General features: G+C 44.7%; 7 protein-coding genes and 2 long non-coding RNA genes across 12 annotated transcripts in view; 4 read left to right on the top strand and 5 right to left on the bottom strand.

Moving 5' to 3' along the window:
• DNAAF2 (dynein axonemal assembly factor 2) overlaps positions 1-2,575 on the bottom strand; it is a 15,577-nt gene extending 13,002 nt beyond the window's left edge. Inside the window, exon 1 of the mRNA XM_061462461.1 lies at positions 877-2,575. Within this exon, the coding sequence (XP_061318445.1) occupies positions 877-2,562 (1,686 nt within the window). The 5' untranslated portion in view covers positions 2,563-2,575. The remainder of the gene's footprint in view (positions 1-876) is intronic.
• Positions 2,576-3,794: 1,219 nt separating this feature from the next.
• POLE2 (DNA polymerase epsilon 2, accessory subunit) lies at positions 3,795-23,908 on the bottom strand. Its single transcript, XM_061462463.1, has 19 exons — positions 23,790-23,908; positions 22,724-22,824; positions 20,327-20,402; positions 18,855-18,932; positions 17,569-17,662; positions 15,638-15,712; positions 14,345-14,428; positions 13,719-13,775; positions 13,269-13,317; positions 12,204-12,276; positions 11,339-11,511; positions 9,183-9,272; positions 8,919-8,973; positions 7,655-7,714; positions 7,492-7,569; positions 6,983-7,091; positions 4,964-5,140; positions 4,776-4,843; positions 3,795-3,933 (listed from the first exon to the last, which is right to left on the bottom strand). Exons 1-19 carry the CDS (start codon positions 23,855-23,857, stop codon positions 3,915-3,917), a joined length of 1,584 nt encoding a protein of 527 aa, XP_061318447.1. The 5' UTR covers positions 23,858-23,908; the 3' UTR covers positions 3,795-3,914.
• Positions 23,909-26,885: 2,977 nt separating this feature from the next.
• KLHDC1 (kelch domain containing 1) lies at positions 26,886-58,101 on the top strand. 3 transcript variants are annotated; one of them, XR_009744950.1, is made up of 14 exons: positions 26,886-27,280; positions 31,180-31,250; positions 33,774-33,891; positions 34,832-34,950; positions 36,726-36,804; positions 37,675-37,758; positions 40,327-40,410; positions 43,889-44,113; positions 46,598-46,656; positions 51,215-51,327; positions 52,046-52,118; positions 54,609-54,793; positions 56,324-56,408; positions 56,741-56,763. XR_009744950.1 is itself a non-coding variant. In XM_061462519.1 (14 exons), exons 1-14 carry the CDS (start codon positions 27,179-27,181, stop codon positions 57,285-57,287), a joined length of 1,440 nt encoding a protein of 479 aa, XP_061318503.1. In that variant the 5' UTR covers positions 26,886-27,178; the 3' UTR covers positions 57,288-58,101. The 3 variants fall into 3 exon arrangements, 2 of the variants coding, with proteins under 2 accessions (XP_061318503.1, XP_061318504.1); XM_061462519.1 differs by lacking the exon at positions 54,609-54,793 and adding an exon at positions 57,113-58,101 and having other exon boundaries at positions 56,741-56,793; XM_061462520.1 differs by lacking the exons at positions 43,889-44,113; positions 54,609-54,793 and adding an exon at positions 57,113-58,101 and having other exon boundaries at positions 56,741-56,793.
• Positions 58,102-58,518: 417 nt separating this feature from the next.
• KLHDC2 (kelch domain containing 2) lies at positions 58,519-75,911 on the top strand. Of its 2 annotated transcripts, none has more exons than XM_061462522.1 (14): positions 58,519-58,650; positions 60,225-60,392; positions 62,007-62,086; positions 63,075-63,192; positions 64,547-64,662; positions 65,760-65,841; positions 65,930-66,013; positions 71,307-71,387; positions 71,462-71,520; positions 71,833-71,942; positions 72,413-72,485; positions 73,636-73,723; positions 74,732-74,784; positions 75,564-75,911. In XM_061462522.1, the coding sequence occupies exons 2-14, from the start codon at positions 60,237-60,239 to the stop codon at positions 75,685-75,687; spliced, it is 1,224 nt and encodes a 407-aa protein (XP_061318506.1). In that variant the 5' UTR covers positions 58,519-58,650; positions 60,225-60,236; the 3' UTR covers positions 75,688-75,911. The 2 variants fall into 2 exon arrangements, with proteins under 2 accessions (XP_061318506.1, XP_061318505.1); XM_061462521.1 differs by having other exon boundaries at positions 58,560-58,583.
• Positions 74,794-75,367, top strand: LOC133273879 (uncharacterized). Its single transcript, XR_009744951.1, has 2 exons — positions 74,794-75,031; positions 75,177-75,367. It is a non-coding gene; the product is annotated as an uncharacterized LOC133273879 (long non-coding RNA).
• A 1,325-nt stretch (positions 75,912-77,236) lies between the features above and the next one.
• NEMF (nuclear export mediator factor) lies at positions 77,237-101,219 on the bottom strand. The gene is made up of 33 exons (XM_061462536.1): positions 101,067-101,219; positions 99,904-99,972; positions 99,129-99,231; positions 98,061-98,186; positions 97,827-97,975; positions 97,560-97,627; positions 94,844-94,930; positions 93,789-93,865; positions 93,210-93,280; positions 93,044-93,119; positions 91,922-91,984; positions 91,522-91,599; positions 90,946-91,154; positions 89,325-89,504; positions 88,593-88,656; positions 87,792-87,880; positions 86,993-87,096; positions 86,527-86,589; positions 85,640-85,752; positions 84,267-84,324; positions 83,825-83,883; positions 83,220-83,340; positions 82,808-83,081; positions 81,915-81,957; positions 81,787-81,836; positions 81,278-81,425; positions 80,889-80,966; positions 80,622-80,816; positions 80,009-80,041; positions 78,947-79,053; positions 78,822-78,865; positions 78,646-78,725; positions 77,237-77,544 (listed from the first exon to the last, which is right to left on the bottom strand). The coding sequence occupies exons 1-33, from the start codon at positions 101,123-101,125 to the stop codon at positions 77,467-77,469; spliced, it is 3,216 nt and encodes a 1,071-aa protein (XP_061318520.1). The 5' UTR covers positions 101,126-101,219; the 3' UTR covers positions 77,237-77,466.
• An 11,001-nt stretch (positions 101,220-112,220) lies between these two features.
• On the top strand, positions 112,221-113,407 carry ARF6 (ADP ribosylation factor 6). The gene is made up of 2 exons (XM_061462465.1): positions 112,221-112,373; positions 112,449-113,407. The coding sequence occupies exon 2, from the start codon at positions 112,831-112,833 to the stop codon at positions 113,356-113,358; it is 528 nt and encodes a 175-aa protein (XP_061318449.1). The 5' UTR covers positions 112,221-112,373; positions 112,449-112,830; the 3' UTR covers positions 113,359-113,407.
• On the bottom strand, positions 113,368-113,676 carry LOC133273852 (uncharacterized). Its single transcript, XR_009744949.1, has 2 exons — positions 113,541-113,676; positions 113,368-113,497 (listed from the first exon to the last, which is right to left on the bottom strand). It is a non-coding gene; the product is annotated as an uncharacterized LOC133273852 (long non-coding RNA).
• Positions 113,677-138,165: 24,489 nt separating this feature from the next.
• VCPKMT (valosin containing protein lysine methyltransferase) overlaps positions 138,166-140,665 on the bottom strand; it is a 4,487-nt gene continuing 1,987 nt past the window's right edge. Inside the window, exons 5-6 of the mRNA XM_061462466.1 lie at positions 139,169-139,273; positions 138,166-138,597 (exon numbers count right to left, since the gene is read on the bottom strand). Of these exons, the coding sequence (XP_061318450.1) occupies positions 138,583-138,597; positions 139,169-139,273 (120 nt within the window). The 3' untranslated portion in view covers positions 138,166-138,582. The remainder of the gene's footprint in view (positions 138,598-139,168; positions 139,274-140,665) is intronic.

Below are 140,665 nucleotides of genomic sequence, written 5' to 3' on the forward strand. Positions count from 1 at the left end.
AAACTTGTGTGAGCACTTCTTGACAGTGAGAGTACCACAAGTTGAGCACCCCTTTACTGGGACACTGCCAGTTTTCAGCAGGCAGTTGGCCACATGCAGCAGATGAATTGACCTCCTCCCACTACAGGCAGCATCACTGCCCAACAACAACGCATAAAATCATAAAACATCTAAATTAGAATCATATTCAGGCTGATAAGAAGAAGGTGAAGAACTAGACCAGCAAATGGCAATCAACAGCAACTGTTGCTGTTTGCTGTACTACTCTGGTTGAATTGAACGGAGTTCTGTCCCGCGCAGAGTGTACAGCCACAGGTACACTCCACTCTCACACATCTGCATTTCATGACACTGTATGCATGTGTGTGTACATCTGGTGTATTACAAACATCTCCTTGCTTCATGTGAATAAGCTGCATAAGCAATTTATATGGCTGTAAAAGCTAACACTAAGGACATAGGGCAGGCTCCATTTTCACTCATCATCAGAAGTTACAGTGTAACAGTATGCTAGATATTGGAAGGGACCTCAAAAGATCATCTAGTCCAATCTCCCTGAGTCCAATTCCTAAGTTCCCTTAGGAAAAAAGAAAAAAAAGCACGGGAGGTTGAAATCAGTGCTGTCAGCTCTGTGATGTGACCTTTGTACTGTTCATACAAGACTAGCATTAATTAGGTCATTCCACTTACATCCGGTAGCAGCTCTCTGAGGGAAGCAGTTTCCGCCACTACCAACTTCTGAACTCAGACCAATAACCTAATGCCTTCCTAAGACATCATTCACAAACAAATCCAAACAACAAGTCACATGCCGCAGTAAAGTGGTGGAACTCAGGGGAATGTGACACGCCAACCCTGCCATTTTGAAGCCATTACCTGCAGAGTGGAGGCTTCAAGGCCGAAGCTGAACTTCTCCCAGAGCCCAGTGCTGTCAGGGGCCTTGGTGAGCACAAAGGCAGCGTTGTGGGCAGACACGTTAACGCTGGTCTCAGTGGACGCCAGCTTGTTTTCTGGTGGAAACTGTAAGAAGAGGGCATAGGAACCAGTCTCACTGGAGAAGTGGAGGCTGTAGTGGTTCGTGCCCACGTCCTCGCTGAGGCTCTGGGGCTTGATGTAGGGCACATGCACGAGCAGGGTAAGGGAGGTCTCATCCTGCCGGCACTGGAAGGGAGGGCACAGGGCAGCCTCAGGGCTGCCGGAGTCCCGGGGAAGAGCCATCTCGCTAGGGATGCCCTTCACGGTCAGCAGGGCCGGGTTCCCGGGAAGGCACAGAGAGGCGTCCTCATCAAGGCCGCAGGTCACAGCCTGCTCGGGGCTGGAGCACAGAGCAGGAGAAGCGGCGCCGGAGCGGGGTGGTGACAGGTCGCCACCGGCGGGTGGATCGGCGGCCTCCCCGCCGTCGCACATGCTCTGGACCGTGCCGCCGGTGCCGCCGGTGCCGCCGCTGCCGCCTGGGGTAGAAGCCGCCCCCCCGCCCGCCTCGGCACTCGGTTCGGCCTTCTCCACCCGCTCCCCGCCCAGCCCTAGCGGCTCCCGTGGGCCGGGCTGCGGTACCACGGGCAACGTGACCACGAGCTGCCGCTGGGCCTTGTTAAAGGCGGCGCTCCCGCGGCTCTCGTCTACGTCGTAAGGGAGGCGGAGGCGAAGGCGGTAGGCGGGACGCTGCGAGTCGAGGCGCAGCTCCCGGCCGCAGATGTTCAGGTCTGCCTGGGCGGCGGACCGCAGCAGCGGAAGCTCCACCGTCACTACCAGCTCCCGTGGCACCGGGCTGGGTGCCGAGTCGCGGCTATACCGATAGTTTTGCAGGTCCACGTAGGAGCGGTGGCGGATGCTCCAGCGCGGCGTGGTGGGGCCAGGAGGCCGTGCCGGCGGCGGGGGGGCGGCTGGCGGCGGGGCGGCGGCTGCAGCGGGCGGGAAAGGGAAGTGCGGCAGTGGAGAGTCGCCGTCGTCAGGCTGTGGCGGGGCGCCTCCGGGCAGTGGGGTGCGAATGACGGGCGCCTGCGGGACGCCCTTGTACTTGGTGCCGCGGAGGACGACGGCGTTGGCGCGGTCGAGCTCCACGGAGCAGTGGCGCTCCACAGCATCCAGCGCCGTGTCGCTGAGCAGGCGGCGGAAGCGGGCTTTGCGGGCGGCCAGGCGGAGCGCCGCCGGGTGGAAAACCACGTCGTAGACCAGGCGGCGCTGGCCCCCGCGGCTCAGCTCCTCGCGACCCGGAGCCAGGCTGTAGGGAAGGGCCCAGCGGTGGCCGCCGTCCTCGGCTCGGGCCTGCGGCGCCCCGACGTGCGGGTTGCTGCAGACGTTGAGGTAGCAGCGGCGGGAGCCGGCCTGGCTGGTGCGCAGCACGTAGCCCGCCTCAGGGTGGATGAAGCGCACCTCCATGCCGCGCTCCCGCTCCAGGGCCGTCACCTCCTCCTCGTACAGCCGACGCTGCTCTGGGTCGGCCAGCTCCGCCGTGTACTCGGCGAACAGCGCCCGGAACTTCTCGTCGCGGAAGGCCCGCTGGAGCCGCTCCACCTCCTCGGCACTGAGCTCCAGTTCCTCCAGCAGCCCTGCGCCTGCCATGGCTCCGGCCCGGTCCGGCCCAGCAGCTCTCGTTAATGCGGAGACACTAAACAAGATGGCGTCTCCGGCCTGGACAGGCTCGTTGCTATGGTGATAGTAAACAAGATGGCACCTCCGGACCCTGCCGGCCAGTTGCTATAGAGACGCCAAGCAACATGGCGCGCTCTCCCCTAGTGGTCTTCCTCTATAGAGTTGATTCCCCTCCACCCCAGCCTCGCTGAGCCTTTCCTGTCAGTGACTTCGTGTCGGTTCTCAGCCCTCACCCCTGTCTTCCACAAGGATGGCTCTCTCCCATTGCCTCCTCATCCCTCTGCAAGACTCTTGCTCTCCTCATCTCTGAGCTGGCACTGTTTTCCCCTCCTGGCAAATGGTCAGCACATATGCATCAGAAATGCCAGTGCAACTGCTCCTGTGGTTTAGATCTGTAGCCGTTCAGCTCCCACTTCTTGTACCTGGCTTCCATCTACACCCTGATGGACCACTCCAAAGCACGTCCCCACTGTCTTGTTTCCTGCCCCCAGAGCCACACTCACGTCAATGCCAGCCCAAAGGGAAACAAAACAGCTGGCACTAAGGGTCCCCCATGTCTGTTCCACACCTGGTCTGGGCACTTTGGGATAGCACCAGTCTGCTCTCCTGGTCTCAATGCCCAAGAGCTGCTGGAGCAGGTTTTTTCTTAGTTTTTCAAAAAAAGGTCCAGCTTTACATGCCAGCAGACTGCTCTCTGTCGTAAGCCAGATCAACTGCTGATGCAGACATTTGTGCTGACAGGCCCTGACCCTTTCCCACCTTCCTGATTGCTCCTTCAGCAAGGTTTCCCCCTCCTGACCTTCTGCAGAAGTTTCAAAGGGCCATGTCCTTGGTCCCCTTACGTCTCGCCCTGTCTGCATAACACTGTCTGAAAACAGATTATATACTGCCATCAGTAAATAATACCTCACAAATCTTCTCTAGACTTTTCCTGTCCAAAGAAAAATCCTAGTCCACACTTCAGTGTCTCCTGTAGGTAACTAGCTCTCAGTTCAACTCAGCACGGTGGAAGACAAAAGTTCTCCCTGTCTTTAACTCCTTTTTTGATATATCCTGTTTGTACATCTTGTTTGATATACATGCATCTGGTTCCTCCAGTTGCCGCCTTCTATTGTGCTTTGCTAATTGATCTTCACTGTGGGTCTACACTTCATCTAAACCAGCATACGTATCTTTTCTTTAAAAGTCTGTGTACAAAATACACCATTTTTGACCTTGACATTTATTAAGAACAGTCTGTAATACATCGTAAAATCAGTCCACCTGAAATGAGTGATACAGTTGGCTTTACAAATGCTCCCTTTTTGCAGTCTTGCAGAAATTCAGAGACCATGAAGCTTGCTGAAAATACAAAACAAAAAAACAGAATTTAGTGGGGTTTTTTGAAAGATAATTCACAATACTATCCTATTTTTCTGATGTATGAAAGACTTGATAATGTTTTCATTTATTTAAAGACCAAAAGCATTTGATAGCATGATATCTTCTGTATTTTCTATATTCAGGTAAAGGTTCCATGACGTCCCTTGGGAGGGCTGGGGTTGTTACACACTCCCATTTGACAAAAACACAGTTTCTGCAGCAAGGCAAGAAATAATCAGACAAGGTAAGTCTGAATTTTTCCCACTGGGTTATACCATCATTATTGCACACAGGCAAATTTTCATCACAGTTTTAAGCCCTCTAATACTTTTTAGTAATTTCTGGCGTTGCAGCTGGCCTTTTTTTCCAGTCATTGGAAAACCACAGTTGAAATGAATAAGTACAGGTTTAAAATATATGAAAGCAAAGCATGAAAGTGGCTTCTGGGCTTGATGATGGTCACAAAATGAACCAAGTATTGTTCCTAAGTATAATTAACTTATGTAACAAGCATCATCTCCAGAAATGTCTGTGTTTCCCAATGGGGACTCAATTACTGAAAGTCATATAGTACAGTATATCTTTCCCTTTACTTTTGGATCATGCTTTTCATCACTGTTATTTGACTGCATTTCCTAAATGTATTATTTTAGGTCTAGGCATTTGGATTTCTTACACTAAGTATGAAGCAGAAGTCTACATTAAACTGCTAGAACATTCACTCTCTTTATACAGTTGATGTTCAGTGTTCCTCCTGATAACTAAAAAGTCAGCAAATAAGAAGATACTTCCTTTTAAATGAGAAAGTGAACATTATTTACCTGTCTTCAACTGTCTTGTTGGAGGGGTAGAATACCTTGAATGAAAATCCACTTCTTGGAAATGAACCCTGAAAGAAAAATGTATATACAAAACTTGCATTAAGTAATGTACTGTACAAAGAGTAAGAGACACACTTGAATATGACTGCACCCCTTTCTTATTTTGGTAAAGCATAAGGAAATCTTACAGGATTTATGCAAACACAGTCAGTGTTGGTGACAGTGAAGGGGTCGTATTTATCTGCAATCACGAGCACATCTGGTACAGGGTATACCCTCAGGCAGTAGTCATAGGCCCAATACACTGGGCTAACATACAGTGGAAGTGGCGTCAGATGTCCCTGTGATAATATGGTCTTTACAAACTGTAAGATAAACATAAATAGTTAGTTTGAACCATTTTTACAAGTCTAATTAATTCCTGCACATGCTGATATGCAGGAATATAGTAGGGATATATATATGCAGGGGTATTCTTAATAAAGAAACTTTGAACTTGGAAACGGGTTCTTTTGTGTGTCTCTCACTCCCTCTGATTATTAATGATTTCTGTCGTAAAGCAGCAGCTGTTTTGTTTGTTGTGTTATGTTTTGGGTTTCTTTTAACACACAAAGTCCTTCCTTAATATTGGTATAGCATCCAATATTCGAAGACGTCAAAGTTATGTCATTGATCAGACTCTCCAACAGAGAATCTGCTGACCTGTTCCTCCAAACCAGGTATACCAACATTGCCATAACTTTCATGTCACGTTTTTTTTGGAGAGGAGGAGGGTTGGTTGGTTTCTCATGGCTTTCCTTACAGTACTAGTTAACCATAAGACCCACACTTAGAGCACATTTCTTTTTCTTGAACTGTGGAAAAAATTTGATTCCCAAATGATTTTTATTCTTTTGTCTATTCTGGGAGTTGCCCAGCTCCAGACACTATCTGCCCCATGAAACTCTCTTTTTCATCTGCCAAATTCTAGCCACGGTATTTTGGTTCCCGAAACTCTCCTCAAGCCCCTTGAAAGTTTTTATTATTATCTCTAACTAATCATGTAGCTACTCTTAAGCTCCATTTTCCTCAAAGGGCCAAAATTACTACAACAACTTGGTGGAATGGTCTACTGCTGAAAGAAAATGATGTACCAAGCACAGGCCAGATTATTCCGCTTAATACTGTACAAGGCCTAAAGACACTAATAACTCAATGTAAAGGCAGTAACGAAATTTCCTTATTCTATTCATCTTTTTACACTGATGGCTGAACTAAAGAAACAAGTGTCAGGCAGAAAAACGCAGAGAAAAACTGAAGCATGCTAAAGCCACCCATTCTCTTATCTGCAGAAAGTGTTGCAATACACAATTCTACATTTCTTTCATGATCCTTCCTTTCCAAGCATGGGAAAGCCACGTGTGGGTACAGGAAGTGACAGCTTGCAGCATACACATACATGGATGCAAACGTACACACCAAAACCAAGGTATTTCGTTGTCCATAGTGGATTCTCTGTGTTCACAAAGGAACTGAGCATTGTCATGATGGAGTGAAGGAAGAAAGGGCTAAATGAAGTTTCTGAGTCGAACAAACAGAAGGATCCCTATAAAATAAATAGAAATAGACTCCACCCATCACTGCAATGAGCCAGTATTGCCTGGATCTCTCTCATTCAGTTATATCAGGCAGTCCCATCAACTCCTGCTGGGCATTCATTAACTAGAATTTAGCTCAGCGTGCTGTGGTGATGTATCAAAAGCAGGATTAAGACTTCAAGTGAGACAGCAAAGGAAGCAGATGACCTTTTGGAAAAGTGACATGCTGCTCTACTGCAAATGTCACTGGATAATACATAAAATCTTTTTCTTTTTTTTCTTTTTTTTTAAAGTGCTAAACCTTGCCTTTAAGAATCAAATATCTTGGTATGACATTCCTTGCTGGTGCACATACACCAGCTGTCAGCTGATATGACATTCTGCATTCAAGAGCACTTGCAGAGGGACAGTCAGAATGACTCAATGCATCATTGGTATCATGGTTCCAGTTATTTTATTGTCAAGATGGAAAGGAAGGTAATAGTATTAAATGCACAGATCCTTTTTACAATCCCTCTTGGCTACTCCAGCAATGTGTGGTAAGTGCAGATCAGAGCACCCCAAATGCTGACCTGCTGATCAAAAAGTCAAGAAGTTCTTAGCAAGAAGGGCTGAACACAACTAACTCACATGGTTGGGAATGTCCATGTTGCTGCTGGGGAAGCGGACACAGTTTCTGCACATTTTGTTTACCAGATCTTCACGGAAGATAATTATTTCCTGGGTGCAATACTGAATCCTATGTGGAAAACATCAATGAAATTAAATAAATTAAGATGAAACTAAAAGATAGGGACCTGCATTATGAATTTGACAGCCCTCTATTAGAGCAAAATAAAAAAGCACATTTGAATTAAAATACCACTTTTCTTCCCTTCAATAGACACAATATTTTTAGCAGGATTTTCATACTTGCTATCAAACTTTTAGCACCACTTCCTTTTATCAATAATTGATTTATATATTAATATATTTAAAACTAGTTACAATTAATGCAACCAAAGAATTCTATTCATTTGAAAATATTCAAGACCAATGTTTCCAAAATTTGGTATTTTAAAAAAGTACATATGCACGCATGTTAGTCATTCAGTTAAAAATTAACCAACATGAAAAACAGCAGTAAGTTGCACTATTACCTGCAAGGATTTGTGGTGAAAACTGAAAATGGCACCAGCTGTCTGAATTCCTGAGTAATATTTTCAGCCAGGGGAGGTCTAAAATAAATAGAAACAGATCTATTAACAAAGACACTTTCTTTAACTCAAAATTTCAAAATATGAGAAAGTGAAGCAAACTGACCTTGGTAAAACAGAACCAGGACCAGGGTCTTCAGGGCCAGGAACAAACACAAATCGACTACTGTAAAAAGTTCAATAAATCACTTCCAATAAATCACATACAAAATGATCCTAAAAGTATCTAAACATTGGTTACATGCTGCCATTTCTCCACAGATGCATGCAAATAACTTATTCTGGGGCAGAGGTAACAGCTCTTCCTGGCCTTAAGAATCACATAAATCACAGCTAAGGCATAAGATACATATCCATTTGTCACTAAAGTGGAAGAAACCTTAAAAATTTCACTGAGCAAGGGGGACTGACTGTGGGAAGGGAGACAGACCAGGTTCTAGCAGCCTGGCTCTGAACTTCCTGGTAATGGGCTCCACTATCCCATACAAGAACCCCAGATAATCCAGCAGTGGCACACCACAAGAGCCCCACCAGGACACAGGACAGAGGATCAGCACAGGAGATACGCTTCCTTACACCTCACATGAGCTCACGGGCTGTGGGCTGTGGCCATTTCTGGTTTTGGGTCTCATTCTAGAAAGTAGATCTGCTTAAGGGCTATTGTTACGAATTCAAAGATGAGAAGCCAGAAAGGATAAGCCTGGCTTCCATCTTATTTTACTTTCCTTTGTATATTCAAATCTCTGTAGAAGGGATTTTGTTCTTCAGGCCTGAAATGGGGTTCCCATAGAGCAGGGACACAAGAAGGAATAAACAGATTCCTTTGCAAGATTGTGTTACTTTGACTAGTTCTTAAACTAGCAGCCATGGAGAACCATGTATGCAAGAATGGAAAAGATAGAAATGTCTCTGTATAGACAGCAGTCAAGTGTTTCAGATGACATTTTCTGTGGCTGGTACAGAAAGCCTTTAGGTGCTCATAGCAGCATCAAGACTTCAACATCAGTTTATAAAGCAACGCTGTTCAGACAGAACCCTGTTGATTACAAGAGAATTCCAGGGAAAAGGCATCACACAAATAGCACTTTTGGGGAATCATGGGCCATGCTTAATCCATGAGGAACATGTTTCAGGAAAAGGCAGTTTACCTTTGCTCACTCAATAGCAGCTTCCATGACCAAGCTATTTTAGATAAAATAAAAGCTTACACAGCTCCCAAAACAAAATTAGAGTCCTGTTACAAAACCACCCTGCTATCTGATCATAGCTGGTTCACAATAATGAGAAAATATAGTATCTGTTAGTCTCAAAGTAATTAAAGCAAAGGCTCACAAAATAAATTTCCTTCTTCATTGCACTTTGCTATGTACCTTTTATGAATGCTGGGATATTCACATATAATATCTGCAAGAGCCTTCAAAGAACCTAGAGTCAGGAAAAAAAGCCATCTGATTAGACAATAAAACACCTAGTTAGACAATGAAAACACATTATCTGAATCACCCCTAAACTTCAGTACATTAAAATATGTGTCACTTAGAAAATAAGCATTTCCTCTCTCCTCCCTTCATTTGTTTTGTCATCATTATTTTAATTTAATACACTCGTCTGACTGTTCACAAAGACTTCCCTACCTTTCAGTGACCGAATTTGATTTTTTCCATACGGTGCAGATGAAAAATTCCCACAAAAGAAAAAGCAGGTTGGAGGTGCAGCCGAATAACCTGGTGAAAGAGAGTATCTGTGAGTACATCCATTCCCTTCATCATCTTTCAGCATTCAGCCTCCAGACCATTCCACGAAAGGCAGAAACTGAAAGAGCACTTCAAGCTCTGCTGCTATTAATACACCTGAACTATTTTCTTGATACCAGCTTTTGTTAGCTTAAAAAGGGCGACAGCAACATACAAATGTCACTAAAAAGAGCCCTCTGTTAAAGACTCAGTTTCAACAATATTCATTGTGTGTATCCAACTAACTACTGACCCAGTCATTATAATTGTACTTTGTGTCACTATATAAATAATACACTTTAAAAACGAGCTATTTCCTTTAAGAGAAAAATAGCAAGTAGTAGCAATGGGTTACTATTAACCTCCATGCATCATTTTAGTTGAAGGGCTATGCCAACATTAAATTCACTCTTTGCATTATAAAGCAACAGGAACTGGAACTGCTTTAGCATTTTAAGAATCTGAGGAATCTTCACAATACCACTAATCACCCAGAAACACACATTTTTTAGCAAAAAAGAGAAAAAAGAAATCTGATTCCCATCCCTAAAATAAAAATATCTACTCATTCATCCATCTCACATTCCAGGTTACTCTCCATTTTCCTAACATGCAGTACCAGACCTGGATTTACTTCACTATTCTTCAATCTATTTGGTAAACAGGACAGAACTGTTTATGCCAGAGAAATGGCTCATCAATGTTTTTGCCTTGCTATTCCACTCCGTTATTATTTTCTAGTTTATAATTATGAAGTTTATTGCTTGCCTCTTTAAAAAAGTCTCAAAACAGTAAATGCAATGTATGCATCTTTGCCAATAGTGTTCAGCGTATTAACCTCAGTCACTGAAGTCCCTGTATTACTTCAGCACACAAAAAGTGAGGCCAAGTTCCGTTTGCTTCAAGAATCTTGACAACTTTGATCGAGACAGTGAACTGGTTTTGTAACTTTTGGGTGAGTGTGGTAATTTGTATCCTATTTTCTTCATGTGAGTAGCCATTTCCCACCCTTAATTTTTTGGTTTTTATTTTTAAAGCAGCCACCCTCTACCACTTCCAATCTACCTAGAATTGAAAGGACAGCCTGTTCCAAAACTGCCCTGGAGTAACAAAGAAGCAATTCACAGGCCTTCCAGATGCTCGCTATCCAAACGTTGTCAACATTACCAATGTAATGATACATGGAAGAAACAGTTCATATTCTAAAAGTAACTGACATTTTTTCTCTGGTAGAGAAAAGCAAGCATTTGAGAGACTACTGGGCTCCAATGAAGTAAGAAGTTTTTAAACTAAGCATCCAGTCTTATTTTAAACTAAGCCTAAGCAGAACTTTCACAAGCAAGAGAAACATTCTTGTCAGAGTACATAAAATGGCTACTGTCCAAAACAATATTAGTATTAAGTGATTTATGAAAAGGAAGCGTCACCTTGCAAAAATAGGATACAATCCAGTTTTTAAAAACTATTAGAGAAAGATCCAAAAGAAATAAAATAGCAATCATGAAATGCAAATAGCTTCCACTAAGAGTGAGACTTCACTGGCTTTGGGCTGGGGTTCAGTGGGATCCTACAAAAATATGCAACAGCTGGGCTTATTCTAGCTTTCTCAAAATGGAAGTTTATAAAAAATGCACAATACAGCAAAAACAGAACTCTTGAAAATTGTTGCCTGACTTTATAAGTATACTTTTGAGAAAAGGCACATAACCCACTGTCTTGCCGTACACTGTCCAGCCTGCCCTGCCTGACAGGGATGCTCATGTGAGTGACCACAAGACAAAGAGTTCACAAAGCTAAACCAGCATAAAACTAATTCTCCAACAAAGGCAATTAGCTTTCTGCTCAGGTATTCCCTGAATTAATTCACCATGGGGTCACAGACTTCCCAGCCCACACCAAAGAGGGGACATAGGACACAGCCACAGCTGGGGATCAAGGACCAGCCAGACATCAGACTGCCTTGCTGCATTCATCCACCCACCAAGGCTGCCAAGGGCTAAGGAAAATGATAAAAATTCACTTAAATAAGGCTCAAAGTCAAAGCAGTTCTCACCTACCTGAAAACATTGTGTGAAGCTTTTCCAGTACTTCTGCTTGGTCCAGCCATACATCAGAAAGAAATACAAACATGGCATTTTCATTTTCCTCCTCCAGCTGCTTTAGTTTTGCAGAAGCTTTTACTGAAGTTGATGAAGGTCCTCCGAAAAAGTTTATATTCCCATAAAAGGCTCTACATCATTAAAATATTCGAGTTAGTTCTTTTTTTTTCTTTCCCAAATCATGAGCAGTTTTGATTATGATTCTCTTAAACAATTTTAATAGGTAGCTCAGATGGTATCAATAATAATTTAGTACCTCATGGAGAAACCAAGGAAGAGAAATGGCAGTCACCTAGACATAAAGCAAGGGTGCTGCCCTGCCATAAATTAAAAGATCACAGAATCATAGAATGGTTTGGGTTGAAAGGACTTTAAAGCTCATCCAGTTCCATCCCCCCTGCCACAGGCAGGGACACTTTCCACTAGACCAAGTTGCTCAAAGCCCCATCCAACCTGGCTCATATTAGGGTAATGTTTATCCTGGGTTCTTTCCCACATTCATTCTTTGAGCTACAAGGAATTTCTTATTCCCTCGTAGCAATTATCTGATTTTACATCTGAGAAGGGCTTAGATCCCGACTGCTGTTAATATGCAGAACCCAAGGGTTCTTGAGAGGGTTTTCTGCCAACACCGCAAGCTTTAGTGCTGGTCCAAGTAGACTAACAAGTCCCAGAACCGCTTCCTTAAAACTGTATTTATTTTAAAGCATTTGGGAAGGGAGAAGAGTAGCACACTTTAATGTCACAGAAATTATAAAATAATGTGCTTATTAGAAACTGAAAACAAAATATGGAGTGAATCTGACAAAAGCCACTTTTATACCTAGTGTTTGCAGAAGGCTCAGTAGGCGGAAATCCAAAAGCATTCACATGAAAAACTTCATCTTCATACCAACCTATGAGGTTTTTGAACAACAAAATAACACTTAGTTTTTCTAACAACGTCATTTCCTAGACATTACTCAGACAACTGGCAGCTGTGCTGCATAGCTAGTCCCAGCCTCCATCAATCCCCTTCTTGTGATTGCACCAGTCCCAGGGCTGTTTAGTGGTGAACCAGACCAGAGAACTACCCGGCTGAAAAACAGGCTGAGCAAGAAACCAACTATTTTTATTTACCCCAGACATTTCTTTGAATGGATTTGTTGCAAAGCCACATAAACAACCTTCTCAACCCAGCTAAGTAAGAATGTAGGTGAACAGAAATAATTTTTGCTGGCCTTGCCCCAGAAGAGTCTCCATCAAACTGCACCCTTTCTCAAGAACTGTCTCACCTGTTAGAGGAGCAGAAGCAATAGGGTGATACTTATCCCTGCTAGCAATTGTGCTCCTAAATTCTACTTACTTTACAAATTCCAAACATAAAACATATTATTTGAAAACAGATTGGGATTATGTACACTACACAGAGCAATACTGTACAAACATAAATGTCCACTATTTTGTTAAAACAAGGCTCCAAACCTGCAAGCCCTTACATAATTTTAATGAAGACTCATTAAAGCCTCTGAAGGACCAAAGCTTTGCCAACAGAAAGCAGCATTTTCAGATTGTTAAATCACACTGATTATTCTAGTCTGTCTTCCTAATCTATTCATATCTCCTCCAAATATGTTGGAGCTAGGCTAACTAAGGCCAATCCACAAAGCTACTACAGATGCTCACATCCACCGAAAATCACAATTTTCAGAGTTCTGTTCTGTGCCTTCAGAGCCCACATGGCTCTGGCAAGGCTTCTGGCCAAAAATCTCAGGCATAAACTCAGCTTCTGGTCAAGCCTCATCAACATGAGACTTGTCTGTTCAGCCACATCTGGCAGACATGTAACTGCAGCAATAGCCATTAACAGAATAAATTACTACAAGCTAAGAAAAATAGTCTGCTTTACCTTCTGCCAAAACAAAGCATGATTCAGTATATAAGCCACTGTGGAACTGGTGCAGAAATGTTAAGAAATATATTTTTCTTAGATCACGTCTCTTAAACTAGTTCTTCAGCCAAAGTTTGCTTCTAGCTGGTGTAATGCATTTGGACACTACTGAAAGTTCATAGGCTGCCTTTAAGAGCCAGGCAATTACCTGGTAACTGAGCAGGTAAGTTCATAAACAGCCCACAAACAGGAACACGCTCTACTGCCACTAGGAGGAATACTAACCTTGTCCTAACACTCTGTGAAAGGGCACTGAGCTGTAGCAATCAAGTGATTTGAAAAGAAGGAAAAAGAGCTGCAGTTCTCAATACATAATTTTTATGGTCAGTATTGATTTACTATTAAATTTCAAATTCTTCAGACCTATAAGAAATTTTTTTCAACTCTTACATCACAAAAAAAGGATATTGCTTTACTAAGGTCTAGTTGGATGACTCCTGTAGGGTCTTCTAAGAAAAATTTCCCCTAAAAAACAATATTCATTAAAAAAGAAAAGTACACCCAAAGACATAAATGATTTAATCAGAAGCACCTATCAGTCAGCATTTAGAAATAATTTAGCCATTTTTAATATTGCAAGCTTAGCACATACTAGCAGAACTGAAAACAACGTAGTTTATAGTAAGTGTATCTTAGCACCTTCCCTCTGAGCTGCTGCAGTCTGGATTGCTGGTCCACCCCTCTCCTACTAACAGAGTCCTATGCAGTGCAAAGTCCAAACACAGTCATTGGAAGCTCCAGCATTTCAAGAAGGGGCATGCCTTAAAAGTGTATCTGGTTCTGGTTGCTGACACAAAGTACTACAAAATTCTGCAGTGAGAAGACAAAGACATTTTCCCCTCACACACTAGCATCGACTGCTTGTGGAAGTCTCTGCTTAGGGAACGGCTCTTGCACTGCTGACGTTGATGGAAGTTCGGCAACTAACATATGACAGGATAAAGTAGCGAGAAACAGAAGTCTTATAATTTTCTAATATACTGTAACACTGAATGAACGGTGACCTGGACACTCCACAATAAAAAGCAACCTACCTCCTTAAGCTGAGTTATCATCCCAAGCACAATCAGTTCTCCCACTTTGGTTGTATTGCCCAATAGAGCTTCTATTGTTTTAAGCTGGAACCAAAGACAAAGAATCAAATAAGAATTAAATCAAACTCTCCACCTACCTATTCACAAGCAGGCAAGATGAAGCACCTTACAGCATATGTTTTTACATAATACACAAATGAGCTACAAGAGAATATAGACTCATTAGAAAATTCTATGATTCTATGATTAAAAATCAGGAGCAAATTTCTGAATGTCAAATGTAGCAAAGTTTGGGAAAAGATTTCTTTTTGCTGCTAGCACAAAGAACTGCTTAGCGAGTAAATATTTATTGTGATTATTTTGCTTACAACTGGATTAAAACTGAAAAGAATAAATGGCAATTTCTGCTGTTGCTTATGAATGTCAGTCATAGGAATTGGATCCCCAGCAGGGTCACAGGGCCAGTCTACACCCACAGAGTAACACTAATTACTTTTATCAAGGAACCTTTAATGGATGAGAGAACACTCCAGAGTAAGACAGGTAACTTCACACAACATGCTGTCTGAGGTTTCTAGACAAACATATTTTGATCTGGTCAAACTGCAGTTAAGAGTGACAATCCTACAACACCAGCAGAAGCAATGCATTTGCCACTCCTGACAGAGAAGACAGAAAGCAGTCAAGGGAGAAAGATGCCTACAAAGCCTGGATGGAGACAAAGACTCAACTCATCTAAGGTCAGTTGCTTTTTTTGTGTGTGATGGCATGCTCTGAACAGGGAGAAGTAGGGAAGTTGAGCAAAGTTGTTATTTGGGACCCAGTGACACACATACTCATCTCTTTTTAAAAATATGTAATAAGTAGATGAGCGAGAGCATTTAATGAGAGAGCTGAGATGGTAACAGAACAGACTGAAGTTATTACCTTATTCAATTGTAAGTTTGTGAATATAGTGCTTATGAAAGTAAAAAAGCAGGGAAGATGCTCCCAAGCAGAGGGAAGCAAAGTGTAATAAGCTGAACAGCTAATGTTCTTCCACGTCAGGAAGCCACATTTCTCTTGCACTTCACAGCTGATTTTCAGTGCTTTGGTCATGCTGATCTGAGGCAAATAACTGCATTTTTGACACACAGGCTAAAAATGATCAAAATTAACCCATTTGCACTGATTGCTCATATTGGATGCAAAACTAAGACATCAATAGAGAACTATTACTGCAGTAAAGTATAACACAAGTACAGCTCCTTTGTGAGGGAAAAAGAAAAAAAAAAAGAAAAAGAGATATTTTACCTGGAATTTGCTCCTACTCTCATCAGGATGAGAAACGACTGCTGGAGGAGTAAACAACTCATGTCTGTGAGTCCTCTGCAGAAACCAAAATTGAAGTAATCCAGTTTAATGAGCACTGTCAAAAGGCCAGTTCATTCCAACCACTATAAAAAATACTTTTAAAAGTTCTCTTACTCCATTTTGTTCAGCAATGTTTGTTTCTTACTCTGTTTTATCCAGCAACACTTGATTTGTTGAGCACAATCAGTTCTTTTGACAAAAATTTTCTTCTAGGAAATTGATGATACTGGACAATAAAACTAAGCCCAAAAATGTAACATCAAAGCAACTGTAATGCTTCTAAAAAGTCATTCCTGCTACCTAGAAGGAAGGGGTGAGAGAGCAATGGAACATAAAGTGTATTAAATGCTAACTGTGGAAATGAGCAGGTTTCTCTTCAGGGTGGGGCCTTATTAAAACTAACCAATTTTTATTTGTTAGTAATAGCAGCAAGTTAAACTAAGAGATAAACTGCATAGAGCATAAAGAAAATGCATTGTAGGAATTTTCACTTCTTTCATTGTTTTTCATGCAGTCTAACACCCTCCCCTTAGAACAAACCTATTGCTACCAGCCCATGTAACACACACAGTAATTCCTACCAGCCACCCTCATCCACACAGTGACCTGAACTTTCACTTTCCCAGAGGTTGGAAAGGAGTACCTATGACAACCAAACACAAAACCTGTACAACAGAGAGTCTGTGTGAAACTGTTAAGGTGCTATAGCACAATGCAGTCTAGGAAAAGGTTTCAGGATATGTACACACTATGGACACTTCCAGCTGTTGTTCACAGAAGCCATGTTTTGTGTGAGTGTGCCCACTGCAGCAGGTTTCACTAATCCTAATCACTGTCTGTATGAACTAAAACTTCTTCAGCTAATTGTTAACTGATGTTCTAGGGGAGAGGCTCCCAAACTGCAGCATACATACTCCTAGTGGCAGCATATTCCCTGGCAGACAAAGAGTTGTTACTGCTCTGAGGTATCTGATCCTGTGCATGCAACTACCATGTGGTCCAAAGGATGAGCAGTTCACACAGGCAGCCAGGTGCCTCCCTGCTGCCTACAGGGTGGTACAGACAGAAACTTGTGCTCACTCTCTGTGTGATCAGCAGCTTGCTCCCCATCCCGTCACTGCTCCCACTGGGCAGCATGACAAGAGAGAAGCAGAATGAGCAAGCAGGTGACAGGGGGTTAAATCCCAGCCTGTGGGGTGAGTGGAAAATAGGAAAGCACAGGTTTGTGACCCTCTTATGAGGGATAATCATACAGTGAGTGTTGAGGGACTGACTCCTTCTGTCTGTGTGCACTGGTCCAGAGCCACTACCTACAGCTGCTCTCAAACCTGCAGCTATGGTCACAGTGGTGCAGAGCAGGCCACGTTGGGGAATCCTGTTCTGAAGCTGCTCAAAAGACAAGATGCATACTCCATCAGGAGATGACATGGGGTGGCTGGCTCTCACTGAGCGTTTTGGAAATTGGAAAATGAAAAACTTAACTAAACCAGAAGTGAATTTCAATGCTCCAGTGCTCCTCTGAATAAGAACTTCAGGTTTGCAGTATCTCAACAACCACTACATACAATGACATGCTAATCAAACGTAGTGCAGAGTCAGACTACAGAAGGAAAAAGAGCAAGACACATAAAATACAAAATTCTCTCTTATGACATGATGCTAACATGTAGAAACACATGAATCCATCATGCTGTATTGTGACAGTTGAGACTGATAAACCTTAGTAGAGATCCTGTTCCTACTTAGATTTTATTTAAACTGTAGCTCACAAAAGCACCTCAACACAAACCACTGCTGTACATCTAAGAATAAAAAAAATCCCAGCATTTTGTTTATGTATTTTGTTAAATAAAGCAAAGCTTCTTTCTGACCTGTTGTAAGATGGAGTAGCGCTCACGAAACAACTCCGCTTTATCTCTGGCAGTTCCAAATAAATTTGGTACAGGAAAGTCGGTCATTGACAGACTGCAAGAAGTTTAACACAAGATTAAAAAAGGTACATTCCATACACAGAAATGACTTATTGATCTGAAAGTTGTAGGAGGATGCAAAAGCTGTAACACTACTGCATAATTTATTTACTCAATGAGGAAGATTCAGACTAGGAATCCTGTGTTTCTGCACCTTGAAGGCTACATCCATTTAATTTCCCTTTAACTCACAGGCCTTGAGATTTATTTTTCCTGAATGGGACTCTGCAGAGATCAGTTTTTAAAAAGGGAGGTACACCTTTTAAGTGGCATGAAGAGTATTTTCTTCCTCTTGGTTAGCTGACTCCCTTCATGAAGCTCTCTGTTCCAATAGCCTGGAAAGCTAGAAGGTGGCACTGGAATAAAACTCCTACTGCAAACACAGATTGCTTTTGCTGGACTGTCAGAACCAGGGGCCAAGGCTGGAATATGAAGTGCACATTACATGAAGGTTGCTGCAAGCCCTTGCAATGAACACCACTATCCATCCCTCAGCTAACACCACTCAAGCTTTTTAAAACCACAGCTTCTTTTTGGCTCAGCAGTCTGGACTGCTTGCTGTTAAAGGTAAATTCTTTAGTTAGCAAACTATTTACAACCAATTCCTCCAATTACTTCTTTCTTTCTCCAACCTCCTGAGATACCAGTTGCTCCTAATTTTTTTTTTTTTTTTAGCTTTTGTAGCTCTCCTTAGAAATGCCCCAGGGCTTCAGGGAGCTGCAAGCTACAGCCTAAGAAATAAATACATGCAACAGACAAAAGAAAAATTAAGCAGCCAAACTGGGGACGGGACCCACCAAAAATAATCCAATCCTTAGTCTTACTGTCTCTTTTATTAATCAGGTAGTATAAAGATGGTTGCACTTTCTACTACCTGATAAACACTGAAGTTTCAGAGCCAGTAACATCACAGCAGCACAAAATACCCTGCTATGAGAGATATACGTCCCCATTTCAGTTTCACGCTACTGGACTAGGAAAACCCAATGGCACATTTATTTATGAGCCAGCATTCATCATGGACTAGCTCTTCAGAGAGTAAGAAACCAAATTGTCTCACTTTCTCATTCAGGTTTGAGATGAGTAGACCCAAGAGAAAAAGACTATAAACCAGAACTTTTAACCATATAGAAAAAGAGGCTTTTTTCTTAAAACAAGAAATGGTTGTTAAAATATGCTAGACTTACGGCAGAAACTTCTTTCTTTCTGAATTATAAATATAATGTGGAATATCAAAGGCTCCAATAATGTTGAAAACATTTTCTCTGAAACAAGAATACATTTACAACATTAACTAAAGTTGATGAAAGGGTAACAAAACATGTTGAATAAAATTATATTCGTTTTGCTCACTATCACTCTGAGTTATCACCATTTCTCCCACATCACTCTACTTACTGGATACTACTGCATTTTCTAATTCAAAACAGGAAACTCTTCAGTAGTTTATTTAGACATGAGAGTAGGATACATCTCTCTTTACCATCCTCTGCTATCTTTTTTGACAACAGAGCAGCCTTGGCGTGGTTTATGTGAATAGGTTTAAACAATGGATATGCACAACTCTTCAGATGATTAAAAGTTGATACATCCCATTATATTTACTGGTTCAGCTCTCTCCTCTGATGCCTCTCATTTCCCTCTTACTGTGAGTGGATTAAATTCATCAGAGTAGATAATATTATCCCATGAACCTTCACTAAGGTTCATGGAAAACCATCACTGCCCATCAAACACTGATGTCTTAGGCTTCAGAGTGCATTTCTTATAAAACTTTGCCTTCAAGCTTTCTGCATCATAATTCCAAAGAATTGTACAGGCTGGCCCTGTGATCATAGAGCTTCTCCCTTCAGATCTTTGTATTAAGAATCTATGCATACAGAGCTCTCTTCAATTCTGAAGTGAAAAATACATTAAGTATACAAAATGATACAAAGAAAAGTCACTCTCAAACTGTCTGCATCATAAAGGTTCCAACAACAAAGAGAAACGTAGAAACCAAATTTGCTTCATATTGAGAAACTGCGGGTATCTAATTGACATGCCTACCAAGCCATTTATTCTCATGCTTTGCATTATGATGCCAATATACAGCATAAACACTAAAGGAAACACATTCATCACAATCACAAATTAAGTTCTCAGAAACTCAAGTAATTGCTCTCTGCTTTGTTATCGGAAAGTGGAAATCAATCAGCCCTGCCATACAAAAAAAGCAGAAACAAGCACCATGGAGGAAAATTTCCAAGTGCTTTCAGAAAATAAGTATATTATGAAACACACAAAAAAAAAAAACTTAGAGAATTTTTATCTAGAGAAAAGCAAATAAAAACATGAAAAGAAATAACAAGTTCTCTCTACATTGGTTTATTTTATTGGTTAATATTCAACCTGTGTCACACGTAACACATAACCACAGCATCTTAATTCCAGAATGCCAGCATTATATTTAGAATTCCCTGAAGGCCTATCCATGAGAACAAATTGTCTAAGAAGGAACATTACTAACCTTCAAAGACAGTATCAGGAAGACAAAAGCACAAAGCAATTACTGCATGTGTAGCACCGCAGAAAACACCTGACATTTATTTCCTGAGACGAACTAAGAGAATGCATACCAACTCCCATAAACCTCAAATGAAAAAGAATTTTACTGTACGTAGTTTCATCTGATGCCTGGCTACATTCTTGGACAGCTGCTTCCACTGTGGATTGTTCAACCATATTAGATGACACTGAAAAGAAAATTTCAAAGGATTAAAACTGCAGCCTGTGGAAAGCACTGAGTAAGAAAGTAAACAGGTCTCAAATATATTGCAAAAAATGGTTCAATCTTCTCAGAGGAATTTATTACACAAACAAGCGCATTTTCAGTAAGCTAATGAAGCACACTGTTTTCTCTTTAGAAAATGATCACTTAATATTCTTACCAGGATACATCTCTAGTGAAAAAATAACCACCACACATACTGCGCCCACCATTAATTCACTAAACATGGGGAACAAGACAATTATAGTTCATGCAAAGCTCCCAAATATACTACAAATGTGTCAGAACTGAGCTTTCACATTCTAGAGGTTAATTTTATTCCAGAACATTATTACACAGATTGCTGTCATAAATTTTAATTATTCAAACAGTTTAACACAATTTTGGAGATAGGCACATTGTTGTCTTCATGGATTTATATTGATAAATGAAATTAAAAATATTTCTAAATACCAGTGTTTTGCTGAACTTGAAGGAAAGACCAATCAATGCAGATTGACAAAAGGACTTGGTCTACATTACCAAGGCTAACTGCTGGGCTCCCAGAATAGAAATCAGTACGTGAAAACTTGCCCTTGAGCTCCCTATTCAGGGCATGGGACTTAAAATCACAATTCCTGTAAGATGGGGATGAATAGCAGAGCAAAAGGGGCACTAAGGGAGCTTAGCAGGACTCACAGGAGAGACCAGCATTCTGGTCTACAAACCTCTACCCCTAACCTCCAACGACTCACACACATGAGCTGGACAACATGGGAATTTATAGCACAAAATTATGCCCTAGACAAAAACACGTTGAGAATGCACCGACTGCATGTTCTACATTGGCCCTACAGCTTCTTGTACTGATAAAAATTTGTTCAAAAATGTGGACGCATTAATTTGTACCAGCAGGCTTTATGCTGGTACATAACCAGGTACATAACCATGATCAGGACCAGTTCTTCAAACTACTTTTACTCCCTGTTTGATCAGTTATGATCTGTTATTCCATGAATAGTGGAAGAACATAAAGTCATAACTTCTGTAGTCTGTTCTCTAGTAAAACTCTGGAACAAGCATGTGACCACTCTTGATTTAATTAGGTTTGAATAGACTACACTGGGAGTTTCCTTAACTCACCTAAGGCCTAGTATTTATTTGAGATCACATTAATCTGGATTTCAATCTTCTTGGCCAAAACCCAGAAGTGAGCCCAAGTTTCCTAGTTCTCATGAGCTCTGATCAATAAACACATATATGTCAGGCATCAAACCTCTGTCAGTCATATTCTTTAACTGAAGGTGCTACAACTCCTGTTTTGTGCTGTCAGACTGTGTCAAGTGTATTTTGACCTACTATGCCATGCCTTTCATGGTGCACAGGAGCACTGGATCTGTGTACCTCAGGACATACTGTCCCAGTTAAGGAGGTAGTCTCTGGAGAAAATTCCTGCCAAGACGTGGAGTTTTGGGCATGCTCAGAACCAAATGCATCATGAGAACTTTACCAGAAAAAGCTTAACTCTCCAAGCTTCATGTTTTTATGGGATTTTCCAGGAGTTTTCTGGATTGCAATTTTGGACTTAGTAATTTATAGAATTTAATGTACTTTCACATGCCACGCTGCTATAGCTGCTACAGTGCCCCAGCTGTTATCAAAACCTTCTGCCCAATGTTACTATCCTGAGATTAGGTTCACATAACGTCAGCATCTGCCTTGCTGCTTTGGAGAACAGCCAGGTGATGGTAAAACTCCAGCCACAGTAGGTATAAGTTAGCATGCTGGACCATTACACTGGGGCACTTGTATCTCCTACTCCACTTGGATGTGAGGGCAGTCATCTCATGAAGGAATGCAACCGTTTTCTTCTTGCAGTCACAGCTAGGCTCTTCAGATTAGAGCTGCCAACAACACTTTTCTGTACCTGGACTACTGAATAACAAATTAATTAAATTTTTCCTTATTTCTTTGGTTTATTTTAATAATTATCACAGTTTTAGATGCAAAGATGTCCACACAAACTCAGCTAAGTGCTTTTAGCAACTGGCGTTAAAAAATTTCACCACTATTGGAAAAGTCAGGAGGTACCAGGCTGCCAACTTTTTTAATGTGATCAATATCTCTTGCTGCCATTACAAACTTCAGTATTTAACAAAACAAAATGCCAACAATACATTTATCTTGATCAACCCAGAGACTAGAATGATACCTCAGTGCATATGCTGCCAGTATCTCTTTGCCTCAATAACATTCGAAGCGCAAGACAAACTTTGCAAGCTTAAGAAAAATAAATTGTTTACTTACAAGGCTGTTTTTCGACGGCATCAATGACATTTTCAATTACGTCATCAAGTTCTACTTCACTGATGGACTGAAGAGCTTCAGTAAGGTACTTTAGAGCATCCCTAATTCCAGTGAAGGAAGTCAGCTCAAAACGCAATTAATATTCAACACCGTTTATATAAACTATGCCAATTTTGGCAGATGTGCACATAATCACTAAACAGCTTATGACAAAAAAAGTAGAAATAATCAGTACTGTGAAACACTGCACTAGTTAACAAAGACAAAACTCACCAGGATTGAAAACGCTGAGGATAAGCAGATACAGAGAACCTCATTTTCATAGATTCATAGAAAGATTCATGGCAGAAGGGACTGCTAAGGTCCAGCTTTCTGGTCTAACAGCACAGGCTGGTCATGTTGCTCACAGCACTGTCCAGTCAAACTCTGACCATCTCCAAGAATGGAGCTTTCACCCCTCTCTTGGCCCTGCCCTGGGCTTCACGACTCTCTTTGTGAATTATTTAGTCGTAGGACTGTAGAAGAGCCCACACTGGAAAGGACCTCTGGACCATCTGATCCAACTTTCTACTGCAATCCAGGACCCCCACTGAGCCAAGTCTTGAGTATTTCCAGTGAGGGAGATTCCACTTCTCTAGTCTACATACGCCAAAGTTTATTTGTTCTTACAGTGAATATTTTATTTTAACATTGTGCCCATCGCCTCTTGCCCTGCCACTGTGTATCCTTGAGAAGAAAGTACCTGCGTATTCTCTATAGCCACCTTTTAGGAAGACTAGGATTAACCAGATCATAGACAAAATCATAGAACAGGCTGGGTTAGAAAGGACCTTAAAGATCATATAGTTTCACCCCCCTGCCACGGGAAGGGACCCACTCACACTAGACCGAATTGCTCAAAGCCCCGTCCAACCTGGCCCACATCACAACGCGAGACGCCGGGGCGCGCCCCGAAAGCAGGCGCTGGGCTTGAGGAAGCCGTGAAAAGACCCTGCCCGAGCAGAGCAGGTCCCGGCGAGACGCTGGGTCGCGCCGCGCCCCCCGCCCCAATCCCGGCGCTACTCACGCTCGCAGAAGGAGCCCGCGCAGCCGAAACGCGGAGCTCAGACGGCGCCGCAGCCGCTCCGGCTCCATGGCGAACGGTTGGCGCCAAAAGGCGGCTCCGCCCCCACCACCCTGGGCCTGGGCCTGCCCCGCGGCGGGTGGGGGCTCCAGGGCCGCCCCGCGAGGACAGCTTCCAGCTCTGGGCCTTCAGCGTAAGGACCCGGACTTGTAGAAGCAAGTCCAGAGGAGGCCACGTAGATGCTCAGAGGGCTAGAGCACCTCTGCTATGGAGGCAGGCTGAGTGAGCTGGGCTTATTCAGCCTGGAGAAGGTTTGATTTCAGGTATTTGTTACAAGTTCTTCCCTGTGAGGGTGATGAGGCACTGGCACAGGTTGGCCAGAGAAGCTCTGGCTGCCCCATCCCTGGCAGTGTTCAAGGCCAGGTTGGACAGGGCTTGGAACAACCTGGTCTAGTCGAAGGTGTCCCTGCCTGTGGCAAGGGGTTGGAACTAAAAGGTTTTTAAGGCTCCTTCCAACCCAAAACACTCTATGATACTTACAACTCCTTTCCCTGTAGGCTCTGGTGTAGGTTGCATTGTATCTCCAGTAGCCCAGTCTCTCTCCAGCTTCGGTTTTACCTGCCATAAAACATCCATTATATTACAACTGGCTGTGAATAGGTCTTGCTTGTACCCCTCCGCCTAAGCCTTGTTTTCACCTGTCGATGCCTTCATTGTTAGATGGCATGGGATATTTCTCCCCCATTCTTCCTTTCTTCTCATGAGGTTCACAAGCCCTGGATGGGGGCTGTTACAACCTGCTGTTGGTTGATTGCTTGCTTGTACAATTCCATTTGTAATTCTGCCTTGCCTTTGACTACTGCTCTGTAGGGCTCTTTCTGAGTGAGAAGGGTGAGCTCTTAGGCTCTTAACACACCAACAGTAATTGTCCCACCTGGGTGCTAAGCTTCCTAGGATGTTTTTCAGTTGATCAAGAATTAAGTTTAAGGTGAACTTTCAGTTCTTCAGTTTATCACTACTCATTGTGTCAGCACTGTCCAATGGAGACCCCTTCCAGTAGGTATAGAGCACAATAAATAACCCTGTGACCCACACAGTTCCTCTCTTGTGGAGCAGCTGCTTTCTCTCCAGACAAAAAATTCAAGGTATTTAATTCAAACACTCTAAGCCTTGTCTCTCAAAATACAGCTTCATTCCACAGAAGGCCCGCACAACAACTCTGAAACTTCCTCAATCAAAAGACTGCATGGATATAAAGATGGATAAAAAAATGTCAGACTATTTTCTATAGTCCATTTGTGACTACATAATTTATAATCACTCCTCATCTGGGAGCAAACTCATGGGTGAAGCTGTATCTACTCTCTTTAGACAAAAAGCTACCATCTGACAAGTCTCAGCAATTTTGGCAAGGAAATATGATCCATTTTTCTTCTCAGGCATGCAGCTAGGTGCAAATTAGGAACCCCCACCTTACGTAAGTTCTTATATTTGCTAAGATTACCACTTTTTTCTTTCAAGAAAATCTGATTTTGACATTTAACTCATGTCTCACCTGGAGAAGGAATGCACCTCATCTAAAAAGCAACCAGGAACATAAAGCATACTCCTACCGCATCCTGCTGTATTTGGGGTTCTGCTAGGTTGCCTGGAGCCTCCCACCAGAGATATAAAAGCATTCCTGCATGAGCTGTAGACTTCTGTTCCACTGGGCCATCTGTCTGGAGCTCTGGAAGCTGTGCCCAGCTCTTCATCTCTGACGCTGGACATCACAGCACTACAGTCATAGCACATGTGGCTTGAGAGCAGAAAGCCAGCCCGGACAGCCTCATGGTTTACAATCAGACAGCATATCTTCCTCATGCCAAAGGTGTATCAATAAAATTGTTTTGTTACATGAAGCACAAAAAATATCTTTTTCATGGCCAACACTGCTTTACTGGCAAAAACATGGGCTGCTGACTTTGCACATCTAAGCTGCTTTCCAAGACATCACATTGTAGTTCTACCTGACCTGTAGATTTACAGATTGACTGTTAGCCACATTTTTCTTAACTATTCCATATGCTTATTCTGGTGTTTTAACCATCATCCCAATGCATCATCATTACATTTCTTCATTCAAATATGACAGGAATAATCAATGTCTTCCCTCCTAGATCCAACAGAGGAAGTGTTATGTCCCACTTTCACAAGAAAATCTTTACAGTTACTTTTCAGTGTCCTTTTACAAGATGCTAAAGTGCTCATTTCTCACATGCTCTACTGCTCTGAAGAGCAGTACCTGATTTTATTTTCATTCATTCCAGCTAGTTCCAGTTCAGCTGGAACTCACTGGGTTGTTGATCTAACAACATAAGAGCTGGAATGGCAGTGTAAGCGGCTTTTGCTTTTCCCAGCCTGCTGTTTAAGAGCAGGCTAATCTATAGGGAAGACTATATAGTTGTGGGAATAACAGGGAGCAGAGATCCCTCAAATAATGGAAAACGCGTGTCTTGTGACATGATGGGAAATGACTCATGGAGATCCCAACATCAGCTTTATCCTGTCAGTTACCTCTACCTCAGCACTGGCCCCAGTACATAGGTACTGCACAGCACCTTTGGTATGCTCAAGTATTCCACCATGCCACAGTATGTAGCTTCTTGCTTAGTCTGCTTCCAGGCTGCAGGTTAGAGGACAGCCCTCACAGCATCAACTCTCTAGGGTGAACAGTTTGAACTCCTATACAGCTGTAATTAACAACAGCTGCTATTTTATTGTTGCTGTTTCTGGCAGGAGCATAACTTGCCTCACCTTTGGTGTTTTGCTGTGGCCGTCTTGAACTACCGCCCATGATGAGATCCAACACTTCTTTCCATTCTTGCATTGGATTTGTGTTTAGGGATTGTATTATTGGTGCTCATTCCCTCCTCTCATAATTTGTTCACAGGCTTCTGCATGGTTTATTAAGCCTTCACGCAGTCTTCCTGCACGCCTCACTGGGCAGATGGCGGCAGCCTGTACCCACACTGCCAGGGCCTCTTCCAGGAGCTGTGCAAGGGCAAACCTAGTGAAGTACATCCACACATCTGCGTTTGCAGCCTGCCCCGGCTGCAGCGCCAAGGGAGCAGGGGGCAGAGGGAAGGCCACGGCCCGCGCGCACAGCTGGGAGGCACGGCGCGCGCCTCCAGCCCCCGCCTGGCAGCTCCGCAGGCGGCGGCGGTGGGACTGAGGGGAAGCCGCCATAACCCCTGCGCCGAGGGGAGGGTGACGCCCCACACTTTGAACCCTCCTAGCTTCCCGTCCGCCTGAGGGAAGCAACCGGCGGAGAAACGCAGCCTCTCCCCGAGGAGGCGGTGGTGGGACGCGAACGCGAGCTGCTGCTGCTTCTTCTTCCTCCTTCTCCTAAGATGGCGGCGGACTCCGCGGAACTGTTCCGCGTGGCCGAGGAGCGGAGCGGCCACTGCGCCGTGGTGGACGGGAACTTTCTCTATGTGTGGGGGGGATACGTGGTAAGGCGGAAGGCGGCGGTCGGAGGGCGCTGAGGGCGAGGACGAGTGGCGGAGGGAAGTTGAGAGGGGCGAAGCGAGAAGCCGCACGGGGGGAGCTGGCCGGAGGAGACCGGGTAGGGAAGCGGAACGGAGAGAGCACCTCAGCACCACGCTGCCTTGCCCCAAGTCGCCCCTTTAGCCGCTGTAACCCCTCGGCGAGCTAGGAGCGGAGCACTGTTTACCTCAGCGCGGGCGCTGATTAGTTGTAGGGGCAGCGCGCCCCGCAGGGGCGGGCGTTTTAAATGGTGGCTGGGGGGCTTGAGGCGCCAGTGGTTGCTCTGAGGAGAGGGGTGCGAGGGAAGGGGGGGTTCCTCTGTGTGCTCCACCCCACCATTTTCTTGTTCCCTTTTTTTAAGTCCTCATAGCTGTCTCCTCCGTTTTCAACTGCCTCCGTCATGGAGCATGTGTTGGGGAATGGCTGGCGGAGCCGGTTTGTTTTCGCATTTCTCACAAACGTGCGGTTCCTTTGTACTCTGGGAACGCTTCTCTCATCTTCCTTCCTCTTTGGGGTGACGGTTATAATTTGCGGCTTTTTTCCCAATGTGTAATTCCTGTTCTTGTTCCGGAACCCCTGCATTTTTTACTTATTAGTAGTTGTATGTTACGTACAGTGTGCTTTCCTCCTTCGGAAAGCAGTTCTGTCACTTCAAAAATAAGCCTGTGGCAGACTAAGAATACGTTGGGTTTTGTTTTTTTTTCCATTGAAAGATCAGTTCTAGTTTTGGCATGAGTAAATCCTTGTAAATCTTACCTCTGGATGAATTCAGACCAAAAGAGAGCTGTGAGTGATACTACATTAACCACAGGCAGTTCGTTTTACCCAGTGTCTGTGCACATTGGCGCTAAAATGTGAAAGTACTTTGCTTAGTACTACTTGTTTTGGTCAGCATAATGTGTTTCTATTAACATGTTCTGTATTCTTCTATCTGTATTTTTCATGGGTTAAGGTAAACTTTCCTATGCAAAGTTTGTCCTTTCGTACTCAAGCAAATAATTCTGTTTGGGGACTCCTGGATTTAGATTTGAAAATACATTATGTGTTATGAGTGTGTGTCGTAACAAAGGGAAGGTTGTTTCTAGGGCTTTCAGGTATTAGTTGTCATTTCCTGAAGCACGTTATAATTTGCTTCCTGGAAGCTGGAATTTTGTTGTTGGTTTGGTTTTGTTTTGTGGGTTGTTTTTTATTTGGTTTTGGTTTGTTGTGTTGGTTTTTGTTTTGTTTGGGGGGTGGTGGTTTGTTTATTTTGTTTGGTTTTTGTGAATTTATATCCATTTATATATATAACTAAAAAAGTTAGACTTCAAAGGTGGGGGAGAGGTGGGCTGCTCATGGAATTTGAGTTGCTCTGGTCCTAAGTTCTATGCATTTGACCTTTAAAGGGTTGTGCTGACAGTGACTACTGAAATACTGAAAATACAAGCAGACACTGAATATGGAAATATAAGCCCTCAGCGGTGGGAGGAAGCAGGACAGTAGGGGTTTGCAGGCTGGGTTACCCTGGCATGCTTTCTTCTGCCTACTGGATGGCCAGGCTTGCCCAATACCAAACTAATAAAATTAAGGAACCTTCAGGAGCCTGTAAACTGTTCTCACAGCTTTTCTTCGTTTGGGGGTCTTTGGTAGGTAGTGTTTCTTGTGACTGCTAGTCATGTAAGAATTTGAATACATGTTTTGTAGGGTCAATAAGTTACCCACCTTTAGAGTAAGAATATATTTAAATAATGTGTGTCATTGTGATGTACAGGAAGATTCAGTGTCCTTTTCTGGCCTTAAACTCCATGCAGCCTAAATCACTGGTAATGCTATTTGCCTGTGCTTTGGTCTTTAGAAACTGCGGTTGGACTAGCTAGCATAGTGTTTTCAGTAGTTTCCTAATAAAGGATCCTGGACTCATGGCACAGTCAATGTGTGTTAAGTTTAGCAGATAAACTTTGCAAACGTTTTTAGTAGCTTCATGTATTATTTGTGGAGAGTATTACGAAAATCATGGTTACTCTTTAAGCTGCACTTTACACAAGTAAATGATTTTACATTTTACATGTTGATGGCGGCCTGCTGCCCAGCTAACTTATTTTTGGCATCAGTGTATTTGCTCAGGGCTGGTTCTGTAGCAAATGCTTGACCTCAGACCACTCATGTATCTAAAATTGCGTAAGCCTCTGCACTTTGTAAAAGCTGCAGGCTGCTTGCGACAGCAGAGCCTACCTTATGAAAGGTACCAAGCAGGATGGACTGTATTGAGCATAGTGTGTATGTACCTAGTTGGCACCTTTCAAATTGAGATGTTAATAATAAAAAATCATTTAAAGGCAAGTAATCAATATCGGTAACAAAACTGTTAATGATTAAATTTCATTTTTGTATTTAACTTACTTTCCTCAGTCATTTAATTTTGCTGTGAGCTTTTTTGGTTTGTTGTTGTTTTTTTTTTAATTTTTTTTATTTACTGACTCTGGCTTCTTATTGCCTCCCAGTCTTCCATTTCTTTCTAATGCTAAGACAATAATTAATGGTGTCATTGTTACTCAGCCTGAGTTCTGCTACTGCATTCTTCTGGGCTTCATTCTCCTGTTTATTATTCTTCCTCATCATTACTTTCCAAATTATTTTTCTTTCTTACATGACTTCTGCCTGGGAATCTTCATATATCTTTTTTCCACAGAGGAATTAATTTGCTCTTTAGTGTTATGACATAGGTTAAACTCTTTTGTATTTGTCATTTTGTTCTTTCAAGTTCCTTCCTTCAGTCTCTGCAAGTAACTGAAGGACGTGCCTTTCAGTTACACTTTCACTTTTCTCTATATATTTCCATTATGCCAAGAATTGCCTCCTAATTAAAAGTGTCTTGCTAAACAAAAAATAATGTGTTTTAATTTCAGAAGCTTTACATTTGGTCTGATTTATGTTGTTGCACATCTTTCTTGGCAAAACCTTAAGTTTGTAAATCTGTGTCTTTAATGAGTAGGCCTGAGGAATTCAGTTCCTTATTTCTAAAATGCATACTTTTTTTCTAACATTCTATTTAGTTGTTGGGTTCTTTACCCATTTGCAAACCAGAGCAAAGTCTTAGTTTCTGTAGAAGATAGAGGGGTTGTGGAATAACGAAAAAAAATCCATCATGTGAAGAACAGCATTAATACTTTGATGCTTGGCTTTGATGTTCTTGCATTTTGAGGTGTGAAGGCTAAGAGTACAGAAAAATTTGCTCAGAATGATCACATCAGTGACTGAAAAAATGCTTCATTTAGAAAACCAGCTTTTTAATAGAGTAGGGAAGTATCTTGGAAACTCTCAAGGTTTGGGGGGTTTGTTTTGTTTGGTTTTTTGTTTTTTGTTTTAAAATTTATAGTCATGTTATAATACTGTTGTGCTACTTTTTAGTAGCACTTGTATGCTTTATAATGACTTAATTGTTCACCTGTGCTTGTTTCTTATTTATACAAATTGGTTACTTGATTCCTATTGCTTTTTGAAATGCTTCTCTCACTGCCTCTGAAACACGAAATTTATATTTTTTATAATCTTTACACCATAAACTGAGTGAATAAAGATAGTATTAACAATCAGCAAAGCTCAGTGACACCAGGAAATGTCTAATAGAGTATTTTTATTAGCTTCAAAAGTGAAAAGCAACTTTTTTGAACTTCTAGCATGAAATTAAAGTATTAGCATTATTGAGCTGCCTGTTTAAAATTGTAATGATCTGAGCAATAATGCTGGGGTATGACTTATGCTCTGGTAGATTTTCTCCTTAAGATTATTCTGTGTCGCTAAGTAGCGTGATTTGGTATTTAATTTTAAAATGTATGGTGTATAATGTATAATATATTTAACATTTGCAATTTTTTTTCTGTTTTAGTCAATTGAAGAAAATGAAGTTTATTTGCCTAATGATGAGCTCTGGATCTATGAAATAGATAGTGGGTTATGGTGAGTTGAATCCTGTGTGTTTAAATAAAATACAAGGTTAATCTTTGCATAGATTACAATTAGCTGCAGTGAAGAGACCTCAGGTACGTGAGTTATTTTTCCTGTTCCCTGAATCTTAAACAGAAGATCTTTAATGTAAAGACTGAAGAACAGACATATGTACTTGTAAATGAACTCTAGGAAACACATTAATTTATTAAGTATAATTGTTTGGAGTTGTTTTTTCTTTTTTTTTTCAACAGAACATTTGAAATTGTGGGCTTAAGGCTCTGATGTTAAAACAGATACATTTTATTCAGGCATTTATTTTGGCTTAGTTCTCCATGCGTTAACCTTTATGGTAAAAGGAATATTTAAACACTGGCTATTTGGGTTCTCAATCTATTTGCAATTACATATTTTTTATTTCTTGTGTTCTGAGTGTATTTGCGTAAATAACTTACAACCTTGCACATCATGAGCCATTTATCCTCACATTTCATTTTATGTTTACTTTTTATTTATTTTATGTTTACATATCATATGTGGGGAGAGAGAACAATACCTCTTTTTAAAGTTTTCCAGTGTTTTCTGTTACAATAATTGCATTCAGTCTGGCAAAGTAGTATCCATCTGGGCTTAAACATGTTTTCTGCCAGCTGTATTTCTGGTCTCCCACTGTTTATGTATTTCTTGCATACCCATATTCAAAGCAACAATTTGGAGGAAAGCAGGGAGGACAGCTAGATCAGGAGGGTGTCTCACAGTATGTAGGAAGTTCCACATCTGTGTGGTGAAGTCACTGATTTCAAAAACAACCATTTGCACATGGTTAGCTGTGAAGTTCTAGCAAGTCTTTTTTAAGATTGTACCCTCACTGAGACTGCAGCTTGCTGCCTGTTTCTCTTGGTGAAAGGTTTGGCAAAAGCAACCTCATACTCTCTTGGTTTTCACCCATGGTGTGCTTGGACCCGTGGTACTGGTACACTTCTTTATGTGGTCACACAGGAAAAGTGATCTGAGTTAAATTTAACTTTTGTTATTCCAGGGTTATTTTTAACCGGGATCTGTTCTTGATCTTGTTCTGTTTGCAGCACAAACAGTTGTACACATACAGTTGAGTGCACAGTATGACATGGAAAGAAGCAGGAATGAGAGAGAGAGCGAGAGAGAGCAGAGAAGGGCAAGGACGGCCAGCCTGTGGCAGTGCTGGTGCCATAACAAAGGTGTTGGGAGCAGTGCCCTGAGCAGCTAGTGATCACTGTTTTCCGTAGGGACAGGTTATATGTGCATTGTTCACAGCTGGTGATTTAGTGCATAAGAAGCTTTTCCTTTTGATAGTTGCCTCCAGTTCTTTTAGGTTGGGGTGAGGTCAAGCATCAGAACTCAAAGTTGTAGGAATCCTTTTCTTCTGTTTAGGTACCAGTAATAGATAATGGAGGCATCTGATCTAGGCACAGATGTACTGGAAGGAGGGAGTGAATGGATTTGACTGAGTCAACAGATGTGGTGATAACAGAGCTGGCAGAGAGAAGGAGAAGTGGAATCAGGCTTTGAAGATGGGAGACAGTGACTGAAGAGGGAGACTGAGTCAAGGACCTGGGTGGAGGACACAAGAGTCATATCAGGTGGAGAGTTGAGAAAAATGTATAGGAATGGCAGGGAAAGGAAGCTTCAACCAAAACCCATGGCGCATAAGCTGGGGCAAGGAATTGGAGTGTCAGCACAGAGACTGGGATTTGGCTGCTGAATCTACAGAGTCGGAAGGTGTGGCGACAAAGTGGAAATCCGAAATAAATCACGTCTTCTGTGCATGTAGGTGTGAGATGGCAGCGCAGGTCCCTATCTTCTGTAGAAATTTGAGATCCTGGGAAAACTGTTTTCAGTGTGGAGTGATGTTTCTAAGCACAGTCTTGGCCTGATGCTCAGCCTCGTGAGTCCAGGAGAAATCGAGTTTAATCTGATAGTTGCGTAGTGCTTGAGATGTGTGATGTTACAATTTACATCATAGGAAGTTGCTGGTTTGTAACTTGAAACTAGCTAGGAAAAGGTTAGGAACTGCTGTTGCTACTGCAGAACAGAGAACTTACTACTAAAACTGGCATTATTGAAGATTTCACAGTGCAGTGGAAAATGCAGGTTTACGAGCAGGGCATGTAAATTATTGAGTATTTCTGACCTTTATTTCTACTTCCGCCTCAGTTTTCCACTTGTAAAATAACAGCAATACCATGTTATCATTTCAGGAATTTTTGGAGTTAATAGTAATTCCAGGTTTTGAATAATTTTTGTTTCAGCTCTTTTTAAGATGGGCTTCAGCTTCAGAAAAATTGAGATGCTTCATAAATGTATGCACAGTATTCACATGGAAGTCTTCCTAAACCACAGGAGGCTGACTTTATGTATTTGCTGTTGTTTCTAGTGCTAGTTATGCCCAAAACTTTTAGCTTTAAGTCTAAAAATCATTAATACACCTGGTTTAGGTTTAACTGTAACAGATGTGAAAGCAGCACTGTAAGGCTTAATGTATGTGCTAAATTGCAGGACAATGCACCTAATGGAAGGAGAGTTACCCACTTCCATGTCAGGAAGCTGTGGGGCAAGCATTAATGGGAAGCTGTACATATTTGGTGGATTTGATGATAAAGGATACAGTAATCGGGTATTGTATTATTTTCTTTCCATTTCATACTGTATTTGAATGAATAATGATGCTGACTTCACTGGTGTTTTGTCTGGTGTACTTTACATTTGAATTAAGGAGAAATTTAAGGAAAAAGCTTTATTTTTGTAGAAAAAGGATACTTTTAAACTGACAAAAATCCTTTAGTTTTTGTATTAAGTTTCAACTCCTTATATTTTTCACTGAATCATAGCTTCAGAGTAAGACCCATTATGTGAAACTTTATATAAAACTGCCAGTGCTTTCCCAATTTAATTTTTTTTTTTTTTAATATGTTGGCAGTCAAAATTGATCTCAGAATATCACTTTTCTTTTTGCTGTTTGATAGTGATTATCTTTCTTATCTATTCAGGTAATAAAGTTAAAATAGAGCTACCAGTTTTCCTTGTAACTGAAGACCGGTGTAAAAAAGTGGATGAAATGAGCCGTTTTGTCATTTAGTGTAAATGAAGTCAGAGTTCAGTCATGACTAGAAAATAACTAAAATGGAGCCTGTAACCAGATCTCAGTTCAGTACCTGGTTCACAGGCCTTGTTGTTTTTTGCACAGTTACCTGGTTAGGTTAGGTGGAACTACTAACAGTTCTGCCAGTAGAACTGAACTGGGAGCTGTTTGTCTTGCAGAAGTATTTTGCAAAGCTTCAGCTGACTCTGGAAGGAGCAGGATATTACTGGCTGAGTGAAGGCAAGGAAACTTGCTGCTGATTTTGACACTTTAAATGTATTCTTGTGATGTATTGGACTCTTCCTGTATGTTGCTACATACTGTAAATTTCACTGTCAGTTTCTTTTGTTTTGGTTTTTGTTTTCAAAGGAATGAGTGTATTCTGGGGGTATTGGGTTGTTCTTTTTGTTGGTGATTTGTGCTGGATTCTTCAACACCATTTATACTGAAAATATTGTAATTTTTTTCTTTTAAGCTTTATTATGTTAATTTGCGAACAAAAAATGGAACCTATAGGTGGAAAAAAATTACAAATTTTAAAGGTCAACCTCCTACACCACGTGACAAGCTTTCCTGCTGGGTGTATAAGGACAGGTAACACATTAAGAATATTTAATATGTGCTAATTGCAGAGACGAAGTACTATAAAGTGAAGAGCACGCAGGTTTGGGATTCATGAAACTTAATTCTTAGCTTGACTTGTTATGGGATTTTATGTAACTCTCCTAACAACTTTCTACCAGAGTTTTCTCATGTGTGAGCTGAATTAATGGTAAGTATAAACCCACTTTAGGGAGAGGGTTAGGAAATTTAGTAAAAGTTTGTGTGATGCTGTGAGACTTCCAATAAAAACCAGTATGCATCTGTTACTCCCGGGTTTAATTTCAACATGTTAAAAAGTCATTATAAAAAGGATGTTGTTTTTTGTTCCATTATATAAGCATTATATTATTACCTGCAATAATATATTTAGTACATTTTCAAAGGTTTTAATAGCCTACAGATGCTGACAGCTGCAAAGCCATTTCAGTGATTATTTTATAAGAACCAAGTCAGCTTAGGTATTTGTGTTGTAAAAGCTATGGAGTGTACTGAGGAAAAATACTTAGCTGAAAATAAATATTCAGATTGTGTTTATTAAATGTCTGGATATGTGGCGTATGTGGTTACAAGTGGCATGTCAGTGATTTACTATAAAAGCTATTGTAAACAAGAATATGATATACAGTGAACACTATAAAATGTAAATTATTTATCTGTTTCTGGAATCCACATCTAAAGAGGTTTTGCATAAATGTATAATGCCTCTCAGTATTCTGTCTTGGGTTTGTAATTCAAATTTAACTGCAAGATGTATGAAATTATATATGTTTGAACAACTTCTTAGCTGTTAATATGAGATTATTCAAAATGTAATTAATCTATTCAGAGTATCATGTAATCTGCATACTGAGAAAATCTCCCGTTTTAGGTGGCAGAGTGTAACCTTTTCATTTAACAACAGTATTTGGGGACAAGCTATGCACCTTTGCAGAAGTATACATTAAAATTTCACAAGATGTGAGTTTGCAGATCAGGATGTCTTGGTGTATTGCACAATGCTTTCAGTAACTCTGTTTCCCCAGGAATGTCAGTCTGGAATGATCTTCACCACCCCAGCATTTCCTTAATTGCCTTCTCCCAAGATCACTAGCAACTATACCAAATATCCTCAAATGTTGAAGTTAAAACTTTAGGAACCATTACTTATGGATGGCCATTTCATGGGTGGAATATTAGGCTGGGAGGTGTGTAACAGTACTTGCAATACATTCAGTAGCACTTAGTTGAAAGAATCTCTTTATAAGTTACAGAAAGACTTCGTGGGTCATAGGCAGTCTGTGGGCAGAACCTTGGGAACATTTGTTGTGAAAAGATGTATACGGAAGGCTAACAAAGGCAGGAGGAGCACAGGAATTTCAACAGAAAAGGGCAGGAATTCTAGCAAAAGCTTAGGCATGTCACAGTCTTGTGTGTTGTGTGTCAGTTGGAGACTTGTGACTGAAAATGTGACTGTAATAAGTTTGTCAATGAAGGAATAGAGAATAGGGACTCTTGAGTAGGATAGAGAATAGGTACTCTTCTTAAGTAGTCTCCTTCGTAGTTTATGTGGATTTCTGTCAGGCTTGTTGAGGAGCGTAGCTGTTAATCTTCATCTCAGTAAGGACTGCTAGGTAATTAGGTGCAATATGAGATATTTTAAGTTGTTTATATTATTAATATACAGTATAGTAGGTAATAAAAATTTGAAATAAATTATTACAGTTTATTAATTTGAATGTTATTTACAAAGCAGCCAACTGAACATATTTTTATTGTTGTTCTTTCAGGCTAATATATTTTGGTGGTTATGGCTGTAGGAAGCATAATGAACTGAGTGATTGTTTTGATGTCCATGATGCTTTTTGGGTAAGAGAGTTGTCACAATTCAGAGTGCTTTGTGCTTTCTGATTGTAAGTATGAAAATCTGACTGATTTTTTTTTTTTATTTGTAGCAGAAATGCAAATTAAGAAGCTTCTACTTCAGATTTGAAATTTCAGCTATGCCATGGTGGGAGCCGTTGGCTATTCAGTGTATTCCAAGTAGCCAGTGCTAAGCTTTGAGTTCAGTGAAACAAAATGCTCTTAAAGCAGAATCAAAGGCAGTATTTTAATTCTGAAGATATATTTTAAATACAGAACTTCCAGAAAATGTTAGAATTAATTTCCTTGAAGTAACAGTAGGGAATGTACAGGTTCACAAGTCTTAACTGACAAATACTTTCAGTTAAGTTCTTTTAATTTGTTATCCAGAGTAAATGCCAATACTTTGAGATGTCTGAATTAGCTGGTTTCCTAAAAAGATTTCTTACAGTTAATAGAAAGAAGACTGAATACAATATTTAGTGACAGGAATTAATAAGAAAAACATATGCATTCAGGGGAGTATAGATCCTTACATCAAATGTTAAATACTGACTTAAAGAAATGTATTACTTTGTACAATTATTTATTTCTTAGTATGCTACACACAAAATTAGAAGGTAGAATTTGTCTCCTGCAGTTCATTATGTTGGTGCCAAAAGCCCATTTGTCATCAGCCCTAAAATTCCTGAATACTGTTGTCCTCTAACTAGACTTGAGCTGCTGCATCATTATGAAAAATACTAACATGTTTCTTTTAATAAAATTGTGCATTTTCTGTTTGATGGATCACTACTGGGTCTGTATCCAATAAGCACAAAGATTTTAAAATAAAATACACTTATTTTTAATTTTTAAACTTTTTTTTTTTTTTAGGAAGGACAGATATTCTGGGGATGGCACAACGATGTTCATGTTTTTGATACAACCACACAAACTTGGTCTCAACCAGCAATTAGAGTGAGTGTGTTTGTCTGGTCTTTTGACACAGTTGTGATTTTACTGCATTTTCAGTAGTTACTGTGCTCTAGAGGTTGATGTTGGGGAAAAGCAGCCCAGAAAGCCAACGGTATCCTGGGCTGTATCAAAAGGAGCATGACTAGCAGGTCGAAGGAGGTGATCCTGCCCCTCTACTCTGCTCTTGTGAGACCTCACTTGGAGTATTGTGTACAGTTCTGATATCCTCAACATAAAAAGGACATGGAACTGTTGGAACAAGTGCAGAGGAGGGCCACAAGGATGATCAGGGGACTGGAGCGCCTCCTATATGGAGATAGGCTGAGAAAGTTGGGGCTATTCAGCCTGGAGAAGAGAAGGCTGCGTGGAGACCTCATAGCAGCCTTCCAGTATCTGAAGGGGGCTTATAAGGATGCTGGGGAGGGACTATTCGTTAGGGACTGTAGTGATAGGACAAGGGATAATGGGTTAAAACTTAAACGGGGGAAGCTTAGATTGGATATAAGGAAGAAGTTCTTTCCTGTTAGGGTGGTGAGGCACTGGAATGAGCTGCCCAGGGAAGCTGTGAATGCTCCATCCCTGGCAGTGTTCAGAGCCAGGTTGCATAGAGCCTTGGGTGGCATGGTTTAGTGTGAGGTGTCCCTGCCCATGGCAGGGGGAATTGGAACGAGATGGTCTTAAGGTCCTTGCTAACGCTAACTATTCTATGATTCTATGAAAAGTAATTTGAATATGCTTAGTGTTGTTCATGCTTATAACATGAAACAGGGGGACACTCAATGCCTCTGCAAGGTGAAAAATTCAGAACTAGTATGAATTTCTCTTTTCCCCACAGAATGTTATCAGATATGTTTTTTTTCTATAAAGTGGTTCTAATGCAAAAAAACCCAGTTGTAACCTTCAGAAAAGTTATTAGAAATCTGGACACATTAGAGGATGATACAGTATTCTGTATCTAGGGGATAATTTTGAGATAAAGCTTTGTATTTAAGCTTTAAGACTACTGTTGGGAATATAAAATTACTGTCAGCAGTCCATTATTGGAAAGACAAGGAACTGGAATACTCCAGGAAAACATTTAGTAGGAATACTGGAGTGGGGCTGAGGAACAGGGTGTGGAGGTGGTGTAGCTCCTCACAAAGCAAGCTCAGGTCCTGCAGAAATGAATTATGATTATACCAACTTTGGGTATCTTTATAGGCTCTATATTCATCCTGCCTCACATCTACCCAAGGGTTCTGGAATGAAGCAAAGGTCTACGGGGAGCTTGTGGTAGAAATGAATGAATGGTTTTAAGAGTGCCAAACTGAGGTTAACAAACCCCATCTCTCTGAACTGTTTTTATATAAAGCCATTTGGATGCCTGTATCTCTGTATAATTAATCTGCAACATGGATAAGCTATCATAGATAACAGACAGTTGACCACATGAGAGATTAAAGTCTGTCAGGGGATTTCTTCCGTTCTGGTGCTTCCCCCTTTTCATAAAGCTGCAAGGTCAGTGTGGAGGATAGTATTTTGGGCTGAAAGAACAATAGTGGTCTTGAAATCTAGTTTCCCTTGGCTCACTATTCGATTTTCACAGGCTTACAGAAGGCATGGGGTGAGAGAGAGTAAACTTGCTGTATTGCTAGTTAGACCTTCAGTTTTTTTCCTTTTGGCATAAAGATACGTGTTTAGTATGCTTGTTATTTTGAGCATTGTATATAAGGAGTTGTTGTATTTCCTTCAGGAGTTAATGTTGAAAAGTCTTTTGAACAAATTTTTCTTTGTCATGCTGCACTGTTAGAAGAAACAGATCAGATATTATCCAGCAAATACATTATTTTTAACAATCTTCCAAAAGACCATGGAGACTCACTTTCCCAGTAAAATAGTAATGCACACGTTTCTATTTATTGGTATTAATATGATAGTATACAGTAAGGGTTCATAAAATTCTGGTCAATTTACGTAAGAACTCAGTAGAGGTATATTGAGCGTCTGACACTATTTTATGAACTTTATAGGATGTTCTAAAATTCCTATAAAACTAAGTGTAAAAAAAGAAATAAATTACCATTGAAAAGTAAAAGCCAGTTTTGCTGTCTTTATTTCTGATTTACACAGGGAAGGCTTTTTGGTATGTGAATACTGGATGTAGCATCAAATTTTAAGCTCTGATTTCTGAAGATTTTAGTACCAGTTCCTGATGAGTTGCACTTTGGAAAAATAAAACTGCACGGGATATATCAACAGTAACTGATGTGTTAACTGTAATTTTATGCTTAGGAATTAAAGATAAATTAACTGAATTTCACTTAAGCAATGATAAATCAGACCGAGAGGCAACATATTAAACATCAGCAACTGAGGGAACTCAGTAAAAGCTGTCCTTGGCAATTATGCATATCTTCTAGTGCCTGTGGGGTCTTGGACATGACTACAAATGATTTAATGTTAAACCTGCAGTTCTGTCAGTGTGTTGATGCATGTTGGCCTTACATTTGCAGTCTCTATGTTATTGAATTGCCACTATCCTTGGCTGTCACTTTGATGATGTTCTAAAGGATCTTATTTTGGTTCTTTCAGGGTGGAGATCCACCTCAGCCTCGAGCAGCTCATACATGTGCTGTGCTGGGAAATAAAGGTTACATCTTCGGAGGACGAGTGCTGGTTAGTGTTTAATTAAAACATTACATTAGCAGTAATACTGTTTTCTTGGCAGGCTGGTTTTTGTTGGTTTTGTTCGTTTGTTTTTTTCAATGGCAAATTTCTTTGTAGTAGAAAAAAAAATCCAAAATGTCTTTGGTCTAACCCGTATGTTAGGGATGTTGAATCCAGGATGCTTCTTTTCATCCCCCTCTAGCTTACAAAAAGAAGAGTCTGTCTTTCTGTCTGTAGTGTTAACGTTGAACTATACATTGTCCCCAGAAAGTAAAAAAAAACATGACTCTGTGGTAAATGCCAGTGTTTATAAAACAACAAAAGGGGTTGACATGTGTCACCTCTGTAAGAGTCAGTTCTTTGAGAGTGGAGCAAAGCAAGCCTGCTGAGAGAGCAGGTTTAAATAAATGATGAGACACTGGCATTCTGGGCTTGTTACAGTGTAGCAGATTTATACATCAAACCTTCTGTCTTTTTTTTTTTCCCATTTCACATAATGAAGTGCTAGCAAGCAGTAAATACAACTGGGATTTTTAGCTTGTATTCCTCTTTCCCCCCACACCCAGCTAAAGAAAGGAAATGTGTAAGAACAGTCAGTTATGTATACATCTCTCATACTTTGATGCTTTTACCTTCTGGGAAAGCAAAGTCCAGAATAGCTGTTGGGATACAGTATTTTATCTTTACACTTGCAAGGTGTTGTGTTGAAAGGTAGGATTTGAAAAATAACAGATTTCAGTTGGCTTTATAATTTTAACTTTTGCCATTTTTTGCACATAAGCAACTGAAATACAGATGTTTGGAAGAGCAGCATGTGATTATGATGTCTGGATACAGAGCTATTAGTCTCTGCATATTCAAGCTGGTACAGGATGCTGCAGCATGTTACCTGATAGCACAGGCTACTGCAAGCATAGGTCTTTCCAATCCTTTTAAGCTTCTTCTCTGTTCTCTGAATGTCAATTTTTCAGTCGCAGTCTCTAGCATGCTCTGTGCCTTTGATACAGAATGTGTGCAGCGTACCATAGAGATTGCTGTTAACAGCTTTATTCTGTGGATCCAATATAAGCTCTTTACAGCAAGAGTAAGGCTTGTATTTGCTTTCTTGATAGTTAATCCAAGACTGTACCATTTAATATGCTATGGGAGTACCTTCAGTCTGTTATCCCTTAAAGCAGTGCAAGAGCTGTCTGTATAGGATGCAATCAATGCATATTTAAATAGAAGCTAGATTCTTCATCTATAATAATAACTTTTCCCAGCTGTTTATAGTATAAAAAAAAAAGGTCTGTACCAAACAAACCTGAACCACCACTGGTAAGCAATGAAACTAAAAGCTCTCAGCAACATACTTAATTTTTCTAGTACTTTTCTAATAGACTTTTCTCTTGAGTTCTTCTTTGCTGAAGCATTAGTATAAGAATTTAAGCCCAAGACAACAATCCATTACAAAAAAATTTATTCCTGTCTTACGTCTGAAAATAGGGATGGTGGTAGGTAGTCTGAACTAATGCAGGCTCCCCTATCATTTGTACATTTTTTTTTGCAAGGATAGTTTCTTTGTGGGCTGGAAAAAGTGCCAGCTCTATGCAAAAGCACAGAGAAAACTATTTTTAAAGGATTCTGTATGAGCTGGAGTTTAATTGGAAATGTGAGAAACAAATTATGTAAGGCAAGTAAAAAAAACTAAGGTAATGTGTACTCTTCTGTATCCTTTTTTTGTAAGTTTTTAGCTCTTTTTACCTACAGCTAATTTAGAGCCTTTAATCATATTCAGCTTGAGGATGAGACTTCATGCTTTTTATCTCTACTGTTATGAAAAGTAACAGTGAAGAAGCTTTTAAAAGCCCTCAGTGCTGTGTTTCTACAATTTTATTACCTGAAGGAGAAGGAATTAACTGTTGGTTGAAAATGCCCTACAATAAACGTATGCCAACTTCATCTTGGAAAGCTGCCATAACCTAAACCCTGCATTTAAGTACTTGCAAATAAAACAGTGTAAAATTGCACTTTGTTCCCTATCCCCTGTTCTTTATGCTATAAAAGCTGTACTTGAATGCAGTGTTCTTCTTAGGGAAAGACTATGATTGTATTACAAAAAGGCTTACTCCTGCTTGCTCAGACAGAAACCAGACATACAGGTTGAGGCATATTCAGAATGGCTATGCAACATCCAGCCAGTTTTTCAGTCTCAATTTCTTCCCACAGCTGCAGGAAAATTTTTAGCTAACTACCTTTTCAGAGCAATCAGCAAAGAAAGTAACCAAAATTGATTCTGTTTATTCTTATCATTATTCATTATGTGTTATGTGGCCTTTCATACAGGCTAACAACATCTAGAATTGTTAAAATCCCACCTCTGACTGCAAGAGAACTGCACACAGTAGATTCCAGAACTGTAGATTTGGACAAACTTGGTTTGCAAATAACTAAGGAAATAATGGGATATTAGGAGAGATTGAGAAAGTATCTAGACTTACTTGAATCTTTATGTGTGGAGGTTAGCCAGACTAAATGAGCCCTGTGCCTCTGCTATGGACTTGCTCTTTGCTGTATAAATGAACTCTTGCTAAGCACAGTTAAACCAAAACCTGCTCCTCATTTAGCAAGCCTGCAGTTGTGAGAGAGAAGGAACCCTAGATGTGAAGAAGTACACATGCAGCTCAGGACCTTCTTGCCTACCATTTATTTCTGAATGCTTCCTCAGCCTTCAAAGCCTTGCTCCCTTTGGCTTTTTGTTAGCAAGGGCTATTTCTGTGAGGCGCAGAGGTCTTCACCCCAGAAACATGATAGCATTGATTGTTGTGTACAAACTAGTTAGGGTTGCTGCACTGTGCCTGCTGCAACTGAATGGCTTTGTAACTCAAGCTAGGGTTCTCATACAGCCTCTGCAAGTGAAATTATTAGTAAACTGGAGCTTGCCTGTCATTTCTCCACTGTGCTGTTGCATGATTAGAATATGCCCTAGGAGGACATGCCCTCTGGCTTCTGTTTAACTCTGACTATTAACTATAGGATTCAGAAATGCAAGAAGGCTTTGATCTTTGATCTTTTTAGATCCCTCTGATCTTTGATCTTTTAGATCCCTTTGATCTAAAGGTTTTTATTTTCCTCAGGTAGCATCAGCTCCTTAATAACCATTTGCTAAATTTCAGTGAAACCACTTGGGAACAATGTCAGAAAAGAGTGAAATTTTGGAAAGCTATATTAATTTTATAGGGGAGCAGCAAATGTAATTTTCATCTTAGTATTATTGATTTACTTTCTATTCTAGAAATAAATGGAAGAAAACTTACAAAGGGTAGGGAACATTCAGTAGGGCTTGAGGAATTAATGTTAAATCATGAAACAGGAAAGCTAAATACATCAGAAAAACACTACACTTCCTGACAGCAGGAGTAACTCCTCCCCAAAGGATGAAGTCTTGCTTTTCTCCATACAGTAAGGAGCAAATACAGGGTTGCTCTGCTCCTCCTTCTCCTTCTAGTTCACCATAATACAAATCTTCCCAGGGAAAAGGCTCTACAAGGAACCAGAAAGGGCCAGGAAGTGTCATGAGGCTTCTCCTATTCATCTTTCTGGGAGGAAAGGGCACCTTTTTCCAGACTTGGAGCTAGAACTGGTTAAAGAAGATGATGATGATCAAAATCAATTGTACCAGGAATCATTTGAAAACAGGCTCAGAAGTATTATGTGGACTCTGTTCCTCCAGGTAAGCCCCTGAAAAAGCAGAAATGGGAGAAAGTGGGAAGGAAGGAGAGTTAGTCCAAAAGTTGATGCGAGTCTCATGTTTGATTTAAGTGGAAAGTTTTCATGTAAAAAATGATGAAGTAATAAGTCTTTCCAGCAGCTCTTCACGTATGTGAAGCCTTAATGTATGCATGTTTATATTTCCTGTTATCCCTTCTGCCACTGAAGATCAGAAGATATGTTGAACTGCAGTCCTTCTCTTACAAAGATTTTGAGCTGTAATAGCTGCTTGATTGTGAATCTCAGAATGGAGAGCTGCACAGTTTACTGTACCAGCAGTGAGCATCACTGTGAACATCACCCTTAATGGCTTTCATGCTAGAAAGCTAATCCTGAGACAAAGCAGATCCTGGTTAATGTTTACTGGGATGCAAATAAATGAACATGCCATAGATAAGTAGGATGTCTAAGGAGTCCTTGTAGCTCAAAGGGAAAGGCAAACCCTCTTACGAGGCTTGATGCTGTTAAGACAGTTAAGACTCATTTTAGGATTGTCACATAAATGATTAAATATAGTAGGTAGCATTTAGAAATACATGAGGAACTACAAGAAAACTTTGCATGTGGCAAGTAACTACACTATAATGTAACTGTGTGCTTTATAATAGTTTCCAAATTAAGGGTTGGGTAGAAAGGCATTTTCATTTGTTAAAGCTATGTTAAAGGACTGAATCTTAAGACATAAATGTCCAACTGATGCTGTGTGTTGAATTCAAAATGAGATTGATGTAATTATGCATCTGTCAGTCTGTTGAATCATGAGAATGTAAAGATTGTAATACATTGATTTCCCAAGGGCCAAGAAACTGAAAGCTACTCTGTCTTCTGCCTAATGCCTAGGAAAGGAAAGTCAGCGAGGAGGTCTTGAACAGGATCTTCCTGAAAACATAATTTCCAGCATAACAGCAATTTTCTTTCTTCCTTCTCTTTTAATAGATGTCCTCCATATTGAACTGTGTTATTCTGAAATGATTAAATGTTTTTTTTAGTTCTAGAGGCTAGGATGTTGCTTTTTACCACCCTACCCCCAAGTGTCTAGCTGTGTACAGGTACAGTAGAAGATACTCAATAACTGCATTTTGCTTTCCGCTTTTATAATTTGTTCCACATCTCTTTCAAAGCCACCTGAGGGAGCAGGAAACTGAATAGACTTGTCATGGAAGACAGATCTGTTCCACTAGCTGTCAGCTGGACTGTGTTTTACTGTTACATTCACCCTCTTATGTGGGTAAAGTCTCTCAAGCACTGCATAAAGGCCCTCACATTCTGCTTTTCTTCAGGCTACTGGCCTGTCTGAAGGCATTCCGAAATGCTAGTTAACATTCTCTTCCCTAGCACAGAAAAGGGCTAGAAGGTACTTGATCAGAGGAGGCCATAGCTATCCCGAAAATGTTGCTGTTTCCTGAAATACCCTGAGAGACTTTCTATAGCTCTGATGGACAGCTTTGGAAGTCTCTCAAGCTCAATAACTGGCTGAGTCCTCATGAGTAAAACTACTTCTATTCTGACTTAAATGACAAGTCTAGTTTCTGCCTCAAAGGATCTGCAAGCTGGAGAAAGACTTATTCTAATAGATCTATATACTACCCTAGGAGAAAAGGAATTGTAAGGTAAGGCAAAATATATTTCCCTACTTCTCAGATACTGTTTTGTAGTACCTAAGGGAATCACAAATACCCGTCAAGGGTATTGAAAGCCATTGAAGATATTGTCACAACCTAAAGCAAAGAAATTCTTATATTCCCCCCCCCCTCGTTTTATGTTTCTAAGGCACTTCCTTCCTTCATCCTAAAACACAGGCAGATATGTAAGTGTATTGACCTCCCATTGTTGTTATCGATACATTTTATTGTGAAAAATGCTAAAGGGTCATAGAACCTTGTCGTTGATAGTAGTAACTCTGAGAAAAGGCTTGCCTTCTGGAAAAGAGAAAAAACACAGATGTGACAAACTTTTTGTGGGATGTCATGTACACAGTACAGTACCTATTAGAATATTTCAAGGAATAAGTGACCAAGCAGGAGGATGCATAGTTCTGGTCAGAATGCAAAGAAAAATAATGAGAGGAAACTACCTGAGTGTTTATACCCTCTGCAATTACCTACTGTGAAGTCTATGGATGAAAATTGGAATATGTTTGCAGGACCTGAATATCACATAGTTCTTCACTATTAAACTACTATTAAAGCTAAAATTGAGCCCATTGTGCCATTGCATGGCTGTAAATATTCCTGTCGGGTACATTTTTGAGAGTTGCATGGGTTTTTTGAGGAGAAACGCTTTTCATCTGCCACAAAATAGTGTTGTTTAAGGCACATGGGTACAGTTTTCTTCAAAATACTATTACTTTTCTGTAATATTCTGTCCTGGGAAGGCCTTGCTGAAATACTTTGCTCATTGTTTGCTTAATGTAACAGAACTGGGATTTTATTTATTTTTTTTTTAGCAAACTAGGATGAATGATTTGCACTGCCTGAATTTAGACACTTGGACTTGGTCTGGAAGGTAGGTTTCTCTCTATAGCATTTAAAGTTGAGTGTAACAGATTGAAACATATTGTTAAATAGTTCCACTGCTAATTTTGGAGCTTTTCCAAGAAGAGAATGGGAGTTTGGGGACTATTTTAACAGCTGTTATATTGTGATTTCAATTTAATTTAATTTTATAGTGGTTACTAAGCTTTTTCTGTTCCACACCAAAGCGTTGATGATACTGTTTTAAGCAGAGCATGTAGTGATGTAACATCCTAATTTTCAAGTCCGGTACATTTATCCATATGGAATTTTGATGTCTTTTTGAATACTGTTTTTAGTGCATATATTTGGCTGGTTATGGTACAGACTGGGGAAAGATCTCACCCCATCTAAGATAAGCATCTTAACCATTTCTTAAAAAATCAAGAAAAAGCATGACCATACTTCAATTTTAAACTAAATTAGGTATTAGGATACTTCCTAAGATTTGTTTGTTTGCATATAGCATATATGATGGCACCTACGCCGTGTGTAGAATCAGTGCATATATTGCTAGGTGATAAACCAGGAGATAAATGGATGGATGACAATCACTGTTCTGTTCCTATTCTCAAGGTAACCTAACAGTAATTTCATAAAAGACCATGAAATACACCTTTCCTGGGTACTGGTCCTGCTCCAGGGCTTTATGTACTTCATATACCTGTGATGGCCAACAGTAATCACCTGTGGCTGCTGATCTGATCCCACACCAAGTGGGTTCTCTGACCTGAGAGCAAAGCAAAGGAGTAGACATAATCACAGAATGGTTTGGGTTGGAAGGGACCTTAAAGATCATCTAGTTCCAACCCCCTTGCCATGGGCAGGGACACCTTCCACTAGACCAGGTTGTTCAAAGCCCTGCCCAGCCTAGCTTTGAACACTGCCAAGACTGGGGCAGCCACAACGTCTCTGGGCAACCTCTTCCAGTGCCTTACCACCCTCACAGGGGAGAACTTCTTCCTGATATCTAATGTAAGTCTCCCCTCTGCCACGTAAAGCCATTCCCCCTTGTCCTGTTCCTAGAGGCCCTTGAAGAAAGCCCCTCTCCAGCCTCTTTAGGTACTGAAAGGCTTATCTAAGGTCTCCCAGAGCCTTCTCCAGGCTCAACAAGCCCAGCTCTCTCAGCCTGTCTCCAGATGAGAGGTGCTGCAGCCCTCTGAGCATCTTTGTGGCCTTCTCTGGACTTGCTCCCACAGGTGCACATCCTTCCCATGTTGGGGGCTGAGAGCTGGATGCAGTACTCTAGGTAGGGTCTCACAAAAGTGGAGTAGAGGGGGAGAATCCTCTTCCTTGACCTGCTCTTCACACTTTTGGTGCAGCCCAGGATATAGCTGGCTTTCTGGGCTGCAAGTGCACAGTTCTTCATCTGTTCTTTTGTGCTGCTGATGGGAGCACCAGAAAGAAGTCCTGCAGTGTCCTATCAAAGATCTCTTCAGTTAATATTTATGGGTAACTAATCAGTTTAATTCCTCCTTTTCATTGCTGGTTGTTTTAAAAATAACAGTGCTCACTGTAAATGATAGCACTGTCTCTCTGAGACTGTGAACTATACCTCCGAGTGGATTGATTATTCAGATAATTGCTTTAGTTGCTTACTTTTTGTTGTCCCATGAGCAGCTGCTGTTTGCTTGCTTTTTATTGCTTTTCAAAAGGAAACCTGGGACAGTTGAGTGAGAAGTCAGTGAGAGGAATTTCAAGCCCTGAAGGAGGGATGTCCAATCTCTAAGTCTTCAGCCAGTGTTCCCTTTTGTTTGGCATTTGAAAATCAATATTGAAATTTTTTAAAAGTGTTTTCTGGTCTTGACCTGAACACCAGGCCAATTTTTCATATGTATACAACACACATCCTTAGACTAAAGACGGTAACACTAAATGCAGCCTAAACTCCTAAAACCTAAGATTGTTCCAGTATCTATGTTGTGATCCAAGAATAGCTCACAAGATTTATCCATGATTCAGTATAGACTTTGATCAGTATAAATTTAGGAGCCTACTATCCAGCCATTCTGTAGCACCTCTGCAAAGAGTCCTTGAGATACTGAAAAAATATAGCAAAGAAGTGCTTGCTGAGACCAGTATAGTTACGTATTGGGAGTGTAAAATAAAGGAAAATCACTCTATGTCATTTGAGTACCAGCAATAGTTTTGAATAGTTCTACTCAGACAATCCATTTGCAGCTGAAAACTGCCTCTAAAAAGCCATAGTGTCATTCCAGTATTTTGCAGATGGGGAAATTCCTTCAGACTTGTTTGCTGTTAGGGTAAGCATTTTCTCCTTCAGGTGTTTCATGCGAGGAAGCTTTCCTTTCTTATGCTATGGCTTTAGACTCCTTTCTACTGAAAATTCTGATCCAATAATGAATTAAAAATTGGGCAAGATGCAGCCTTTCTTATCTTGATATCATAATTATCTCAGCCATTCTGCATCTGCAGAGAGATTGCCTTTGACTGCCCACATTGAATTATCACTAAACAAGACCCAAGGATTTAATGCAGATTAAAAACTTTGCCTTCTGAATGCTGCTGACCATGGCAAACTAACTGCAATTGTTTGAAGTTCTTCTGTAAAATACAGATAGTCCAGCAAGGAGGACTTGGTCTGTACAGTCCTACATTCAAATTAATTCACCGGACATCTGAGAGAAAAATTCCAACTACAGTAATGATTTTATTTAAAGCCCCATGGCTTCTCATTAACCAGTTATGTCAAGGTTTTGTTTTGTTTCTTTTTTTTTTTCCTTACTCTATGGAGGTTTCTTGAGAAATTGCATAATATTAACCTACTAATCCAGGAATATCTTCGAGCATGACACGGCAATATTTATTTGCCACTGCCCAGAAGTTACATTGCCTTCCCTGAGCTCTACTGATTTGTTATTCAAAACATTCAATATCATATTTGTTACCATGATAATTTTTTGTATCAGTAGTGTGAAAGACTGAAATGTTATCACCCATCCATGTCTGGTATATATTTTTCTAAATATCAAAGCTGGTTGTATCTCAGCACAGTCTGCCTCTTTACCAATTTTAGAAGCATCTTATACAAGACTTATGCAAAGCAGGCACTCAAACACTGTGGCTTGGCTTCAACTTCAGAGCCAAATTTAGGACCGTATTGCCATCACAGTTTAATTAGCTATGACTTTTCAGTCTTTGCTTCCAGATGGAGAAGTGCTTAGCAGTCACCAACAGTGAAATTCCTCTAACTGAACTGCGGATGCCTGTATTACTCACTCTAGGCTTCCTCTGCACTCAGTTAAGAGAAACAGGTACTTCTTGAGCACAAAGACAACTACTGCTAAGTCAGAGATCTAAAATAAATCAAGAGTTGTGCTTTTGAAGAGCCTGTTTCTCTTCACTGATTATAAGGAAATACAGATGACTGTCTGCACTGTCCATATTGTAGATTGAGTACACATCTGTGTGTATTACACTGACCTCACTTCAGCAAAGAGGAGGTATAAAAAAAAAGTAACTGGTTCTTTGAGCTACAGTCCACCTGGTTTGAACATTCCCTTCTTACCTGCTCTGGACAGTCTCCCACTAAAATTCTGACACTGCAAGACAGCTTACAGGTGTTTGTACCTGTTTTTTCCACCAGCTTTCCAAAATGAGGACATACTGGGTACACAGTGGCCTAGATTCTTTGTGTGTAACTTTAGATACTTACAATAGGAGTTGCCTCTTTGCACAGTATTGAGATACTATGTGAGCTGATGCCCTCTGGAGGTCCTTCTTACATGCTGGCTCTGTTTGGATCTTCCTGAGACAGATGTTAAACTTAGGTGTACAGCTGAATGCTGTGAATTCAGGCCACCCATTATAGGTAATCCATTATGTTCAGGTTCTTTTCTGCTCAGATTCTCATCTTGACCATACTTAATTGTGTAGCTAAAATGAAACAAAAATCAAATCTATGTTTTTGTAAGATGAGCACATTTCTTGAACAATAAACCTACATCTGTTTTGTACTTATGAATTCCACTTTTTACTAAAATTTATCTCAAAGTTTGGGTGACTCTCTGTTGTGTTAAAAGGCACAATGTTTGAAGAGGTAGTAGCTTTTGGTTAGAAGGTAAAGACACAGTCCTTATATCATTTAAGATAATTTTCCTCAGAGAAGAGAGACTGTAGCCCTCAGGATTCATTAAATTTTATCTCAAATAACTGAGTCTGTTTTCCTTCAATACTGTGCAGTTTATTTGAATATGTAGTTCATCCTTTGCTGTCCTAAGTGGTTTTTAGTTATACATTAAGTAGTGGCTTTAGTAATCTTAAGAAAATAAGCAAAATAACAATGCTTTTGTCCTTGCATTGGTATGTACATAACTGATGGTTCAGAGAACAGTTACTACAGAAAATTGCGGTGTTTAGATTTGAACATCACTCTTCTCAAGAGTAAATTCGCATTGCTTAGGTGCAGTTTTTTTTTCACCAGGAAAATATCCAGGCTTGTTCTGTGACAAACTAAATTAACTGTTAAATTTTCTGGCAGGTTAATTTTCAGCATTCTTTGAACATTTGTTTTTGTTTGTTTCACCAAGAATTAGTATCAGCGGAGAGAAACCAAAGGATCGGTCCTGGCACACGCTGACTGCTATAGGAGATGACAGACTTTTTCTTTTTGGGGGACTAAGTTCTGATGATGTTCCTTTAAGTAAGTAATTTAGAGATTACGATTCTATGGTACACTTAAGTACTAACCTCATGTAGTGTGCGCATTGTCTTTCTCAAACTACTTCAACCTAAATCTTGTTACAGGATTTTCATGGCGCTGAGTATTTCTCTAGCTGTTTTATTATTTTTATAGACATACGTTGTGTAGTACAATGAGAACATAAGATAATAAATCCTCAAACTGTCTTGTCATCTAAAAGAATAAAGGCAAGAGTCTCACATATTTTGAGATGGACAAGGGGTAACTTGATATCAATAGCAGTTACAGGGAGAAGACACAATAATGTCAACATAATGTAGATTTTTGGATGAGTAACAAATCACAGGTACAAAATGTTAAATAGGAAGTAGAACAGTCTTATACTGAATTGCTTTTCTAGAAAAGGCTTCTTTTTATGAAAAAATGTGAAATTGGTGAAAATAGTTTTGAGTCAAAGACATATTCCACTGAGGGGGGGTGATTTTCTCAATATATCAAGAAAAAAGAAAAGTTAAGTGTATTTTAATTCCAGATTTCCATGCTTTCTGTGGTTGAGTGGTTAAGTTAAATTACACCCTGAAAAGATGCTAGTTAATGTAGTGATGATGTTAGTTTTCTTAATATATTGTGCTCTTAGAACACAAAGCTTTTTGTATAAATACAAAAGGTAATACTTTGTCCCAGGAAAAGAATGCTAATGTATGTTTTTACGTTGTAGGTGATGGCTGGATTCACAGCATTACAACAAATGGATGGAAACAACTTACCCATTTGCCTAAGAGTAGGCCTAGGTATACAAAAATAGATGTTTGCTGAAATATAAGCATTTTTAAAAATGAAGTAATTTTAAATTATCAGTCTTTTTAAGCTATATTATAAAAATATTCTAGAAAATTAGTGCAGTTTCCTTTACTAACTTATGTTCCTTCCTACCTGATACAATGTTATTACTTTCTGTATTTGTTATAGTCTGTGTTTACTTGAACTAAAAGATATTTTTATTTTTTTTATGATGAGGGATCTGGGTGTCCAACTAACCTGATGTTCTATAGCCAAATTCTTTTTATACAAGAATATGTAATCACGTAACTTTGAGGAATTAATAACTTATGTGAATAATAGAGGCTGATTAATGTTGATACATTATTAGAAACATGGGGGAGAAAACCATGAAAGTGTTGATACACCTTTCAGGGTTCAAAAGTATTATAAAATAACTAGTTTGTTTGTGGTTGGTTGGTTGGTTTTTTGCCCTGAGCAGGAGCACCTAATTATGATTACAGCTTTGCAAAACTGAATTTAGTACTAAACAGCACATTAAGTGACTGTGGACTTTTATAATTTTTCAAGGTCTTAACTGCCAACCAGAATGACCAAGTCCTAGAATGTGTGTTGCCAGTATGAACCATAATACTGTCTCTTCCAGGCTCTGTGCCTCTTCCCTCTCTAGTTTAAGACTGCTATTAATTCTTTTTGACTAAAGAAAGCAAATTTCATGTTGAAGCTGCCACTGAAAATAGATGCTTGCTCTGTCAGAACACAGACTATTTTGTAACACAGTGTTTAAAACCTTCTCTGTATTTATAACATAAATACTATTGAATTGATTTGCTGTAGATAGTAAATACTCAGTTTTTCATGGAGTTCATTCTACACATTCGTTCACCAGGTACTCAGCACAATTTTATAAAAACTTTTTTTAGCATAGTGTACAGTTGTGGTTTGGCATTTGCATGCTGCCTGCCTTACATTCTGCTTTTATATTACTGAAATACCTTTACCTCAATTCATTTTTTCCCTGTTTTATCTTATTCTAGGCTGTCTTTTAAATATAACAGCACTGTTAAACCAAGTTTTCTGCTTTCTTATATTTCAGACTCTTTCAAGCCCAAATAAACGTATATCTTAGCTTCACTGAATATTTTCTGTCTTTTTACAATTACGAAAGTGATAGATGGACTAATGACTGCCTTAAATAAGAAAGTGCATCATTAGCACTCAAGGATCATACCTTTCCTTATGTTCAGTTTTTTGTATGGATGGTCTTGTAAAAGTTAACTGCTGAAGTGGATTTGTGTGATTTTTTTTTTTTTTTTTTTTTTTTTTTTTTACTAGTGCATCATGAAAAGGATCAGGAAGGGCTTGAATGTGCTTTTTCTGCAGGCAGTAGCTCAGAGAGCTCCAGCTCAGCTTTTGCTCTGCAATTAAGCTGGAATAACCTCTGGCAGTAGGGCTGGATGTTGGGAACCTGTGACTCTTGAACCCCAGGTGGTTTTCAGGCAATTCAAGGGCAGATCCCATGCTAGGCTGCAAAGTGGAACTGTCACTTGGCTGTGCTGGCAGAGAGGCTATTGAACAAGCCACCTTCCTTGCTGCAGCAGAAGCACCAAAGAGGGTTCCTGAGGTTGACACCACTAAATTTGCTGGAGACTGTACTACACATGCAGCCTAGACTCTCCAAAGGGAAGAGAACTTTTGGATGACATGCTGACAAGAGTCTCAGAACTCCCTCAAGTCCAAACGTGTTCTGTGATTCTCCACCACCTCAGGGTATTGGTATGCACTTTGTTGTAGGCTAAGGAGAGTTCTCTTTCATTGACCTAATTGTTTATTGAAGTAAATAACCTCCCTCTCCTTTTTGAAAAAATAAATATTTAAAAAGTACTTAAAACATTTCTCAGGAAGTCCTAGAAACATGGATAAAAGAGGCCATACCAAAAGCCTCTTTCTCTGTTGAACTAGTTTGAGTGTGAAGTACGTACTTGTACCATAATGGTAGCCCTATACTTACATGGGATTTCTGCAGCTGAAAAAGGTTTAGGTCAGTTCTATCACTCGTATGACTTTACAACAGGATGTAAAATGCACTGGCAATAATACATATATATGTACTTCTTTTGTATATTTCTGTTGTTTTATAGCAATGCACAGTATGTCATATATGCATTAGTGTATTTTCCTGATGCTTATTCAGAATTGAGTCCCTCCTTCTGTAAAGGTTAATTTCCTTCAACTTTCATTTTTAGTAACTTTTAAAAAATTGTCTTCCAGGTTATAGATATGTGATTCTGTATTGGTAGAAAATATTTTCTTTTCCTTTCTGTCCATTAATTGTACTTCAGCTAACATTTTGCATGCCAGGTTAAAATACAGAGCAAATTGTATGTTTAACTTGGATTCCCAGTGATTTCATTACAATGTAATTCTGCTATTATAGTTAGAAGAGCTGTGTAAAAAGGTTACATCAGTTCAGCATCTGTATAATTAACATGTTTTGTTAGAATGTTTAGGTGCTAAGTTAGAGTAGCTGTGAGAGGAGAGATGTCAGTCTGTAGAAAAAGCCCCAGGTTGCAAGCTAGGATGTCAACAGAGTCAAGGCGGGAAAAGCTTCCCAGTGTTCTTCGGTGACGAAATCCAGGCGAGAGATTTTGTAATGCAGATAAGGCAGAGACAGACCTATCTACAGGTATGAGGAAGAGAAAAGGTGGGATACAGTTTAGCCTAAGGAAGATGGTGAATAATTACTGATATGAATGGAGTAAGAAAATGAGAATGTTTACTTTTGTGTGAAAGTTCTGGTGCATATTATTGTGGTTAAGTAGGTTTAAAGGGCCAGAGCTCTGTGGTGATAATCATCTGGCGATACTTACTTCAGTAGTGATATGCTAGTAGAAAAATTATAGATTTTGATTTGCTAATAATAAAAAGTAAATCTAGTAAGGTGTAGCTGCTGAAGTAGCAGAATCTTTGTTAAAGCAAAATTATTCAAGTCAGGTGTGGGCTTGGTTTTGTTTGGGTTTTTTTTTTATACCATGTGCTTTTATATTCACAACACAATTTTCATGTGGGCATGATGAAAGTAATTGACACAGTAATGATCCCCAGGAAACTTTGGGGGAATCTTAAAACCTGGAACAGGATAACCCATGTTCTGAAGTTCTCATCTTAATGTTTGGGTTAAGAGTCAGTACTGAACCCCCCCCAGTCTTATAGCCATTAACAACTGTAGTTATGAAATAAAGAAATAGAAATAATCTTACAAGAAAAAGGACAACAAAAGCTGTTCTTGGCAAAAGCTTCTTTTGTATAGTTTTGTTTTCTAAAATTTTTCCACTGTAACATTTTCTTGAAGTAGTGATAAATAACACACAGTATATATAACTATACGTATCAGAAGAGTCAAAGACAAAAATATATTGGTCTGTAAGAAATGTAATAAAATTCCTCAGAAATATCATGAGATGGATAGCCATATTGCTCTCTCCTTTTATATTCCTAAAAAAATTAGTAATATTATGCTATATGGTATTATTTTTTACCTCTGAAGAGGTAAATACTATGCAATACAGGCTTTGTCTTGGTTCCCTAAGAAGTTAGAATTCCATTATTGTGCTTAGCACATGCATGACTGCCTCTTCTGCCCATGTAAGTTTTGAATCAATTTACCCTTTCAGTGCTATTTGACAAAGGAGTGGGAACCTCAGAGATACTGAATCCCACCACACTCAGTGAAAATAAATGGCCAAACAGAAGAGAGCAACGCTCATAATCGCTTACTCTACTTAGCACTCAGCACTTACTCTCCATTCTTCCATAAGAAAAATGAAGGCCAATAAAGAACAGGTATTGTTTCTGCAGGCTCACAGAGCAGGTTGTAAAATCCATTACTTAAGCACTCAGACAGAAGAATCTTAAAATTTTAAGTAATGGAATCATAGGATTTAAAAAAAAGTGGCCTTTCCATTTTAGTTAAAAGGAACCTTCATCCTTATTGCAAAAAAGGAACCGATATCATTATAGCAAAAGTCTTTTCAAAAGCAACTTAAATGTGAAGAATGGAGGACAGTCTATGTGAGGTGAAGAGGTTAATATACAAGTAAACTTAATGCTTTTCCAAAACCCTTAAAAGAATTTAGTTTTAACATTTGTTTTGCTGACAACATACAACTGCTTGTTGTCACTTGGTCACTAATTCTATTTCTAATTTTATTTCTAGATTGTGGCATACAGCCTGCCTTGGAAAAGAAGGAGAAGTGATGGTGTTTGGTGGAAGCAAGGATGACTTGCATTTCATGGACACAGTCAGTAAAACAAATAATGAAATCCTATCATTATGATTATAAAAATGTATATAAAACAATACTGGTGATGATATGGGGTTCATTGATATGTGATGGTGAGAGATATGATCTCAGGTGTTCTTGGAAAGTAATTTAGGAGGGTTGTTTTTTTTTTCTTGCTCTTGTTAGGCTCATAAAAAGGAATTTATTATTCAGATTATTTATAAATAATTATATATATATTAACCATTTTAAATTATGCATGTGGTCATAAATGTTACATTAATGTAGAAAACAGCAATGTTTGAGATAAGCCATTCCTCATTTTAATGGTTCTTTTTTCCCTTGCTCAGGGTCACTGCAGTGACTTGTTGATATTTCAGACTCAACCTTACTCACTTCTCAGGTGAGTTGAGGCCATTGGCACATGGAATTGTGTAAATCGTTATGGCACGGTGCTTCTACATGTGGGTTTTAACTGTGTAATCCTACATCGACAGGTAAAATACGAAATTATCCTAGTAATATTTGAAACATGCCACATAAAGTGATCCATAGCAGGTTAAATACTGGTGCATTATACTCGCCTGCACATGCAGGCACAACATGTGCAGCAAACATGATAAGCTTTTATTATATGTTACTTTTTTGCCTTTAGGCTATAGACAATTTACTTAAATCTATTTTTTTCCTCCTTTTTTTTTTCTTTTGTTTTCCTTCTTCAGGTTGTGTCTTGACTGCATTGGTAAAAACACAACTCTCCTAAAGAACCAAATACCATACTTGCCATCCAAACTTCTGCAGCAAGTGCTGAAAAAAATAACCTTCTGGGCTGCAGTTAACCACCGGCAAGAGAAAAAAGCTGAGACTGAGAGACAGAGTCAACTCAGCACCACATGAACACTGGCAATAAAACTGTTGAACACTTGGGTTTATTCATGGCATACAGCAAGGTCTTTTGTTGGTGAACTTTACTAAAGCTACAGAACAACTGTATGTTAAGCTGAGTTTCTAAGTGAAGTTTGAGAACAAAGCAATCCTTTTTATGGAAATCTCGTTCATTTTCTGCATTATAGGAACTTGATAAAACTTTGTTTGTATATATTGTTAACTTCTGCTGTCATGGTCTTAATGAGACAGTCCATACAACTTGTTCTTTTTGAAGGAGACATGACACAAAATGTTTTCAGTTGGATAAAATAAAGCTTAAGACTAAAACTTTATGACAGCCTTATCGCATCAGCCTTTCTGAAGAGAGAAAGTTCGTTGAACATAGTACCTTTGGAAGACTCGTTGTCAGGCTTGAAAAAGGTAACTCATTTCCTAACACAACCAAATTGTATTGTTCGATTCCACCCAACTCTGTTACATGACCATCCAGTCAAATGGTGGAGCCAGATGTCTTGCTCCAAGTAGAAAAATCAGTAAGTTTAACTGTGGAACTTGAAGGAAAAGTTGCAACGTGCAGCATTGTCTGTCACATAGGAAAGCTTACATGCAGTTTGTAACATGGTTTTACTCTTTCTGTAATTGAGTCATTTTTAAAATAGGTTGTATATTGTATTTTGGATGTGTAAAGTTTCTATTTCATTCTTGTTTAAAAAATGCTTATTTATTGTTTAAAAAGAGCATATGTATTACTTGCTATTTTTGTTTCAACTATTTAGTTAACAGGAGCACAATCATTAAAATTTTATAGAGAGTTGAACCAGGACCAGTTTTGGTTAGTGTCTGAAGTTTTTACAGCCTGCACTGAGGAGAGGGGGTTTTTGAAACAAATTTGTAAAGGGGACTGTTGTGACTGGGTACTGTAGCACAGCTGTAATTTTATATGTGCTGAACTTTGGTATTCCTTCTGTGACTTATTTTAACAGAGGATTTATCGCTCGGTTAATTTCTCTTGACAAAGCACTACGCCACTCGCTGTTGCTCCCGGGGGGTAGGCGCGGCGGACGGGCCCCACCCCTGCCATCTTCCGCCGCAGGCTGGGGGTTACCGTCCCGCTGACGAGCCGCGCAGCACCGCGGTGCCTCGAGTCCCGGCTGCAGACGTGCTCGAGCTCCTCCTGTGAGCGAGCGGAGCTGGCGGCCGCGCTACACAAGCCCCGCGACAGGGCCCCGGCCGCGTCGACGCCTGCGTGGCGTTGCCGGAAGCGGCCGGCAGCGGCGGATGTTGACGCTGCGCGGCCCCGCTGAGGTGAAGTGGGAGGGAAGGAGCGGGTGGCGGCGTCGTCCTGCCTGCAAGCAGCCCGTGTCCCGCCGCGGTAGGGCCCGGGATCGGGATGGGGATGGGGATGGGGATGAGAGGGGAGGCGGCTCGGCAAGGCGGCAGCGGGCTGTGGGGCGGGGGGGGCTCAAACCTCGGCAGTAAGCGACAAGGGCTGGAAGGCTGTTAACGGGTCTGCTAAGTGCGGTGGTGGCGCATTGCTGGGCGCGGCGGGGCTGCTGATCGGGTCGGGTCCTGTGTTACGGCTATGTCCCGACATGTAACGTGTATCCGGACTGCCGCAGGAGACCGCGGAGATCTGGCCTGCCGGGCTGTCGTGGGTAGCCGGGGGGAGCTGCAGTGGCTTGTGAGAAGCGTTTCAAGTACGGGACAAAAAAATGGTTAGAAGCGGGCAGTTGTCCCGTGTGTCTTAGGTTGTTAAAAGATAAAAAGTGAAAAATAGGCAATGCTGATCGCTGGGGAGGATGCAGTAAAAATCCGGCTAACTTGAAGCAGACGGATTTCATTGAGGTGTGGCTAAGGCTTTCTAATTTAAACCGTAATTAAAGCTCAAAAATAAACTACCGAGGGTGGTGCAGTGTCTCCATCATCAGAGCGGTTCAAATTAAATGAAAATCGGTCGGGAGCAGTGTAGGTGTCGAGGATTTTGTGCGAGTGCGGGGCTTGATAGTCTCATTAAAGGCCTTTCCACTTCTCTTGCTTTGCCTGGTTGAACAAAACCATTCCTTTGGGCTGTCCAGCTTCCCCGGCCTTTTGATTTCTGCCTGAAAATCTTTGTGTGATGATGGTTTGAGCTCACAGCTGCAGGAAAGCTAAAACAGGCACTTGAGAGTGGCTCATAAGTGGAAGATGACTGGCTTTTCAGGGATCCCCCTGCTCCATTGCAGGTTGAGCATGCAGGCAGCTCCCAGGATGACCTGGCAGGGATGACCAGCATCTCCTGGCTTGATTCCTCCCACAGCTGGGGCTCTGAATTACCGGCAACCTGATGACAGTGTGGCCCTGGGGCTCCTCACGTGCCAGAGCCCTGGCGTGGCGGCTGCTTTTGCCCCTAAGCTGCACAGTGCTCAGCAGCCACAGGCTGAGTGCACATAGCTTATTGTCTTTCCAGGACGCTCTGTGTTTGGTCTTCTGCATGCTGGCATGATTTCGACCACGGGCCTTTGTTTTGTGTTGGGTTTTTTTTCAGCGTAGGTAATATGACCTGCGTTCAACAGCTATGGGAAGACGTGGGTGTGGGACACTTGGCTGAAGCAGCCCTAAAGGACTTTGTCTGAAATGCTGCAGGAGTTTTCACTTTTGTGAAAACCATATTTCAAGTTTATTCGAGTGTGGGTTGGTTGAGTTTTTTTGTTATTGACTAATGAATTTATAGATAAGTGTGTTTTTAAAAACAGATAGAGACCTTGGCTCAAATTGGCAACTGAAACTATTATAAATTACACACAGCTGAGGAATCCCCATCTGAAACTTTCTTGACCTGTAGGATAACTTCTTCCACCAAAACATCACTGTGAAAGAAACAGCAGTGTGTAGTTTACCTTTTTTCCTCTAGTGGTTTCCCCTGATGACTTTTAGAGCCCCATATTATGCGTTATTCTGTGCCCATAGCACTGCATCGAGATGGCTGATGATAACGAAGACCTGCAGGCAGATGAAGAGCTTCCAGCTCCAGCTGAGGACAGCTTTGAGCAGCTGGAGAACGACAGCCCCGCTGAGCGCAGTGGGCACGTGGCAGTCACTGATGGGCGCTGCATGTATGTCTGGGGAGGCTATAAGGTATGCTGTAAGCCGCCTACCACCCACAGTGCTGGTCATTATCTCCCATTAGTTTGGGAGTGACTGTAAAATTATCTCTCCCCTGGAGAAGAAAAGCTCCAGTTAACAAATTAGAATATGACATTTAAGAGTTTGAAATACTGAAATAAATCATGTTAAATGTAGATCTTGGCAAATGGTTAACTTAGGTGGAATGAAGGGTGTTGTTTGCCTTTGTCAACTCACATGTCTGTTGGAAGAATCATGGAATCAACTTGGTTGGAAAAGACCTTTAAGATCATCAAGTCCAACCGTTGCCCCAGGACTGCCAAGACTACCACTAAATCGTATCACTGAGTACCTCATCTACACAGTTTTTGAACTCTTCTAGGGATGGTGATGGCACCACTGCCCTGAGCAGCCTGTTCCAATGCCTGGTTACGCACTCTGTGAAGAAATGTTTCCTATTATCCAATTTAAACCTCCCCTGGCACAGATTGAGGCTGTTACTTCTTGTCTTATTGCTTGTTACTTGGGAGAATAAACCAACCCCCACCTCACTACAACCTCCTTTCAGGTAGTTCTAGAGAGCAGTAAGGTCCCCCCTGAGCCTTCTCTTCTCCCTAAGGCTAAACAACCCTACTTCCCTCAACCATTCTTCATCAGACTTGTGCTCTGGAGCCTTCACCAGCTTTGTTACCCTTTTCTGGACATGCTCCAGCACCTCAATGTCTGTCTTGTAGTGAGGGGCCAAGAGCTGAACACAGTGCTTGAAATGCAGCCTCACCAGTGCCAAGTACAGGGAGACAATCACTTCCCTGGCCCTGCTGGCCACACTATTTGATACAGGCCAGAATGCTGCTGGGGCCTTCTTGGCCACCTGGGCAGAAGCTGGATCATTTTCAGTGGCCATCAGTGAGGACCCTTAGGTCCTTTTCCACCAAGCAGCTTTCCAGCCACTCTTCCCCCTGCCCGTAGTGTGGCATGGGGTTGTTGTGGCCCAGATGCAGGACCCAGCACTTTGCCTTGCTGAACCTCAAGAAGGGAATGAAAAGAAGGGAATGCTGTCTGATTTGAAATGCACACCATGCAAAGTGGTGCTTTTATTTACAGCATTATCTGCACAACTGTATATTGCATGTTAGTGCTCACAGGTCGGTTGTTTATCATGATGGGTGTGCATGTACTGCAAGCAGAATTAAGTCATTTTATGATTTTGACACAAATGAAGATGAATTATCAATTAATTTGGCAAATAAATTGGTAGCTCAAGACCAAGCTTTGGTGTATTCTGGTGGTGTCATACAGGGGGTGGGAGAATTAAAAAGGGAATTGTAGCTCATTTATACACCTTAGTTATCCTGTTTGGGCTATGAAAAGGAGATTTAACTTCCATTTACCTTAGTCTCTGGCTCTGGTGGGAGCTTATCTGTTCCACAGCAGAAGCTAAAACATACTAATACCTGCTCTCCAAGGGCTGCTGTTCAGGTGAGAGGTACAGAAATGCGGCAGGCACTGCTCCTGTTGCTTTCTGTTCTGTGATTAGATCTCTGAGAGGGTGTAAACATTCACAGGGATCTGTAATTCAGTATGTCAGGCATTCCTCTGATGTTGCTTTTCTGGTGTGTTCTGCAGAATGCCCAAGTTAGGGGATTTTATGACTTCTATCTGCCTAGAGATGAAATATGGATCTACAACATGGAAACTGGAAGATGGTACAGTAAATAATTCATTTAATTGTTGATTATATGGGGGGAAAAAAAAAAAGGATAAATTCTTAAATCAGTATAGAAAGCATGCTGAGGGCCTGAACAGAGAGAATTCCCTGATCAGTTTGTTCCCACCTGTAAAATAGTTGTATAAATGTGTAAAGCAACACGTTTTTCATGGGGTGAAGTAGGAGAGGCAGCTTGGACAGGGTGTTCAACAGTGTGAAGTGTTTCGGGGTGCCTGGGATAGTACCTGAAAGTGGCATTTGTACCACTTTTGATTACAGTGGTATATTGGTGAGGGAATCCATATTGAGTTATTTATTTTTTTGTCCTTTTAAGGAGGAAAAAAAAAAACACCTTAGATTTTAATACATGTTTTCAAATGTTGATGCAGCAAAAAAAACTACTGTGTCAGCTTAGATCATTGGGAGCCTGAAAGTTGTGTGAAACTTGCATGCCTGATAGAGTGAGAAAAGGGAATCCAGTGCCCCAGTTCCATAGCTAACCAGGGCCTTGATCTGTAAAGCCAAGTCCCCTCTGTGCTTTGCAGCACATGGTTTCAGCAGTGCTTCCAGTTCTCGTTGTGGTTAGGAAGAGCCTGGGATAGGGGCTGGAAGTTTATCTTTGTGGTTACCATGTTTACAAACATTAAAAATCCAGTAGCAAAATGGAAACTTTCAGTTTGAACAGGGGCATCCTCTTTGCCTGAGAATCTTTTGGGGGATTTTGAATGTGCAAGGCATACCAAAGCCCTGAACGGGGCAGTTGGAGCTCCTCCCCCACAAAACATGCAGTAATTACATTGCCTTTTCCCACCTCCTTCATCATACTAGGTCAGTGTTGGGAATTGTCTGCGAAGAACTCAGAACTAAGTGGTCTGCAGTGTCCTACTGTAACTAAAAACATACTGGTAGTGTTATAAAAGTTCCCCCCAGATAAAATGATTGCTGTTTGTTTTTATCAGGTAAAATATTTTAAACTGTTCTTCTAGGAAGAAGAGTAAAACAGAGGGAGATGTTCCTCCTTCCATGTCTGGAAGTTGTGCCGTGTGTGTAGACAGAGTGGTGTACCTCTTTGGAGGACATCACGCACGTGGCAATACAAACAAGGTGAGTTATTTAAAGATAAACCCCTCCTCACAAGTAAGCTCCTCCTCATTAGCTTTTGTTCCCATTTTTTTTCCAAACAGAGGTGGCCTTTTCAGTTAGTTAAAATCCATCCAAAGCAAGAAATTTATAATCTTAACAACGGAAACATTTTTTACCAAATGACTGGACAGTTGGGTCTTGTTGTAGAGCTTAAATGTTAATAGCAGGGGATGCTGAGCATATATCCAGTCACTGTCCTCCCTGGCTTCTGCAGCATGATAGTTTCATCTACTGGCGGTATCTCTAGTTCTTGGAGGCAGATAACGAGCCTTCTCATCCTGTCAGCAGCTTCCCCAGATGTAAACTAATAGAAGCTGTATTCTTTTTGTGGTTGCCTAAGAGGTTTTGATTTAAAAAAACAGTACTAACTGCTTGGATTTATTTTATTTTCCATGCAGGTGATTAACTGGCTGACTTTTATCATTTCAGTGTATTAACTTCTCTGGTCAGATAATATGACGTTTGTATAACAGGTCAGCCTTCAGCTGTGCATCATTTCATGAGGATTGTACTCTGGTAGCTTTACACTGCTGAAGAAGTACCATGACCTACTAGTTATTTTGATTGCAGTTGTTCTTGTGCAATTCACACTATAAACTGTATTGCATTGGCACTTTTGAGTTTACTTCTTTTGAAAGATGGGAATTTCCAAAGTTCAACAAAATAGTATCAGGCAGTGATCTGTAACTGGTCTGTAGTTTGAAATGTTATTCTCTGGAGTCTCTGATAATATTTTCTGATGTTCTAGAAGTGTGGTTTAAATTAAATAGTTCTGGCCTTGCTCTTAAATATAAACTGAAAGTAGCTTGATGCAGTGCCTGCAAACAGTCTGAAACAAGCTACATTTAGAAAGTGTGACTTGCTTTCTTCCTGCTGTCATATTTTTACATTTCAGTTATTTTATATATGTATTTTATATCAGCTATTTTGCTCCACGTAAAATGATGTAACACGCAGAGATGATACAATTAAAACCATATTTTTTTTAACCAGATTTTGTAATTGTAAGACAAGTGCTACTTTGTACACATGTTCATTGTATCCCATGTCCGGTTTTGGATGGTAAAACCCGATGTCCATAGCCCTGTTACTTCTATGAAGTGTTGGGGGCTTGAGTCTGCGAAAAGATAAGGGGTTTTGGATCCATATTTTGTTCCAAATGTTATCAGTGCTCTGTGCAGCTAGGAAAAGAACTTTTAATTTATATAATTATGTACCAGTACATGCTAATTAAAAGTTAGTATTTTAACATCAATCAGATTAAAGCTTTAAGCTAACTGTGTGTGTAAAAAAAAATTCTTTCTGTTTTCCACAGTTCTACATGTTAAATTCCAGATCCACGGACAAAGTGCTGCAGTGGGTCAGAGTAGAGTGTCAGGGGGTACCCCCTTCTTCAAAGGACAAACTTGGCGTTTGGGTTTACAAAAACAAGTAAGGCTCCACTAGCAAAGTCATCACAGCTGTACTTGCATGCGTGGTTGCTTTTAATTGCTCTCAGTTTTGTCACTGTCATGTCTTTGTGTGAGCAAGAGCTGCAGAAGCACTTGTCTGCAGCACATGCTCCAGGAAGATGCTGGATTTCTTCCCCGACCAGCCTCTTTAAACTGTTGCATCCTTTAATGGTTAATACGCAAAAAACCTCACTCCCAGTTTGGGTACGTGTAAGCTGCAGAGTCTCTGTGTGAGTCACAGTCCAAACTGTAGGCTTTTCCCAGCAAATCTTCCACAGCACATTCTCAGTACATTGCTTTAAAGTCACTGCCTTGTATCAGCATCATTCCTCTTGGCAATTGCATCTGGAATAATTACTCTTCACAGAATCCTGTTCTAGGATTTCCCATGTCACACAGGGTGCAGTCTTTTGGTTGCGTCTTACAGGACAGCTTGCATTTCTCTGATGATTGAAGAGCAGGAAGCCATCTTTATCTCAAAATTGCATGTGGCTCTTTCAGCAATGCACATGCTTAATTCAGTGCGTTTTGTGCTGGTTGCACAAAACAAGAAATGTGTTAGATGAGTTGCTGTGGATGTTACCTACTCCAGCCCTGCCCTGCCAAGCACACATCTCCACAGTGACCATGCCTAAGTGTAATGCTTTCCCTTTGCTTCTTATGAGGGGTGTCTGTGAACACTGTGGGTTTAGGGAATATGGGCAGAGAGCTTGGAAAGGGTGCAGTTGGGAAGCAACAGTAATAAACCCCTGTAGTTGCTGTGTGGGAGCCCTGGCTGAAGATCAGAAACCAGCCAGCAGGCCTGGTAGCTTCACATGTTTGGAACCAGAGCAAAGCTTGGAAGCCTGAGGCCGGGGAAACAGCTGTAAAGGGATTTATTGTGGGTGGTAGGGTCGATTAGGCAAGAAACAGGGCCCCACACCTGGAAAACCTACGTGGCAGACATACTGGAAGTAATGAAGCTAAAGGAGCTTCCCTGGTTTTCCTGTCTTCTCTTAGAGCACAACCTTTACAGAACTTTTAACTTGTAGCAACAGATGTAGTAGCATTTCTAATTGGATTCATGTTTTGTTGCAGGCTAATATTTTTTGGAGGCTATGGTTACTTTCCTGAAGGGAAACAACGGGGAACTTTTGAATTCGATGAAACCTCTTTTTGGGTAGGTAAACCTGGAAATAATTTCTATTTAAACTTTAATATTTAATTAGTGCTTATTAAAACTTGTTGCTTATTTAATATTTTTAAAGAATTCAGGTCTTCCTAGAGGGTGGAACGACCACGTGCATGTTTTGGACACTGAAACTTTTACTTGGAGCCAGCCTATAACTACGGTAATCATTAATCTTGTATTAGTTAAGTCTTACAACTCGTCAGAGCATTCTGCGCCTTATCTCTTGCAGTATCCTGTGAAAATAAGCACAGCTCTGCTAGGCCTAGGTTCACTGCTTTAATTTGTGTCAAGTGAGAGCAGCATGCTGATAAAATGGTCTCTTCATGTAGCTGTGCAGGGTTTGTAGTGGCCTGTCCCAGCCACAACGACTTTGGGCTACAAATGCAGTGTGAAGCTGTCTTAACCTGTTGTATCTCATTGTGGGGGTACTGTCTCTAGTCTATATCTCCCTGGCATTATTTGGAAGATGTGATTACCTGTTCATCTCAAAATATATTTCTCCTGCTTTCCTCTTCCACCCTGCAGCTGTGTTGACAGGTTGCCCGTGTGTTAACTGCCGAATATTTACTTGTCAGGTGCTCTGCGATCCTGCCTTCTTTGGAATATAAACTAGTCCCTGAATGCCAGAAGCTGGTGAGGCACTGGAACAGGTTGCCCAAAAAAGTGGTGACTGCCCCATCCCTGGCAGTGTTGAAGGCCAGGTTGGACAGAGCCTTGGGTGACATGGTCTAGTGTGAAGCATCCCTGCCGATGGCAGGGGGTTTGGAACTATATGGTCCTTTCCAACCCTAACCATTCTGTGATTCTATGGAAGAACTCTCTGAAATACATAGTGCTAGCTAGCAGGAGAATGTGAGAAATGCCTTGCAGGTCATCAAATCCTAGAATCAACTAGGTTGGAAAAGACCTTTAAGATCATCAAGTCCAACCTTTACACTAGGACTGCCAAGTCCACCTTATTGTGTCATGAGATGTCTGACAACTCCACAAGCAGGCCATGTGGAGCTGATCTTGTCTCAGTGATGCTTGCTCAGTGTGTTTTTTCCATGGGATGAATCACAGGCCACTTGCCATGGCTGGTGGGAAGCAGCACTGCTGGCTCATGCTGCACTGGTTTGCCTCCTGAGACCTGCAGTCTGTCTGATCCAAACAGGAGATGAAGCTTAGGACTCTGTGACTAGGGCTCTCTTTCCTTCTTGTGCTTCCTGAGCAAGTTATCTTAATTCTGTAATTAAGGGAATTATTTTTTTTACATATGTAAGTATATATATAATATATATATATATATATATATACCTTGATATCTTGTCAGCGCTGTGGGACTGTTCATTTCTTTCCTGAGTATGGACTGGGTGAGGTGCCATCAGCCAGTGTTTGCAGTGTTACATGTAACGTGCTTGTAGGGGAAGGGATGTTAAGAAAGTGTTTGAAACACTGTTGGTAGAACTAGCATTGGAAACATCCTCTCAAAATAAAAATCACGTGCTGCCTATTCAGTATTCCTGAACATGCTCAGAGGGCTGGAGCATCTCTCCTGTAGAGACGAGCTGAGAGAGCTGGGGTTGTTCACCTTGGAGAAGAGAAGCAGCCTTCCGTTACCTAAAAGGGCCAACTCGAAGTCTGGAGAGGGACTTCTGATGTTTAGGGATACGACAGGGGTGAATGGCTTTAAATTGACAGAGGGGAGATTTAGGTTACATATTAGGCAGAAGTTCTTCCCTGTGAGGGTGGTGAAGTGCTGGCACAGGTTGCCCAGGGAAGCTGTGGCTGCTGCATCCCTGGCAGTGTTCAGGGCCAGGTTGGACAGGGCTTGGAGCAACCTGGTCTAGTGGCAGGTGTCCCTGCCTGTGGCAGGGGTTGGAACTGGATGAGCTTTAAGGTCCTTTCCAACCCAAACCATTCTGTGAGTCTATGATTCTTGAGGCCATTTAGACTTAATTTAAACCATTTTTTTTTACCTAGATCTTCTCTCCAAACTTGCCTTTTATTTTTATATGTCTCTCTTCATCTTTTTTCCTGTTGACTTGCTTGCTTTCATGCTTCAGTGGTATTGTGCTTGCAGGGAGCTCAAGAAAATGAAGTGTGTTGTTTCCTGACGTCCTCATTGTAATGTGATGGTTTGGTACATTTCACAGAATCATAGAATCATAGAATAGTTAGGGTTGGAAAGGACCTTAAGATCATCTAGTTCCAACCCCCTGCCATGGGCAGGGACACCTCCCGCTAAACCATGTCACCCAAGGCTTTGTCCAACCTCGTCTTGAGCACTGCCAGGGATGGAGCATTCGCAGTCTCCCTGGGCAACCCATTCCAGTGCCTCACCACCCTAACAGTAAAGAACTTCTTCCTTATATCCAATTTAAACTTCCCCTGTTTCAGTTTTAAGCCATTACCCCCTGTCCTATCACTACAGTCCCTAATGAAGAGTCCCTCCCCAGCATCCCTATAGGCCCCCTTCAGATACTGGAAGGCTACTAAAAGGTCTCCATACAGCCTTCTCTTCTCCAGGCTGAGAACTTTCCAGCCTGTGTTCAGACAGGAGGTGCTGAGAACAGCCCCAACTTCCTCAGCCTGTCTTCATATGGGAGGTGCTCCAGTCCCCTGATCATCCTCATGGCCCTTCTCTGGACTTGTTCCAGCAGTTCCATATCCTTTTTACGTTGAGGACACCAGAACTGCACACAGTACTCCAGGTGAGGTCTCACGAGAGCAGAGTAGAGGGGCAGAATCACCTCCTTCAACCTGCTGGTCACGCTCCTTTTGATGCAGCCCAGGATACCATTGGCTTTCTGGGCTGCAAGCGCACACTGAAGCCTGCTCATGTTCAGTTTCTCATTGACCAACACCCCCAAGTCCTTCTCTGCAGGGCTGCTCTGAATCTCTTCTCTGCCCAACCTGTAGCTGTGCCTGGGATTGCTCCCACCCAGGTGCAGGACCTTGCACTTGGCATGGTTAAACTTCATGAGGTTGGCATCAGCCCACCTCACAAACATGTCAGGGTCCCTCTGGATGGCATTCCTTCCCTCCAGGGTATCAACCGAACCACACAGCTTGGTGTCATCGGCAAACTTGCTGAGGGCGCACTCAATCCCACTGTCCATGCCACCAACAAAGATGTTGAACAGAACTGGTCCCAACGCCGATCCCTGAGGGACACCACTCGTTACTGGTCTCCAGCCGGACATTGAGCCATTGACCACAACTGTTTGTGTGCAGCCATCCAGCCAGTTCTTTATCCACCGAGTGGTTCATCCATCAAATTGATGTCTCTCCGATTTAGAGACAAGGATGTCGTGTGGGAGAGTGTCGAACGCTTTACACAAGTCCAGGTAGATGACATCAACTGCTCTACCCCTGTCCATCAGTTCTGTGCCCCATCATAGAAGGCCACCACATTGGTCAGGCAGGATTTCCCCTTAGTGAAGCCATGCTGGCTGTCACCAAGCACTTTGTTGATTTTCATGTGCCTCAGCATGCCTTCCAGGAGAATCTGCTCCAAGATTTTGCCAGGCACAGAGGTGAGACTGACTGGTCTGTAATTCCCCAGGTCATCCATTTTCCCCTTCTTGAAAATGGGGGTTATATTTCCCTTTTTCCAGTCATCAGGAACTTCACCTGACTGCCAGGATTTTTCAAATATGATGGCCAGCGGCTTCACAACTTCATTTGCCAGCTCCTTCAGGACCCGCGGATGGATTTCATCAGGTCCCATGGACTTGTGTATGTTCAGGTTTTTATGTTGGTCTCGAACCAGATCCTCTCCTACAGTGGGCCCAAGGTCTTCATTCTCACAGTCCCTGCGTCTGCCTTCCAAGACTTGGGTGGTTTGGTCAGAGCCTTTGCCAGTGAAGACCGAGGCAAAGAAGTCATTCAGAACCTCAGCCTTCTCCAAATACAGGGTAGCCAGTTCTCCTGAGAGCTTCCTGAGGGGCCTGCGTTGTCCCTAGTCTGTTTTTTATTCGCTGCGTACGTACAGAATCCCTTCCCGTTATCCTTAACATCCCTAGCCAAGCTTAATTCTAACTGGGCTTCAGCTTTCCTAACCTGGCCCCTAGCTTCCTGGACATCCTTGTATTCTTCCCAGGCCACCTGTCCTTGCTTCCACCTTTTATAAGCCTATTTTTTCCTTCAAATTTTTCTCAGCAGCTCCTTATCCATCCAAGGAGGTCTCCTGGCCCTCCTGCTGCACTTCCTTCTGGTTGGGATGCAGCACTCCTGAGCTTGTAGCAGGTGATCCTTGAGTCTTGGGCCCCCCTGCCCTCTAGGGCTGTATCCCATGGAACCTTCCTAAGCAGGTTCCTGAAGAGGCCAAAGTCTGCTCTTTTGAAGTCCAGGGCAGTGAGCTTGCTGCACACTCTTCTCACTGTCCTGAGGATCTCAAATTCAACCATCTCATGATCGCTGCATCCAAGGCTGCCCTGGAGCATCACATTTCCAACCAGCCCTTCCCTGTTGGTGAGCATGAGGTCAAGCATGGCACCTCTCCTTCTCGGCTCCTCTGTTACTTGCAGAAGGAAGTTGTCTTCCACACAATCGAGGAACCTCCTGGATTGCTTGTGCCGGGCAGTACCGTCCTTCCAACAGATGTCAGGGTGGTTGAAGTCTCCCATGAGAACAAGGGCCTGTGAGCATGAGGCTTTTCCTGTCTGTCTGTAGAGTGCTTCATCTGCAGGTTCCTCTTGATCCAGGCGGTCTGCAACAGATGGGAGCTGAATTGTGGTTGAAACAAAACACCCTGTAATTGCAAATATACACCATTTGAAGTGTCCCAGAAGTGTTCAGGAACAGGCAAATGGAGTGACATTGCCATAGAATTGGAGGAAGTTAAATTTGAGATAAGTTACTCCTCATTCAGATTACCAAAGAATTCTTTTGTCTTGCTATCTACAGATCTCAAATATTTTAGAAGTAACTCAAGAAAAATACTGTGTAGCGATTTATTGTGTCATTTTCTCACAGTCTGTTACTGTGACTGACTGAACCCTGTTCCAAAAGCAAAATTAATACCTCGACACTTAAAGAGGAAAAATAAAATCCCATTTCTCATGAGTTTTCTGATCTTCCATCCATCAAAAAAAAAGCAAGTTTCTGCACACAGAATGACTTATTAGATGGTTTTTTACTCTCTTCTTGGCCTTATGTCTGACTTTAGTTCAGCCTTTCATCCCTCGGGTGGCTGGTTGTGGAGCTCTGAGACCTTCCTTTGCCTTGCTCGCCATGGCCAGGTGATCTCTCCAGGGAGCCTGAGAGGAGCCTGAGCCCTCCGTGTCTGCTGCTGTCTGCTGCTGTCTGCTGCTGTCCGCTGTCTCCCAGGGTGCCTGGCATGGCATGTGATGGGTTTCTTCAGCCCAGCTCCTCTTGATTCCATCTACTGCAGGTTTCTGATGAAATGGCATTTTCTTTCTTATGTATCAAATAAATTTACCTTCTTATTTCATGTTTTGTTTTCCCAGGGTAAAACTCCATCACCACGAGCAGCTCACGCCTGTGCTACAGTTGGGAACAGAGGCTATGTGTTTGGTGGCAGATACAGGGTAAGCCCTAACCCAGTTACTGATGTGTTACTGAAACGTAAGCAGTGTTTCAGCTGTGGTCTGCTTTATTGTAGGAATCCAGAATGAACGATCTTTACTATCTGAATTTGGATACATGGGAGTGGAATGAAATGTAGGTACTAAAACTTGAGTTAATTTGTTTGTAAAGCAACATGAAGGTGCCATTTTTACTCACTTCTAATCAATCTAGTTAAATGTGATAAACTCAGGTAGAACTGATCCTGCTGATGAGGCTGTCAGGCTTTTTTAAGTATTAATGGGGGTAAAATTCTTTTACTGTATCTAAAGACATTAAACTCATAAAACATGAGCATGGTGTGAAGCTGCATCCTTGAAATATCTGAAACATAATCAGAGCAGAAAGGAGCAGCAGTATTTTATTGTAGCACATATATGTAATTTATGGTGCTTTTATTAAATGCAGAATCACACAAGGCATTTGCCCAGTTGGCCGATCATGGCATTCTTTAACACCAATTTCCTCGGATCACCTCTTTCTCTTTGGAGGATTCACCACTGACAAGCAGCCGTTAAGTAAGTTGTTCCAAAAGGATTTTGTGTTGTCTTTGTGTATGTGAGCAGTTGTGCACAGTAGCTGAATTACTGCCTTGTCACCTTGAATTCTTGCTGAATTCCTCACATCCACTTGTGATCCAGCTCCTTGCTGTCAACAGTTCATTTCACAGAGCAGAAGTCACTGAGTGTGCTGAAACATTATTATATATAGGAATTCATCTGCTCTAAAATTGTATCTAATGCAAATTACTGTTAGTAAGAGCTTTACAGTTCTCTGTTTTCCCTTCTGACTTCTCTCCCATAAACCACTATTAAGCGCCTGTTTTCAAACAGGTAGCCCACTATTTTGTATGTTTTTTCCTAAAATACTGTCTTTTGTTCTTTAAGAACAAAAATGGACTGTGTTGCACCAGAGTACATGTTACTTGCCGCAAACATGAAAGAACTAACAGAATGCTGTTTGTGTTTGGGGTTTTGCTTGTTTTCAGGTGATGCTTGGATATACTGCATCAGCAAGAATGAGTGGGTACAGTTTGAGCATAACTACTCTGAAAAACCAAGGTACAGTAGACAATCCCCTGGAAACTTACTGAAAGAGAGTGAGGAAGCATGTAATGTTGGCTGTCAAAGAGAGGACACATGTTCCTTTTCACAGCACTCATTGTTCTTAACAACACAATACTAATGCTCGTATCTGCCCCAGAAGTGCAGGTATGTTGGTTGTATGCAGGTTGTATTTTGTGCACATAAAATACAAGATGAATACTGCTATAGGGCTGGTGCTGGCAGTAGTGTGTAGCTCAGTGTTTGTGCAGTAGCAAGAAACAAAGGGATTTAGGGGCTAATCTCTGCTGCCAAGGCCTCTGAGTTGTTCCATCTAACTGGAACCCGTGTGTTCTTGCTCTGCCTGCAAACTGGACATGGGCAGGTGTCATTATTTTTAGCATCCTTGTTAGAGACTAATCCTGTGCATGCCCAGGATGTTTTTGTCTTCCTGCTGAGTAAATGAGAGATGATGACCTGCAGTTTAAAACCATCAAACTTACTGTGATGCACATATGTGGCATGGAAAACACTCACGTCATGTGAGTTACTGTGAAGGTTTGAGGAAGTGTTCTGATCAAGGTTAACTGGGTTAAAGCACTGACACTTCCTGGTCTGCCTGCTTTGGCCTTGCTCTGGCTGCTGGCAGGGATGAGGAGGGTCTGTTTTCCTGGACAGTAACAAGGTTGAGCTGCTGCCCCCACACCTGCCCTTCCCCTCTTTGGAACAGTGGGATGGTGCCGTGTTGTTACTGAGCATATGTACAAAATTAGCTCTTTCCCCAAGTCTTAGGAGAGCATTACAAAATCTGACTGATCCTGCTCGCTCTGTCTTCTGGCTCAAGTGGGACATGAAAATGAAGTTTGCACCAGCAGCTCATCGCAGCCATCCTGTAGAAGCCACAGGACCATTGCTGTCATGCATGCCTGCACTGGCAGGCACATGCTGCTGAGCGTCACAGCCCAGCTCAAACCAGAACACGTTATATAACCCGTGTTTTGCTGACCACTGTTCCTTCTCCAAACATAAACTCCTGTTGAATTAGTCACGTCTCCGGTGCACTGGTGGAGGGGCAACCTCACGTGATAACTTTAACTACAAATCCTACGCAGGCATTGTTGGGTGGGGTTGATTTTTGCCTTAATGCAGTCCTGACCTCTGTTTCTAGGTTGTGGCATACTGCTTGTGCAAGCGAAGAGGGAGAGGTGATCATCTTTGGGGGCTGTGCGAACAACTTACTTGCCCATTCAAAAGCTGTAAGTTTATTTTGAGCTTTTCCTTCCTGTGCAGCCTGGTCCTGCCCGCAGGAGCTGCAGTCTTACCACAGCACCAAGTGTAAAAGGCTTGCAGTCAGCCGCATGATCTTGTGAGGACTGACAAAAGTGCATAAACGGAGCTTGAAAGGAAAATGTTTTTCTGCTTTTCTAGCAACCACATCATTATTTAAACAAACCATGACTTACTTTCCCTCCTACCTCCCAACTACATCTTCAGCTTTGCCCTGTGCTTCTCATGTGAGTGTTTTCAGGGACCCCCTCCCAAGGTAATTTCTTCAGTGCGCTGCATGCAGAGAGGCCTGGTGGGGGAGAAACAGCCTGAAGAGAAGGGGACTCTTAAGCCAGGCTGGGACTGTCCTGAGATTGTGGAAACACCAGCTGGCTAGAGAGGGAGGCTGGGAATGAGTGTGCCAGCACCTTGCAGTGTATGTACCAGTGTGCATCAGCTGGAGTAGGCAGGTGGCAAACAGCAGTGGTGCAACACCTCCTCCTGTGCTGGCAGCACTGCTGTGGCACGCGATAGGTTTATGTGCATTCAGGGAGCAGGCACAGCCATTTAAAAATGCCAAAACCATTGACTTCTGAGCCCAGTACAGTCCCCGTCTCTAAAGTCCCTCTGTGCAATTCCATGAGGACTTGGAAACTGCCCACAGTGTTCCATTCTCTCCCAGCACAAGTTGAAGCTGCACAGGGAGAGTGTCTGACTCTGGCCCCTTTGTGCATCCACTCTCCTCCAGCTGTCTGTATGAGGCAGCCTAGATATGTTTTTTTATTCGCCTGTAGTTCCCCTAGTGCCTTTATCTTCCCATATAGCAGTGAGCAGTTCTGCACTCAGCTTGTCTGCTGCCTTTGTGATCTGTGTAAAGCCCACTGCATGCCCCATTGCCTCCCTTTCCAGGGTCTGTTTGTGTGAGCCTCATCTGTTGGCTCCTGCTGTAGTGATGTGAATCCACATAACCAAACTGTTTCTCTCCCTCCCACCCCCAGGCTCACAGTAATGAAATACTTGTGTTTTCCCTACAACCAAGATCTCTTGTAAGGTAAGTGTCACGGTTTAAACCGAGCCAGCAGCTCAGTACCATGCAGCTGTTTGCTCACACCCTCCCCTTTACCCCCGTCCTGGGTGGGATGGGAGAATTGGAAGAATGTAAAACCCACAGGTTGTGTCAGGTGTGCTGTCTCTGCTCCCTCCCAGCTTCTCATGTTCCCCCCTCACTGGCAGAACATGAGAAACTGAAAAGTCCATGATCAGGGTAAGCATTATTTATCAACAACTAAAACCTTGGTGTGTTATCACAGAATAGTTAGAGCTGGAAAGGACCTTAAGATCATCTAGTTCCAAGCCCCCCTGCCATGGGCAGGGACACCTCCCACTAAACCATGTCACCCAAGGCTTCATCCAACCTGGCCATGAACACCGCCAGGGATGGAGCATTATCCAGCATTATTCTCAAACTAAAGCCAAAACACAGCACTGCACCAGCTACTAGGAAGAAAATTAACTCTATCCCAGCTGAAACCGGGAGAGTAAGAAAGCAAGACTTCAACATTAAACTGTCCTGTCTCCATCCAAGCCAGGTAGCGCAGGATTACTGCCTGTTTCTTGCATTCCTACAATACTTACTTAAAAAAGATTTCTTCCTCTAAAGCATGCTGAAAGGACAGCAGCCAGTTAGGAGCAGGCAGAGCAGGATGTCTTTCAGCAGCACACATGTGGCACTAATGATAAGAACAAGCCCTCATTAAACAGCTGTAAAGAATGAGCTTACCTTGCAGCCCTTGGTCACACTAACTGTGGCTGTGTCTTCCCTCTCCCAAGGCTGTGCCTCGAAGCAGTCATTTGTTTTAAGGAGATGCTGGCCAGTTCCTGGAATTGCCTCCCCAAGCACTTACTGCACAGCGTCAACCAGCGGTTTGGCAGCAACAACACCTCGGGCTCCTGAGCCCTCTGCAGACGTTGCTGACCAAGCTGTGTGTGGATGAGCAGCTCGAAGATGTAATAATTCTACCAAGTGTGGCAAACATTAAACCTGTATAGATTAAGTATCTTGAAGTGTGTTGTGTATTGTCATAGATAGTTGCTTCTTACCTTTTAAGTTGCATGTGAATGGCCTAGAGAGAACCTATTTTTGTGTAAAGATGTTTGCAATAAATGTATTTAATGCAAGTGGAGGTGTACCCTGTGCTTAAGCTACAACTAGTTCTGGGTTGGTCCACTTGAAGTATGTTTGAGGGCCAGGCCCAAGTGAGAAGATGGGGTGTGCACATGTGGAAACTTGTTACAGGGTCCCTAGTTAGGGACCCAAGGACACCACTGGTTGTGCAGGAAGTTCTGAAGCACACCATGACTGGTGGAGTTTTGCTTTAGTCTAGGCTGAAGATTGCAGTCCTGGCTTAGTCTTCAGTGTTAGGAAACTGCTTAATATTTTTGCCACAAATGCTTAAAGTCAGAGAAACAGAATTTGGAAATTGTATGTTGTCAGAGTTGATAGAACTGTCATAAACCTTGAGATGTTGGAACTAGATGATCTTAAGGTCCTTTCCAACCCTAACTATTCTATGATTCTATGTTGAAGCACCACTACTATGCTTGGTTGTAGTTTGGTATTTTTGGAACTCTTTGTTGTGGAACTTCAGTTGTGAACCTTAGGTAGCAGATATTCTGCCCTGAGAAGTGTAAGGCTTGAAGTGAAAGCGCCTGAGTCTGTTACTGGCTGCAGCCATGACCTGTGGAGCTCACCTGCAACTGGGACAGCCCAACAGACTTCAGTTGTGTAGAGGGACACTGAAAGTGGCTGTGGAGTGGGGTCAGCGCCTGCATTTGCCAGTGCGGTTCTGTCTGTCAGGAGCTCCAGGAGGTGACAGGGGAACAAGGAACAGGCTGTGCGCTGCTGTGGGGAAGGAGAACGATTGCAATCAATCATGTTTAAGCTGTCCTCAAAAAGAAATAATTAATTAAAACCTTTGACTTGTAGAAGAAAGTAATTCCTGTCCTGTAATTCCTGCGCTCGGTTCTTGTGTAGGCTTGAGCTGTTTTAAGTGTTCAGGGTGTTGCAGACTGTCAGACAAGCTGCAGCACCCTGCACAAGTCTGTTTCGCACCTTACGGGGGGGTGCTGATACAGCACACAGGCTTTATGCTGACCTTCCAGCTCTAGTTCTTCTTCCCCACCTCTTCCCTACTTCCCCAGGGGTGGTAATGGCACAGCACAGTCGGGCTGTGCCAGTGGGAGCAGGGGCTCTGGGACTGCTCCCAGCACCCACCACGTGTCGGCAGCCAGTGGCACGTTTTGGGTAAAATAAAAAGCATATTACACTGAAACTGTCCTACTCGCACTTAGAACCTCCAGTCACCCGTAGAGGAAAGTAGTGGATATGAGGAAGAAACTGAACAGCACCAAGCTTTGCTGCAGCAAACTGGGGGACTCCTTGAGATGGAGTGCTCAGCTCCAGCACTCGATGCGTCAAAGAACCAAGAGTGTGAGATCACATCACTGACCAAATGACAGCAATTTATTTGCATGTTTTTATGCTATTTGTATCGAGAGTCCATCCACTGCAACACAGGAACTGGTCCTCATCTGCCCGCTACCCCACAGGAGCTAAACTCAGTCCAGTCAATGGCAGTTGGGGTAGGTCTGTGTCCGTCTGTCCCACCTGCAGGTGCTGAGATTCTGACTGCACAACAGTGGCAGTTTAGTAGTGAGAAACCCAAGTAAGGAATCACTTCTTCTTCTTGTTCAGGAGATGCGGTGCAGACACTTTCACTTTGCCAGGAATATTCCTTGACAAATCGGTATCCTACAAAACATTAAACATGAGGAATTGCACACAGCAGCAAACCATTTATGGACATCTCCCTCAGCCCCAGTGCACTTCTAAGCTGGCTTGTGGGAGCTGATGGGCCTGTTCCTGTCAGCCTTCCCCCAATGAAAATACAGCTAATGTCAGGCTGCTGCTTTCTCATCACATTTTAGTGATGAAAGACTTTAAGAGTTTTATGTGCAGCTTCCATCCATCAGCTCCACTGGCAGAGGCTGGCTGGGTTGGCAGTTCCCTGGGCAGGACCTGGTCACGTCAAGGTCATTAAACATTAATTGTGGGTTTCTAGCAAAGCACCATGAAATACGGACATGAAGTCTTGCTGCTGTTCAAGGTTTCCAATCAGTGAACGGTTACAGGGCAGCAAGCAGCTGTAAAGAGTGCTCTAGGCTGCCTGATCCACAGGGATCGCTGATGTGAAAAACACCCGAGGATCGTGGTGCAAGCAACCAGCCAAACCCTAGGAGGAGAGCATGGCCAGGAGCCAGCCCTCTCTCCAGTGGCAGGCGTGGAAGCACTGCACACAGATGGCGCAAGTTTGAGAAGGAACTGGAGTAGAAGAGAACCGCACTGGGGGAGTGAAGATCTGCCTGAGCAGAGCAATGCCATGTTTACTTGGCCCATGGTAAGCATCTTCTGGGGGAGAGGGGCAGGCGAAAGCCCCTGGTGAGTGGCACAGCCAGACACTGCTTCCAACCATGCCCAGCTGAACTCCCAGCACGAGCACCTGCCCGTCCAACACACTACCACAGGAGTGGGAATTTCCCCTCCCATAACTAGAGGCCTTTATGGAAGATGATGCTGTTACCAGTTGTGTTATTTTAGATTAAGAGCAACACAATAAAGAAAACTTAATGCCCAATGATAGAGGTGAGGCTCAACTTCTACTGATCCTTCCCAGCCAAAGCAGTGCATCTTCCCCTGCAGTACTGAGAAACACAATGCTGCTAAAAAAAAAAAATCCAAGCAACCCAAAACAATAGAACACTTGGTTTTGGAAGTATTTACCCCCAGAACAGTACTAGTCGATAGTTTGCTGCTGCTATTTGTATAGAGAAACTATGTAGAAAAACTTGTCACCTTTACGCTGCGGAACAGGTCTTTTTCTCTTGTACTAGCTTCTTTGGATTGCATAAAATTATGCAAGGCAATCTTTGCAGCTGTAAAAGCATAGGAAAGATTTAAACAGTATGTTAAAACGTGCTGGCTTCAATAGGTGAAGCACTGAGGAGGATTCCAGTGCTTTAATACAGTACCTTTTCCCTTCTTTTGGGTGCCTGGAGTGAGCTTGACTTTATACCTTTCAAAAGAAAAGGTTTCTCTCAGTAGCATGTTGGCTCCCCTCAGCTGAACCCTTGCCCCAGGAAGCGCCAGGACTTACTTGTAGCTCGTCATCGCCGTGTAGGGAGCACAGATGGGAACAGCGAAGAGCAGGATATCCTCAGGGTGCGGCTGGCCAGTGAGGGAATCCAGCAGCGCCTCACCCTCCTGCATGGGCAGAGGAGCTTTGCTGTGAGACCAGAAAGCACCTCTCCAGCCCCTCGCTCCCATAATGACAATGAGCAGAGGCTGGAGGATCTCCCCTCCCATCTGAACCACAGCAGCAGCTGCCCTCCTACAGGTACCACATGTCAGTTCTCATGACAGCATTACCAACATGGACTATTAATCACTCACTTTGCTGGCCTTGAGTTACCAAGCCACAATTTATTATTGACCATCTTTGATTACTTTGATACAATAAAATTGTATCATTTGAAATAGGATGGATCTCAGTTTTAAATGATCCAAATAGGACCCCCAAGTGTTGTTACATCTTCACAGTGTCACCAAGAACTTCCCCCTACAGAATCACAGAATGGGTTGGAAAAGACCTTAAAAATCAGCTAGTTTCAACCCCCTACCATGGACAGGGACACCTTCCACTAGACCACATTGCTCAAAGCCCCATCCAACCATTATCTTCCTTCATTAATTAAAGAAACAGACTTATTTCCATCCTTGGGCAACACCCACAGCCTGTAATTATAGAAACATCTGGAGCAATTCTGAATGTAAATCAGCTTCTAAAGAACAATTTGCATGGCACTGCGCTGTGCCATTCTTCAGCCTAGAGCAAATACCTCCTTGAGGCAAAGACAAGGGATAAACTTCAATTTAGCCAGCCCCTAGTTTCTAAAGGGAAGGTACGTGGTAAGCAGGGTAGGAAGACAAAAAAGGTTACTTTTTACTCTTCTTAAATACAAGGAAGCTGGGTTCAGAGCACCGTGGGCATAAAGAGAACTTCAGAGCTGTGCCCCTCTGAAGGGGTCACATGAGCCAGCCCCAGCCTGCACCCTCTGCTCCTGCTCACAGGGAGCTGTGTGGGCAGCGTGTCCCTCCATCTTCCGACAGGAATAAACCCTTTTCAGCACTTATCGGAGCTTGGAAGACAAGCATTTACCTCAGCTCCTGGCTGATCCTGCTCTTGCTCCTCCTGTACAGAAACAAAGGAGATACCAGAGCTGAAATGAGCATGACTGCTTTTCTTGCTCCCAGCCCCTGGAGAACGTGAATTCTTTTATCAGCACTACACAGAAAGCCACATTCTCACTCCAAAGAGAATTTAACATCCTTTAAACGAAAGGCAAGAAGAGCATTTTTATGTTTCTTTTGAAAACCTGATTTGCTTGGCACACACCAAGCTGGGAGGAGAGAGATGGGCTATGATTCAGAGATAGCAACTCAGAAGGACAGGCCTGCAGAGTGCTTGGTTATGTTTCAGCTGCACCAAGGAGGAAGTATTGACTTAACTGGATCCTTGGCAGCCTGGCAAGGCTCAGTCCTCCTCCAAGCCCTCGTTCTGGCTGTGCTGGGAGCACTGCATGCACGGCGCTTTTTTTTTGCTGCTTTTTGAAATGAATGGGCTCCCAGAGTCATGGCACGAGGCACAGTGCTCTTCACAGTGTCCCAAAACCAACAAGAGCTGCTCAGCCTCCCTGCAGAAGAGAGCTACCCAGTGCTAGGAGAGCTGCAGCAGAGAGTGAGAAGGGACAGCTGAGCATGCTGCTGCTCACCTTCTCATCCTGCTGCTCCTCCAAGGTTGGGTCCTGTGACTCGTGCAGCACAACTCCTGCTGGGACTGTCTCCTTGCCCCCTCCAGCACCATGACGAACAGCTTTGGGTTTTTGCTGTTGCTTCTTTGCTGGCTCTTCTTTTGTCTTCCCCTTTTTCCCTTTTTTCCCCTTCTCCTCCTTGTTTGACCCTGCAGACTGTGGTTACACACAGAGGTGGTCAGAGCCAGCAACCACGCCACAGAGGAAGACAGAACTCCTCTCACTCACCCCCAGCAGCTTCATGATGAGTTCCCGGTCCTCCTCATCCTGGTCCTTATACTTCTCCTTCATCTTCTTCATTTTACTCTGCAGAAGAAAACAAAACAACAGCTTTAGAAACCATTACTTTTGCAGTTTTGCATCCATGGGCAAACACACAGACTCTGGTCTCCTGAACCTCTTTCAGAGCTGTTCACCAGTAACCAAGAGACTGGTTTCCATGAGGAAATCAGTGTGTTCAATGCTAACAGACCACCACCATCATCCTGAATCTACCAAGAGCACCACCAAGAGTCTGCAACTATCAGGCAGCCATGGACATCTAACAGAAATCAGACTTCTGTCCATACTTCACAGGACAACAGCTGAACCCCTGGATAAGCCAGGTCCCTGCCTACCTTCTGGCCCCTCTTGACAGGCTGAGGGGCTGGCACACCCTTATTGGTGTTGGGAACAGGGGCAGGCTGTGCTTCCATCTCTTTCTGCTTCTCTTCAGGTGGCTCCAAGTTCTCAGAGTTGTTTTGCTGCTTCTTTTTCTTCATTTCTCTAAGAAAAACAATCACTTGACACACTGCCTCTTGTGACAAGAGAGATCGCTGCTATCCTGCCAGCATTATCACCCTGCTTCCCCACCACAGGGGAACCTGAGGCACACACACTGGAAATAACCCCTCGTCAGCAAAAACTCAAGCCCACCAGTGCACAAGAAACTGTGCTTGCAAACAGCACTCCTGAAGGACAGGAGCAGGCACCATCCCACCGGCAGGACCCCCACTGGAAAAGCAGGACAGATAAAAGGCATGGAGCAGCCCAGATGGGGAGGTGCAAGACATACCCTGCGCCCAGGTCCTGAAGAGGGAATGGGGAGGAGGCATTCATCTCACCACAGACACGAAGAGGCTCTCACCTCCGCTCCTTGGCAGACAGATGCCTTCGCCCCTGGGACTTGCTGTCACTCTAAGAAGTGAAATGCAGTTAGAACACGCAGTGTCCAGCAGCAGTTCACACTGCCAAACATCTGAGCTGGGACCTTACCAAACTGGGTTCTTCCTCTTTGGGGATGATTTTCTGCAGGGACCTGAGGGTAGATAGAAACAGAGCTCATCAACAGATGTAGAGTGGCTCAACCATGGACATATTTACCACAGTCCAGACACCGGCTAACTTGGTGGTACCACTTTAGGCTTTCTAGCTCTTGAAAATCCCAACTTTGGTGCATGGGAAAGGGCAGAAACACTGCCCTTCCATTTACAGAGCAAGTCTGCAGGTCTCTGCCAGCTTGTCTCATGTACACACAGGCAACAAAGACAGCCTGGGCACAGTGTGTGCTAAAGGAATCCCTAACATTCAGCTTCCTATGCTCACAGCCTCACTCAGCTGGGGTATTCCCTGCAGAGCTGTCCATTTCCACCCACTCAATCCCATCCCCTTACACCCTCTAAAGCAGTGTTACTGACAGGCACAACAGGGAAATGAGCTCATCTCGCAGACACATACGGAGCAGTAACTGAGAACTGGCTTGGCAGAGCAGAAACAACCCCTGACTCTGCTTCTCAGGTCTGAACAGCTCTGAAAAAAACCAGGGGGAGCCATCTCCTGAGGAGCAAAAACAGTCTATGGTGGTTAAGGAAGGCTTAGGCCAAAATAGGGAACAGCAGCAATGAAGGAGCCAGGTACTTCTGTGTGTGTACATCAGGCAGGGTCCAAAGCAAACAGCCCACAAAGAACTGTGCAGGAAAACAGCAGGGAATGGCACAGTGTGGTAGGATTCCCACAGAACAGGCATGCTGCCCTGCACTCTGGCAGCCTGCTGTGACAAAACATGTGACAACAACTTATCTCAGCCCTTGTCCTGGCAGCATTTTTACATTATAGGGATCCTAAAAAGTGCCCACACTGCTGATAAGAGCAACTGCTTCTTCACTTACCTTTGAGATTGAAGATGTGACAGGTCGATTGTTGTATCTGGGTAATTTACCTCTTCCTCCTTCACTTCACTCTTTGACTCCAGATGTTCCACTTCATCTTCAGATTCTCCCTCATCCTCTTCAGAGTCAGCCTCTGGTGCAGGAGGTGTGTCTACTCTTCCCTGGTCAAGGTCAGCAACACCCTCGTCACGATTACTCTCAGACACAGCTTCCACATCCTCTGGTGCTTCCTGACACTCTGCTTTTTCCTCTTCGTTGCTGCTGTCTCCTCCATCTGGGGCACACAGGTGAGGAAAACGCAGTTCACATGAGAAATGCCAAACTGACCCGTAACAGTGCAGGGAACTAAATGCCAAACCCCGAACAGTCCCATCTGTCAGCAGTACACAGCACCCCCATATAGCCACCATACCTAATAGCTCCACATCTTCAGACACCAGTTCACTAGCACTGCTGGAAACCGTTTCCAGATCCTCATCCTGCACTTTGATCTTCCTTTCTTCCCTGTGTCTCCAAACACAGCTTTCATCCACCTAACAACAGAGGTGCCTTTACATTAATAAAGCTATAGCAATGTTCACTAGTCCATTCACAGAACACCCGGCTCAGCTTCATTCTTCCCCTTTGAACACTTTTTGGTATTCAAAAGGCAAGAAAACTAAACCAGCACATTTAAACCCAAATCTGACAACCTAGAAAGTACTGCTAGTGAGGAGAGACACGGAGCTGCACAACCAGCAGACCCCCTAAATGTACACATGCTTCAAACAGAGCTGGTATAAAAACCTAGCAGAGGCAGTAATGTTCACAGTGTCTGTTTTAAATGAAGACAGTGCAAACTGGGGAAAAATGGAAATGAAAGCAGAGTAATTCTCAGTTAGTAGCATTTTGTGGGATTTGTCCCAGTGGGAAAGAAGTAATTGGAAATGTACTGATAAGCAAGAACCAGAAAAAAAGCCTCCTATAGCTCAAACCAAATTACAAAAGCCAGCAGGAGCTGCACAGAGAAAGCAGTACCTTAAACAAGAAACTAAAGCCCATCATCAGATATGAAGGTGGAAGAAAATTCTTTTTCCCTGAAAAACAAAGGCAGATTCTCATGAGGAGGTTTAACAGCTATGTTACATGATGCATTTTCAACATTCATTTTTATTAGAGGCTTTAAGCTACCAAAAACTTCACTGCTTTTTTTTTTTCTATCTCTTAGATGCCAACAGAACAAGAGAAACTCAAAAGCAATTTAGCCAAGAATCTCTGTCTGGGGCTTAGCTAGAAATGCTGCTGCTGCTGCCTGCTAACAGTCTAAACCTCTCAGAACAGATTGTCAGAAGAGCAGGATATGTTGGTTGCCACAGTGATGGATCAGGGGACAGCTCAGATGGCCACCACTGCTGGACAAGCACAGCACCTACAGACAAAAGGCCTGACATCAAATTCACACTGTTCCTCTGGGTCTCACCTCGGATCATGAAGCTTCCAGTAGTGAGGTATTCTCCTGTAGGTGCAGTTTTAGAAACCTAAAAAAATCATTATATACTTACTATAAAGAGTATTTGTCACAGCAGGCCAGCAATGTGTAATACTAGCACTGACAAAAGGTTCAAGCAAGCTGCATTTTTAACTTCTGGGAACAGCCCTGCAGGACTCTGTATCTGAGGGGTTCTTCCTGTCCTTTGTAGAGTATTTCCTAAGACATGTTTCAAGAGTAGGGACTCTTCATTAGGGATTGTAGAGATAGGACAAGGGGTAATGGGTTCAAACTTAAACAGGGGAAGTTTAGGTTAGATATAATGAAGTTCTTTACTGTTAGGGTGCTGAGGCACTGGCAGGTTGTGCAGAGAAGTTGTGTGAATGCTTCATCCCCGGCAGTGTTCAAGGCCAGGTTGGATGGAGTCTTGGGTGATATGGTTTAGTGTGTGGTGTCCCCGCCCACTGCAGGGGGTTTGGAACTAGATGATCTTAAGGTCCTTTCCAACCCTAACTATTCTATGATTCTATGGATCGCACACTACTGGCACTATGATTTAGAAGCTCTCCATGAGTAACTGGGTCATTCATGAAACAACACTAAAGGCACTGCAAATTTCAGTTTAATGTAATCTTTACAGCCTTACATTCGAGTTGATTGGGAGCACAGCAAGACTGCAGTTAACACACAAGAATCATAGAATCACAGAATGGTTTGGGTTGGAAGGCACCTTAAGGCTCATTCCAACCCTGCCACGGGCAGGGACACCTTCCACTAGACCAGGTTGCTCCAAGCCCCATCCAACCTGGCCTTGAACACTGCCAGGGATGGAGCAGCCACAGCTTCTCTGGGCAACCAGTGCCTCACCACCTTCACAGTGAAGTACTTATTCCTAACAGCTAATCTAAATCTACCCTATTTCAGTTTAAAGCCATTCCCACCCTGTCCTATCCCTACATGCCTTGTATAAAGCCCCTCTCCAGCTTTCTTGTTGGCCCTTTTAGGTACTTAAAGGTACTAAGGTCTCCCTGAAGCCTTCTCTTCTCCAAGCTAGAAGCCCAACTGAAAAAAAAAAAAAATCCCACCAAAAAACCACCTTCATTTTCAATAGAAGTCCTTTCCTTTCAATAGGAGTTAGTAAAAAGCCAAGCCTCCTGCATTTCCTCTGTCATGTGCATATCTTATCTGAGATTACATCTCCACCCCTGTCCCTAAGTGTGGCAGAGCCAGGGAGAACCCACAAGGAACAGTATCAGAAGTTTCAAATCCCTCCACGCGTTCCTACCCAGAGACACTTTGTCTGCAGTCACACACCAAATCCTTCAGATGTTCTGTCTGCAAAGCTCATTCACAAGTGTCTTTACCTGGTTGTGGGAGACCCACCAGGCACTGGTGACAACACGGGCATCCCAGGCAGCACTGTAACACAAGGCCATCGTGCCTGCCTCCGTCAGGGTTCGTGGAGGGATCGGTTCACCTACAAAGTAACACCCAACACATCAGTGAATCTGATCCATGCAAAACAGATGAATTCTCAAAACTTCCCATCTGCGCCCCAGTCCTCTGTGAGCTTTCCAGATGCTCTGAGCAGAGACAACATTGCTTGGTTAAACTTGAAGACAGTATGGACAGAGCAGAAGCAGTATCAGCAGCTGCTATTCTCAGCAGTCCAAGAGGCTGAAGCCAGCTATGCTACTGCTCCTTCCTCCACTCAGCTCTACAAGGAGCAGTAACTGTGCTCCTCACAACACAAGGCCGACTTCCACTGCCTCCCAGGAACAGGGCACAGGGAGGGTCTGCACAGCTCGTCTCCACTGAGATCCATCACACTGCCTTAAAACTTCTCTGCTGAAATCAGCACCCTGTCAGCACCTAGACTGCTTATGCCATCAGTGAAAGTCTCAGTAGGACTCCAGTCCCTGAGGTCAGCAAAAAATATTTGCCCCACTGCCTCTGCCAGTGACCACCGCTTGTCTCTGTGAGCACACCTCCACTGCTGCTTCTCAGCAGGAGCTCAACTGAGCAACTGCAAGCAAGCAATTATGGCTGGGAAATGGCAGCAGTCAGTGACACCTGATCTTGGAAGGACGGATGCCTCTCACATCCCAAGGGAAACATCTGCTGCAGCTGAGTACCACTGCAAGGGGGAAGGCTCACCAGGCTGGCTCACACAGGCAACACAGAGACTGCCACATCACACGCAGTGCCTCCATGCTTCTGCAAGTCCCTGCATCAGCCCCAGACAAGGTACCTGATGGGTTCTTGATGACACAGCTTGTGGCTCCGTGGAGATCAGCATGCACATATATGTCCCCTGGAACAGAAGCGACTCGAATCAGTCATACACGTGGCAAATACAGAGATCCCCTGAGCCAAGGTGAAAGTTTCCAACATCAGTTGGAAACAGCTGTTTTGGCTGCAAGGAGCAGGATGGGAAGAGGATACCAAAGTTTTTTACTCCATCCTAGCTGCCCCAGGGAGAATCAGCTCCTTTGCTCCTCACAGGCATCTGTCCAGCCTACTCTTACCCCAGTGTTGGAGGGTCCAGCCTCCCATAGCAGACCTCAGCCCTCCATGGACACACACACAGTCTCCAGGACTTACCATCACCAAAGTCCCCTTTTACCTAAGACACAGCAGACAGACCTGCCCTGTCATTCCTGTACATTTACAAAACTAGAAAGTATGACCAATAAACTGTACTTAATCTGACTCACCTGGTTTAAGATACCGCTTTACAATCAGCTCATTCTGCTGTTGATCTCTTCCAGCAATGATGAGGTAATTCTCAGAACTAATAAACCACAGGAATTTCTCAAACCTGCAAAATTACATCAATTCATAGTGTGAAAACCACCTGGAACTAACAGAACATTACAGAGGTACTTTTTATACCAAACTCTGAGAAACTCCATCATAGCATCTACAACTTATAAAAGACCACTACTTATAAGCTACAAATAGTTTCCCAACCATCCATATGCCTGGGGCATAAAAACAAGGCATGGTACCTATACAACATCACTGTCAATGATATTTTGAGACCAAACAAGTACAATCACCACAAGGTCCTCCTGTTTATTTTTATTTTAATAGTTCCATTATTAGACTGTAAAAAGCTTTGGGATTTAGGTTTGGGGGGTTTGGGTTGGGTTTTTTGTTTTGCTTTGTTTTGGGGTCTTTTTTAATCTATTTTTAGTATTTCAGATATCGAGCTGTCGGAAAGTAACGGCTGAGTTCCCTATTTCCACTAAGCCCACATATTCCTAGCTGTGCTAAAGCAAAACACTCAGCTAAACTACAAGTCCACTGAAAGGAAGTTTCCCAGGCAAAGGTACTAACAGGCTCAGGCCAACACCTTCAAGAAGCAGCTGTAAGTCAACCCATGCAAAGCATAATGCTTAAAAATCACAATTAGCTGCACTGCTAAGAAAGCAAAAACTCAGCCTGTCACTGTCATTCTCAATTAGTGCTCATTCACACTACATTAGATAACAACAATGAAACTGTACTTGCCAATAGACCTTCCTCGCTTTCTGAATGGTGGTAACTGTCTGAACTTCCCTCAGTGTCTGTTTTGTCTTCTTCTCAGCTGATTTAAATGCCTGTTTAGACAGAAGGCATAATCACGATTTGCCATCACAGGAATCCCAAATTGCTAACTGAACAGTAGAAAATGCCTCTGAATATTTTCAGAGTGCAGGCTCCACAAACTGCTCTTCATTCCCTTCATGTACATTTAAGATAGCTGCCCTAAAATCTTCATAAATCTCTGCCCTGGATAGCTGCCCCCTGAGATTATCACTTCTTTGGCAGTAAGGATTTCTACTGATTTTCCACTCCTGCCTTCATAAGTACTAGTCTGTCAATATCTCCAACAAGCAGCTGTCTTCAGTGCAATGCTACTGATGGAAACCAGATGATAAGGCAGGGATCTGCAATCCTCTGTTCCATCAGCCTAAAAGCTCCAGAATAAAACAATGCTGGTTGCTCTCGTTAGGGCTATTTAGTCCAGGTCAGGATTTTTCACTTATCAGTGATACAGAGTTTGCTTTTAAGTATCTTATCATAGAATCATAGAGTCAACCAGGTTGGAAAAGACCTTTAAGATCATCAAGTCCAACCCTTAACCCAGCACTGCCAAGGCCACCGCTAACCCATGGCACTGAGGGCTTGTCTACACAGTGTATGAACACTTCCAGGGACGGTGACTCCAGCACTGCCCTGGGCAGACTGTTCCAATGCCTGAGCACCCTTTTGGGAAGGAATTGCTTCCCATCTCCCTCTAAACCTTCTAAAAACAAAACAAAAAAATACCTTTTCTGCAGCTTCTACTGTCTTCTGAGTTTTCTTAGCTGCATGTCTTTTGTGATCATAGTACCTGCAAAACACAAGTTTGTTTGTATCTGAAATCCCAGCAGATTCACTCATCTTTAGAATGTATTTCTCCTCAACCTCCACATTTGCCATTAGCATTCAGTTTTGCAAAGATTTTTTGTTTGAGCCCAAATCTTTGGCTCTGTCTTCACCTGAGAAAAGCAACCAGGTGAACTAAGTCCCCTCTCAGACAAAGCACTGTGTTTCTGTGGCAGAAGCAGCCATTTAGTTCCATGTGTCATTGTGCAGAACTGTACCCAAAATTAATTTGATGTGATGTTGAGGGTGATGAGACACTGGAACATGTTGCCCAGAGAAGCTGTGGCTGCCCCATGCCTGGCAGTGTTCAAGGCCAGGCTGGAGAGGACTTTGAGCAACATGGTGTAGTGGAAGGGGTCCCCGGCCATAGCAGGAGGGATGATCTTTGAGGGCCCTTCCAACTCAAACCATTCTGTGATTCTACGATAGCTAGAGACTAGCTGCAATGCAAGAGCAAGATACTGGGCTTGGACCAAGAAAACGTATGTCATAGAGCTCAGGACAAGCTACCTATTTTCATTTCTAACTTTTATTTTTAAGAAGATATACACAGAGCCCTTCCAATGATGTTATCACTAACAACTGCATAGAGAGGCTTCGATTACCAAAGCACACATTTAATTAAAACCTTACTTTTTGGCATTGGCATATGCAGACAAACTGAGATCAACATCAACTAATGAGGGCTTGTTTTTCTGAGGTTTCTTCAACTGCTTGTTTTTATTCTTTTTTCCCTTTGGTTCTTCTGTTTCTTCTTTCTCTAAGTCAGCATCCTCCTCCTCCTCTTCCTCTTCAGATAATACATATGGGTTCCTAAGAACACATTACATCATATAATAAAGAAAACTGGTTATTTTTTAACCTTAGTGCAGTGTACTTTTCCGTTCCCTCATGAAGACCGGAAACGGTCTAAGGAACCCTTAAACTGTTTCCACTGCGCAGCCCCAGGCAGGCCCCTTTACACGCAAGCCTGTTTATGTGCTGTAGTCAGCCAAAGCTTGGAGGAAAAAAGAAAACAGGAGAGCCCAAATTTTCCAATCCAAAGAAGTCACATTTCCAAGGCAATTTCTTCTACCGAAAGACACACATTCATGCTATCAACCTAGAGAAAAACTTAGACTTAAAATGAAGAACAGTTCTGAAGATCTACTTTCATAAAGTAAAAGAAACACAAGATATTCTATGAGTAATCACCACATGGGAAGGGAACAGTTACATTATCATATCGACTCATTGTCCAGGACAGGAATGTGCTGGCTTAGAACCTTAAAAAATATCTGCTCCACTGTTTTCAGAGAGATATGCTGAGCACACACTAGCTGGATTTGTATTCGCTTCTTGCCAGGACATCAAATCCTGCTCAGTACAGCTGTACTAAGTCTGTGTAGCAAAAAGTGGTGGAGTAGTATAAAATAATGTTCTTCATAAAGGAAGACATATCTCCCTGGTCCTCTGTACTAAGGATGCATGATTCAACACTTGGTGGACTGAGCAGTTTGGTAAGTGAAGTGATCACTCCTTGCTACTAAAACAGATGAAGAAGACTGATGGCACAGTTGCCAACACAGAACTAACACCTGAAAACAGGTTTATTCTGTACACTACCATTCCTGAAAAAAATGTAACTAAAACTTTATAAATTAACTTTTCCACATTACAGCTTTCATACCAAAAGTTCTAGCTATAAGAAATCTTCACTTTTTTATCGTTAACATCCTGATACAGCATCAGATCAGGTTTTTAAAGCCACTCCAGATACTGCCTCACTGACAGCTCTTTCATCAGTTCTATAAGAACCAACATCAAAACTTGCAGCTCACAATCAGCTGCCATCTTGAACCATCAGTCTTTTGCCAGGCTGCCATTAGCAGTCAACAGCATCGAAAGGGGTGGGCTCTCACAGGAATTTTTAGATCAAAGAAGAGTAGATAAGAGAGAGTTAACTGCTGACTGACAGACTGCAGATTTGGAGATGTATTTTTTAGGACCCCTTCCAGTGTTTTAGAATATAGTCAGACAGACTCTAAAAATACAAAAAAAAAAAAAAAGCAAGCTATTAAAGTAACCAAATTACTACTATTTTTGAAAGCAAAAAAATGCAGCATTCCTCTCTGCTCACAGAACTACGCTCTCTTCATGCTGCTGTAAGAAAACCTGAATGATGTAAATACCAATGCACAAGCTAAATGGATACTGGTCTCCTATGCAGCTCATACTACTGGCATTTGGTACAGGTGACCTGCAAAGTACTTACCTCAGCAGCATCGTGATATGATTTGTCTGAAGCTTTAATTCTTTGATTGCACTTGCAACAGGGTCTCCCTGGGCTTGAGCTTCTTTAACAATTGCTCCGATCTCTGTCCAGTCTATCTGGTTAGCTAATGCACTGCGGACCACCTGGATGGCTCGGTCAACGATCTCCAAGTTCATTTCTATAAGTTCTCCTTTCATCTTATCAGCTTCCTTAAGGAAAATGTTTATATGCATCAAAGGTAAAAACACACTCAGCAGTGGTTTAAAAAAAAAATAGAAGTAGTAATTAATATAGAGATGAAAGCCAACAATGGCACTGAAGAAACTGCATAGGACACCAGCCAACTTGACTCCTGCTCAGAGTAGCACAAGCACTTTTTGGCAAGAGGGGTACAAAGCACTCATTAGGAAGCAGAGCACTGCTGGGCAGGCCTAAGTTCTCTGAGGGTTTACAGGGTGCTCTCCAACAGTGGAAGGCTTCACTTTGGGGTCTAAGGCTGACTGCAGCAATGCAGACCAGCAGGTACAACTCTTCAAGAAACACTATAGATCTTAGTTTGAAAAAAGTCTGTCTTACCTGAGCTTGCTGAAGAGCTTCTAGCCTGTGCTCATGATCCCTACGGACATTTTCAAGTTTTTTCAATGCTTGCTTTTCCTTTCAAAAAGGAGTAAGATGGAAAAATATAAATGGCATTTTATTGCCTAATTACTGCAAGACACTTGTTAGAGCATTCTAGCACAGAATACAGCAGTATAAGAGATACAGAGTCTCCAAAATATTGCTGTTAATATTATTACTTACATTCCAAGCAGAACCAACTGCTATACTACACATACTAAAATCCACTTCTTGACCACCACTAACTCGGTGTTTCCACAGCTCAAATAAGGAATGAAACCTCCCTCACCCTGGGCTACGTGAAACAAACGAAGCTCAGAGCACCACTTCAGCTGCCCATTCTTGGATGAGAACATACCTGCTGCAGTGCTTTCAGATCAATTTTCTGTCCCTCTAGCTTGGAGTAGAACTCATCTGCTGCCTGCAAGAGAAAATCAGTTTTAAGAATCTCCAAGTACCACTAACGCATACCAGCAACAAGCAGGCAGAGGAGGTTCAACTCAAGAGAGGTGGCTGCAAAACACTAGAAGAAGAGACAGATGCTAAAACAGGGTTCAGTAACTTCCCCCATTTTACCTTTGCATGAGATGAGTTCAGCAAGACAATCAAGGGTACATCTCACTGCAAGCCAAGAGCTATGTACAAGTGGCCAAATTATGGCCCACATTCTTTGCTAGGAAAAGATGAAAACTGCTGTTTGGCATAGTATCTCTTGAGATTATATAACTGTAATGATAGACCTGTATGCCCTGAATTCCTGCTGCTTCAATAAGCCAGTTAAAAAAACCAAAAAACCAACAAACAAAAAAAAACAACAAAAAAACCTAGAAAGCATGCTTAAGAACTCCTGGTGCTCCAGCTGCCAGACACTGGGCTTAAAACAAAAGAAGAGGAAGATTTTAGGCTGCTTAGATCATCAGTGCTGTGAAGGAGATGACAGAAATTCAGCCAAGAAGCAGGGTAGGAGTGCGAAATGCGAATTCTGGAGATCAAGGTCAAGAACAACACAAAGTTAATGATTTCAGATATTAACAAGTCAAGGACCAGGAAGGGCAACACACAAGGAAATACTAAACGAGGTACCTGAAGCGTTCAAATTAGTAACCAGAAAATTATAAATGTGATGACTATGACAACTGTTTGCCTCCATCAACAACTCAGCATCTGAATTCTCCATTAACAAAATACCTGACCAGGTCTGACAGCAGACACCTTCCTTACAGATTCAGCACACACCTCCATTCAGTGCCTTACACCGTATTTCAACTACAGGACCTACCTGAGTTAAGACAGACAATGCTGCTCAGCAGTAGCCTAAAGGCCCTGGTTTAGTTTGCTTTTTCAGCATAAAACATTTATCCATAAAATTAGTCATCTCTTCTAAGGCTTGTGTTTTCATTAATAACTTCTGCATTTTAATTACTCTTTTAGCATAAGTCAATTAAAGCACTTAAGTACAGTATCAGCAAAAGCACTGTACCTTATTGAATGAGTCAAATTCCAAGTACGGACATTTTGAATGTTGAGAAAACAAGAAAGGATGAAATTCCTCATATCTGTAAAACACACATTTGATATTATCACCTGAAAACTAATTTATGTTATGCAGGCTAGTAGAAAAAGAAATAAATACTTCAAATATTTACGTGTAGATATCTTCTGCTGGTTTATCTGGTTCCAGACTTGGCTTTTTCTCCCTCTTCTGGATAATGTAACCCTGAAAAGATACAAATACGTCATCAGCATTTGTCTTTGAAAAGGATCCTCCTTATCTTGGTAAGGCAGCAAGTTTTAGGTGCTAACCTACTGATCAGCACGAGACAGTAAAGCACTCTAGCAAGGAGACTTTGGGGCAGAAGTAGTGTCATTGAGTAAAGCCATGACTGCTCGCTTGTCTTAACTTCAACTTCTTCCAGAAAAAGAGGTGAATTTCTCTTACAAACCTCAGGACTATCCTACAAATTATTACACAAATACCCAGCTTATGTGCATAACAGTGTTACCTGCTATTAAAGCACAAGTACAATTCTTACAGAACCTACATAATCCACATCCAGTGCAAGGAAGTAATTTTTATTCCCCATCACTACCTGGGGCCGAAGCGTACAGAATAAAACCTGTCACTAATAACACCAGGAACAAGCATGTGCTGAACAACATCTGCCTACCACTTTAATTCCGCAATTCCTCCACAACCAGTAACCAAGTTGCTCACTGACACCCACCTTTCCACTGAAGTTGCCAGTTAGTGTCATGTATTCTTCTGCTTTCTTTAAAGCAGTAAGCACTTTTTCAACATTTTCTAAAGAAAAAGGGGGGAGGAGAGGAATATTTTAAAACACCTGGAACAGAAAGATATTTTTGTATAAACATAGCACAACAGCAAACCCACAACAGGCCAAGGCAACTGCTCTTCCAATTCTGTGCCTGAAGCAACCTGTCCAGCCTGATCAAATAGGATTCTAGCACATCTCAAAATTGAAATAGCAGATATACTTCACCCCTGGTGCCTCACTACAGCAATTACTGTTAAACAGGAGCCTCAGTATACATTTTATATCTGGAGAACTTTTAGTTTAAAAAACATCTATACAGGTACTCCTAAAACATAATTATTCAAGTTTCAGGAAAACAAAAAAGACCACACAAATGCTAGCACTTTATAGAAGTAAAACTCCAGAGGCAAAGAAAAAACCTGTGAGAAGTTCTTTCTTCGTTACATAGCTGATTATTACAGCAACATAATGCAGTAAGAAGTAAAAAATCCTTTTGATTTATGGCAAATATAAAGCATATTTATATAAAATGGAAAACCAAGCTTAACTAAATATAAATATATTTATATAGTTATATCTATAAAAAATAAGACTACAGAAAAATCTAACTTTACTCCCCAAATCCATAATTTCCCAATAAATGTAAAGCTACTACTTCAACAACTCCTAATGTGTTCACTACAGATAAAGGAAGACTCTGACGCTAACTCTTCCAGACAGGATTCTTGTACATAACCAGAGTTCACCTGATGTGTAAGGTGGTATCTAATTATAAAGCCATTTAGACTATATGAGGAGTCTGATATTTTATTTCCAATATATGCACAATTCAAGAGTTTAAATGTGAACAAGGTTGGTCCCCAGCCTAAAAACATTAAAACATATAAGCATATGGTCAGAACTAGAGGTTTAAGGATTATTCATCTCTTCAGAAAGAAATACTACATAGATATAAAAATTACCATATATGTAGTACAGCCTTTAGAACATTATTTCCTACATACCTTTACTTTCCATATGCTGATCTATTTTGACATAACCAGAAAATCCAATTTCTATAAGGCAGTGCTCAATGAGAGTGGCTCCATAAGCTGTTAAAAAAAAAAAATAAAAATCAGGAGGCAGAGTCATAGAATCACAGAATGGTTTGGGTTGGAAGGCACCTTAAGGCTCATCCAGTTCCAGCCCTGCCAGGGGCAGGGACACCTTCCACTAGACCACGTTGCTCCAAGCCCCATCCAACCTGGCCTTTAACACTGCCAGGGATGGGGCAGCCACAGCTTCTCTGGGCAGCCTCTGCCAGTGCCTCACCACCCTCAGAGTAAAGAACTTCTTCCTAACATCTAGTCTAAATCTCCCTTCTGTCAGCTCCCACCAATGCCATTCCCACCCTGTCCTATCCCTACAGGACCTTGTAAAAAGTCCCTCTCCAACTTTCTTGTCAGCAGCTTTAGGTACTGGAAGCTGCTCTAAGGTCTCTTCCCCAGGCTCAACAAGCCCAGCTCTCTGAGCCTGTCTCCGTATGAGAGATGCGCCATCTCCCTGGGCAGCTTCATTGACTCTTCTGTACTTGCTCCAACAGGTCCAGAGAGAGCAGATGATCAGGACTTCTGCCCAGCCAGAAACACTCGCTGACTGGGCAGAGCAGCTGGGTCTCCTCTCACACCTGATGACTTCTTACAAACTTAAGGATGCTTAGGTTCATCTGGAACCCTGGGAAAGATCTAGGATAGAATGAAGATATACAGGAAGGACAGGCTTCATGCTGGCCAAAACTGAATTAAACCCTCATATTTAAAAGGGAGAACAAAAAGTCTGAACTGAAGAGCTTAGGAAAGCAAACAAGAGTGGCAAACTGCCTGGCTTGGAGTAACGTATTACAAAACGTGAAGTCATTCAAACTCTGTAGCTTCAAATGTGAAGTTAGTGACAACAGAAACAGATGCAGCCCTATTTGAAGGGAGTGCAGAGCAGCAGCAAATCAAAACTGATATAAACTCCTACAAAGATCCTTAAAAACAAAGAAACAAGAAAGGGCCATGGAAAACCAAGCTTAACTAAGAACAATAAGAACAAGCAAAGCAGAAATACGAAGGAAGGAAAACAACCACTGGGAAAGTGCTACATCTAGCTTAGAATGACATAGATGACCTTAGAGTAGACTAACAGGATCTTAAGAGTCCAAATAAATTAACAAGACAACCACTTGAGGGAAAAAAAACAACACAAAAAAACACCAAAACAACAACAACAAAAAACCCGAAACAGCACAATCCCATGGAAATTAAAACCCAGGCCTACATCTGGGACACACAGTATTAGGGTTACAGTATTAGCCTACAGTATTAACTGCCTAAGCAGAGCTGCTGGTCACCCTGATATGTAGAGGGTCAGCCAAGAAACAAGAGAAGAGGCATAAACTGTCAACTTGCACCCTTAAGAGAGGGGAGTAGTTCTGCAGGACCTACTCTAGAGCCTGCATTGATCAACATGCACCTGACTGACCCAGGAAGGGGGGGATGAAGGGCAAGGGGCAAAGGCTACTGATGAAACACAACTCATCTAAGCAACAAAGAAAACAAGCCAACTGTGAAGAACTGGAGGAGACTGAGCAATAGTGAGTGATTAGATAAAGAACTGCCACACAAGCGATATAAAATGATCCACGTGAGGAAAAACTATTCTACTAACACATACACCCAACTGATCATTTCTTTTTGGGAGCAAGACCTAACAACAGATGGCTCTGTGGAAACATAAGCTCAATTGTTAGCGAACACAAAAGAGTTCAGCTGTACGTTGGAATTATTAAGAAAGGAATAGTGAACAGAACAAGGGAAATCATGCCACAGTACAAATTCATGGCGGAATTCCACTGTGAATGCTACGTACAGTTTTACTTACCCCATTTCAAAACAGAGCTAGAAAAGGCACAGAGAACGGCAACAAGGATCACTACATGCTCAGAACAGATTCTGTATATGGGAAGACTATGCAGGTGATGTAGTAGGCTGGTCAGCCTAGAAATTACTAACAAAATGAGTGGAGTTGGTAAATAGGCAGTAACTGTTCACCTTCTCTTCAAATCCAATACTAGGGTGCCAAATAAAACTGGTGAGATGAATTTCAGAACAAAAAAAGGAGATGACTTTTCATGTGACATGCAAGCAAGCGGAACTCTTCACCACAAAAAACCACTGTGGATTCCAGAAGTTCATACATGTTCAAAAAGAGATTTGGTAAATACGTGGAAGGAAAATCCAACCCAAGCTATTAAATAAAAAGATGCATCCTTTGCCTGGCTATCAGAGAACACTCAGATGGACACATCAAGCAACCTGGATTTACCACATCAACTATCATTCCAGGGACTGGTAGCATTGGCATCCTCCAATCACTTCCTAACAACATCTTTATCCTTACTTATCCCATTCGGTATCACTGAAGACAAGATACTGGGCAAAACGCATCAAGTCAGAGTTCTAACGGAGCTGCTGCCCTCATCAGTGCAAGGCTCATCTCTTTGTGCAGTTGGCTTGGAATAAAAAAATCCTACTCTGTTTTCAAAGGCTTATTTTTTTGTTGTTTTTCAAACATACATAAAAGCAGACTGTCATGAACAACATAAAAGAAGACTGCTTGAAATTAGAATTTTCAGCACCATCTAAACATAATGCCTATCGATCCCATTTCATTTTCTAATAAAACGCAATCACTTACGAAGATGCGGGTTAAGAACCCTCTTCAGTTGTTCCCCTTTAGATGCATTTGATATTATTTCAGTTAACCTGTGAAAGATAACGCAGAGTTGCAATTTCAAATAACAATGAGTTTTAAGACTATGCTGTATTGCTTAGAAACTACATTTTCAGTTTTAAAAAAAGAAATGTAAAATGGCTCATAGTATGCAAAAAAACTCCCCAAAGACATGCTGCCTTTCACAGTTCCCAGTTTATCCCAATACATACACCATTTAAAAGCCACTACCTTTCCAAGGTTGGCAGAGGTGCAGGGGCTTTTGCACTGTCCACTGGGTATCGTTCCCGAACTGCAAATCTGACATCATCTGCTTCATCCGTCCGAAATCTCAGAATGTTTAAAATTGTGTATTCATGGTCTGTCAGGACAATGTTACCCTGCAAACACACCACAGGGGACCATCAGCAAGGGCCATACTCAAGTGCTTGCTTACAAAGGACATGCCTGGAGCTCTGCACTCACCCTGTCATACAACTCAACAATGAGGTGATAAGCAGCTTCATCACTTCCAAACTGGAAGTCCACAATTCTATCTATACCCAGCTGGTTGACACTGACAAGTCTTCTGGTCTTTAAATGCTTACGGCACTGCAAATAACGGAGAAAAAGTCTGTGAGATGATGCAAACCTGCTTGTGTCACCTGCTTGTGACATTTTATACTGAAATACATTCTTAGCTATAGATCCCTCCTGTGACACTGACCTCTTCTTACTTAATACAAATACCATAAGGGTAAAAGTGCTGATCCTGATAATAAGAGACAAGACAGCTCTTAGCAAAATAATACCCTGATATTTATAGGTAATGCAGTTGTTCCAGATTCTTGATGTTAAGCCATTTTTGCCATTAAAACCAGCTATTTGTTTAGCTCATCAAGTGAGCAGGTAGTTAAAATTCAAAGGTTTATTTTACAAAGAGAACTGGGATTATCCCTGCATCCATTCATGATGTGGAAAGCCACCCTGGAGAATCTTTGCTGAGTCACTTCGATCAGGCTGCATTCAGAGATAGTGGGCTAAGGAGACCCATGGCAGCCAGCACCCAGGTTGTATTGCATCCCTGCAGATCTACCTGCAACAATACAGCCTAACAGCCTGCAGCAAGACCTGAACCCATTAAAACCAAGCAGACCAAACAGCCAAATTCTACTAACACAGGGTGCTGCATCCAGGGCCTAACAATTTGGATAATACAACTGGAATGACAAGGAATTTGCTGGAGTAAAATTCCAAAAGGTCTGGGTCCAGCAGATTAATATTAATCTTCACAAATTTAAATTTTCATTGCTTCAGACACTGAGTGTCTGAACATGACCCCCATGTCCACATTTGCTCTTGTCTTCAGTCGCTCGCTTGATCAGGATCCACCAGGCAAATCCCTCCACTATTTTTTTCTGTCTCCAGGGACAGAACATGATTTGGTTTAAAAGGTCTTTTCCAACCTAGTTGATTCTATGATTGTATCATACTATGAACATTGCTTTCTGATATCCAGCTATCTTATTAAAAAGAAACTGTAGGTTAGTTTACCTTCATTGCAAAGCTAGATGGCATCATGTTCTTTGGCCACTCAAACTCCGTTGTGTGAATACGTATACCAGATTCAAGCAGCAGCGTGGCCTTGCAGTCTGGTCTGTTAACAAAATGAAGACTCACCAACAACCTGGCACATGAGCAGCCATCCCTCACCACCTGCCGGGTTGCACCAGGCTGAGACCAAAGCACCACAAACCAGGAGCACACTATCTACAGAAGACATTGCTACCAAAACCAGTAATGCCCATCAGTGCCACTGACAGGGAAAGGACATCCACTTTAAATTTACAGGTAACCTGGCCAAGCACAATGCTTGATAAGCAATTGACTTAAGAACTCTGGAACACAAGTGGAGGCGAGCAGCTGAGCAAGCGTCCACCTCAGACATCGCTGGAGTCTGCAGGTTAGTGAGGTAACACAAGTCCTACCTCCCACTGGACCTGGACACAAGTATCACCTGCTAAGTGCTGCTCTTCCTTTCTCCAACTCCTCTCTTCCATCCCCATGAAAAGAAACAATTACAGTTGTGTGTTTTTATACCAACATCTTTGGCCTTTTGTATATCTTCTGCAGTATTTCACACTTCAGATACTATTTTCCAAGAACTTCCTGGGTAAAAATTACTGCATTTTATCAAAGAACAATATCATTTCACTGAAAACTAGTCACAAAAGCCACATACCTGTAAGCACAAACGACATACATATAAAAAAGCCCCCACTTCTTATCTGTACAATAACAACATGAAGAAATTTAAATAAGTTCTTACTTTTGAAGGCGAATAAGATATGTCTTATTGTCCACATCATAAACATTGTTTACTCTCATTCCCAATAAGCTGTCAAAAAGAAGATATATGCTTTGGAGAATACAATAACCACACAAGTGGGTGAAAATGTCCCAGAGATAATTAAAATCTACAGAAGTGTGAGTTATGATAAATTACCAAGATGCAGCAAAGGAAGGTTAATGGAAACAGCTGGAAGCCAAGCAACCAAAAGATGAAGAAAATGCTATTAAGGGATACACCACGAAAAGCTAATCAAGTCAAAAACGGAACAGCCATTGCAGCCACCCCAGCTGCAACCAGACAGCTACTGGAACTCCATCACAGGATGGAGGCCAAGCTGCAGGCTCCTTCAAACAACTCTCTGTGGCAGGGATGCAGAATTTACTGGTTATACTGGCGCACTTTGCTCCTATGGGCTAACTTGTGCACCCCTTGGGAAGCCATTTGCCAGCACAGAGCATCTGTATTCCCAGCACAGGCACAGAAATGGCTGGGCAAAGTGGGGAGCCAGTCCCATCTTCGTTTTGTTCAAAGTGGGGCTGAATATGCAGACTGCCCCGGATACCAAAAGAGGATCATATCTTCTTACGGTATGGATGTAAGCAGCATTACAGCTTCTTAGCTACAAAGTAGATGACAGACCATAGCACCCTGCCCATGCAAACAGAGAAGGAAGGAACACTCCAATGCCCCCCAGGGAGAGGCCGGGGGACAGGGCAATGAGGCAGGAGAGTGGGACAAACGAACACCAGGCCTGATGGTGTCACAGGCAAGGCAGAGGGACTCGGTGATCTACAGCAGGAAGGTGTGCTAGCGGCTTCTCAGCAGCATCAATAAGGCCCTGCGCTGCCCCGTGGTGCCACAGCACATGACAGAGAGGGGCAGCCCACCATCCAGCGAAGTGTGGGACCGAGCTCAGCAGAGAAGCCATGCCGGCTACGTGCGCTGCCGGTGCAGGAAACCGCGGAGGAGCCGAGCAGGGATGTGCGCTGAGCCGGGCTGCTGGCGTGCAGCAGAGCCCGGGTGCCACGGCGGGGGCAGCCGAGCCAGGGCCAGGCTGAGGGGAGAGAGCCGCTACCGACCGCGCCGGTCGCGAGCGTGCCCCGCACCACGGGACAGCGGGGGAGGGGTGCAACCGGTACCTCTGCCGGAGCTCGGCGAGCACCGCACGGATATCGATGGTGCTGAAGCGGGACTTCATGATGGCGGCGGCGGCGGCGGCGGCGGCGGCGGCAACAACCCCGACCGAAAGCACCGCCGGCCGCCTACCGCGCGCATGCGCCAACTCTAGCTACGGGTCGCGCCCCGCACCAAAACTCTCCGCTTCCAGCGCGTGCGGGGGGCTGCGGCCTCGGTGTTCCAGCAGGAGGCGGTGTGTGGCGGGTCTGCGTGCCATGTCAGGGGCTAAAGGCGGTACCGCGGTGCTCCGGTAGGAGGCGGTGTGTGCTGGGTCCCGTGGTGTTGGAAAGGCGGTGTGCCGGCGTGCCAGTACGGGGTGGTGTGTGTCGGATTTTTGCGTGCTTGTGCTGCAGCAGGAGGCGGTGTGTGTCGGGTCCGTGTGTGTCGGGTCCGTGTGTGCCGGCGCGCCAGCAGGAGGCGGTGTGTGTCGGGTCCTTGCGTGCCGTCGGGGGCAAAATGCGGTTCGTCGCCGGTTCCTGAGGAGGCGGTGCGTGTGTCAAAAGGAACCCGCGTCTCTCTGTGTTGCCCAGGCTACGCTGCAGTGGCTATTCACAGGCGCGATCCCGCTACTGACCGGCACGGGAGCTTTGACCTGCTCCGTCTCCGACCTGGGCCGGTTCACCCCTCCTTAGTCAACCTGGTGTGCCCCAGCTCCCCGGGGCTCACCATATTGATGCCGGCCTTAGCGCGGACGCCCGCTCGGCATAGCGCACTGCAGCCCAGAACTCCTGGGCTCAAGCGATCCGGCGGGCTCAGCCTCCCGAGTAGCTGGGACTACAGGCGCGCGCCACCACGCCCGGCGCTTCTCAGAGCCGCGGTGCCACCTCTACTCCCGCCATAGCGCCCGGGGCAGCTCGGACCCTCTTTAGTCCTTTCTTGGTCCCCTTCTCCTTCCCTCAACGCACACTCAGGTTGTACCAGCCGAGGAGGCAGCCAGGCTCTGAGCTGGTTGAGGAAAGGGAGCTCGCTCTGAGGCTGCTGGCACCTCCTCAGCACAACCCCTAAACATTTGTTTGTTGTCTCTTACAGATTTTGGGGTTTGTTACTGGTGCCTCACAGCGGGATGTAGCTGGAGGCCAGCAGAGGATTGGGGGCATCTCTTTGATGAAGGAATTCTTAAAAGAGTGTTTCTGGCTCTCTTCATCCCCTCTTCAGCAACACTAAATTTGTTTCCTCTGTTCTCTTCCCCTGAAGAAACCTGCTGTGAGATGTGATCTCTGTTCCCCTGTCCTGGATGGGATTCCCCCGTGTGTTAGCGCTGCTCATACCTCAATGTTAACCAGTCGTGACACCTAGCTGCCCTGCTCCCCATGCAAAGGAAACTGGGTCCTGCACTCTCATGAGGTGTGATCTCTCAGGCATGATCCTGCCACTGATCCGCACAGGAGTTTTGACCTGCGTCTGCCAGCCCCAGCCTCCTGGCACTAGGATTACAGGCACAAGCCACCCTGCCTGGCTCCTTTCCAGGTTTTTCCAGATTCCTCGACATCTGTGTTGTGTGGGCTCTGCCTGGCCATACAGTGGCAGTGGGGAACTGAGAGAATGTCCTTGGGCTCCTTGTATTTTATGTTTAAATATGGGTGGATGGATAGCCTGGAAAGATGCCTGGGCACAAGCAGGTTTAAGCAGCCAAGAAAGCCCAGACTTCTCATTTTGAACCAGAAGAGGCACATCAGGATGCCCTGTTTTCATTATGAGCCACAGGCCTTGAGCAACCCTAACCATTCTGTAATTCTATGATTCTATCAGGGAGCTCTGTCTCCAGGACAGCTCAATACGCTTAATTTACTGAAGAGCAGATAAGAGATGTCCCACTCTCTGCTTTGAAATACTTCTCATAGCAAAAGGCTTCTTGATTCACCAGTGTTTTCCTAAGAGTCTAAGGCTCAAAGCCAAGGACAGAAATTAGCTGGGACAATAAATACCTGATGAAATAGACTAATGGGACGCTCCTGGGAGCTGGAGCCCTGCCTCAGTCTGGAGTCAGTTGCTTAAGCTAGCAGTGTTTAATGGATGCTTACTGAATTGCAGCTGTGCAGGGTCTCTGAGACAGAAATGCAATGGGAATTTCTGCTGCCTATAATTTCCCAATTTCATAGTGACAGCTACTGGGATCCCAAAGGTCTGGCTGGGTCCTGCACTGTGACCTTTCACTGCTGGAAGAAATCACAACACACACAACCAAAACATGAGATCACCTGAGTGAGCAAGGCTGGGGCGGCATCTTCAGGTCAAACATCTGTGGGAATGTCTTTGCCTTTCAGCAGTATTCCTTGGCTGTTTTGTGACTGTTCCACAGCACTGACAGCTGACAAGCACAGAGTTGTGCAGGGGAAAGATGCCAAAAGAGGCTGGGTCCCACTGTCTTGCCCAGGCTGTGCTACAAGGACTGTTCACAGGCGCAATCCCGCTACTGAGCGGCACGGGAGTTTTGACCTGCTCCGTCTCCGACCTGGGCCGGTTCACCCCTCCTTAGGCGACCTGGTGGCCCCCGGCTCCCCCAGGACCACCATATCGATGCCGGTCTTAGCATGGACGCCCACTCAGCACAGCTCTCTGCAGCCCAGAACCCCCAGGCTCAAGCTGTCCGCCAGCCTCAGCCTCCCTGACGCTTGGATTACAGGCACAAGCCACTGTGCCCGGCTGCCTGCAGCTCCCGCTGCCTCTGCTCTCCAGCTCCTACTCTGCTCTTCCAGCTCCCCCAGCCTTGCTTTGGCAGTTCACTGCATTAATGCAGTGGGAACATAAGGCAGAAGGAGCATATAATGCAGGAAGCAACATTTAGCTCTTCAGGTGAAGATTCAACACAACACAGTGCTTTAGAAAAGCCAAGTTAAGCTGTCGTTAGCCCCATAAATTAAGTCTGTGGCCCTGCTCTAGGGATGTGTCCAGTGAGAGCTCAGGATTTCCTGAAGAGTTTAAGAGACAACCTACTCACTGCAGTGAATACTTGCAGATGTAATGAAGTGTTCTGATCCTCAGAGAAGGGTACAAAAGTAACAAAAATGTAATGCAAGGAATAAAGTGCTGGAGATTTTTGCCTTTATCTATTCACTGCTGCAATAGACAGCTGTCTAGAAATACTTCCACAGAATACTTCTTGTGTGTTTTGCCTATTTCAGAGGCCTGTCCAAGAAACCTCCTCCAGACATCCCACGAAAGTAACAGTCCAGCTGTCCAGGGCTGGGGATGCTGCAGGTCCCTCACCTCTCTCTGGCTCCATGGAGACCTGTGCATGCAAGGAAGGCAGCCTTTAGTCTAATCCAGAAGTGCAGACTGCACTGCTCCTTTCCTAGCAGAGCAATCCAAAACTGATTACAAATGAGGCACCACCATTGCCAAAATGGCCTTTCCCCCCCCCTCTCCAGATACCCATTATTTCTTCAGACACACTGAGCACTAGGCTGGGGGATCTCTGGTGCCTGCGAACATGCACAGTAGAGATCCTCAGACTGTCATGTCTATTCACGAAAGCCATGCAGACCACCTCGGAGGGCAGCAATCATCGCTGACACCACACCAGCCTGAGGGAGAGTAGAACCAGCTGCTGAGATCAGAAACACTGCTGGAGAGCAGCATCAGACCAGCCAGAGCCTTGGGCCACTGCCTCCACCTCCACAGGTCCCCTCCATGCTCTCCCCACTGAGGCTGTCAGTGAGGCACAGAGCCAGCCTGCAGCCAGTTTAGCCCTGACCAAAGAGCTAAAACCACCAAAGGATGGTGTCTTTGCATTGTGTTTCTTCAGTGCAGAGGTCAAGGCACAGGTGTACCTCCTGCCCAAGCACAGATGTGCCTTGGTTCCAGATACAGGCAAGGCACATGCATACCTCCTGCCCAAGGCCAGAGCCACCAGCAGCCACACGGGAAGTATCTAAGCATTTCCTCCAGGCTGCCTTGCTCAAGTTAGTGGAGCAAAGTCCAGGGCTAAAGTACACAAACAGCAACCCCATCTCAGAAAAGACAAACATGATCTTCCCCAGTGCTGCACAAGCCTGAAGCCCTTACGGGTGTCAGAGCTGCACGGTAAAGAGAAACATTTTGTTCTGGGCTCCTATTATCTACTTAAGAGCTGTCAGTGACAGCTGGAGTTTCAGTTAAAGGCATTAGGATAATGACTTTGGGGGTCATGGGCATTAGGAGATGGAGGGCTACATCCACAAACAGGGGAGAAAGACAAGCTGTCCACACAGAAATAACAGTTATCACAGTGCCAGTCATCCCTCTCCCACCTGCTCCTCCTGCCAGTGACACAGGGACTTTTTCTTCCTGATACAAATATACAACTTTTTCATCACATGAAGAAACACAGCAAGAGTGAATCAAGATAGCAGGGGCATTAAACTACTTTTTTTTCTTTTCCTGAGAAAATCTAATGGGAATTAGCTCGGCAGACTGAGGAGGGATGAGGCACAGCCAGGACACAGAGCTCTGACAGCAGTGCTGGCCTGCTAGCACAGAGGTGTGCCCTGGTGCAGCTCCTGACCACAGAGGAAACATCTGACATGAAAAATGAGGCCACTCAGAGCTGAGGAAACCTTGGTTGCTGGGCTCTGAGCTCAGGGGGAACTCTGCTCCATAGTGCTTATGTGACAGCCGGTTCCTGCATCTTGCTCGGCAGGAGCAGCTGCTCCAGGCTCCTGCTGAGCTCCCCTATGCAGGAACTGCAGCTGAAGCGTTGTGGGTAAGCCGGACTCCAGCCTCGCAAAGAACCAGCTTTGGGATCCCATGAGCTCCAAACCTGCATGCCTCACAAGGGCCAGGCAATGCCCTGGAACCAGAGACCCTTCGAATGACAACTAAAACACACCTTACAGGAAAAAGGGCCTTAGAAACTGTATGCAATAAGCTCTAAGCATTAAAGTGTGGATATAGAATACAGCAGATTCCTGCTGGCCTGCAGCACTGACTGCAAAGTACAACCATTCTGAGCTTCTTGGGCATCCTCTTATCACTGCCATGCTTAGCAAGAACATCAGGACAACTCAGAACATCTGAACATCAGCAATGGCTTGGGGTCCAAAAACCCTGGGGTGCAGGTCTCCATGGGGTCAGACACTACATCCAGCCAAGTCCTGAAGCCTGTTGGTGTATCTCCTGCTCTGCTGCTGCTGGTGAACATGGGGTGTGAAAATGCAAAAATCAGAGAGGGGAAGGAAAGCCCCACAAATTATTTTTATTCATTAAGGCTTTATGATTTTTCAGGCTGATATTGTCATGGTGGTGATTCAGGGTTCTGGCATACAGAAATTTGGTTGGGCAGTATCCCCGACATTTCCTCTGTCTGCCTCTGAAAATAACCTGTGAAAGGAGATGCCAGCTTGTTTGCCAACAGTAACTGCAAAGGCATTTTGATGTGCTTAAGATACAAAACAAACTCAAACAGCCTGGAGGCCAAACTGTTTTTCCTACTAGGAGACCTCTTTTGGAAGAGCTCTTCCCAGCTTCCCCAGAAAGCTGCAGGAATACCAGGGAGATGAGGACAGGGCTTTCTCCTGAGGAGAAGCGTGGGATTTCTAGCAATACTTCAGGGTCCTCATTACACCATTTCAGCACACATGTGGGCTAACACAAATCTGCTGTAGTCAGAATATTCTACAACACTTCCTTCCCACCTCCACTCCTTCCCTAACACTGTTACATTACCTTTATGGGAAAAGCCTAAGGATCTGTTTAATGCCACGCTGCCTGTAAAGCATAAACTGTCAGAGACTGCAGGTTCAGTTTCCTGGCCAAGCCCAGCTGTGGTTGCACAGACATAGACATCACAGAATCACAGGAAATCGGACTGAGACGCCCATGGGGGACCATCTCCACCACTCCTTGCCTACAGGCAGGAGTGAACACAACCCAGCACTCAGGAAAAGTGCTTCTCTGACCAGACTCATCCCAACTTGGCCCATTGTATCAGATACTTCAATGGCCAGAGGAATGCAATTGTAATACCAAGGATATAATTCATTTTTACAACAGAACAATTTATATAACATAGATACTAAACCTAAAACATTATTATATTCTCCTTTCCTTCCTTGAAAAGCCACAAAGGCCTTTGCAGGATCAGTGCAACATAGTCTTTTTCCATCTCCCTCTGCCAAAAGAGAGGAGAAAAGTAAGCCAGATGAGCTACACCATATTAGAATGGGTTTGGTCTGATAATCCAAACTGATTGGGAAGGTAGTTACATTCAAAGAGATAAAACCAAAGGTGGGTATTGATCCATTTCCTTGAGGTTTGCTTATTCTGATGTGAAGGCTATTATGTAAAGTTGAAGGTGCATAATTTTTGTTCACCACTTTATTGCGGCAGTACTTGGATCACTCGGGGAGGACACAACATGCAAACACAGCCTTACAAAACCATGAAAAAACAATAGATGGAAACCTTGGTACCACGGCACTGCCCCTAAAAAGAAAAGAAGGAATAGGCTGCCCTGCAGTCAGGCCCAGACAAGTTATCAAAAGGTCCTACAGGTATTTGCTATCTTTTCCCCCAGGCTTTAATCCTTAATCAGTTTATAACCATAATTGCTTCTTATTCTCTGGGCTGTAAATCCACACTGGCATATAACAGATACTCCATCCAGTGACACATTGTCTGCCACTGCTTACTTTTAAAATATTTAACTTCTGCAGGCTACCTAGTAACCTGCTGGGTGTTGCCAAGGACCTGGGAAGGTTTTTAATTCTTAAGCAGACATGTGAAACTGAACCCCTTCTAAAAGGTCACATTTTTCAGGTAATCTAGAACATATCCGGGTATTGTAAATGCTTTTGTGGGGTATTTGACCTTGAAAATCAATCAGCAACATAAGAACCTAAACTGTATCAAGTATATATAGTGCCTAACGTGCACTTCTTTCCCAGGGTGTAGATTTGTACTGACTTTTGGTAGACTGAGCCCTGCGATTATGAGTCTGACCATCACATTTCTTCATCTTTGATGACACATTTCCATCCCACAGTTACTCAAATCACTATCTTAAAAATAAGAACCTGTCTTTCAAAATCCTGGGACAAATTCACATTTCAAAGGCTCATAACAAAAGCTATGTTATCTCCTGGCTCTCCAAGGGAAGATGCAGTAACTCTGCACTGACAGATCAGTGGGCTTCCTCAGACAACAAAGCCTTTATTTGCTTTACTAAGTTATGCCTTTTACATTCTGCTTCCTGTTTACTGTCCTTTCTGTTCATTTAAGGAAACTAGTATGAGTATACATAAAAATGTTTCAAAAGTAGGTGGTGCTCTCTCACCAGCTTCTCACCCATTCTCTGTGGGACTGGTAAATGTGAGCTGCAAGGATTGACATGCACAGTTTATTACTGACTAATTTGAGATCTTAACTATTGAAAGTGCTGAGTCCTCAAATGTCTTCTTGCTATGTTATCATCCTAAAGAGCAGTAATCATTTCTTTAAAAACACATGCCAAACTATGACAGATCTTCTGGTGCACAAACCATATAGACAGAAAGTTTTCCTGAATGGCAGGGAGGATCCTCACAAACGAAGCTCAGAGCAGGTGAAAAAGCATTTGCCTGAGTGGATCCCATTTGTCATCTACAGTACATATCCATATCCCCACATCCTCAATCAAGTTTTGTATTTCCTGTGTGAAGCAATGCAGCATATCACATCTCTTTGTCAGGTTTTTAGACTTGGAAGACGGCAAAATCAACTTTGGATGCTTTTGGCAGGTCATGCAGTGACAGCTGAAACATACAGCTCCAGCTTGGGGTTAGTCCAAGCTGAAAAATACTGATCAGCAGCAGAGGAGGCAGTTTGAGAGCTCAGGGAGTCACTGGGGTGTCCATCCTGTCCCTGCTCTTGTTGCCAAGGGACACGACATGCAGCTGCTAAAGGCTCCGGGACTCGTGGGGCAAATGCAGTTGGGCAGGAGCTGCCAACCACAGACTGGAGCAGCATGGCTCATCTGAGCCACAGACTCACCCAGGGCAGGACACGCACCAGGAAAGGAGCGGGCCCATGCTGGCAAAGGAATTGGAGCACCCTCTCATTTGCCTGTAACAAGCATGGGCATAGCAGGAACGCTGCGGCAAGAGGAGCAGCTCAGGAAGTGGCACTTAGTCAGTGGAAGGCCCCGCTGTGTAGAGATAACTCCTCCAATGGCTCTAGTGCAAGAGCAGCTGCCATCTCCCTGAAAGCAGCTCACACCTTGGCACATGTGCATGCAAGTATTTCACAGTTCTCATCACTTCCAGTTTACCAGGAAGGAGAGAAGGAGCTCAGGAAACACAGAAGAGCCCAGCTGTTTGTCAGGTGAAATGGGCAAAGCCAAAGCTGGCCGAGCCCCGTTTGCAGTCAGTCCCCAAGGATGAGGGACAATGCAGTCACTGACAAACATAAAAAAGTCATGATTTAGGAGGAGAGACTCAAGCAACAGTATGTCTGGGTCAAAAACAGAGGGAGAAGGTGATAGAAAAGGTTCTTCCCCTCTCTGCACTTACTCATTTTGGTTTGTGCCTCATGGTACCCACCACTTGGGTGAAAAACCTCACGTAACGGTCACACCTGCCCCTTAGTGCTTTACGGAGTCAGAACAAAACGGCAGGAAGACAGTCATTTCCTGAAACCTGAAAATGATATTCTGGGGCCAGCAGGTAGAGCAAAGCAATTGATGCCTGCCCATGGATAAAAGCAGTACTTTAGAATTCCTGACATCTCCTTTCCCAACTACTTTGGTCAAGATGCATGGTCTCATACTACTGCTGCTTAATTTAATAAGCAGTCACCCATGTTCACCAGCACATAAACGGTCACACAAAACAGAGCCAAGTAGAAACCCACTGTCATCCACATCCTGACATTAATTTTAGCCCTGCTCAGCAGTAAACTCTATTTATATAAATTTCCTGTGCTAGTGAGACTGAACTAGTTACATCCAGCAGGATCACTAGGGCTTGCTGTAAATCCCATGCCAGTATAATACTTAACAGTATTATCTCCTGCTTTAAACACAAAAGTATGAAGCCTGGCACTGCCTGATGTGTGTAGGGGCATTTGTGAGCCCAGGTGTCAGCAGGCTGTACCACAGTGCAGCCTGACCACACTCATTACAAGAGACCATGGATGGTATGTTTTCCTTGGCATCCTCCCTCTGCTCACTGCATGGAAGGGCAGTTTCCTCAGAGGCTCTTATTGCCATTCACTTAATTCTGTAGTCTAGGAAATCTCCCATTCTTCTAGACTTCAAAGACACTAAACAATTTCCCTTTTCCTGTTCCAAGGGGGATTGCTTTGTATGTGCCACATAATAACTCAAATTTTAGTATTTTTGAGAGGATAGAAGGATATGGTAAAAGTCAGTCTTACACACACAACCCCAAGTGAAAGCACACCTGTGCTCCTCAAGAGTGATGCTGTCCAGAACATGACATCACCCAGCCTCCCTGAAGGCCAACCCCAGCAATTGCAGCATATTTTGCTATTTTTGTGTTCTGGATGTTGCTTACCATGTCCACTCCATCAGCTCAGAAGCAACTACTGACACAGTCTTGCTTTCCCCTTGCTTTCCTCCCCACAGATCCTGCCAGCAGGAATTGGGTGGGCAACCAACTGCTCCACCATGCAAGGCCTGGAGGACCAGCCTCGTACTGCTTATGTGCACCAGTCTTGCCAGCACATCACCAGGAGCATGGGGTTGCAACATGTAATGCCTGTGAAACAGGCCAAACATGTGCCTGCAATGTATGTGTGGAGGGTGCTGTTCTGCGTCATGCAGGGTGTGCTGAGGCACTGCTGCAGGGAAAGGCAGAAAAGGACTGTGGCATGGTAAGTGAATGTTCTTTCGTGAGTAGCTGGCCACAGCTTGAATTTCACTCATCTGAATTACAGGGAGTGACCAAAGGCAACAAGGAGCTATAAACCCAATGACACTATACATCATAGAATGGTCTGGGATGGAATGGAACTTTAATGGTCACCTAGTCCAAGCCCCATGCCACAGGGACACCTTCAATGAGACCAGGCTGCTCAGAGCCACATCCAACCTTGAACACTTCCACGGATGGGGGCATCTACCTGGGCAACCACCCTCACTGTAAAAAACCCATCATCCTAAGACAGGGTTTTAGTTTTAAATAGGGGAGCCTCTTTTCAGGGGGCTCGCACCAGCTTAGGCATGGTGACAGCACTGCTTACAGTCACCTGGGTCCCTGGCTCCTGCTGCACTGCCCTCGTCACTTGCTTTCCACTTCCTCATCACATCGCCCTGAGGGTCACGGAGGACCCAACACAACAGCAAGACTACAGCAGCATTCGGGGCAAGCAACAGGGGTGTTCCTTGCCACAGTCAGGGTTTGAGCTGCTTCCTGAGCCTGACACCCTGCACCCCGCTTTCACCTTCCGGCGTGAACAGGGAACCAAGGCCTCGCGGCCGGGTTGGACACACGGCAGCTGCAAGAATGCAGGAGCCAGGCGGCCGGTCACGGCAGGGGATTGCTTAGGCCAGCACTGCACCCCAGAGCACCCCTTGCACCTCAGGGTCCGGGCATCCCACACCCCCCGCCCTTCTACTTCCCAAGGGGCCCCGGGCGCCAGTGGGGGACTGCTGCCCCGAGCCCAACGCCAGCCGAAGGTGCCAGAGCTCGCACACCCGCGGCACCCCGCAGACTCGGCTCAGCTGCAGCCGGCTCAGCTCCCTCATCTCTGCGGCTTTAAGACGCGCCCCAGCGTCCCCAGCCCGCTTCTGCTGACGTGTGATCGCGTGGCGCCTCTCCCCACCAAGGCCCCGCCCCACAAGCTTGCCCGCACGCGCAGTGAGGGCGGCAAAGACCGGCTCCGTTCTGCGCATGCGCAGCAGCGGCAGAGGCGGCAGCCCCACCCGAGCTGCGGGGCGGAAGGGCTGGATCGGCTAGCGCGCGCAGGGCCTCCATGGGCAGCGGGAGGGACGGCCCCACCCTTCTACGCATGCGCCTTTCTGCGCTGGAGGGGAGGGGCTCCGGCCGTGGCCGCCGCGCAGGCGCAGTTCCTTCCCGAGGCCGCGCGGGAAGAAGGATGGCGCGAGCTGCCCGGGGCGGAAGTGGGCGGGTCTTCCGCGCTCCGCGCCCCCTGCCCCTCCCTCCCCTCGGCGCGTGCGCGGGCGGTGGCTGCAGCGGGTGGCGCCGTTGGGCGGCTCGGGGCGGGGGCGGTGCGCGCAGGCGCGGTGCTGGCGGAGGGGAAGTGAGGCGGGCTCGCGCGGCGCCTTTTCCGGCGGTGCTGGCTGAGGGAGCGGCGCGCAGCGGAGCCGGCCCGAGCCCGCGGGCGGCCCTCAGGTAACTGCTGCCGGTTCCCTTCCTTCCTCCGTTCCGCCGCGCGCCTCGTCTCACGCTCTTTCCGTCTCTTTGCAGGCAGGACGCGGAGCCGCCGCCCCTGAGCCGGCATCCATGAGCTGAGGTGCCGGGGCGAGAGCCAAGGCAGGAGCCGGGCGGAGCCGCCGCCTCAGGCCCGGCGGAGGAGCGGAGCGTGGCGCGGCTCCTCTTCCGACGGCGCCCGGGCTTCACCGCCTCGCCAAGCCTCACCACCCTTCCCGCCCCGCTTCTTCCGCAGCCGCCCCATGCGCGGCCGGCGCTGAGCCCCGCCTGCCCTTGCCCCGACACTCTCCTCCCGCGCGGACCGGCCCTGCTCCGCTTCGGCCCCCGCCCCGCGCGGGCTGCTCGGGAGGGTCGGCGTTAGCCCTCCTCTCCCCCACCCCGCACCTCGGAGGCGCCGGGCCCCTTGGATGCCGCCGAGATGGGCAAGGTGCTGTCCAAGATCTTCGGTAACAAGGAGATGCGGATCCTGATGCTGGGTCTGGACGCGGCTGGTAAAACCACCATCCTGTACAAACTGAAACTGGGCCAGTCTGTCACCACCATCCCCACCGTAGGCTTCAACGTAGAGACGGTTACTTACAAAAACGTCAAGTTCAATGTGTGGGATGTCGGGGGCCAGGACAAGATCCGTCCCCTCTGGAGGCACTATTACACGGGCACGCAAGGGTTGATCTTTGTGGTGGACTGCGCCGATCGTGACCGCATCGACGAGGCCCGCCAGGAGCTACACCGCATTATCAACGACAGGGAGATGCGGGACGCCATCATCCTCATCTTCGCCAACAAGCAGGACCTGCCTGATGCCATGAAACCCCATGAAATCCAGGAGAAACTGGGCCTGACCCGAATCAGGGATAGGAATTGGTATGTGCAGCCCTCCTGTGCTACTACGGGGGATGGACTTTATGAAGGGCTGACATGGTTAACATCCAATTATAAATCCTAATGAGAGAACAACTATTTAGTCTACAAAGAATTAAAGAAAAAAAAAATAACCCACATGGCTTTCCAGAAGAATGATTCTCTACTGAAAAGTAAAACAAAAGCATCCATAGGATTATGATCAACTTTCTCCAGTTACCACCCTTTCCTTCTGCAGTCACGACTTGGATGGTTTCCTGTTTTAACTCTTGTTGCTCACGACTTGACTGGATTCCTGTTTTAACTCTTCTTGCTTGGCGTTAGGATGCTCTAATCTCCGAATGTGACATGAACGCAAGCACTAGATGCTATGGCAGACTTCCAGCAAACAGGGGAAAGACACATTGTAGACTTGCTAAGTAACCTTTTTTTTTGTGTTTTCCTCTTCATAGCCCTTAAGATGGTTTGATTATTTTGGGGATGGTTGGGGGAGGGGTGCCATTTTCAGTGTATGCTTTCTGGTTCTACTTTTTTGATTATATTTTTTTTTCTTCTGTCACTTGCTGTAGATTGCTACTTTTTTGCATTCATGCAGAATATGTTGATAGGTCTGCATCATCTAGTAAACTGAAAATTATTGCTTAAAATCAAACTGCAGTCTGTCTTTTTATATTAAGGACTTTTTTAAAAAAAGTTCTGTTAACCTGCAAGTAGATAGTGACTCTCAGCCTGTCTTCACATCTCAGACTACTAATGAAACGAATCCTTGCCTCAGTGGCAGGTAGTGAGAATACCATTGTAACATGTTCAAAGTGCATATCAAGCATAATGTTTGCTAGGTAATGTAAGAACTGCTTTGAAATGTCAGCTGTGAAGTTCTGAACCATACATCATGCATGAGAAAGGATGCAAATAAGTTCCCCATACTACATAGCAATCATATAGCAAATAAGACATGAATGATGTAATAGTTCCAGGGTAGATACTGTTCAGTTTTCTTCTTGCATTGCAGACTTAAGCAATGTTTAGCTGCAGTTTTTACTACTCATGTCAGTCTCCAATTCAGTGCAAGATAGGTTCCTTCCAGAAAATGCAGCAATAACATGTAAGTGTTGAAGCAAGTTTTACTTCAAATTGCAGATGTTTAGGCAAAAATCTAGTAATGACTTGCCTGTCTTGTGATCAAGACAAATGGCTTTCATCTCAAGGCAGCTGAAGACATCTAAATATTAAAAGGATTTCTCATTCTTTCTGGCATGCACATAGCAGAGAAGATTTGGTTTGGATTTTTTTTTTTTTTTCCATTTTGTAGATTTGTGAAGGGGCAAGTTCCGTGCTCAGCTTTAGTTGAGCTCAGTAATTCTGACATCTGAATAATAACCATTTCAAGGAAATAGTTACTGGTTTAGTTTTCCAAGACTTGACTGAACTCGTGCAAGTAGTTGCAGTCTTTGCCATCTGTCTCAGTTGTTGCTGTAGTCCTGTAGGAAGGGAACTATGTTGGATGTCTGCAGCCCATTGAGTAGCTGCTAATGAGAGCTGGGAGAGGAGATAGTATATGACTATGAATGTAAACTTCCATAATTAGTTCTTAAAGGGCAAACAGCTCATTTGCCATATCACAGTTTGCAGATGTGACTGGCAAAAGAACCCACCCAAAACAAGTATTAGTATAAAAAAATCAAGTATTAATGCTGGGTGCAAAAAATGTTAAAGCAGCTGGTTCTTATTCAGCCTTAAGGATTAACTTCACATTTCCTCAAGGAGTTAAACTCAATTGGGGAATTCTAGGAATGTATGCTACAAAACCAGAAGAAAATGGCTTTTTTTTTTTTCCCCAAGGATACAAGTTTTACATGAAATTGGGGGCATTACACTACATTTCTGCAGTGTTCACTCTGCATGCTAAGTACATTGTATATGGAGCTCTTACCAAAGATGTATGGGAAGATAACAATACTGAATTCACTTCTGAAATGGAATGCTTTGGACCACTTAAAAGTTCATTTAGAATATGGTTCCAAAAGACTTACCTTGATGTGGGTTGCAAATGGGACTGAATGGGTTCTTGACACTGGAAGACAGAGCATTGATTGACTGTAAGCCTTTGTGAGTTAGAGTCTGCTAAAGATTGATGTGGAATAACTCTTCAATATCAGCTTTGAAGAAGAGGAGGTGAGGGATTTTTTCCACTCAAGGCTTTTTGCCGTTGGAGTATCATTGCTCTATTTTCTAGCTGCCTTTTTTTTTTTTTCTTTTTTTTTTTTCTGTTGGTGTAACTTAACAAATAGTGTGGTGGTATAAAGACTAAAAATACAAGAACATCGTTACTATTTTCTTCTGGAGCATAAATAAAATAGCCAAGCACAAAGTAAATGCCTAAACTGGAAAACTTGAAGCTGTATTAATGGTTCTTGAACTTTCTTAAATCTATCCTCAGTCAACATGGAAACTTCAATAACTTCATTCTTCATCTAAGTTGATTTACTACATTTTCAAGTGCTGGGGCAGACTTCTTTGCTAGACTTTGCATTAAGTTGAATTCACAATTTTGTATTTCCTTAGTAACTTTGTTAATCTGTTTTTTAGGTGAAAGGAAACTGATTATGCTTCTGATTTTTTTTTTTTTTATGTCTTTTTTGGGGGCAATGGTGGGGGAGAAAAAGTTACTGAACCATGTGGCAGAGACATCAAAAATAAATGGCCATTGCTACTGAACAAAGTATAAAGGTTTCACCTTCAACATGTTCTTTATAGGTTGTAGCTGAACCTCACCACGAACTAGTGGCTCTCGGGCAGTGAACATAGCCTGTAGGATCAAGTGGCAATCTGTAAGAAATCCTACGATTTAAAAACTGATCTGGAGTTTAAAATGCATCAATCAATTTGTGTTCATGTGAATTTATGGAGTAAGTTTTGAATGGCGTTAATCATGTCTGATAAGTGAATGAGTCTGTAGACTGTGATCTCCCTGACTAAAGTAAACAGGAATTTTGTGTTCTCAATATGGCTGTAGTGTTGGTAAAGAACTAATAAGCAGAAAATAAAGCAATTATACAGCGGAGCTCTCCTGGTATGTTACTTACACTTAATTATGAGAGAAACAGAAAGGGGCAATATGGTGCTGGCGTAGAGTGTTCTACCAGCATAAAGAGGTCTCTGTTCTGTATCTCACAGTTTTGAAAGCCTGTCTGTAATTCCTTTGAGACTTAGAGTAGCGACTGTTTTTATAAGTGGAAAGGATGATACTTCCTTAATACTCCCACTTGCAGTTAAAAGTCTTTAGCAAACTAGCATTGGATTTATGCTGCCTGGGCACTGGCCCTGTGTAAGTTGGGCAGGTGGCAGCTCTGTGAGGGCACAGAGGGACGGTCAGTGAGCGGGACAGTGCTGTGTTTCACAGGAGAAATGACTTGGTCGGAAAGGGAAGATGTTAGGCCAGTGTAGAAGATGCAGCAATTGACAGAGGGGTCAATGAGTGAATAGGGGTGAGTGGAGTGACAGACGTGGACTTGGGATGTCTTTGGTACCTGAATAGGATGTAAGTGGGCAGGTAAAAGGACTTTGGCAGGTGCAGTGGGGAATGCTTGGGGGGGGGGGGGGCAGGACCTGAGCAGCAGGCTGGGTGTATGCAGCAGGCCATGGTTCCTGCAACAGCTGCCAGTCTGCAGGCCTAAGGAAGGGCAGTGGAGCACCAAGAAGCACCCACTGACCACAGCCCAAAGCTGGGCTGTCAGGAAAGGGCTTTGCAGTCAGAGGGCATGGTAGAGGGTTTGAGGGAACTCCTAGCTGGAACTGTCTCCTTGTTGCAAAGCTGTCGAGAATTGCCAGGAAACATTTTTCAGCCAGGTGGGAGTACCTGTATGCATGTGCAGGGTGTCCACCGCAGCTATGATCCTCTGCAAAGCCCTTTCTTCAGGGTACTGAGGCTGGGCTCTGTCTACCTGAATGTCAGTTAAGGGTGTGGCTGTGTAAATGAACTTACTCTGACTTAATTAAACTACTTGGAGTTTGGAGACAAAGCTCCAGAAGAGTAAACTCATGTCTCTTCCGTTGTAGTAGTCATTTTTCAAAATGTCAGCACTCACTGTTTTAAATCGGACCTTTGTCACAGCAGCAGTTAGCGTGACTCCGGAGAGCACCCTTCCTGAATGGCACCGTGACTCACGCTGCAGCAGGGCTTTCCTCCCCCAGTCACAGGCCTCTGGTCCTCGTAGACAGGGCTTGGAAAAAATATGCCTGCCATCCCTAATTGGAAATTAACCCTGCCAATATGATAGTGCTCCCAAAGGAATGGCTCTCGGTTTAACAAAAATATAATGAATTGCATAGTCAAAGCAGCTGGCCACAAGATCCGTGGTAGCTGGTTTCTCTGATGGACCCTGAAGTGTTATTTCCCGTGTTGCAAATGGGAGAAGTGACTGCCCAGGGTGGAGATCTTGTTCTGGAGTGTGGAAGCAGCCTTGGTGTGGGCACTGTGACTTCCTGCTAATGCATGGTTGTGCTTTTTATCTTGGATTTGTTCCTAATAACTGTCCAGCCTGGAATCACCTTGGCTTTGGTGCTTTCTGGAGAATAAAGTTTTACCCTCGCTTTGTGGGGAAGTGTCAGTTTTCAGGGGCTGTTGGTGAGTTAGTGTCATCTCCGCTTACTAACTCTTCCTCTTCCTGAGCACGACACTGGCACCAGTGCTGCTCAGGTCTGTGTTTCAGAGTTAATGTCTGAGCAGACATGCTCAGGATTTAGGGCCAAGGTGGATGACTTGAGCACCACAGGCAATCTCACTTTCAAACTTTGGAGCACCGCAGAGTAATTTTAGCCCTACCATCAGTTCTGAAGGGGTGAAGTGGGTGAGTCAGAGCCCTGTGGAGCTCAGCAGCAGTGAGGGGTGCGTCCCCAAGAAGCGCCTGCCGGGAACTTGTGTGAAAGGCAGCTTTTTATAGGCAGTAAGCTGGGTATGTGGTGTATTGTCCAGGAAGTCGCTTTTCTCTTGCTTAAGAACAGGTATCTCTGGCCTCCTTAAACAAAGGGAAGGGAGGAAAGAAAAAAGTAAGATGTGAGTCATCTGCTGAGCTCTCCAGGCTGAGTCTCACAGGGGTTTAACAGGCTCTGGCCTTTGCTCTTCGCCTCAAGAGAAGTGTTTTCCCTTCCAGAGTATGCACTTTGCTCCTCTGTTACTGGCTGCTTTAGTCGGAGCTCCTAGGACAGCACTAGTTAGAAAAATACTTAAGTATAATTTAATGGGTATCTGGTTTGGAGAGATGGAGATTGATAACGCTTGGAGATTGATAACACTTGAAACACCTTCCTTTCCTTAGGAGTATTCAGATGAGGGGGTTCTGCCATCAACTCCTGGCTCAGTGTAGGTACCCCTTGTCCCCCAGCTGCCTTTCAGAGTTGGTGCAAACTCAGTGGATAAAAAGAAAAAAGGAGGAAGCTGAGGTATAGACAATGGTCTGAACTCTTGATGTTATTTTGGTGTTTGTGCCTAGAATGAATACCTTGTTTGAAATACAATGGGAGTGGTGCTGCTGGGGCCAGGAACCCGCTTCATCCTGAAGTTTCTTTCTGATGGAGCAGGAGGGAAGGTTTTGTGTCTTTTCATTGCAGGAGAAGAAAACTCATGGAGAGCTGCACCAAGGCCCTGCACTGTATGCAGCGTTGTGTGGCTGTGGCATGGGAGTGTACTCTCATTTCATATTTTGGGAGGGGAAAAGTGAAAGACTTCCAGACAGCTTATGCTGCATTTGGCTTTCCTACACCAGTTTGTAGCCTCTCTGGTTCCAGGAGAGTAGGACAGGCCGGTGGGCTGCTGGCAGACATCGTCAGCAGGGGAAGTTGTTTTCCCAGCCATAAGTAGGACTGCTTGAGAGGACTTTACTGCTCTTTGTGCCTGAGGTGCAGTGGTGCCTGTCCCTGAGCCTGTGAGGGTCCATGAGAAGAAGGTACATCATGGGGAAAGACACAGGCAGCCAGCCTCCAGCACCTGCCTGGATCATCACTGCTGGGGATAGAGGAGTGGAGGAAAGTGTCCAGACCCAACACCAGCTTTGAAATGCCACTGACGTGCATTTAAATCTGGTATTCGAAGAACAAACATGTTACATGAAAGGTGGGAGTTACATGGCTTTGCAGTGCTGGGATAAGTCTTCAAGGTGGAACCGACAGCAGTGCCAGGGCCTGGTGCTGATAGCTTCGAACGCGGAAGTAACGTTTGCTTGGCATACTTGCTTGGAAGGAGACTTTGTACTTTGTGTGTGTGGAACATGGGGTTGTGTAGTCCTTGTGCTGTTAATAGTTGCTGCTTTTGCTCTGAGAAGCTTTGTAATTACATTCATTTTGAAAATGGGGGGCTGTTGTGGAGCAGGCACTAACCCTGTGGCTGGTAGCTTTCGGCTGCCACCCATCAGCAGACCGAGGGGCGCTCATGCAGTTATCCCATTAGCTTAACATCTGCCAGAATGCCCTTTCCCCACAGGGGCTAGATTAGTCTGGAACTGACCCAGCTCTCCAGGAAGCTTTTCCTATCGCATACTTGTGGCTTTCAATCTGCTGCCCTAACTGTAACCAAACCCAGTGCCTGCCTTTCACTGTAGAGCAGGAAGTTTTTGCAAGCAAAGAAGTGATTTGGCTCTACCTTTCTCTCCAAAACGAGTTTGTCTGTTCAAATTGCATCATGTTTAAATATTCAAATTACATCCTATATATCACATAGATACTCATATTTTTGATCACAAGGGTTGTTTCGACTGCAATAACCTGCACTGGACTGGTTTTCACATCAGCACCAAAAGCACTTCAAGGGGAAGGTGAGGAGCAGCAGCGGGACAGACGCTGCTGGTGTGCTTGATTTCTTTTTGATGCCTGATAGAAAGGTTTGGGACAAGCTTCCCCAGCACCTGCTTGTGGAAGGACAAGCCAAGCTCAGCAAGGTCTGATGTGAAAGTAGCTGGCGTCCAGCTCTTCATTGTGGAAGGCATTGAATTGCTGCCAACGAACTGTTCCTGGATCTCGCTGTGGCTCATCTTACAACCTTGGACTAGTTAATGAATTCAAAGTCCTACAGCCATTGCCTCCAAACATCTTGAGCATGTGGTGTGTGTGAGCCAGGGTCACCATCAGCTGGGCTGGAATGCTGTTGTCTGAGTACTGGTGATGCTCCAGGGCTGCTCCTGCCAGCTTCCTGCTGCTGCAAAGTCACCTTTCTGCCTTGCACCTGCTTCTGGCCACCTTTGCTGCAGCTTTCTGGCTCTCTTAAGGGTGGGATGGAAATATTTCAGACCAGGCAGTGGTACATTCCCCCTTAAGTAATGCTGTCTGCAGTCTTGCAGCTGAAATTCCAGGATCTCTGCTCCTGCCTTACCAGTTTGTTTGATACCTAATGAAGAAATGATCTTCTGCATCTTCTCCTTGATACACTACCAAAGCTTCCCAGCTTTTGTTTCCTTCTTGGACCTTATTAAAGATTTATGAAGGGGGCTGCATCATCCCATGAGGGTGAGCTGAAGCTTTCCTACCTTGTTTGAAATTGCCAGTGGGTTTCCCTTACCCAAGGCCTCCAGGTCATAGCCTGAAACCTCTTGCTCCAACACACTGCATGCTATTGCTTGTAGTTGCCTCTCTACCATGCTGGTGTCCCCCCAGCCCCACTGTGCCATGGGCGTGCCTTGGGGGAGAAGGGGCTCCACAGCTTCTCCTTCCCTTCTTCCAGGCTCTCCAGCAGCTTCTGCTGCTGCTCTTGGTCCTCCTGAAAATGCTCCAAGTAGTGAAACTGGTTAATCACATTGACGCTGAAGGAATGCTGGCATCCGAGCAGGATCTGTGGATTAACTTGTTCTACCCGGTGTTTGTCAACTTTCGGCAGCCTGATGCATTATTCAGCAGCTGAGCTGCTTTTGGGCATTTGGAAAAACTGGAGCTTCCTAACACTTGAGGGTTTTATGAATTGACGTCTCTGCTCCAAAGCTCGCAGCTTCCTCCTCTCTTGGATTGCTAATGAACCAGAGGCTGCTTAACACTGAGACCCAGAATGTTTTGCTGCCGGTTACCTGTAGTTTGGAGAGGAGGCCTGTGGCAAGCAGGCTTACTCCTGAGCAATGACCCACCTCCCAGTGACCACCTTGAAAGAAAGGCGCTACTTAAGGCATCCGATCTGAAGTTGTGTTTAACATCTGTCAACTCCACAGCATCCCCAGGTTGACAAAAACATGTGCTGCAGCACCAAGAAAGGCTCCAGGACAGCCACGCCGCAGCGCGTGGGTATGAACCAGCCTGCTTCCAAACCTGCAGTTCAAGCCAGGGCGCTTGCAGATGACAGATAGGGAGGGTGAGGTGACTAATGAAGAATAAATACCCTGTTGCACCCTTCTCATAGGCAGTGATGTCTCAACACATCAATGGCAGATACAGGGAAATAGGAGGGAGGCACAGCTGGTTCCATCAGCCATGGTTTTCTTTTGTCTACAGGTGTAGGAGAAAATAGGGAAAGGCAGAAGCTGTGGTAGCTGGGATGCTCCTGGGGGAGGCAGGGGATGGGGGACGGGATGAGGGCTGCATGGAGAATGGTGGGGATGGGACAGCACTGGGCAGAGAGGCAGAGCAGTCCCTGGAGGGAGGCTCTCTTCTTCAAATGTGATTATTTCCATTGGTTTCAATGTCAAAACCTGGGTTGCTGCAACCTTTCCCATACTGCAATGACACCTTTGAGTTTGTGCCAGCGGAAGGCACTTGCAGGGCCATCAGGTCCGAGACAAAGATTTTCCATGGTCTCTGATATTTCAAGGTACTGCAGAGCAGTTGTTGTCAGAGCCTGTTCCTCATTTTGGAAACATAATTGAAATTATGCAAATGCTGGTGCAGCACCAGAGAGTGACTGATGCGCTTAATGCCCCAGAGCAGCACTGCTCAGAGGGGAAGCTGCTTTAGCACGAAGGCCCTGCACTGGTCAGGGAGAGGGTCAGCCCTGCTCCTGCCACAGCTACTGCTCCCACCAGCACCTGTGCCAAGGGTCTGATCCTGCTCCAACGATGCTCAGAGCACAGTGCAGAGCTCACCACATCCATGCCGAAGCACTCAGTGCTTGGAGCACTGACGCTGTTGCTCAGCCACCTCAGCATTGACGGAAGCCGTGGTGGTCAGGGTCTGGGGCTGCTTTGGGAGTGTGGGGTGGTTGAGCCTGTGCAATGCAGACTTGGGGGAAGTGGAAGCTGGATCACGAGGCTTGAGGAGCCAGAGCAAAGCTCTCCCTGTGAGGCTGCTCTTTGGGATGCAGCCCTCCAGAAACCCCACCCTGCCCCAGTATGTGGTGGGGCACAAGTCCGAGGATGGTGCCTGGATCCAGTTACTGTTCAGACCTGGGATATGGTTCAGATGCTGCCCTGCTGACCTGGCCCTGGGAAGGAGCAAGCCCTGGCTGGGTGAGGTGCTCTCAGCCACCCTTTGGCTGAGCGGCACTGAAGCTGTGCCAGTTCTTTGCATCTCAGTCATGATGGCCAGCAGCGGAAGGGTGACTAATAAAGTCCAGGCTTGTGGGAGAAGCTGGCTCGGGGGCATCTTGATAGTGCTCTTAGAGCAGGATCCTGGGAGGAGCCCTCGTGGTGCACAAAGTCCTTCTGCAGAGATTTGCAAGAAGGGGGAGGATTTTGCTGAACTAAAAGCACTTCCCCCCCCCCCCCCCCCATCCAGGCCTTCCCAACCGTGCGTCCCTCAGCGGTTCCTCTTTTAGCACCATGTCTCCTAAAAAAAAAGTGTTGACTGCAGCTTTTCTGGAGGCTGCAGCGCTCTCGCGTTGGATAACGCACAGCTTTTCCCCAGCCTCCTTCTGCAGCGGTTCTTGGGCTCAATGCAATCTTTTCCGGTCTGATCGCATGGCCAAGGAATGTATGTGCATATACAGTGTGTGTCTGGAGTAAGTTAAGTGCCAACAGAGAGGCTTTCGCGAGCAGCATGAAGGAAAAAATGATGCTCAGGTTGCCGCTTCCCCTTTGGACGTGGGACGGCGATCTGGCAGGCGATGGGCTGCTCCGTCCCAACCTCAGCGTCTCTGCCTGCATCATGGGTGCACAGCAGAGATTTCTGCCTCTCCACGGTCAATAAAATCTTTGCCAACTGGAACAAAAATATTAAACCCGGTTGGCTTGGAAGGTAATGTTGGCTAATAAATAAACGGGGTTGAAAAAAACCCCTAGGTGATCCAGTGTTGCAAATAAGCATGTCATTCAGTGCTCCCTGCGAGACACTGTGGAAGGGTGCGGAGGGTGACAATAGTAATTAAGAAAGCAATTAATACTAGAAGTGAAGTTGCCTCCCAAAGACACCAGGAAATCCAGACTACAGCTGTGCTGGCATTGCTTATCCTGGCAATGACCTTGTCTGTGCTAGAAGGAGGTTGTGCGTGGCACATTGATTTGCAGGCTCCTGGTCCAAGTTCCAGATTGGGGTTTGTCATCCCCCAACAGGTCCAAGACCTCTCTATTGGCTTTGGTGGGATCTGTGCTGCCCTCTCCCTCCTACCAAAATGTGGCTGGGAAGTGCCAGCTGGGCTGGAGGAGCAGGGGGACCAGCAGCTCTTTCCCCCTGATCCAGTGCAGTGGAGCTCCCCGAGCATCTTTCCACGCCAGCTGCTTTGTCAGCTTGGAGCTCTTGGAAAAAAGAACGAGATGATGTTGCTGTAGCAGAGCCAACATCTAACACACTCAACTTGGCTGTGTTCCATGTGTGGGGCCATGGTCAAGCACAGTGCTGGATCCAAACTACCTTTAAATGTAGATCTAAATTAGATCTAAATCTAATTCTGCACATGGGGTGAGTTCACCCACCCCCTGCTCCACACTGCTGAAGACAGCCACTGTGCCCCGGCCCAGCACCACAGCATCGCTGTTGCCAAAAGGTGTATCAGAGGTCTCCATGTGTGTATCCCACACCCAACCCGGTCTCTGCGGGGACAAATGAAACCAGAGCAGAGTGGCTGGGAAAATCAGCAGCAGGGCAGAGACGCAGCAGGGGGGACCCCCTTCTGTACCTGCTCCTGCAGTGGGTGTCTGTCTGGTTTTTATATTCATATCTCCCAGTGTAAAGTCCTGCTGGCAGCAACATGCAAACATGAGAACAGCAAAAATGCTGTTTTCTGCTTTTGCCTTTGCATGTTTCGAGAACAAAAAAACCCAAATGACTGCTGCGAGCTTAAATTGCAAAGGTTTATATATATTGGTGCTTGAAGGATGCCCAGCTAAAAGCATCCCCTTCTTGGGATGTTTAACCACTGCTGGTGTCTGCAGAGAACCTGGCGCTTGCTCAGACCACAGAGGAGATGGGGATGTTTGTGAGCAAGGACTGCAGAGCTCAGCCTGGTCCTGCACAGACTTCCCAAACCTGAGGCCTGTATGGACATGGTGTTTTAATCTAGGGCAAAACTTTTGCACTCAAGCCACAGCACCCCATTTTTTTGCCTAAACTAAAGCCTCTTTATGCTGCTAGATGGCTTCTGGGGAGGTCATGGAAAGGAAAAAGGGCTCTGAGGTGGCTTCTGGTGCTGTTGGGTGGTTTTATTTTGGGCAGACATGCCAACCTTATTGGGTTTGTGGTATTCCCAGGCATTGGATCTGGGCACTTCTGCCTTTTTTTACGTGAGTGTGGATCCTTGGAAGCACCCCCGACCTCAGAAGCTATGTCTTCTCAGCAGCAGCCCTTCTCTTCCCCAAATATGCCCCCCAAAAAGCTCTCACAGCTCTGTCTGCCCAACAGCATTTGCAGGGCGTTGCCTGAAGGCCTTTCCACTGAATTATGTAGAACGCTTGGGTTTGGGTTGATGGTTTGGTGGTTTTTGTCTTGGCAGGAAATCTGTTGCCAAGCAATATAGCCATGACCCTGCTTTCTCCTCCCAAACCAAGACCTAAAAACACGTGTATGTCTACAAATATCTAACACTCCCAAAGTGGGGTCGTTGGAGGCCGGATCACAGGTATCTGGTGGAAAAGTTTTTGGTGGGGTTGGGAGAAGGTTTTCCTTCTGTCTTCCAGAGTCTGAAAAGTTGGAAGTGGAGAATTGTTCGATCCTGGTGACAATGAGAAATATGGGGGATCCTGAGAAACCCTAAGGGGTCCTACACGGAGGCAGCTCTGAGCTCTCCCCATGGTTTTACACACATTGTGTGTACAGTCTCCTGGACAGCCTGTTGTGTAAAAACATCCGGTTTTCCCGCAACAGAAGGGTGCTGTGATGCACGGACCAGCCCTGGCACAGAGCCCTTCTGTGTGGGGAGTGTGTATCAAATCTCAGCGCTGCAAACCAAAGAGCAAACATCAGTGCCTGCAATCGCACCGCTCCTCACTCAATGGTGCCCACGCAACGCCAGCGGGTGTAGATTAACAATGGGGTCAATACTGACCCACATCCCACACTCGGGGCTGACAGTGCCCATCTGCTCCTTGGGAAAGCTCTGCTGGGAACGGCAGCACTGACCCCATGGCTGACTTTGGCCCTGGTGCCAAGGAGCATCACCCGCACTGCAGTCCTGGGTGGGATGCCATGGACAGCCAGGCTGACACCCCAAAACACAGTGCGGAGGGTTTCCACACAGCAAACCAGAGGGATACCAAGTTTTCCTGATTTTTATCCCAGCTGTTCGGCTTTGGCGGGAAATCACAGCGGCATGCTTTCCTCATTAATCGCCATCATATTTTCCAGAGAGAGCCTCAGTCTGCAAGGCTGCAAATTATTCTCCTTTCTCAGCTGAGGTTGCTGCAGGAGCATTGATTTAATGGGGTATCAACAAGCCCCCATTTCCCACCTGGAGCCTGCACAGGCATGGAGATGCCCCATCCTGCACTGCCACCCGTGTCCCACCCCACATCTTCCCTTCTTTTATCTCTCAACTGTGTCTTACACGTAACATGCAGCAAAACCAAAAGCAAGGCCAGCCGTGCCTGTAGCACCTGCGGGATGTGGCTCTGCAAACTCCCCATGCCCAGGGACCCAGGGCAGGCTGTGACCAGGGGCAGGAAGACGTTGAGCTCAGGAGCAAACCCCAGCTTCAGCACAAGGATCGGCTGATGGCGCCAAGGGTTTCACCAGCCTGGGTGTGTGCACGAAGGCAGGCTGTGATTTGCATTGCCAGATCACAAGCTGCTTTTAAAGGATGTGACCTAATTAAGTTTCAGCTCTTTTCAATATGATTTTCATACTTCCATGGCTTTTCTTGACCTGTGTAACCAGCCGCCCCAGCAGGGATGTTTTGGGCTTGGAAGCGGAAGAGGAGAAAACATCCGAATTCCCCTCTGGGAGCAGCTGTGGAGGCAGACATTGAGGTCTTTCCAAAGCCCCTCTACGCTCCCAAATGTCACTTTCTTGCTGTGAAGCCAATGGGCTCACAGGGCTCTCCCTGTCCCTGCAAAACAGGGGGGGGGCTATGGAAAGGCCCATCCAGAGATGGGCTCAGTGGGTACGGACTCCCAGGGCTGGCCACAAGTACTTTTCTTCCCCAAACCAGCTGATTTGTGCAGGAGAAATTTTCTTTGGAAAAGTTTCCTTCCCAGGGCTCAGGGTTGGGTCTTATACAAGATGCCTCATATACAGGATGCCTCAAGATGGGACCCATCAGACCCCGTTACCCTATCAGGGCTCTGAAAGTCCAAGGTGCTGCCAACCATCCCTTGCAACCAGACCTTCCCATGAGGCTTTTAAAACCCAGCACACATTGCTCTGAGTCTTAATTTTCCCTGTAGGAATGTTCAGAGAGGGCCCGTTCACGGGCAAATGTCCCTGAGGAGGGCATCCCGGTGTTTTTTTGGGTGGATGGGTGGAATGCCCTGCGCTTCCCCACTATTATGGCAAGGGTGAGAGCTGCATTTTTGTGCATGTGTTGATAAATCGAGCCTGTTCTGCACGGCTGATTTGCCCTCCAATTAATTAAGGACATTCTTCACTTCCCCTCGCAATTAGTATAAAGAAAACCAATTAACTCCTGCACTGTGGACGCCGAGCGCCGCTTTCCTCAGCGCAAAGCTCTGCTGCTCTCCCATGTTCCGATACAGTCCAAACCCTGTTGCCAAAAGCCATTTGTCAGGCTGAAAACAGCCCCTGTGCCTGGTGCACGCCAGCGTATGACACCACAGCCATGTGCTGTAGCCCAGTCCCTATGGGAGTGCCCGGGTTTGCCCCTGGTGAATCATGTTCTCAGCTTTGCTGAACACCGCTGACATTGGGGCTCGGCCACAAACTGGGGATTTAAGTGTAAAAGGAGATTTCTTGAGGCTTCCTGGCCATCCCTGGGCATGCCAGCACCTGCACCTCCCCTCTGCCCGCTACTCCCGTGCTGTGCCAGCCACATGCAACGCCGTGCCATGGTGTTCGCTTTGCCCAGCACCTGGAGCAAGCCAGCAACGGGCACAAGGGGCACCTCCGCTTCCCCCTCATCCCCTCTGCCCCTCGTTCTCCTTTTCTTATGGCTGAAGCCGGCTGGGAGCCGCAGGGTTTCACCCATCCCGCTGGTGCTCTCATGGTGTGCATGCCCCAGCAGCTACGCCCGTAAGCCCCGCCATGAGGTGCGGCAGGAATTACCTGTTCCCAGACTGCTCAGACTTGCCCTGCACGACTTGGGCTGTCCCGAGCAGATCCCTGGATCCCCCCCCCCCGCAGACAAGTTTGGATCTCACATGATGTTCTGGCTGCAGCTTCTCCTCCCAGCAGCAGCTTTGCCGCCCCAGGGCAGCAGGACAGCGGCAGCAGGGGCAAGCTGTGCTCTCTCTCCAGATTCCCAAAATCAGTACAGGAGGATGTGTCTGGTGGGAGAGGGCAGCGGAGCCCCATGGGGGTGAGGGGTGACCGGTGGCATGGGCTGGCCTGGCTCACGCAGCACCAATGAGTCCCTGGGATTTGCTCCTGGGATTCCCTGTCGCTGCGCAACATGTTGAACTTGCCTAACTGATGCTTCCTTTCAGGGGACAGGCTGGGTGGCCCCAGACAGACTGAGCATGGAGGTGACTTGGTGCCTTCCAGTTACCATCCTACGCACTCTCAGCTCCACCAGCTTCTCCTGAATTCCATTTTTCTGGATGAGCAGCCATGCTCCAGCTGGTTTATCCACTCCTGGCTGACCAGCAGCAAAGCTGTGTCCCCCCCAAGCCTGGCATTGCCCAAAAAACCCCAAGTGCTGGCACTGCCATGCTCCTGCTGAGGGATGCACCGTGGGTGTCAGGGCAGGTGGCTGCCCGTTGTCTCCCTGCTCCATGGCAAACCCCAAAACAGCCCCAGGGGTCTCGGGTCCCCCATGCCATGGCTCAGGGCATTTGCTTTCCTCAGGTAACTTTATCTCATCTGATGCCCATCATGGAGCAAATCCCCTGCTTTGCACAAGAGGAAATGAAACAGCCGCTGTTAACGATGGGTGACTGTGCGCAGCCCCCTCTGGCACAGCTCGGGGGGAGCTTAACCATGCAACACATCGAAAACTGCAGCAGCTATTTGGTTGGGGGGGGGGGGGGGGGAGTGTGACTATTTTAACACTAACTGGGTGTTTGTGTGCAGCGCGCTGGACAAAGCCCGAGTCCAGGGTGCTGCATGCTCACCCAGGCTGGGCTGTCCCAGCGGGTCCCCTGCAAGCTTAGCAGCAGGATAGCCACTGTCCAGGGGATATATTGGGAGCTCATTTCCCACTCATATCCATGAAAATGAGGCGTTTCCGCTGCTCTGGCAGTTTTACGGCAGGGCAGGGGTATTGGAGGAGCCCCCTGTGATGCCCTTCTTCCTGTGTGGGGCTGGAACCAGCATCCACAGTCCCCTTTTGGGGCATTTTTGGGTCACCCCCACCGCCATCCCGGGAACCTCTGAGCTGCTCTTAGTCAGCAAAAAACGGAAAAAGGCATAGCTCGTTCCCAAGAGCTGCTCCCCTCTCTGCCTTGCACAGGGGTCCCCGTCTGCTTTAGAGAGCCTGGGTCCCAGGAGGGGCAGGATCTGACCCTGTGGGTCAACACCGGCAGCTAAACAGGCTCAAAAAGAGCTGCACGTCGGATATGTCTGGCTGCTGTTAAACACCTCAGGACATGACCAGGAAAGGGCAACTCCATTGTTCACTAGCAGCTATTGGGTGGGTTTCAGGAGCTGCTGATCTGTTCGGGGAGTACAACAGTGGGGGACACTGCCCCTTCCCATCACTTGGCGTCACACAGAACAGCTTTGTATGAAGATACAAAGGTTCCTGTAGCATCCTGCATCCCTGGCACGGAGCCCTCAGCCAGAGCAGAGCCTGGAGGTTTATCCATGGAGGGATAAACCCCATGGCCCCTGGCTTCCATCCCTGAGGGCCACCCGTGATGCTGTGACAAGCGATTACACCAACCATCCTGAATACACCATCAAAGACCATCCTCAGCCCCCACCAATAATCCCCCAGGCAGCTCCCACCCCCCAGTAATTCCTCCCCTGTGCCCTAATACCTCGCCCTTCTGTTGCAGCAGGCAAATCCTATTAACTGTGCAATGATAACACTCTGCCCTCCTGGCCTGGTGGGTGTTCAGAGCTGGCAACGCATGGGGACCCTGTGCAGGGTCCCTTAGGACTGGCACAGCACCCCTGGGGCTGGAGAGGAGCCAACCTGCTCTTTACTGAGGTTTATTCCTCCCCAGAATTACCTTCTGATTGCCAGGAGGTGTGTCTGGGCAAGGCATAGCCCCTGGCACATGGGAGGGAATTTGTGGCCATTACTTTGCTCGGGGGTGTCTCTTTTCCCCCATTTTCCCAGATGGATTGTCCACAGCACCATCTTCCAAGGGGCCACTTCAAACAGCAGCAGTACAGCAGCCATCACACTCACGCGGGTCCGACTCGGCCTCTGAGACCTGAGAGCCATTTGCACAGGGTTCACCACAAGCCCCTGAGCTCTGTTTCACGTCTGCTTGAGGAGGAAGATGCTCTGGTGCTCCTCTGACCTGGCATGGTGGATAGCTGGGGGCAGGAAGGAAGGGTGCTCTCCAACCCGGCTGACAGCTTTTCCCACAATCTAATTTGCAAAACTGATGGAGATAGATACCACAAATTCAAGACAGCCCCAATGAACCCCACCAGGAACTGGGTGCAGCCAAAGAAACAGCCCAAATGTTTGTATTTACAGCCTTTGCCGGGGCAAAGATATGAATGAACTGAAGCTGCAAGATGGGGATGTGAAAACAGGTGTTTTTGAGATGGATGAAGCTCATGGGACAGAAAGGAGGAGCAGTCCAAGGGGAACTGTAAGGCACACAGGCAGCACAGCACTGGGAAGGGGGTTTGGTGGGGACCACCAGGGATGTGCCACTGAGGAGACATATACAGGGGGAAAGGTGCATAAATGGTGATTGGCCCCAGGCGGCCAGGCAGCACCTTAAATCAAGTGGAGAAATGGATGGAGGTGGAGGCTGAGTCCAAGGGGACGAGGTTTGACCTGGCCAGGGGATACTGAGGGCAACGCATTGGCCATCGGCAGCTGCTCCAAGACTTGAGCTAATGTTTAGCTTTGGGCTTTGCCAAATTGTCCAAGGGGCAAAGGAGGACAAGGGCAGGAGAGCCATGCGGGATGGAGTTGCTCTGCCTGCACAGCCATGGCTCCTGCACGAGCTCTGGCTCAGAGGGGTGTGTTTCTGGGTGTAATTTCTACCAGTTTTGTCCCACTTGAGCAGGAGGCTGTTTGCTGACAAGGCCTTGCTGAGCTCCCCTCTTAAGCTCAGCTCTTCATATAATGCTCAGCCCTTTCCAGTTTATTTAATTCCTGGCATGCCAGGCTCTAGAGGGGCATTTGCAAGGGCAAGGAGCCTGGTGGCTTCATTGGCAAGGCTGCAAAAGTGTCCCCAGTGCTGCTACAAGGCTGAGCATGTCCCACTGGCCTGGATAACCCACCCTGGGAGGAGACTTGTCTCTATTAAAACCCTGTTCTCCCGGGATTTTATTAAGGACATGTCTATTAAATTGCTCTGTGTCACTTCAGTATGGCTTGTCCCCATCACCACCTGCCCTCCCCAGGCAGCTCTTGTTTGACCACAACAGCATGTTTCCTATTCATCCCCATCATACCTTTACTGGCATCATACCTTTACATTTTGAGTTTTGCCTTGCTGGGCAATTTTGCACAGCAACATTTGCCAATCCCAGATTATTATAATGACACCGCTGAAGAGCTAAAAATAGGAGAAAGGCATTTTCTGCCTCTCCCCCACCAGCCGCTGCTGGGAACGTGGGGATGGTGCCGGCAGCGGGAGCCTCCGAGGTGTTTGTGGGGAGTGTTTGGAGAGTATCACACCTCCCCTTTCCTTTCCCAGCCGTGGATCTTTAAATATCTGGCCCAAATCCACATGAGCCTGTAGCTGCTTAACTCTTTCTTTGCATCCAAAGCAAAAGGAAATTGGGTACCTAAATGGGGCTGGCCAAGCAAATGGGTGTGATGCCAACCTGGGAAGTTCCTGGGCCAGGAAGCACTGAACCTGCAGGAGTGAAGCCACGGTGTGGGCAATGGGGATGGGAATCATGGGGACTTCCCAGCTCCCATGGGGCTCATGGCACCTGCCATCCAATCCCACCTGGCTTCAAGGCCCTTGTGTGCAGTGGAAAAGGCTGTGAGTGAAGGCAGGAAGCAACCCCTAAACCCATACTGCCCCCCAAGAGTGATCCATACCCCAAAAAAGTGAGGCACTGCCCCAAGACCAGCCATGCTGCATTCAGCACCCTTGAACATACTTGGCACAGTGAAGCAGCAGCTGGGGTACATGGTTCTCTGCCACGGATGTTACCACAGGGAGGGTTTTGGAAGCCCAGAAAGGGGGATGGAGGTGGCAGCAGCCCCAGGGCACGGGTGTGCAGGGAGATGCTGCTTCCTCAAATGTGGCTTTTCAGAGCTGCTTCCTCCCTGCTGCATGCCTGGCTGCCAGATTTACCCCTGCCTGATGAAGTCTTGCTCATGAACTCATACCTTGCCCTGGGTTTGAGTGGTAGATGGTCAGGTATCAGCAGGAGATAGAGTTCGAAGCTCCTCCAGGATGCCTCACTAGGCATGGCAGTGGTGATTTCCCTTTTGGGGCAATGCTCAGTGCAGCTTGCCCTTGGTTATTTCTCTGTTTTGCTTTTATTTAAGGCATCTTACTGGATCCACACTCACCAAGGGTGGCTGGAGCTTGGGAATCCACAGGGACGTGTGGACAACGTACTTCCACATGGCCTTGCCAGCCCTCAGAGGCCACCACGCATCGGCTGGGTTAAGCCTGCACTTCCAGCCTGTGCAGGGGGAGCAAAACATACCGCTGCCACCAAATCACATGCAGAAAACTGTCACTGATGACTTCATCCATGGCTTCAGACCAGGTTCAGAGCCTGCATTGGGAATGGGCTTGTGCATCCGCATGGGCACAAAAACTGGTCCCAGCATGTGGGCAAGGGTACATATAGTAAGCCAGCCTGCCTGGGGTGATATCCATCCCCATCAGGGACACAACTGCACTTTTTCTGCCTGGGGCAGCACAGGTCCCAGCCAGAGGTAAATAACCCCCTGCACCAAGGACCTTGGGCCAGGATTCTGCTGATGCTGAACTGGAGGAGGGCTGGGCTTTGGAGACCGGTCAGAGAGGCAGGAGAAGTGGCTGATTCCTGCTGCCATGGAGGGGAAGAGAAACACCAGTGAACCAGTGGCTGCCGCTGAAATGCACCCAGGATCGCACTGGAGCACAGCAGCTCGGCCCTGGCCTTGAGATGATGAGTCAGAGCTTTTGCACACAATGGGAAGCATGGGCTCAGCAGGGACAGGGACAAACAGGATAGGGCCTCAAGGCCACCAAGTGCTGCATCGTTGTGAGCAGAACCTCCTCTGGGACAGGGCACAGAAGCAGTGGGAAGAAACGTGGCTTTTGTCTGCCTGGTCATGGTGAGAGGGAGAATCACAGAATGGTTCATGTTGGAAGGGACCTTCAAGATTATCCAGTTCCAACCCCCTGCCACGGGCAGGGACACCTTCCACTAGACCAGGTTGCTCCAAGCCCCGTCCAACCTGGCCTTGAACACTGCCAGGGATGGAGCAGCCACAGTTTCTCTGGGCAACCTGTGCCAGTGCCTCACCACCCTCACAGGGAAGAACTTCTTCCTAGTATCTAATCTAAATCTACATTCTTTCAGCTTGAAGCCATTCCCCCTTGTCCAGTCACTAGGTGTCCTTGTAAAAAGTACCTCTCCAGCTTCCTTATCAGTCCCTTTAGGCACTGGAATTGCTTTAAGGTCTCCCTGGAGCCTGCTCTTCTCCAGGCTGAACATCCAGAGCTCTCTCTGTCAGGAAACAAGTGAACTCATGGCAGCTCACACAGCAAAGGCTGTGCCACACATCCTCCCTGTCCTGCCAGCAGCTGGACTGGCCACCAGTGTGGGGCTGCCTGCGCTTCCCAGCCAGCGCTGGCAGGGTACCAGGGACCACATCCTGGCTCAGCAATACGTGCCTACAGCCCGGCTGCTTCCCAAGGCATCCCCACCTCCCTCCCCCCACTGCTTGTCTTCTCCCTTACACAGCCTTTTCCTTTTTGTAAAATAAAATAAATTAAGAAACCAAAGCAAACTTGGAAGTGCAAGAGGAATAAAGAAATAACCAAGCCAAAGCAGAAGCCCGTAACTGCCACTCATTCCACATCATCCCAATAAGCCCTTGGCTGCCCCCACTTCCCACATCAGAGCTCCTGGGGGCAAAAATAATTGGCATATACTAATTATAGGCATGAAGACAAAGGTGTTGCTGGGTGGCCACACAGCCTCAGCCCATGGGTCTCACAGCTTGCAGTGACAGGAGAAACCTCCCATGGCAAACCTCAGCCATCCATCCCAAAGGGCAGTGAGATGCATCTTCCAGAAATGCCTCAGAAGGCCAAGAAAACATTAGCCAGATTTGCAGCCACCCTTTGGCATCTTTGCATCATTGGTATCTTCCTTCCCACGGGACAGTGGCTGGGAGGAGTTGATCCTACAAAGAAGCCACTGAACATGCATGCCAGCACAGACCACCTGCACCATCACCCTACTGAGGTCCTGGGTCACCCCCAAGGCTGGGAGTGCCCTAACACTAGGGCTCCTGGCTGAAAACCACGGCTGTGCACCAGCATAGGAACGGGCCTCTGTTGACAAAAACCTCACTGGGTGTTCAGCAGCAGAAAATGAACTTTCTTTTTTCATTTCAGGATGTGAAAGGAGGTAACTGTTGGACCACAGGTTCCCCGCTCCTAGAGTGATGGGGCACTGCACTAGCAGCAAGCTCTCAGCAGATTGAACCAACACCTTTTGAGGAGGTGGGGAGAGGCGAAGGCTGCGATCCCGCTCCCTGCATCCCACATGCCATCAGCCACAAAAGTGCACAGCAGCAATGGAACCCTCCCCTGCCACCCATGGGATTGTGCCTGCAGCGTGTGCCTGGTCAAGAAGCCACATTGGCATCACTGAGGAGCACCTCCAGGTCAGGCTGGCAAAGCACCTGGGGACTGAAATGCTGCTAAGGAGGCTGGCAGTTTCCATTTGTGTCCTCCCTGCCAGCATTATGGTCCCCCACTGGTGCTGTGCCTGCCACAGTCCCCAGGGAGCCTTGCCCAGCCCTTTAGCAGAAACCAGACCAAATTGTTAGTTTGGTTGGGTTCTCATTAGTTTGGTTTGTTTGTTTTTTCCCCAGGCAGGGCATGTACAAACTGGCATCATTTGCTCCTCATCTCCCTCCTTCAGTGGGCACATTCACCTCTCAGGGACCCGGAGGTGCAAGTGGGGATGGGAGTCCCCGCATATAATCTCCTGTTGCCAAGTGGGCGAGTTATGGTGTTGCTGTGCCATTTGCAGCAGCTCCTCAGTGGAGGCTCAGGAGATCAGCTGCAGGCTTGGGCATCTGCTCCCTCGAAATGAACCAGAGGCACAGTTTAACTGGGCTATTTGCCCATTTACCAAGACTCGCTGCAGTCAGTGGAAGCAAGGGCAGATCTGCTATAATAAAAAGCCTTTTCTAACACTATCTCTTAACGCTGCAGGCAACAAGTATCATCTTCTAAGAGGAAAATCTGTTTGTCCAGGATTACATGCCACAGAAAATTATTCTAGAGCTGCAGAGGAGAGACTTTCCCAACTGAAGCTACCAGCCCCATGGGATATGCGGTCACAGGCCCTGGCCTGACACAGTCCCAATGGGCTATGCAGCAGTGCCGGGGGACACACGGGAACCATCTGTGGATGGCCAGATCCAGACACTGGCAGACTCTGAAGTAGCTGTCCTGTGCCCCATTCTTTCCCTAGGAAAGAATGAAAAGTAATCACAGTATCAAGGGTGAACCTCCTGAGGTCCTGCAGGTTTCCGAGCTGTGTTGTGACTAATATTGCGACAAGAGCCATCAGCGATTTATGCAGCTGGTGCTGAGCTGGCATTAAATACCATGCTCAATCCCTGGCTGCAGCCAGGCACCCTCACTGCTGATGTAAATGGGAGTGAAAAGCTATGCCGGTTGTCATAGCAAAGAGTAAGGACCCCCACAAAGCCCCAGTGCGACCACAGGACAAGGGCACCGCCACTGGCATCGCTGAGATACCGGTGCCACCTACCACCAGGCAGGAATGAACCACCCATCAAGGCTGCTGTCTGACCCCTGCGCCAGGCGATGCCACCCCACACATGAACTTCACAGCTCTCCTGTGGAAACCACCCATGACCTGCACACCCCACATAGCAGCTTCCCATCATTCCAGCTGGTGTTGAAATTATTCCAGAAAATGATCCATTATTTAGATGTGATATTCTGCAAATGGCCTGGTCTCCAAAATGTCTCTGTCCGTAACTGGTGGCACCAAACCAGCTCCCACAGCTGCAGCACCAGGAGATTTGCGGGTCTCTCTTCTGTAATGAAATTGTGGCAAGGTGATGCAGAGAATAGGTACACAGCTCAGACACTGCAGCTTCGTCACTGCTGGCTCCTGCAGCAGCCAGCTTGGAGGTGGCTGCATGCCCGTTAGAGCCAGGGGAGTGATAAGCTCTCCTATGTAGAGAAAGCTGGGGCAGATTTGGGCTGGTGTGGACAGGAGTTAGTTGTTGTTCTCTGTTGTGCCCCAAGGGCAGAGCCCAACACTGGCAAATGGCAAACCCGTGCATGAGCACTGCCAGGCACCACAGCCAAACTCCACCGAAGAGGCCCTGTGTTTATGGGAGCAATGCCAACATATGCTCTCCCCAGGGGGGCAGGGACAGGACAAAAAGCCAACAGTGACGAAGAGGACTTGTGAGGTGGCAAGAAGGACTTTGCATCCTGTTTTCCATGAGGATGCACCTGCTCCTGATTAAGAGTGGGGACACCCATGCCATGGAAGCCACTGGCCCTACAGGCACTCCCCAGTCACTGTGGAGCTGCAGGAGGATCCCAACTCCCTTCCCAAAAGCCCATTTCCTGCCCCCGCCCCCGCCCCCCCCCCCCCCCAAAAAAAAAGCAGCAGTTTCATCTGTTGGTTGCAGGGACAAGATGCAGAGGCAGCAGCCATCTGACCTCCCCCCCCCCCCCCCCCCGTTTAATGGTGGTTTCCTCTTCACAGACGCAGCAGCAGTGGTTGGGTTTTACAACCCGCCTCGCAGCAGGTGCAGGCGGTGACAGGGAGATGGTGTAGCGGGTGATGGGACACAGCTCTCCCTGGAAGGTCCCTCTCACCCCATGACATTCACAACTTGAGCACTACAGGCATGAAGCTGAGGGCACGGAGAAGCCTCCAGCAGCTGCGTGTGGGGAAGAGAAAAGCACAACTTCCTCCCTTTTTTCTCCTGAAAAGGAAGTGCTGAAATTCCACACCCACAGATAAAACACAATTATTTCACCAGCACCAAACCTGCGGGTAATGCTGTTCCCCCTGATCATACTGGGCCCCAAGGAGGGCAGCATGCTCCCTAGGGGGACACCATTCCTTTTGGGCTCTGGCACATCATCCCCACCACCACTGGGATTCCACCCCAGCTCCAAGCTGAGCAGCTCTACTCTCTCCTCCTGGGGGCCTGGGGTCAGCAAAAGAGGCTGCCCTGCAGGAAAATGCCACCAGAAAACAGCACTGTTCTCACACTGTCCTTACAGTGCACCTCTGGACAACTCTGTTGAACTACAGTTTCCACTGGGGAAGCCATGCTGGTGTAAACACACCAGTAAATATCTTCCTGCAGGCCACTGGTTAATTAAGACATTCTTTTCATAACAAGTTAACAAATAATGCATGCGGTTACGACAAATTGCACTCTTGCTTTGCCATGCATTCACTAATCATCACTGCTGTGCTTTGCAAGCCAGGACAGTGTTTTATGAAGTGCAAACTTTACAAGAACTGGAGATAACAGGAGCTCAAGCTCAGGGCGAGTCCAGAAAGCACCGGGGTGCCTGCGAACAAAGCTCCCCAAACACCAGCAGCCAAGGTTTTGAGAAAACCCAGCAGATTTAGCTTCAATACTCAGGTCTCTGCAGTAGGGACCACTCATGCTTTACACAGCAACAATAAGGAACTGTAACAGGCCGTTTACAATCCATGTTGAGCAGCACCTTTGTCACAGCAGACCTGCTTTCCCAGTGCTTTGGGATGGCGCCAGCAGCCACAGCCGCTTCCACTACAGAGCAGAAGTGAGGTTTCTTTTGAAATTAAATCTCAAAGCCATGACTGCACAGGAGGCAGCTTGGTGAGGAACAGCAGCAACAACAAACCCGCTCACCAGAATCGTTTGAAGGTGTCAAACTTTTAACACTGCAAATTCTTATACCAGAAAAGCACACATGAGACCAAAAGGCAGAGCAATCTTGCACACAGACCATCTGCATGTTGTATCTGTGCAGTGTCCACCACCAGGACAGCCCCAGCGAGACTCCCAGGACATCTGCAACGCTAGCACGACACAGAAACCACCATCCAACCCATCTGAAGTGCAAAAGGTTTATTGAGTGGCTGTGTGAGTGAGCCTGCTCAGTTTTCTCCTTGCAGAGACTTTGGAGCGGTGTCCTCAGATCCGCTCTGTGAGCACTTGGCAAGCCATCCGCTGCTCCAACAAGCAGAGGTAACCAGAACACACGCCCAGTGCTGCTCTGAGTTCTGTTTCTGCCTTCCTCGGCCCGCAGACATGAGCGGCTCACATCTGTCCTCCTGGAAGGCGCTGTCAGTGGTCTCGTCTAATAAGCCCACTTCTTCTGGTGTCTCACACCAAGTCCACCATCAAGAAGCCGTTTTTAGTAGATGAGTCACAAACCACACTGGAAACAGTCTCTTTGTGGTGTTATTCTACACCCTCCTCTCCAGATCTCTACCAGCTGCCAGAGGAGAGATACTGTGGTCAAAGATCTCATGATGGAATATTCTATGACGAGATGTTAAAAAAAAAAAAAAAAAAAAAAAAAGGATTTTTAAGCAGCCCATTTTTGTTAAAGCACTGGACTCACACGTTGTATCAGCATAACAAGCGAAGTATTTTCTTCATGCATAACTGCTTCATCAATTAACCAAAACCAGATCTAACCAACACTGACAGATGCCAAGTACCACCTCTAGAGACTGGTTTTGGGGAGACGCTCTACAGCAGAGCACACTGCACTAAAAGCAGCAGTAGGCATATTTTTATTACTTCAGTGCCTCCAAACTCCAGTTTTGAGATTCCAACTCACTACAGCGTTGAAGCAAAGAAGAAAGTCAGTGCACAGCTCAAAGATGGTCCTTCTGAAGACAGAGGCTGGCACCTGGCAGAACACTGGGTTTCAGAACAAAGGAGCCCCTTTGTCCCAGCACAGTTCTGGTCTGCTGTTTCACAGGGTCCCTAATGGTATTTCACAGTCAGTTTAGAGCTTCACCCCTGGAACGCTTACACTACGCCAAGTAAACAGCAGCTCTGCGGATTCCTGACAGCATTCGCTGCGCCAGTTAAGTAAACCTACCATTTGCTTCCTGTGGATATTCATGATGTGAATGTCTTCGCTGCGATACTCCTCATCGTGCTTATCCAGGGGAATTTTTTCCAGCTCAAAGTCCAACTGAAGCAGCTGGTTATCAGAGAACACACAAACCAATTGAGATGACACTGACTGCCCTTTTGAACTAAGCACGTTCAGTTAAAGAAGTCCAATACACCTGCACAAGGGCAAGAAGCCTTCAGAGGCTGGAACCACTATGCTCAGACCGTTCCACTGAAGGCCTCCACAAAAGTGCAAGCTATTTTCCCACGGTGCAGCACATTTACTCTTGTTTAATTATTCCAGCACCAATTCAAAGCTACAGACACATTGCAACATTTAAGAAAAATCTAAAAGCTCATGATAAAATATTCTACTTCCTCCAGTCTGCAAAGTGCTAAGCCAAACCACAGCACCTGCCTCTGCCAACATTCTCAACTGGAGGGGAGGGAGAGAAAAAAGGCTGAAAAACCCGAGTGTCAACTCTGCAGTGTGCTCAGATTAACTTGCCTGAACCCTGGCAAGCTAAGGAATGAAATAAATTACAAGAAAGCAACCATCATCCCGAAACAACTACACCTATTGAGTTTATTGTGGGAGTGGCACCTCCTCAGAGCTGATCTCAATTATAGCAACCCTCCTCACAGTCAGGTCCCACGAATTTGAGGCATGGCTGATTATCAAAGAGGTGCTGTTAGTAACACATGCAAATCACCCTGGAATTCTTGCCCTTCCCCTTTTTTTGTAGTAGTATTATTACTATGTACAATCCATTGCTCCTGCACAAGGGCTGCTTTTCTGCAGACTTCACAGGTGCAGAATTAAATCCTGCACTGACCATCATCCCCACAGCTGTAGAAGGGATTCAGCTGTTACTTACCTGCACAGAAGATACAGCTGGACCACTGAATTATATCACTTATTAATGTTCTCTCAGGAGGAGAAAATCTCTTACAGAGCAGCTATACTGCCTAGCAGAGTCCTGAGCTCCTGAGCAACTCTGGAACACTTTACCTGTATTTTTCCCTCTGCTTTCAATGGAAAATGCCAAAAGAAAACAAATTTTCACCAGACTAATTTTTAATGCTCCCACTAACCCCTGGTAACATCAAGACAACCACAGGTATTGCCTCAAGTATGGTGGCCCTTTTGCAGATGTGGAAGGTCTCATGAGCTAGACACACTTTTAACAAGCTGTGCAAGTCCAGCTGCCTGGATCAAAAACATCAATACAGTTAAGATTAGTAAGGCAAGAGGGGTTAGCGCTATCTTTTAAGGGAAGGAAAGCTCAGTAAGTATCTAGAAAGTTTCTACTGGTAAATTGGAGAATAACTTCAAAAGTCACCATCTGAATTTCCTACCCCATCTCAAGAAAAACGAGTCTCTCCCACTACAAACTCTACTTTGTGCAGTCAACCTGAATCTGTGTATGTAGCAACTGCCACTGATGTTCAGCTTATCTAATACAAAGACCTCCTGTGT

The sequence above is a fragment of the Pezoporus flaviventris genome, unplaced genomic scaffold (assembly GCF_033815535.1).
Source record: "Pezoporus flaviventris isolate CSIRO_AGI_PZ_B2104156 unplaced genomic scaffold, CSIRO_AGI_Pfla_v1 ptg000035l, whole genome shotgun sequence".
NCBI lineage: Eukaryota > Metazoa > Chordata > Aves > Psittaciformes > Psittacidae > Pezoporus > Pezoporus flaviventris.

Excerpts from the sequence above, each read along its gene's own strand:
- ARF6 (XM_061462465.1), top strand. The coding sequence starts at position 112,831 with ATGGGCAAGGTGCTGTCCAAGATCTTCGGTAACAAGGAGATGCGGATC.
- KLHDC1 (XM_061462519.1), top strand. The coding sequence starts at position 27,179 with ATGGCGGCGGACTCCGCGGAACTGTTCCGCGTGGCCGAGGAGCGGAGC. Across the intron at positions 31,251-33,773 it reads GAAATAGATAGTGGGTTATG|GACAATGCACCTAATGGAAG; the intron begins GTGAGTTGAATC and ends GCTAAATTGCAG. Across the intron at positions 33,892-34,831 it reads ATAAAGGATACAGTAATCGG|CTTTATTATGTTAATTTGCG; the intron begins GTATTGTATTAT and ends TTTTCTTTTAAG.
- NEMF (XM_061462536.1), bottom strand. The coding sequence starts at position 101,125 with ATGAAGTCCCGCTTCAGCACCATCGATATCCGTGCGGTGCTCGCCGAG. Across the intron at positions 87,881-88,592 it reads CAGTAGAAGCTGCAGAAAAG|GCATTTAAATCAGCTGAGAA; the intron begins GTATTTTTTTGT and ends CTGTCTAAACAG. Across the intron at positions 79,054-80,008 it reads AGGATCAGCCAGGAGCTGAG|GAGGGTGAGGCGCTGCTGGA; the intron begins GTAAATGCTTGT and ends CTGCCCATGCAG.
- POLE2 (XM_061462463.1), bottom strand. The coding sequence starts at position 23,857 with ATGGAGCCGGAGCGGCTGCGGCGCCGTCTGAGCTCCGCGTTTCGGCTG. Across the intron at positions 8,974-9,182 it reads TCAAATTCGGTCACTGAAAG|GTTCTTTGAAGGCTCTTGCA; the intron begins GTAGGGAAGTCT and ends TCCTGACTCTAG. Across the intron at positions 7,092-7,491 it reads TTCACCACAAATCCTTGCAG|GATTCAGTATTGCACCCAGG; the intron begins GTAATAGTGCAA and ends TTTTCCACATAG.
- KLHDC2 (XM_061462522.1), top strand. The coding sequence starts at position 60,237 with ATGGCTGATGATAACGAAGACCTGCAGGCAGATGAAGAGCTTCCAGCT. Across the intron at positions 71,943-72,412 it reads CACTGACAAGCAGCCGTTAA|GTGATGCTTGGATATACTGC; the intron begins GTAAGTTGTTCC and ends GCTTGTTTTCAG. Across the intron at positions 73,724-74,731 it reads TACTTGCCCATTCAAAAGCT|GCTCACAGTAATGAAATACT; the intron begins GTAAGTTTATTT and ends TCCCACCCCCAG.